Source organism: Trachypithecus francoisi, unplaced genomic scaffold, assembly GCF_009764315.1.
Source record: "Trachypithecus francoisi isolate TF-2019V2 unplaced genomic scaffold, Tfra_2.0 Lachesis_group3, whole genome shotgun sequence".
NCBI classification, from domain to species: domain Eukaryota; kingdom Metazoa; phylum Chordata; class Mammalia; order Primates; family Cercopithecidae; genus Trachypithecus; species Trachypithecus francoisi.
The window spans coordinates 95,023,016-95,167,194 of NW_022681468.1; the positions used below are offsets into that span (position 1 = coordinate 95,023,016).

Consider the following 144,179-nt stretch of genomic DNA (forward strand, 5'->3'; position numbering starts at 1 on the left):
ACAAGATTTAATCTCTCTGAGCCCTGGTTTCCTCATCTGTATGATGAGAATCATAAATCCTACTTAACAAGACAGCTATAAGGAGAAGATAAAATAATAATAATTACTATTAAATGTTCTGTAAACCATGAAGAGTTAAGTGACATTATTTCAACCTTGCTATTTCTTTCAGTAGTCTCATTATTTCTTCATGTGTCTTGTCTTTTGTTATTGTAAAATCAATTGCAAGACATAAACATGAATATTCTGAGACCTCAGGGTGATACCAGTTGTGTGAGTAGTTAGGAGAGGAAGTAAAGTCAGCAACAACTTTCCATGGACTTTTACTGTGAAATTATAATAATGGTAAGACTGCCTTAAAGTGGTATGTAGTATTTGCCTAAAACCACGACTTACCATGATATCTAAGGCCAAAACAGTGGGCTCTAGGAAATCTCACTTAAACATGTCACGATATTCTTATTACTCCTATTAATTGATTTTGTTCAGAAAATTCTAGACAACACATAATTTAAATCATATAAAATTGTTTTCATAGGTCAAGAGTGGGTGAATAAAGGACTCGAATAGACATTTCTCAAAAGAAGGTAGACAAATGGCCAATAAACATAGGGAAAAATGCTCAGCATCACTAGTCATCAGGGAAATGGAAATTAAAAGCACAATGCGAGACCACCTTACTCCTACGAGAATGACCATTAATAAAAAGTCAAAACAATAGGTGTTTGCATTTCTCTGATGGCCAGTGATGACGAGCATTTTTTCATGTGTCCGTTGGCTGTATGCATGTCTTCTTTTGAGAAATATCTGTTCATATCCTTTGCCCACTTTTTGATGGGGTTGTTTTTTTTTTTTTGAGATGGATTCTTGCTCTGCCGCCCGGGCTGGAGTGCAGTGGCCGGATCTCAGCTCACTGCAAGCTCCGCCTCCCGGGTTCACGCCATTCTCCTGTCTCAGCCTCCCGAGTAGCTGGGACTACAGGCGCCCGCCTCGTCGCCCGGCTAGTTTTTTGTATTTTGTAGTAGAGACGGGGTTTCACCGTATTAGCCAGGATGGTCTCGATCTCCTGACCTCGTGATCAGCCCGTCTCGGCCTCCCAAAGTGCTGGGATTACAGGCTTGAGCCACCGCGCCCGGCCTGTTTGAGTTCTTTGTAGGTTCTGGATAGCCCTTTGTCAGATGAGTAGATTGCAAAAATTTTCTCCCATTCTGTAGGTTGCCTGTTCACTCTGATGGTAGTCTCTTTTGCTGTGCAGAAGCTCTTTAGTTTAATTAGATCCCATTTGTCAATTTTGGCTTTTGTTGCTATTGCTTTTGGTGTTTTAGACATGAAGTCCTTGCCCATGCCTATGTCCTGAATGGTATTACCTAGGTTTTCTTCTAGGGTTTTGATGGTATTAGGTCTAACATTTAAGTCTCTAATCCATCTTGAATTAATTTTCGTATAAGGAGTAAGGAAAGGATTCAGTTTCAGCTTTCTACTTATGTCTAGCCAATTTTCCCAGCACCATTTATTAAATAGGGAATTCTTTCCCCATTTCTTGTTTTTCTCAGGTTTGTCAAAGATCAGATGGCTGTAGATGTGTGGCATTATTTCTGAGGACTCTGTTCTGTTCCATTGGTCTATATCTCTGTTTTGGTACCAGTACCATGCTGTTTTGGTTACTGTAGCCTTGTAGTATAGTTTGAAGTCAGGTAGCATGAACCACAATGAGATACCATCTCACATCAGTTAGAATGGCAATCATTAAAAAGTCAGGAAACAACAGGTGCTGGAGAGGATGTGGAGAAATAGGAACACTTTTACACTGTTGGTGGGATTGTAAACTAGTTCAACCATTATGGAAAAGAGTATGGCAATTCCTCAAGGATCTAGAACTAGAAGTACCATATGACCTAGCCATCCCATTACTGGGTATATACCCAAAGGATTATAAATCATGCTGCTATAAAGGCACATGCACACGTATGTTCATTGCGGCACTATTCACAATAGCAAAGACTTGGAATCAACCCAAATGTCCATCAGTGACAGACTGGATTAAGAAAATGTGGCACATATACACCATGGAATACTATGCAGCCATAAAAAAGGATGAGTTTGTATTCTTTATAGGGACATGGATGCAGCTGGAAACCATCATTCTCAGCAAACTATCGCAAGAACAGAAAACCAAACACTGCATGTTCTCACTCATAGGTGGGAACTGAACAGTGAGATCACTTGGACTTGGGAAGGGGAACATCACACACCAGGGCTTATTATGGGGAGGGGGGAGGGGGGAGGGATTGCATTGGGAGTTATACCTGATGTAAATGACAAGTTGTGGATGCTGACGAGTTGATGGGTGCAGCACACCAACATGGCACAAGTATACGTATGTAACAAACCTGCACTTTATGCACTTGTACCCTAGAACTTAAAGTATAATAATAATAATAATAATAATAAACAATAGGTGTTGGCAGGATATGAGGAAAAGGGAATGCTTATACACTGCTAGTAGGAATCTTAACTAGAACAATCACTGTGGAAAACAGCGTGGAGATTCCTTGAAGGGCTAAATGTAGATCTACCATTTGATCCAGCAATTCCACTACTGGGTATCTACCTCAAGGAAAAGAACTCTTTGCATGAAAAATACACTTGCACTTGTATGTTTATAGCAGCACAATTAACAATTGCAGAGATGTAGAACCAACCTCAATGCCCATCAACTATTTAGCAAATAAAGAAAATGTGATATATATATATATACTTTTTTTTCTTTTACATTCCATAGTACATGGAATACTACTCAGCCATTAAAAGGAAGGAAATAATGTCTTTTGCAGCAACTTGGATGGAGCTGGAAGTCATTATTCCAAGTGTAGTAACACAGGAGTGGAAAACCAAAAACTGTATATTCTCCCTTATAAGTAGGAGCTAAACTGTGAGTAAGCAGAGGCACAGAGAGTGATACAATGGACTTTAGAGACTAAGAAGGGAGAGGAAGGTGGGGGAGTAAGGATCAAAAACCTACACATTAGGTACAAGGTATACCACTCAGGTGATGGGTGCACTAAAACCTCAGCATTCACCACTACATAATTCACTCATGTAACAAAAAACCACTTGTACCCCAAAAGCCTATATGAGATAAAAATTTTGAAAAAAGAGTAGGCCAGACATAGTGGCTCACGCCTATAATCCCAGCACTTTGGGAGGCCAAGGTGGGTGGATCCAAGGTCAGGAGTCCGAGACCAGCCTGGACAACATGGTAAAACCCCGTCTCTACCAAAAAATATACAAAAAAAATTAGTGGGGCGTGGTGGCACATGCCTGTAATCCCAGCTACTTGGGAGGCTGAGGCAGGAGAATCGTTTGAATTTGGGAAGCAGGGTTGCAGTGAGCCGAGATCGCGCCATTGCACTCCAGCCTGGGTGACAGAGCAAGATGCTGTCTCAAAAAAGAAAAAAAGAGTGGGTGAATATTAACGATTTCCTACGGCTCCACCTAAAATATATCTGAATATCTACAAGAAATAATTCTAAATGCCCTTAAGCTGCACACTTGTGAAGCAAAGAATTCTTTAGGAAAAGAGTACAATTGAAGTGTCATATTAAAAACTTACAGACTTTTTTTTCTTCATACTATTTTGATAAGGTATGTGAGGCCCTTTAGTGAACTGCACCTTTACAGGGAAAATTGCATGAGCTCCTCACAAAAAGGTGGAACCAGCTTGAGTCTCTGCTAAGATGTAAGGTTGACAAGGACACAGGGTTTTTCTATTCACTGCCCTGCTCTGTTGTCTAGAATTGATCCTGCTCAACCAACTTACAGGTGGTTGGTAAATATTAGGTTGGTGCAAAGGTAATTGTGGTTTTGCCATTGAAAGTAATGGCAAAATCCACGATTACCTTTGCACCAACCTTATACTTGTTAATGAAGTTAGCAAGTGAATGGATAGTCACCATATGAATGTGTATATTATAGGCATTCACCTGCAGGAAGTTCAAACTTCCTCATGTAATTGATATTGCCCATACCAATTCCTGCGATTCAAAACGCCATGTCCCACTTTACCTACTACTAGCCATGTAATTGAAAGAAAGCTGTTTAACCTTTCTGTGTATGACTCCCACGTTTCAAGTGGAAATAAAAGTATAAAATGAAACCATTTTCTTTGATTTTGTGCCTAGTACATAGTGAGAACGAAAATCAAATTCCATCATAATGTTACAATCTCATTTCCTTCTTTAACCAAAACAACCAAATTGCAACCTCATTCTATTCCCTTATCCAGTGTTCTTTAAACAAAAGACAATTATCTTGCAGTGCTTCTATTACTCACTCACAGGAAAGAATTTGGGAAAATAAAGGAACTCTAGCTTTCTGGGAGGCCCGTGCAGTGATATGGATAATCATCTTGACCCTCGGCTGACATGTTTGTAAGAAAACAAGGTAGCAGTGTGGGTTCTAAGGCTGGGTCAGATTCTACGGTGGTCTCTTGGACTCTCCTGGAACCCTGCTACCATGCTCTAAAAAGCCCAAGACACATGGAGAGACCATATGCAGGCATTCCACTTGAAAATGCCAGCTAAGCCCAGCCTTCAAGTCATCCCAGCCCAAGCCCCCAACCTGTGAGTGAGGAAGCCTCCAGATGATTACCACTCCCAGCTGTCCCTGTTACCCAAGCTGTTCTCCAGTCTTACTAGCTGAGGCCTCAGAGGCTGTGGAGCAGAATCAGACCACCTCTGATGTGCTCAGTTTAAATTCTTGCCTCACTTGTAAATTATTATTAATCCTTTCTGTCCTCCACAGGCCACAGTCATGAAGTCAAAAACAAATGGGAACTGGACTTAATTGGAAGGAAGTCACTGATTCCAGAATTTATTATGCTGTGAGAAGGAAGAACATTGAAATGGAAACACTCATTTTGAAGTTGACAGAATGCTGTCTGGAGGATTCTAAGAGAAAAGTAGCGTGAGTCGTCCACCATGCAAAGAGAAAGATAGGTCTTATTATAATCATCCTGCCAAAAAGAATCCCAGGCAATCAGTGTAAATAAATAATCAGCAACCTGGGAAGGAGCCAAAGGTCCCAGAGAGCAAATTGTATGTATTAATACATTTTTAAACAGATGGAAGATAAATGAATAGTGTTTGGCATGGAATTGCAGTATATTTTTAATACAGCCATTCATGAGATTGCCTCAGATGGTCAGTTGGTGGGCAAGGAATAACTAAGGGAACAGGGCTAGAAACAACCAAGTTTTAGTCACTCCCAGTGGTTGCTAGACTCTACCCAAATAGCGTTAGGTGAGTCTCAGACTCACATTCAGGAAGCATCTGTAATTGACTAAAGATATAAAAGTTAGATTCTGGGGGAAAAAAATACCATAAGTGAAAGACAGTGTTGTTTTTTATGAGATGTAAGGAAAAGACAAAGAGAGAAACATTTGCTAATGGTAATATCTTCAGACTTTTTTTGAAGGTGTTTTTTTGTTTGTTTGAGACAGAGTCTCACTTTGTCGCCCAAGTTGACATGCAGTGGCACCATCTCAGCTCACTGCAACCTCCCCCTCCTGGGTTCAAGTGATTCTCCTGTCTCAGCCTCCCAAGTAGCTGGGACACAGGCGCATGCCACCATGCCTGGCTAATTTTTTTTTATTATTATTTTTAGTAGAGACAGGGATTCACCATGTTGGTCAGGCTAGTCTTGAACTCATGACCTCAAATGATCTGCCTTCCTCGGCCTCCCAAAGTGCTGGGATTATAGGCGTGAGCCACCACTGTGCCAGGCCACAAAATCTTTCCAGAACATTTGTTACCCTATATCTTCCTTGCCCATTCCCTACCTTTTTCCAGTGTCATGTCCCTCATGTTCCTGAGGATCCAGCTCAGGCTTTGCTCCTTTGTTCATTCTCCTGGCATTTGCTGAGCATAAGTTTAGACCAGATGTCATGCTTGTTGCTACATAAACAAAGTCAAATAGTACAGCTTCTGCCTTCAAGGAACTCCTTATTTAATTGGAGAGACTAATGCCTAAATACACCAATGCAGGATAGCGTAATAAGTCTTCGATAAGAACACACATGCCGAGGAACCTAGAGAAGCATACAAGAGGGTGCCAAGTCCACCCTGTGTACCTCAAGAAAGGGCTTCCACAAGAAGTTCTGCCAGTCCTGAGGAATGAAGAGGATGGAGTAGGAAAAATCGTGATGGGGGAGGAGGAGAGTGAGCAAGTAGGGATCATTATCAAAGCAAGCAGGTGTCAGTGAGCAAGAAGATCATTATCAATGCATGGCAGGTGCCCGGAAAGTGGGAGAGATAAGAAACAAGAATTGTCTGGGAATTGCAAGTTCTCCTTTGAGGAGCACGTCTTGACAACCTTTATTCTTTAATTGCACTTCATATGATCTCCCCCATAGCCCTGCTACATTATCAAATCCTTCGCTATCCTCATTATTTGATCGGTCTGTCTCCCTGGCTGGGTTATGAGCCCTTTCAAGGAGGGGCTATGTCATTTATCTGAACATCCCTAGTTCCTAGCTCAGTATTCAATATATGCCTAGTGATTTAGCCTGCCTGCATTTATTGCCAGTGTAAAGCACCAACTGATCCAGCTATTCAATAAAATGGGTCTCTGAATTTAATTTCGAACCCAAGGGTTTAACTGAAATAAAATTGATTTCTACCAGGTTGATACCACTGAACTTATCTCAGAACCCTGGCTGCCCTTAATAGGATTGACTCACAAGATAGGGAGGGCATTTTCAAATCAGGAAGACCTTGATGGAACTCTGCTTTGCTCCCTGACAACTGAGTGCCCCTGGTGCTTTCCACCCCTTTGAATCTTGTTCGTAGTTGTAAAATAGGGCGGACAATACACTCAAAGGTTTGCCATGAAGATTCAGTGAATAAAGGATTGGAATCACTTCTTAGTGACTGGTACCTGTGAGGCACTTAAAAGAAGTGAGTCGTATCTCCTTGGATTTCACCTCCCCTCTTTCCAACTTCTATCCTTTTAACCAAAGAGAAATATGAATCATTAATGCAGCTCCTTTTTCATTGTTATAGGCACCAGTTACTGAATTCTAGCTGCTGGGCTCTTTGTATACATTATTTCCAATTATTTCAGAGCACAGCTGGGTAGGAACCGCTTCTGGTTCCCAGGTGAAAAAACTGAGATCATTTGCCCCAGTTCGCACAGCTGGGCAGGGACTGGAATTGTAACCGGGAAGTAGGTTTGCGTGAGCCTGTGAGAGCTGGCTGCTAAGTTTTCAGAAACTCCATGAGCCAATTGTTAAACAGAGCCATTATCTAAAATGAAATTGTTCAGGCTTACAATTAATTTAACTACGTTACATTAAAAAAAGAAAACCCATCACTACATAATTATTTTCTGTATTTTACTGCAATTTATGTCAAGAGTCAGCAGAGAGTCAAGAATCAGCCTCCTGGTTATGCTTGGCCCACCACTTCTTTTTGTAAATAAAGTTTTATTGAAAGACAGCCATGCCCATTTGTGGAGGGGGCTGTCACGTGCCAGGTGTTTTAGATAAGTAATCTGAGTCACTTTAGCAATCTCATTATAATCAATCACAATATTGATTAATAGAATGGAGTCAGAGCACCTGGGATTTAATTCGCACCCAGTCCTAATTAGGCAAGTGTGACTTTGAGGAAGTGGTTTAACTGCTCTGTGCTTCAGTTTTCTACATCTGTACAATGGTATCTTGTGTTTTGGTTCCTGGGGAATCAAACAAAAAAACTGCTTACAGAGACCTTAGAAAAATTCGAGACATTAGCAATAGGACAATAAATGTTGGTCATTCTACTTTGATCCTCTCCAGGAGATGGTAGGTCAGAGCTCATACCAGGCTAGCCAAGAAATGGCAAGAGAGATCAAAGCACTCACCGAAGTACACTAAGTACAGCAGCCTAGATTCAAACCAAATCCTTCTGATATTTAAATCCATGCCATTTCCAATAGACCATGTAGGGTCTAAATGACAGAGCACTCATCAGGGACCCAGCCCTGTGCTCAGCTCAGTTAATTGGAGATGGGTTTTTAGTAGGAAAACAAAGAGAGATTAGGATGAAGAGGGTTATTGAAACTATATTACACAGGTTTTTTTTTTTTTTTTTCTCTTCTGTAATCCCAGAAAAAGGAACTTGTACTGAGTTTGGAATTTGCTAAGGAGCTATCAAAAATTTCTCACCAGTAGAGAGACATGGTTTGTTCTGTCATATTATGTAGTAATCTGCCCCCAAATCAAGTAACAGTTGGTTGTGTTGGGGGACTGATCAAATCACCCGTCTGTGGGAAAGTTCCAGCTGCTTCCTGTGTAACCCACTGGGTCCTCTGGCTGAAACTCGCTTAACCAGTGCACGTCTCTGTTGGTGGCATCATGGTGCACATGGCTATCCAAGCAAGATCAGTCCCCTCAGAGCATTTTCTACTATTTCCCGTCTTTCACGATCACATCCCAATTAATTAAGGAAGTCTTGCCAACTACTACACCTTAAAGCTTTCCCTCCCTTCAGGCCACCCGGAAACTACCCTCATGTCTAGCACCCATGGTCTCTCATGATGGCTGGAAGTCTGTATAGCACAGTGGTTACGGCTCTGTGCCTGACCTCACCAGACTGCTTGGGTGGTGTTCCTGCTCTGCCAGGTGGATAGAACACCTTGGGCAAGCTACTGAAACTTTCTGGCTCATAATACTATTGAGGAATTTAAAAAGTTAATACTGCTAGTGTGCTCAGAACATTTCCTTGTATACAGGAGGAGCTCAATAAATGCTGTTGCTGCTGATACTGATAACTAGTTCGACAACATCTTATAACCCAATATTTGCGGATCCAGAGTCTCCTAAAGCAGTGTCCACATTAGTACCTGAGTCATATTTCCAAAACACTTGCCACCTCTCCAGCCCACTCTGCTACCACACTACAATCTCTTAATGTCTGTGCTGATCTTGCCTACACTATTTACATTAATGTTGCTTAGTATGCACCTCAGATATTCCTCATTATACAGCTCTACACATCCCCAGGGACATCATGCTTTATTCTCTTCCTGCCACTTTATGCTTCAACAAGTACCAAATACTTAAGATCCCTGGAACATGCACCACTGTGTCTGTTCAAATTCATGTATCTTCAGAAGATTCTCTTCCTTAGAGAGATTAAAGATCACTGTATTCAGGTCTTTTCCTAATATTCAGTCTCACTCTTATTATGATTTATTTTTCTTTGTAGCACTTGTATATTATACATTTACTTTTATATGTATTACAGGTCTGTAGCCCCTACTGGAAAAAAAAATACTTGGCAGACTCCTTGTCATACTCATCCTTGTATCACTAGTCCCTAAAAGGGTGCCTATTCATCTAAAAATGAGTTTGGGTGTACCAAGCTCCGGTCAATCTAATATGTCTTAAGTTGTTCAACAAAAAACAAAGGACAAATGATTGTACAAATCAAGGGATATCTCGTGCCTTTATGCTTTTCTATAGCCTAGTCTCTCCGAAACAAAAGTCTTTCGCACCTTGCTTTCCCTGAGAACTCTGATTCATGCATCAACATCTATCTCAATGACCAATTCCACCGTAACACCGAGGCAGGAGAAAAATAGGGAAAATGAGGCTGGAGAAGAGCAAAGGGAATTAAAAGTTGGATAAAGAGCAGAATAAGTAAAAGCAGAGAACAGAAGCAAGGTGAAGGGATGGGTGAACGGGAAGCGAGATAAAAAGCAGAGGTTCAGCAGCCAAAAAAAAAGTGAGATAAAAAGGTGAGCAAGGATCCCATGACCAGCAAGATTGGGACCAAACCAGTAAGAGGCAGCGCTTCAGAGATGGGCGTGCACATTAGAGAGAAAAAGTGTCCTTAACATAACCTTGTATGATAATCAGCCACTGAAGGTTCATGCCTATGGGCTGCATATCATGCATGTACTTAAAATTATGGGACAGAGGTGATGCACAAGCAGCACAGGGGCCAAAGTAACTAAGCAACACACCTATCAATCTAAAGGGCAGACACTGGCTAGAGATTAGGCAGCCTTGGGAAGAGAAGAAAAAAACACACAAAAAGACCCAAACTACACCAAACTGATGCTGATCTCATCTCACAGAGGTCAATTCGCTCTCCTGCTCCTAGTTGTAATACTGCGCTTCATACACTTTCGTTGCTTTGCTTTGCAATGTATGTGTCTCATCCAATTCTTTGTTCGGGACACCAAGAACCTGGAACTGAGTGGCACCATCTGGTAGCAACACCACCCTTGATTTTCACTCTAAGGTAAAACTTTCTACTTCTGCTGTTTTTGTGACTTGGACTTAAATGATCACAACATGTGCGAATATTTAAAAAGTTGTCCCATATGTAGCCCGTAAGACCCTGGGGGCAGAGCAGAGATGGGACTTTGACCGGGCCAGCATAGACTTGGACATAGGCATTTGTGACCCTTAGTAGAGGTTGCTGGATTGAACTCTGTGCTCCTAGAGGTCCTTAGAATGCCTTGCAGATGCCTGATATGACAGAGGGAGAGGCCTGTGCAGGATCTCTTCAATCACAAATTCAAAGCCTCCAGGTCTCAGGACAGAATCGGTTGCCCAAATCTTTCATCAGCCTTGACCTGGGGAATCTGCTGCTTTGATGCAAAAGAATCACAGAGGGCAGATGTTAATGGTGGCCTATGTTTGCATTTAGTGAAGAAAATTCAGGGACCTTGTATGCAAAATTAGCCCAAGCACCTAGCTCATGGCAGCCAGGCAACTCTGTCTACTAGCCTCCTGTACCCTTCCTTTCAAGGTTTTGAAAAAGTCAAAGGAAGCCTGGAGATTCCAAAATAATTTTCAGTGCAAAGCAATTTGCATGCCAGAAATGTCTTTCATCTCTTCCAGTTAGGCCCTTCTTCTCCTTATTATTTTTTTTACACTGTGCATAGATAGAAAGTGGACTAAATAACTGGGGAAGATGAGTTTGGGTGTACAAATTCCTGCTGACCTAATGAATAAATGTTATCAATAGAGGTCAGCGAAAAGGAGAGGCAGAAGGGATATGGGGAAAAGAAACTGATAGAAGACGAACTTTTCACATTCAAGGTTAATTCTGACCAGAGATACCAAAAAAAAAGAGAGAGAGAGATTTTTTCACCATCGCCCCCCACCACAACTCTAGGGACATAGCTTGCATCAAATGTTTCCAAGATTGTTTTAAATCTTTTCTGTGGCTTCCATAGGAACCCATAATCCCATGTCTCTCTCTCTCTCTCTTCCCCCCTTTCTCTCTCTCTCTCTCTCCCTCTCTCTCTGTCTCACACACACACACACACTCACACACACACACACACACCTATCCCCCATTCTTGTCCCAAGTTAATCTCTTTATCCTTGCCATCCCTAAAATTGTTGTATATGTTCTTATGGCAGAGACTAAAGATGTGGTCACATTGGATATATTCTTACAAAGAATAAACCACTAGGACATAATCCCCAAAATGCCACTTTTCAGCCTGAGCTGAGATCCCTGGATGGTGCAAGCTGCCACCATCCAGTATCTAGGTAGGAAAAGTATATCTGACAGGATGTGTCTGAGGATATTTTGCCAAAAGCAGTGAATATTGGGCCAAAAGCAGTGATTATTGGGAGAATAGAGGGCTCCGATGAAAGACGAGTTCTCACTCAAACACAAAGGGTGAAATAAAGGCATTTCATGGAGACAGAATGGGGGAAAAGTCCCATTTTTCTCTGGCTTTCTGTTCCCTGTGAGAATCACAGTGAGCACAAAACCATGAAAACAATAGGCCCAGCTGCAAGGGCAATAAGGCAATTTATTAGGGAGATGACATTTTTAATGAGAAACACTTGCTGGAGTAGAACAAAAGGGCTTGTTTGGTCAGAAAGATGTTCTTGAATCTCTTCTGAAGTGCATGAAAAAGTAATTTCATTTACGCGTCATACCCTGAGCGGTGGAATTTCCTCAGGCTCCAGATGTTGTCCGGCGCAGATGCTGAACAAATGGAACAAATGTCCTAAGAGGTTTTTATTTTTTTAAAGCAACTCAAGGGAATTTTATGAGCTTTGTGGCCAAGAAAATCATTAGCAAATAATGAGCTTAAGAAAGAAAGGCTGAGGTTAGCAATATGTTGCTGGACATACAAAACTATTCATAATCATCTGCAATCGAAGAGAGGGATCAGTTTTCAACTTAGAAAAACAGAAATCAGTGGGTATAGCTGCTGTGTTTTGGGCTTCCTCGCTGGCCTTCTGAAAGTGATTTGGTAAATATTGTTTTGGCTGTATTCCAAAAATAATTAAAAGTAATGTATTTATAGTTTGAGATTTGAAAATCCAAAACACAAAGATTATTACCTTATAGTAGTAATTCAAATGCTTCCAGAGAAAGGGCAACACCACTCTTTTGGCTTGAATTCTCCTTTGAGGGTCCTGAGTTCTTCCCCAGCTAACACACAAGGTGAGCCAGAGTGTCCCGAGGCAACTTTAATAGGAAAGTCTAATCAGGGCCCCCCTCTGGGCTGACTGCAGGGGCTATTATGCTCCCTGGGGGAACCACCAGGATCTCTATATGGCCTTTGTTCAGCCAGCTTCTTTCTCTGCAGCTCTGACAGGGGCCTGTATGACTGGTTTTGGAGGATTATGGTGTCATGCAGGGTGTTTTAGGTCAGGATCTAAGAATCAAGTATGTTTGAAAATTCAGGAGAAGGCCGGGCACGGTGGCTCATGCCTGTAATTCCAGCACTTTGGGAGGCCAAGGTGGGCAGATCACCTGAGGTCGGGAGTTTGAGACCAGCCTGACCAACATGGAGAAACCCTATCTCTACTAAAAATACAAAATTAGCTGGGCGTGGTGGTGCTTGCCTGTAATCCCAGCTACCCAGGAAGCTAAGGCAGGAAAATCACTTGAATGCAGGAGGCGGAGTTTGCAGTGAGCTGAGATCACGCCATTGCACTCCAGCCTGGGCAAAAAGAGTGAAATTCGGTTTCTAAAAAGAAGAAGAAGAAGAGGAAGAGGAAGAGGAAGAAAAGGAAAAGAAAAAAGAAAATTCAGGACAAAAGAAGTCTCTGATTCAAGTGTCAAGATCTGTGCATAGGACTCAAGTCATGAGTGCAACTTCAGTCGGGAGGGCTCGTGTTAGGAGAATAAATAAAGACACAGGTGCACAGACTGGTGCAGCCATGGGAGAGAAGGCAGAAGGAACCAAAAGATAGTCACTTCTATCCTTGAGCTAAAAGGGCCAGATGTTCTTTAAATGTCTCACCAAGTACAGGACTCCAAGCTCCTTGACATCACCTGCATCACCATCAGTGTCATCAGCATCACAATAAATATGTTCTTATCAGCACTGACCATGCATTAGTCATTATCAATAGCTTTGTATAACCCTTATCCTCACAAATCTGCAAAACAAATACTAATGTCCATCTCCACATTTTAGGGATGAGACACTGAAGCCCAGAAAGGTTAAGTAAATTGTTCCAGGTCACATAGCCAGTTAGTGGTAGAGAGGGTGCCCATGGCACCATCACCAACGCTCCTGGTCCTCAGTACTTGATAATGTGCTCATGCATCAATTCCTGGACCACGCTTGTAGCATTTGGGCTTAGCAAGGGAGAGATCTGCGAACTAGGAGGGGTGGTCATACACACCAGTGTTTAGAGATCTGGCCAAGGTATTGCACCATAGAACAGCTCTGTCCACCTCTGGGAAGTGGTTTTTAAATAAACCTCTTCAAAGCAATAAATTATCTTCCATCTCTTAAGCAGATGGATGATAAACAAAGTCAGTTGAGTAATGTCCATACATGTGTTAACCTAGCAGTTGAAACATGTGTGGAGATCTTTAATCTGTCAATGAGACTGAGTGGGAATGCTAAGCTAAGGCTTACATCAGGACAACTTTCACTGCAATCAGGACAACTTTCCTGCATCAGGACAACTTTCACTGTTGTCTGTTTGCTGGCATAGTCTACTTGGCATTGACTCAATAATAATGCAGAAGATGACATCTTGATCAAGACCAATTAACACATTCCTTGCAGCTGTTTATTGCTATCTTCATTGAAGACAGCATCTGAGGAAGCAGCTGGCAGCCATTGCCTTTTCCAAGCAAAAAGCAGCTCTTTCAGAACAGAAATCAGGTTGGCCTTAAGCCAACAAGGGTGATAGTGCTTTCAAGAACAGAGGATAATCAAGGTTTTTTTTTTTTTTTTTTAATTCTTTAACCCTAGTATGACTGAATTCTGATCAGAGTGTTTGAATAGAAGAAATTGGCCAAAAAATAAAATGTCATTGGTCTCCACGTACCCAGGGCTAATGAATGGGCACATGGAATGACTTTTGTAGAACCAAAACGCAGAGAGAGCATTTAGAATTGGAAGAATGGATTGCAACACTGATGGCTACTAGCTATTGAAGACCTTCAATGGATAAAATGCTGTGCCATCCACGCTGTGCGTTTTCCCTTTCATTCTTTCTAACAGTCCTACCAAGTAGTGACTATTGGTTTTCTTTTGAACATATTAGGAAATTGAGGCTCAGAACAGACAATTTGTTCAAGATTACACAGCTGGCCAGAAATGCAGTTGGAGTCACAGTGAGTCTCCCTGAAGCAAAAGCTGGGATTAGCAACCACTTTTTTTATTTTTAATTTTATAATTTTTTTTTTTTTTTGAGACAGAGTCTCCCCATGTCGCCCAAGCTGATCTTGAACTATTGGGCTCAAGCGATCCTCCCACCTCAGCCTCCCAAAGTGCTGGGACTACAGGCATAAGCCACCACATCTGGCCTTGTGACCACTTTAAACAAAGTTAAGACCCTTTATGTTTTTCCATAATTAACCAAAATGACCAGTAACTTCCTAAGGAGAGGAGGCTAAGTAAATTAGTATTGGGATGAAGAGAAGAGAGGTTTTGAGAAGATGTTGTTAAGTTTGTGATGAAGTAACACAAAAGCACTCAAAATAGCTCACATAAATAACAGGGAGAAACTGGTGCTGGTTTATAGTGCTGAGGGACAGGAAGCAACTCTGTTTTACAAAAGGGGCTGCACTTATATGTAGAAGCCAGCAGCAGCTTTCTTCATCCTTCTTCTCTTTTTACCTGGTTTCATCCATGCTTGCCCCGTCTTTACTCCCTTTCCAGACCACTTTTTCCTCCTGACTGACCAACCTCTCCACAGTGCACTAGTTCTCAGTTCAAACAACCAGTCCAGACTAATGAAAATGACAGCTTCACGATTAGAATCTTCCAAAAGGAACTTTTATTGGCTCCCTTTGAGTTAGAAGCCTATTAAATCCTGCTGCTCCTCCCCAGCTTCATCTGGCACCTGTGCTTACCAATCTGGTGGCCAAGGTCCTGCCTTCTGAGATGGAATGCACTAGAGAACAGCCATTTGTTTGCCTGTATGGAGACTTTCCTATGATTTCAAGCTAGTCTATTGGCTTATTTGAGCTGACATTCGTAGTGGTTGAGGGGTTTAGATTCAGAGGCAGACTGAATATAATTTACAGCTTTTACCAGCTCAACCATTTACCAACTCGAACCGTACAGATCACTTATCTACACTGAGTCACAGCTTGCTTCTCTAAAAAGGATCCAATCATCATAATGACCTTATAGTATTGTTGAGAAGCTCAGTGAAACCTTTCAGGTGTGGTGGCTCATGCCTGTCATGCCAACTCCTTGGGTGGCTGAGGGAGGGAAGATCACTTGAGGCCAGCATCCTGGGTAACATAGGGAGACTCTATCTCAAGAAAGATGAAAGAAAAGAAAAACAAGAAAAGAGGAAGCAGGGAAAGAAGGAAGGAAGGGAGGGAAGGAGGGAGGGTGGAAGGGAGGAAGGAAGGAAGGAAGGAAGGAAGAAAGGAAGGAAGGAAGGAAGGAAGGGAGATGGAGGGAGGGGGAAAAGAAGGAAGGAAAAGAAAGAAAAGAAAAGAAAAGAAAAGAAAAATTCAGTCTTAACACAGTGTTCACCAAGTGCTGGCAATCATTATCTTAAATGTTAGCAGAGTAAACTACTGTGAAGGTGAATAAGGCAGGAGATATTATCTCTTTTTAATAGATAAAGACACTGAGGTTCAGGGAGTTTCAGTGATTGCCTATTTTTTGCATAATTTGTAAGTGAACTACAATTAGATCCCAGAGGACTTCCCATATACTGTGTCTTTTCATGCAAGAAACTGCAGCTGAGAAAAATGGCCTCTATAGAGACAACGGCAAATAGTGACTGGGGATGGGAGTAGGGTAGGATGAGTCTCCAGTGAACTGCCCCTGACTCTGACCATTCAAAGATTCTTCCCAAGGAGAAGACTTCTACATACCTTCTCTTCTGCCATCCTCCCACTTTGGATGTTACTATAGGCCCTAGGCCACAGGCTGCATGTGACAAATCTGAAAGAGTATATTTTTCACAAGCAAGTCAATCAATTTTTGTGCTTCATCTTTTTCAAATAAAGGTCTTCTGAAGTGGCTCAATAGAATTGACTAAACATAAGAAAATTAGGGAATCATGATTTTTAAATATTCAAACATTCTTCCAAGGGATTTTTGAAAATTTAATGAAAACAATCAATTCCAAATGAAGTATTCCTTTGGTGGGGGAGTCATCCTGTCTCCTCTCCATGACTCTCCCATCCGTTCAATAACTTTTTTGTGTGTGACCCACATACTGTGAAGGAGGGCAATGGGAAGTGGTAGGTGGAAGGAAAACAGGAAAATGTGTTGAGGTTATCAGTCAAGTAGATACTCTTTTCTCCCCACCCTCCAGAGTTTATCACCAATCCAACAGGTTAGCAAACTGTATTTTCTTTTTATGTAAAAGGCTATATAGTTTACCAGCCCTGGAAGTTAGAAGGATAAAGCTCTATGGTATCATAGCTAAATATGTGGCTATTAAGCATGCAGAGTTCTAAACACTAGATAGTGGTAAAATAAAAGAAGCTGGGGTATTTGAGAGTCTGGAGTGACAAAATAATTCAAATGTGAATGTTCCAAGGGTCGTGCAAAGCCAGGCTCATTGCATTTAGTGCCAATAGGTCCCAGTTTGTGGGTGGGAGAGAGCAGCAGGCAGCCCCTGGGCAATGATCTCCTAGTCAGGCAGTGCCAATAGATAAAGACACTACAAAGTGTCTTGTAAAGTAATTCCAATAAGAGGTGGCCAGGACTAACTAAGGGGATTTGATGGTACTGGAGCCATAAGGGAGGGAGTCCATAGAATAATGAGAGATATTGAGAGAGGGAAGAACATTAGGAACAAAGAGTAATGCATGCATAAAGAAGGATGATAAACCACAAGGCTTAATACACTTAGAAAAGTATATACTTTTATACCCCGAAAAGTCAGTGTTCTACTGTACTGAGTCTTATCCTGGTACAGTGATCTTGAAGCTGTTGGCAGATGTTCTCGTTCTCCTGGGAACACGGTGGGATAAAGCTTGTTTGCTTCTTTGAAGCTAGGTACAGCCATGTGATTTGACTTGGCTAATAAAATGACTAAAGTGATGTGCATCACGCATGAACTAAACTTTTAAGAGCCACATTTTCTTCCTACTGCTGTGGAAATAGTGGAAGTGCATGTTATAATGAAGTGCACATGGTGGAGGGACCAGGGCGAGTGAGCCAAACTCCTCTGACAATCTTCATCAGATGTCATGATAGTTAATTTCATGTGTCAGCTTGACTGGGCTAAGGCATGCCCATATAGCTGGTAAAACATTATTACTGGGTGCCTCTGTGAGTGTGTTTCCAGGAGAGACTGGAATTTGAATCAATAGGATGAGTAAAGAAGATTGCCTTCTGCAGTGTGAGCACCATCCAATCCATTCATGGCCAGAATAGAACAAAATGGTAAAGAAAGGGTGGATTTGCACTCTCCCCTTGGGGCATCTATCTTCTCCTGCCCTTGGACATCAGAGCTTCTTTGGACATCAGGACTTAAACCATTCTCCCTATTGTCCCTGTTCTCAGATCTTTGCCCACAGAATGAGAATTATACCATTGATTTCCCTAGTTCTTGGACCCCTGGAATAGGACTTATTTATACTACTAACTTTTCTGGCTGTGTTAGGCCACTCTTGCATTGCTATAAAGAAATACCTGAAGCTCAGTAGTTTATAAAGAAAAGATGTTTAATTGGCTTGTAGTTCTATAGGCTGCACAGGAAGCATAGCTTCGGCATCAGCTTCTGGGGAGGCCTCAGGAAGCTTACAATCATGGTAGAAGGTGAAGTGGGTGCAAGCATTTCACAAGGTGAAGCAGGAGCTAGCAAGAGAGAGAGGAAGGTGCCACATACTCTTAAATAATCAGATCTCATTAGAATTCACTCACTGTCGTGAAGATAGCACCAAGAGGATGGTGCTAAATCATTCACGAGAAATCTACCCCCACGACCCAAACAAACACCTCCCACTAAGCCCCACCGCCAACATTGGGGATTACAATTCAACATGAGATTTGAGTGGGGACAGGTAGCCAAACTATTTCACTGACTCTCTAGCTTGCAGATGGCATATTTTAAGACTTCTCAGCCTCCATAACCACATGAGCCTATTCTCATAATAAATCTTTTATATCTATCTATGTATGTATGCATCTATGAATCTATGTATCTATGTACGTATGCACGTATTTATCTAATCGATCATCTATCTATCCTATTTTTTTCTGTTTCTCTGGAGAACCCTGACTAAAATAAATACTTAGAATAATTTAGAATTAAATTTTGTTGTATAATTCACTGAGATTTGCGGGTGGTATGCTTTTTCAGCATAACTTCGTCCATTCCGACTGATGCTCTTGCAACTGCTAATGTGTTTGGGGTATCTAAAAAACTCACATTTTCAAAGCAATACCTGATTAGTGGCAAACTCCAAGGACTCAGCAGCAGATTGATAAAGGAGGCAAAGAGATGTTCTATCTTGACAATTACATCTTTATTCCCGGATGAAAGACCCTCTTACTCACCTTATTTACCACCTCTTGCCTTTATCTCTAGACAAATTGGACTGGGACTTTAGGCTGGCTTTCTTCCATAAAGCTCTTTCAAGATGGTCTCCTCTGGGAAGAGTCTCCACAATGAAAGCTGGAAAAGGTTTCCTTAACTCCAGACAGATGAGCTCAGAGGACCACAAGAGGGCAGGTGTTCCCTAAGTCAGATCTGATGGCTGCCTGGTTCAGGCATTGGACTTGAAATTTAAATACTAGTTCAAGGCCAACCCTTATTTGCAGTAAAGACAACATAGATGAGCACTGGGTTTGGAATAAGCAAATAACAGTTCTAATGCAGAGATGAGTCTTTGGTAAGACTGGATGGGTTCAGGGATTTGAAACAGTTTGCTGGGGATCCTTAGAGGCGCCAAGGAAATAACTGAGAAGGCAAGGGGAAGCCCAAACAGAGAGAGTGTGGGTCTGCATCTCAGCTTCCCAGTGCTTCTCGGCTTTATTGTCATCTATTGTGCTTCTCAGGAAGATATTGGTTAAGAGAGGTTTATTTAGCTCTAATCATTTATGACTTAATTCTTTTACCCTTACCTGAGAAAAGCTTGTATCTGACCCTGAGCCACCATTTTTTCACCCATTTTTTTTTGGGAGGAGACAGAAACATGGCTTTTTAAAATCAGAACCTATCTGGGTTTGAATCTCAATTTTACTTTGGGTAAATGACTTTGGTTAAGACCCGCCAAATCTCAACATGCTAGAAAATCTAATCACCCCATAACTAAAACTCTGCCAAAATATCTATTGCTTGTAATTGTGGAAAGAGATTTCCAAAGGGGTTCTATATATGTTAAAAATTAATATCCCATTACATATATTTATGTAAATGTATATAAAATGGGATATTAATTTATAATATATACAGAACTCTTTTGGAAATCTCTTATATACAAAACATATAATATATAATGGGATATAATATGTTTTATGATGTATAATATATAGGAATATATATGGGATAATGGGATATAATATATTATAATGGGATACATTATATATTATAAAACATAATATATAATGGGATAATAATATATATAATGAGATATTAGAGATAGATGTTTAAGTAAGGGAAACAACTGAGACTTTGAAATGGGCTCAGAACAAAAAGTGAGTGACTATCCTGTCTAGCTCATTCATCTCTTGTTCATAGAAATGCAAATCAATTGCGACTGGTGGAATGCAACCAATTATTGCCTCGTATATAGATCATCAATTTATAAATTCATTTCAGATTCCTAATTTCCTACATATGCCTCTGCTTTTTATACCAATTATAATATTTACCCATTCCCTTATTAATTAATAAGCTAATAAAGGCCTTTGATACCTGTTCATTTTATATCTATATAAAATTCACAGTTATACCATGTCTTAAAAATTATCTTAATAGTTTCAAAGACATCTTACTCTTCTAGCTATGACCAGAAAAATGAGGAAATGAAGAGAGAAAGTACATTATATTTTTATAAGGTTTTTGACTCTAAAGAGACATCCCAAATTGCCATTTTCATGTCTCCGACTCTAACGAGAATGGAGCATATAAACCTTGGGAAAATCTCAAGTTATAGCTTCTGGTTTATAATGAAGATGCCTAAGTCTCAGGAAAGAAAGAGATTACAATGGTCAAAATCTGGGGAGAAAATCATGAATTTAAAAATGGTTTTCCTCTGTGTGTCTTTAAAACATAAATATAGAAGATTTATTTTGTAAATCAAGTGTTTGTTCCTTCTGACCGCCCAGGCTCTGGATCATTTTCCTATAGGATTCCACAGGCCATCATTTTATGGATGTATTCGTGGACACATCTGGATGTGCAGAGCAGGATGGTCCAGTACGGCCTCCTTAAACAGGGCAGACAGCCAGCCTTGCCGTAGATCTTTCCATTATCCATGGTGTCCCTCTTGCTCAGTGATGTGCAGCTGAAGGAATTGTTTGGGAGAAATGAGACCCAGGGGAGAGCAAAGGAAACTCAACATTGTAAATTTCATGGCCTTTCCAACCAGAGGAAAATAAACAGAGTTACAATGAGAACACAAAAAATCTGTCTGGAAAATCCAGTATATGCCCAGAAATCTAGTTTTCTTCCAAAAGATTGATAGATGAAGATTTAATCATTCCCCAATATAGTAACTGACACATTAAAATAGAATTTCATAGAATTAAATTCGTTTCTTAAGTCTCATAGGAGAAAGAAATTTAAAAACCATCACCTACCTATAAATGGAAAATGAAAACTGCATATGGAATAAAGAGCAAATAAGTGGGGTAAAATATTTTTTAGAGAAGTAAATTGTAAGCAAAAAAACCCCAAACTTTTTACTTAAAAATTTTTTTCACTGTTAGACCAGAGAAATGACAGTTGTATTCTAAGTAGTGGCATTAGTAACAGGAGTTCTATATCATTATTTCTTTTAGTTTTGTGTTTCTCCTGTTAAGTCTAGGATCTTAAACTATCTCTAAAACAATTAGGTCACTAACAGCCTATGAAAACATATGTAGTATTCCTGGGGACATTCTTTCCAGAAGGCTGAAATTTCTTACATAGAAAGAATCTTTCATAACCATTGGTTAAGGTAAAAATACAAAACTAAAATAAAACTCCCGTATTTGAAGAAAAACCATGAGATTTTCTATTTATTCAATAATCAAGATGAATTTGTTGTTGAGGCTTTAAAATATGCAGGGCACACAAGCACTGAAAGGAGTACCCAGTTGATACCGATGACATTGCTATTCAATGTAGGAGAGTGACCTGGGAGTCTAGAGACGTTTCTGGAGGGCAAATTAACAATACTTACAACAACCCTTAAAGATGTACATAGTTTTTTACTTGGCAATTTTCACTTAATGAAATTTATCCCAGGGAGAAAAAGCATAGATGAGCCTAAGGATTTAGCAGTGGGATGGTTTAACACAGTTTAGATTAGCATTGAAACTAATAAAGAAGAACAGCCCTACAGGATTAGTGTGCACATTATCATACATCTGTCTGATGAACGTGAAACATCCATCAGAAGTAATGTTGTGGAAAAATTTTAATGATATGAAAAGCAGGGCCGGGCGCGGTGGCTCAAGCCTGTAATCCCAGCACTTTGGGAGGCCGAGACGGGCGGATCACGAGGTCAGGAGATCGAGACCATCCTGGCTAACACCGTGAAACCCCGTCTCTACTAAAAATACAAAAACTAGCCGGGCGAGGTGGCGGGCACCTGTAGTCCCAGCTACTCGGGAGGCTGAGGCAGGAGAATGGCGTAAACCCGGGAGGCGGATCTTGCAGTGAGCTGAGATCCGGCCACTGCACTCCAGTCTGGGCGACAGAGCGAGACTCTGCCTCAAAAAAAAAAAAAAAAGAAAAGCAAAAGAAAAAGTCACAGGTTCACGATGTATTTCAAATGGAGTAAAGCAGATGTAGTGTGACTGTGTGTGTGTGTGCATGCACAATGTATGTGGACACACACACATTTATGTTTATTTATTTACATTTACTTCTACATAAATAATGCTTGTATAAACATACCAAAATATTTACTATATTGAATTCTGGGAGACATAAATGCAGATTTTCCAAATTGTTTTATTTTGATTATTTCATTTTGAAAAATTTGTAAAATAAGTATTAATTGTAGCAATAAAAAATAGCTTATTTCCATATTATAATTTATTTTTAAGGTAGAGGGACTGGAAGGAATCTTTATAAATACCTACAGCTGTGCCAAGTATTTGTATTCATAATTGAATTTAAACTTTATCCAAAGCATATAAATAAGGTGTTCTTATTTTAATATATGGTCTAATAGTGACTAAGAGGCACTCAACGGCTTGCTTAAGGCCACTACAAGTAAGTGTTAGAGCTGACATTTGATCCCTGGTCTGTCTCCAAAAGCCTTTACTCTCTATTTAAACCTTAATCCTTTAAATGTCTTGGATCAATCAAACTAACAGCGAAATTATAAGCAAGCAAACCCAAATCTGTAAATATATTGATTTAAAAATTAGGTGTGATTAAAGTATGGTATGGATATTAAAATATACCTAATAAACATGTTTAAAGGATCAAGGAAAATGAAAATATTTAGAAACTCAATACCTTTCCCTGAACCCCTACGAAACCCCTGTACATTCCTGGCGTATACACCCACCAAGTGACGACAACTGCATTATATCATTCTTTTTTTTTTTGAGACGGAGTCTCCCTCTGTCGCCCAGGCTGGAGTGCAGTGGCCGGATCTCAGCTCACTGCAAGCTCCTCCTTCCAGGTTCACACCATTCTCCTGCCTCAGCCTCCCGAGTAGCTGGGACTACAGGCACCTGCCACCACACCCAGCTAATTTTTTGTATTATTTTAGTAGAGACGGGGTTTCACCGTGAAAGCCAGGATGTTCTCAATCTCCTGATGTCGTGATCCGCTCGCCTTGGCCTCCCAAGGTGCTGGGATTGCAGGCATGAGCATTATACCTTTCTTATCAAGAATGCCTTTATATTAATGTCTGCAGTGTGCTACCATTTGTAAAAATTGCTTTAACTATTGGTCCTTTAATACTTACTGCACTCCGCAGTTGACACTGGCTAAAGAAAAACGCAAATGAAAAATGCTTTACTGGTGACATTTCCAATCCTTGATTATCATTCTTGAGCGGACCAGTAGTGATGCCTGAGGCTCACTCATTCCCCTATCAATTTCTCTCCCACTAGCTCTATTTAAATATACTAGACCTTCTTCCCTTTTCTCAAACCCCAACACCTCTCCCTGCTTTTCACTCTTAACTAATGACTCTGCCTCCTATTTCCCTGAGGGTGGAGAAAACCTTGAGGAAAACTTCTCTACTTGTCTCTCTACCACACTTGCCGACTTGTGCTCTCAGCACTGACTCAGCTTTTCCTCCTGTTACCGTGGATGGAAATTTTGATGCTCCTAACTAAAGCCGAATTATCACAGAAATAAGGATACTTCTTTTACATTTCTCTTCTCTACTATTAGCTAAGACCCTTACACTTATTTCCTCTATTAAAAAATATCAGAACAAAAAACACCCGGCCCCACTTCTCCCTTCCCCACTTCTCCCTTCAGCAACTGTGCCATTCTCCTGCTCCCCCTCTACAACAAAACTTAAAAATTTGTCTCTACTTGCTGTTTCTAATTTCCTCAGCTCATTTTCTCCAGAACTCATTCCAATCAGCACTTTCCCTCAATACTCTACTGAAGATGCTCTTGTCAAGGTCACAGCTATATGGGCTGGTTCAATCCTAGTCCTCATCTTACCTAGCAATCAGCCCACCATTCTCCACACCTCGAAGGTCTTTCTTCCACCCACCACTCTCTCCTGGATTTTCTTCTGTCTCACACTGGCTTCCTGTCAGTCACCTTCTCTTTCTCTATTTGTCTTGCTAACCTTTGATCTGTAGAATATCCTGAGATGATATTTTTGGCTTCATTTTCTTCTACCTACAGTAATTCCCTGGGTGAGCTCATCCATGTCACGGCTTCAAATTTTGTCTATATTCTTATTACCTCCAAGTTTATAATCCTTAAAGAGGTCCTCTCCCTAATTTGAACTCTCTACTGTACATATTTACTAAGTTGTCTAGCAGGCACTAGAAGTTTAGCATGTCCAGGGATGGAACTCTATCACTTGATCCCCCGTCCTGCTCCTCCCGAAATCTTTCCTAGGTCATGAATGCCAGCTCCAGTCTCCTAGCTGAGACACCCCTCCTTCCCTCCTTCTTGCACTTCCCTCATGCAAATACTGTTTGGTCAACCTACAAAACATTTCTCCACAAATCAGCCACGTCACATCCCGTCCCATCCATAGCAACTACCCTGATTCAGGTCATCAGCATCACTTAACTGGAATCATTTCACTAATCTGTAACAGGTCTTATGGATTCTGCCCTTTCTACAGTTCATCTTCATCTTAAATTCAAGAGTAACTGATAAAATACTTCTGCTCAAAATTCTTTCTATTAGTTCCCAATGTTATCCTCTCCCTATGTACCTAATTTCATCTCTGTCCCTAGCTCACTCCACCCTGGCCACCCAGGCTTTCTTCCTATTCCTAGAAGGTGTCAGGCTTACGCTGATCTCTGGAGCTTGCCTTTGGGATCAGGAATACTCTATTTCTGGAATATCTCCTCCCATATTCTATGGGGCTTGCTCCCTCACCTCCACCAGGTCTTTGCTCAAGTACCACTCCCTTATTTTAAAGTGAAATACTTTCCCATTCTGGCATGCCCTTTCCTCATTATTATGCTTCATTTTTTTCTTTAGTAGTTGTACAATCTAACACCCTATAGTTTACTTACTTTTTATCATCTGTCTCCATTTGCTAGAATGAATGTCAGGGAGAATAGGAACTTCTCTGTTTTGTTCATTACCTTAGCTCCCTTAGCTGGATTGAACATTACCTGGCAAAGTATACACTCAATAAATATTTGTTAAATGAATAAACAGGTACATGGAAAATAAAAATGTGTGCATCTATACATGCAATTGATTAAAATTGTATAAAGATACTCTAAAAGGCAACAGAGATTAGAATAGGACACTAGGATTAGAGTGAAAGGTGTATAAACAAGATTTATTACTACATATGCATATATATTTTTTAAGAGGCAGGGTCTTGCTTTGTCACCCAGGCTGGAGTGCAGTGGACGTGCAGCCCACATCACAGCCCAATGAAACCTGGAACTCCTGGGAGCAAGAGGTTCTCCTGCCTCAGCCTCCCAGGTAGCTGGGACTATGGGGATGCACCACCATGTGCCACTAATTGCATATTTTTTACTGTTTGGTGCTTGAGTCGTGTAAATATATTACCAATTTTAAAAAGCTATCAAAGTAAAAAAAAGGTCTACTTGTCAGTCTTCTGATGCAGCAAGATTGCCAGAGTTTTGCTAGATTGGATACATGCCTCATCATGTTTACATTTCTTTATCCAAATCCTTATTGTTTCTACTTCACCTTCATCATATTTTTTCTGAAACCTTTAACCACTCCTTGTTGCATTTCCTCTGCTACTCTGATTGCACACTCTCAGTACCCAAATCACAAATTACTTCTGCAAGGACATCATTAGGGCCTTTGTCGGTTAACAGACAGTTGAGATTACTTTTCTATTTCCACTTATGAAGATTGCTACTGCAGCTGAACCAAAAGCCCATCAAAACCATTCCAGTGGATTTAGCTGGGACATTTATTTCCCCAAAACACCAGATGGTTTAGAAAATTCAAATAATTCAGCAAAGATCCTATTTGGATGCCTAACAGGCAAAAAGGAAACCAACATTTATTCGGTCCTTACTATGTACCTGGAGATGACCCAGGAACTTTTCTATGAGTCACTTCATATCACCAAGATGTCACTGCTTTTAGCCCCAGGAATGACCCTATCTAAACAATTCCTACAGATTCTTCAGAACTTAGTTTCACTGCCACCTCCTTTGAGAGGTCTTCCCTGATGCCTCCATTTGATTTAGTTTTTCTTTCTATGACAGCAACCGATATTTAATTATTAATTGCATTCTTCATGTGATTTTTCTGTTGCATTTTTTCACTCTGTGTGTCTTGGAGGTAAGGATTCCCTTGTGTTACTTCATGCTTTCTCTCCAGTGTCTGTCATGGTGACTGGCCCATAACAGATGGTCTGTGAAACCTTTTTGAATCAATAAGTAAATTAATTGATAAATTATTTACTATTTTCCATCTTCTGATTCTTCAGTAAAAGACAGAATTACCCAGAACTGCCTTGAAGTGGGTAATTTTGCCTTGCAAAACATCGTATTTCTTTAAAAATTGAAACAAATACTAAAGAAATACTAAAACAAATGCTAAAGTAAATAAAAAACATTTCCCTATCTGCAAGGTGCCTGGCATGGATATCAAAATGAATTCATAGCAGAACATGGTGCTTAAAGATAAAGAATCTCAGTGTAAAATAAAACATTTTCTTAACTAAGTTTTCAGTTTCATGATTAAAATACCTTTCATATCTGAGAGAGGAGAGGAGATAAGCCAAAATGTAAATGTCAAGATAAAATTGCTTATGAAAATGTAGTAGAGTTTAGTTTACAACATCCTATGGAGAATAAAAGTGTCTCTCCGACCAGTACCCAGCAATGGAATTAAGTTATGGCCATTATCTCATGGAAAAGCGTAAAATGTGTCTGACAAGTAGGATCTCTCAATGAGATGGAGCAGAGGAATTCAAAAACATCAGAAGGAACCTCATCAAAATGAGAGTGTATTCAAAAAACAACAAAAAGGCCAGGCTCAGTGGCTCATGCCTGTAATCCCAGCACTTTGGGAGGCTGGAGTGGGTGGATGGTTTGAAGCCGGGAGTTCAAGACCAGCCTGGGCATCATGGCAAAATCAAATCTCTACAAAAAATACAAAAATTAGCCAGGCGTGGTGGCACATGCCTATAGTCCCCACTACTTCAGAGGCTGAGGTGGGAGGGTCACTTGAGCCTGTGAGGTCAAGGCTGCAGTGAGCTGTGATCATGCCACTACACTTCAGCTCAGTCAACAGAGCGAGACCCCAAAACCAACAAAAAATATGTGACACACAGGAATATTTCAGCCCCTGTCTCTCTCTCTTTGTGTGTGTGTGTCTTTCTCTCTCTCAAACACACACACACACGCACACTCATACACTCATGCCATTTTCTTGTGGCTGCCACGTAATACACAATGCTCTTGGTATTCTAGCTGACCCCAGGTGACGATTAACAGGAGATGAAAGAGAAAGAAGAAGAGGAGGAAATGGAAAAGTGGAATGAAGAGGACACACACACACACACAACATGCATGTGCACACATACATAGTCTCATTTGTTTTTCCAACAATATTCCTAGGTTGAAAGAAAGGATGGGGATTGCTATGATCATTGCAAGGAAATAAAAATTGAAGTAGGGAAAAGCTAAAACAATGCACACAAGATCATCACCTTGGACCAGGAAACTTCTGAAGCCTGGGCTATAGATTTCATCAGGATGAGAATGTTCAATGTTTTCACAGAAAAGGATTCCCACTATTTTCCACATGCAGCTGCACTTACTGTTTTAAGTGAAATAATTGTATATGTGCAAAGGTCCCATATAGCTTTTCTAAAATTTGACAATAATACTAAAAACTTACTTGAAAATCCAATAACAGTGCTTTGGTTTTTACCCAAAGGAGTGGAAAACTTATGTCTCTACCAAAATCTGCATGTTTACAGTAGCTTGACTCATAATCGCCATAACTTGGAAGCAACCAATATATTCTTCAATAGGTGAATGGATAGATGAACTATGATACACCCAGGCAGTGGAATATTATTCAGTACTAAAAAAGAAATAAGCTGTTGAGCCATAAGAAGACATGGAAGACACTGAAATCCATATTAAAAGTAAAAGAAGCCCATCTGAAAAGGTTAGATACTGTATGATTCCAACTACATGATCTTCTAATAAAGGAAAATCTGTGGCAACAGTAAAAAGATCAGTGGCTGCCAGAGGTCGGGGGAAGTTAGAGATGAATGGGGAGGCACAAAGGATTTTTAAGGGCAGTGAAATTATTCTTTATGATACTATAATGGTTAATGTATATTATTATACATTTGTTCAAAGCCATAAAATGCACAATACCAAAAGTGAACCTTAATTAAAAACCACAGACTTTAGGTGATAATATATATTAATGTAGGTTCATCAGTTATAACAAATCTACCACTTTAGTGGAGATTGTTGATCATTGGGGAGGCTCTGTGTGTGTGGAGATAGGGACTATATGGGATATCTCTGTACTTTCCTCTCAATTTTACTGGGACCTTAAAACTGATCCAAAAAACGTTGCCTTTTTAAAAGTGAAATTAAAAAAAAAAAAAAAAAAACATAAAGCTAAGATTTTTCCAAACTATCAAAATAAAAAATAGATTTTTGAAGTATCATGCTTGAGAAACATGTGAATTTTCTTTCTGTTATTTCAAAAGGTGATTGTGACAGGACTAGGAGCAAACTGCCTCATGCTGGGACTTAGCAATGGCAACAAGGCTAAGACTGTTGCAGAGCTGTAGGACTATGAAAGAACGGGCCGGGGTTGCCAGGGTCGGGGCCTGTAGTTGTATCTGTCACCTCACCAGCAGAGCTCTGGTCTCTTCTGGGTGTCCCTTCCTGCAGGGACCCTGGAGGTCAGATGCCAGATCTATGACAACTGAAGAACCATGAGAGGAGAGAGAGTTGCTTGTAGAGGCCACATAATCTTCAGGCCACAGATGGAATTGTGGTCTTTTCAGCTGACACGCATACAATTCCTACTATAACAAATCCCCTTTCAGTGAAAAGTAATAAATCTCCTTTTGTTTCAGGAATAGTCCTTTGGGATTTCTGCTTTTGCTTTCAGAAAACTCATATAAGAAAAATTGAATCCACATGGTTTGGTGAGAAAAAGATAGGCTAAATAATTAGTTGGGATTTGATCATCTAGCAAGCAGGCTAAAGACAGGACAGCAGGCTTGTATTTCAGACTAGAAACGCTTTTGTTCAGTGGGGATACAGAAGACCTAGACACGTCCATTCTTCCCTTTCCCAGGTTTTGCCAGCTTCATTCTCAGTTGGCAAATATCACATTCCAAGTGTTTACTACGTGAGATTTAATATAAATGTGACCTCCATAAATAGAGAGCAAAAAACTGTTGAAATAAACTTCTAATAATAAGCTGATAAGGAAAAATATATGCATACATAATTATATATATGAACATGTACTTTTTAACCAGAAACTACTTCTCTGTGTGTCCCATAAATGATATACTAGATACAGATTCTTTTTTTTCACTTTAATTTGACCTGTCTTTAGTCTCTCATTAATATTCTATTCTATTCTCTGTCTTCCAGGAGTACAGCATAATGGTTACGTGCATGACATTTGCCCTGTGACCTCCTAGTTCACAAGAGGCTTCAGCCTCTACTGCTGGCTGATCTTTGGACAGTTAGCCTTACTACATCTAGGTTTTCTGGTCTATAAAATAGACATTAAAGTAATACTACTATGTTTCCTCTGAGGCCCACAGATAATCCCTATTCTATAATTATCAGGGTACCTGCTGTGCAGTAAATGCTCAAGAAATGTTGTTATTATTTTTACCTCCCCATGAATCCATTCCCAAGCTGTAAAACAGGGATAATATTCCTACTTATATCACAGGGTTCTGTATGATTACATGAGTCAATACATGTATAGGTATCTAAAACATTTTTGGACTCAAAATGTACATTCCATAGGAATTCACTATTGTTCTTCTCCCATTTCACCTTGTTCTTGGCCAAGCAATTTATTAGTTTTTAACACACCCTGTTTCTCTCAAATAATTTAAAAAGGAAAATATTTATCATAGTGAAAGGGCTGCTCAGGTTTCTTTTCCCAGATCTCTCCAAGGCAGTGAATATCAAACCTAAAAGCTAGCAGCTAACGACACGAATTAACAGCTCTTGCTCTGGACATAGTTGAGAGAACATTCCTCACACCTAGGTCTCACTTCTACTCTCAAATGCTTACATGGGGCACCACTCACTTCAGAAAAGTAGGTTATATTAGAATTAAAGTGACTTTTACTGGCTTAAAGACAAAATTCAGCAAATACAATTAGATGAATTCAGAAATTAAGAACATAAAGAGAATTTTATAGTGCCTCAAGAACTACAATTGACTTTTCAAAAATCTTTGCAACTTAACTGGGTTTGCCTTACTAAGTCTTAAATTCCGTGACCAGTTGGTTTTAGATTTGCAAAACTAAAACAGGCAAATTGGTTATTGTTTCTACTGGAAGGCAAATATGCAGGATTGACTAGATGTGACAGATGAATTCTATTAAACTTACAAGACTAAGTGAAACTGTATAGTTCCAAGGGAAAATCTCAATAATTTGAATAATAAATGCTATTTTCATCAGCTATGGATGTAAAGGAATTTAGAATGTAAATTATTTTAAAGGAGCATCATCTCAGGAGCTGTGGACTGGTGCAATTGTATTTATTAAATAGATAAAGAAAAGTTATATGTGGTAGGTGTGAGTTATTAATGTCAATGAATGAGTCATTATTTTTATTGTGCAAATTATTTTTTGTGAGTAGAAAGCATATACTAGAATATTTGCATAAAACACACAGCATATGCAAAATGTAATATATATAAAATATATACAAGTAAAATACTTTTAAGAACTATCTTGGATATATTGTTATGGTTACCTAATATAAGACTATTTTTCCTTCCCATTATAGTCAATCCATAAACCTATGTGTGGGAGACTGAAAAAGTAACTCCTGGCAGAAGAAAGATTTTCGTGGTCTTTGTTGGCTTGGCCTGGAGAAGGGTTTTCTAACTTGACATGGGAAGGTTTTCATGAACATGACAACAGAAATATGAGTCCATTACTGAGTGAGATTCCCATCTATAAGAACAAGAGATAATGAGGAAGGGACAAGTCACACAGGAAGCTGAGTTAATTGATTATATTCATACAGAACACGGTAAGAACTAAATTTGTTTTGAAAAATTTGAATTTTAGGCCGGGCGCGGTGGCTCAAGCCTGTAATCCCAGCACTTTGGGAGGCCGAGACGGGCGGATCACGAGGTCAGGAGATCGAGACCATCCTGGCTAACACGGTGAAACCCCGTCTCTACTAAAAATACAAAAAAAAACTAGCCGGGCGAGGTGGCGGGCGCCTGTAGTCCCAGCTACTCGGGAGGCTGAGGCAGGAGAATGGCGTAAACCTGGGAGACGGAGCTTGCAGTGAGCTGAGATCCGGCCACTGCACTCCAGTCCGGGCGACAGAGCGAGACTCCGCCTCAAAAAAAAAAAGAAAAATTTGAATTTTAACGATAGTCAAGATACTGAATTTTCAGGTATCAACTTTCTGTTGTGAGTTTTAAAATTTCTCTTTGTTATGTACAAATATCTTTTTACCCTAACGCTATTTTTTTCTCCATTTCTGAACAGAACACTGGATTCTTCATAGGCCCATGAGATCACTACTCTTCTGGTAAAATGCAGGAAAGGAAAAGTCCCGTTTGCAGACTAATGAACTTTATGCTAATGAACATTTGAACTAATGAGCGTTTCCCTTGTCACTATTAAATCTTATCAGTACCACCATCTCTAAATGATTACTGATCTCATTTTCGATCCAGAACTCTTTCCATCAAATACGTTAAAGTTAGTGCTTTTCCTGCTTCTCTCCATTCTCTCATCAGGCTCTGGATTCAATAATCACATTTGAAAACATCTGAAATGCTTTAACTTAGTTCTTTCTTTATTCTGCCCCGCAGATTTGATTTTCCACATTTTCAACATTTACCTTATACTCTGGACATGTAGTCTCCTCTTCACCCTGAAAACATACAAGCTTACTTCTGATTTGACACATGTTTTCAGCATTAATCCACTTTGCTCTTCTCTTTTCGGCATATATATTACATATATTTTTTTTTTTCTTTTTTTTTTTTGAGACAAAGTTTCACACTTGCCCAGGCTGGAGTGCAACGGCGCAATCTGAGCTCACTGCAACCTCTGCCTCCCAAGTTCAAGCGATTCTCCTGTCTCAGCCTCCCAAGTAGCTGGGATTACAGGAGCCTGCCACCATGCCCAGCGTTTTTTTCTTTGTTTGTTTGTTTGTTTGTTTTTTACTAGAGGCGGGGTTTCACCATGTTGGCCAGGCTTGTCTCAAACTCCTGACCTGACCTCAGGCAATCCACCTGTCTTGGTCTCCCAAAGTGCTGGGATTACAGGCGTGAGCCACTGCACCCATTCTATGTATATAAATTCTATAATAATTTGAGGCAAATATCAAGCCTTCCTCCTTCCATAATATCTTTCCTCTCTACTAGAATAAACCATAATTTCCTCCTTCTCTGAATTTCTGCACTTTTATACAGATATCATCAACAGAGAGTTAATCGTCTTAACTGGAAGTGTTTGAGCATAATCTCTGACCAATTGTTGACTGAACAATGCCAGAGCACTAAGATTCAGGCTGGAAAATAATAAATAAAGGAACAAATAAGTGAATAATTTCTAAAAATAAGCAGAGCGGGGACATTCGTGGTCACACCAGGTAGGGGAGACAGAATTCACAGATTTAATTCATGCATGTTACAAAAGAAAACAATCCTCAGAGAGAAAAGGAGTCAAAATCCAGAACTGACACAACATATTATCTAGAATGTCTCGAATTCAAACAAAAATTATAAGGTGTGCAAAAAGACAAAACAGTGTGATCATATTTAGAGGGGCAAAACCTGTCACTAAAGGTTGTCTCTCAGTGTCACCGGTATTAGATTTGTCAGACAGTGACTTTAAAACAGATAGGTTCAATGTGTTCAATGAATTTAAGGAAAATACGCTTAAAGAATTAAAAGAAAGTATGTTAATAATTATGTAATGGCTCGGCTGTCTCAATAAGGAAACAGAAGTTATAAAAACGAACCATGGCCGGGCGCGGTGGCTCAAGCCTGTAATCCCAGCACTTTGGGAGGCCGAGATGGGTGGATCACGAGGTCAGGAGATCGAGACCATCCTGCCTAACACGGTGAAACCCCATCTCTACTAAAAATACAAAAACGAGCCGGGCGAGGTGGCGGGCGCCTGTAGTCCCAGCTACTCAGGAGGCTGAGGCAGGAGAATGGCATAAACCCAGGAGGCGGAGCTTGCAGTGAGCTGAGATCTGGCCACTGCACTCCAGTCCGGGCGACAGAGCGAGACTCCGCCTCAAAAAAAAAAAAAAAAAAAAAAAAAAAAAAAAAAAAAAAAAAAAAAAAAAAACGAACCATTTGGAAATACAGGTTGTATAGAGCAACAGAAGGATACAATGTAAGGTTATCTAAAGCAATAATTGTGGCACTGCATTGTTGGGTTTATAACATGAATATGTACGTGTAATACTGCATGTGAAATCAATAGCACAAAGAAGAGTGAAGGTAAAAGATGACGTGGATACGAGTTTCCATATTTTACCAGACTTTAGATAAAAATTATAACTATTTTAAAAAGCTAAGTAGAGAGGCTCTATAAGAAATTTGGTACGACAGAAGAATCACCACACTAGAAAAAAGATCAATAGAAAATTCCAAATCTAAAGAACACAGAGAAAAACAAATGAAGAAAAATAAAGGGAGTCCTAAATACCTGTGGAACAGCTTTGAGCATAACAATGTAGGTGTAATGTTATTTCTAACAGCAAAGGAGAAAAAAAGGAGAAGAAAAATGTTTCAAGAAGTGATGGCTGAAAACTGTCCAAATTTGACGAAAATCATTAATCTACAAGAAACACCAATAATCCCCCAAAAAATTAACGCAAAAAGATTCACACCTAGATACAACACAGTTAAATTGTTAAAAGCCAAAGACAGAGAAAATCTTAGGGGAATAAGAACAGATATAATAGCTAACTTTGTCAATCAGGGATTCTAAACAAACAGACAAACAAAATTTTTTTTGTTTTTTTTTTTGTCTTAATGAAGGTGAAATAAAAACCATAAAAACCTCTCCAGACAAAAACTAAGATAATTCATCATTTGGACACGTACCTTACCAAATTTTTTTTAATTACTAAAGGAATTTTGTAATATGTAGGTAAATATATAAGACTTAATGCAACGTATTTTTTCTTTTTTCTTAACTTCTTTAAAAGACATAAGGTTGTATAAAGTATGTTTATAATACTGTCTTGTTAAATATGTAATATATCTATATCTGTCTGTCTATATACATGTGATGATGATTACACAAGAGCAAGTACAGGAAAAAGTAGGTATAGTAGAGCAGAGTTTTAATAGTTGATCAGAAATTTGTTAGTATTATTTTGAAAGATACTGTGATAAGGTCAGATGCACACTATAGTCTTTAAAGTATCTACTAAGAAAATCAAGACAAGTATGAAAATGGCACACTGATTATATTTATTTAACACAAAGGATGGCAGTAAATCAGAAACAGAGGAACAAGAAAGACATGGGATAAATAGAAAACAAGTAGCAAAATAGCTGATATAAATCCAACCATGTCAATAATTATACTAAATGTGAAAGTACCAGACTTTGCACTGAAATAGCATAGAATGTCAGAATAAAGTTTTAAAAATTCAACAATGTACTGTCTAAAAAAGTAATATGCTTGATTTTAAAATATAGGTTGGAAGGAAAATAATGAAAAAATATATATCATGTAAACAGTGACCACAGAAGTGCTTGAGTGGTTACACTATTATCAAATTTAAAAAAAAAACAAGAAATATTACTATAGACAAAGAGGGTTATTTTATAATGATAAAAAACTCATTATATTGAAATGATTTAAAAATTGCAAATATTTACATACGTACCTCAGAGCTCCAAAATACACAAAGAAAAAAATTACAGACTTGAGAAAAGAATTAGAATTAGACAACTTAGCAATAACAGTTAAATATTTAAACAAGCTAATCTCAGAGATTAATAGAAGAGCTAGATAGAAAATCAGCAAGTGTACAGAAAACTCAATTCTAGCAATCAATTTTATCTAACCAACATATACAAAATATTCTACCAAATGACTATAGAACACTTATTAAAGTGCACATGAAATATTATTCAGGATAGAAAAAAAGTCAGAAGATGTCTCAATAAATTTAAAAACACTGTTATCACATGAAGTGTCTTATCTTATCACAATTAAATATCTATTTTAGAACCAGAATAACAACAAAGGAAAATGCCAAATATTTGGAAAGCAAGCAAACTTCTAAATAGCCCATAGGTTAAAGGAGAAATCACAAAAGAAATATAAAGATATATGAAATGGCACAAAGTAAAAGTTCAGTATATTAAAATTTATGGAATTCAGGTAAGCAGTGCTTGAAGGGAAATGTTCACCTTTAAGCACCTATAGCTGAAAAAAAAGAAAGTTTTCAAATCAATAAAGTAAACTTCCACCTTAAGAAACTAGAAAACAGCAAACTAACTTAAAAACAAATAAAAGAACTAATAAATATTATATTAGAAATCACTGAAACAGAAAACAAAAATAATAGAGAAAATCAACAAAATAAAAAGTTATTTGAAAAGATCAACAAAATTCACAAGACTTAGCTAGACCAATGAAGAAAGAAAGAAAAAAAAGGGACACAAACTAACCAAAATCAGAAATGAAGAAGACATCACCATCAACTTTACAGTAATTAAAATTCTTATAGGAGAATTTTATGAACAACTCTATGACATCAAATTAGATAACTCAGATGAAATAAACAAGTTCCTACAAAGATACAAATTACCAAAACTGATGCAAACACAAATTTTTAAACTTTGAATAGCTTATACAAAAGTTTATACACAAATGTTTACAGCAACATGAGTTCCAACACTCAAAGACTAGAAACCATCCAAATATCCATCAACTGGTGAATGGATAAACATAAGATGTATACAGCCAATGAATACGATTCTTCAATAAAATAGAATAATATATTAATTCATACTACAATATGTACAAACCTCAATTATTATACCTATCGAAGTTTAGGCTTAAAAACATATATTGTATGTTCTATTTGTATGAAATATTCAGAAAATGCAAATTTATGGAGATACAAAGCAGCCTGTGGCTGCTTATAGGAGCAGGGATTGACCATAAACAGGCTGTAGAGAATATTTGCGGAATAAAGGAAGGTTCTAAAAAACTGGATTGTGATGATGATTGTTTAACTCCATATAAATTTACTAAAACTCATGGAATTATACACTTAAATTGAGTAGATTTTACGGTACAGAAGTTATATTTTCATGAAGCAGTAAAAATAAGTAACATAGATGATGTTGCATTCTTTCCCATTGCAACTAGTCAGGAGCTTATGATGTCAGGTTGTTTCATTATTTTGGTTGGTCACTTGGTTCAGGTGGTGTCTGCTAGATATCTCCATGGTAAACACACCTTCTATGGTCTGAATGTTTCTGACTCCCCCAACATTAATCTGTTGAAATGCTAAACTGGAATGTGGGACCTTGAGGGGTAATTAGATCATGAAGACAGAGCCCTCATGAATGCCACGAGTACCCTTATAAAAGAAGCCTGAAGGAGCTTGTTTGCACATTCCACCACGTGAAAACACAGTGGGAACATGTGCATAAACCAGAAAGCAGCCCTTACTAGACACTAAATCTGCTGGCGCCTTGATCTTGAACTTCCCCCACCTCTAGAACTGTGAGAAATAAGTGGCTATTATTTATAAGCTATGCAATCTACAGTATTTTATTATAGCAGTTCAAATAAACTAAGATAATATCTTTTCCATGGATAATTAATAAGTAATCTAAGGGGCAATATTTTGATACTATATGAATGCTCCATTTCTAACAAATGCTTGCTATCTTGTTTTATCATTTCTTCTTCAGCTTCATTAGCTATCATCCTTCATGAAAATGAGCTCACTCTCCGCTCCATTTTCTTTGCATATCACTATGGACACCTATATTCTTTTTCATTTAATATGTTACAATCGACCTATCTCTATTCTATTTTATAGACATATTGCCCTAATGTTGACCAGCTGGAGTCCCTTCAAGTTAGTTCCTTTTCCTTTTGACATGTCTGCATTAGTCTCTGAGCACTTCATTGCTTTCCAGCACAGCAAAATGTTCCACATTCATTCAGTCCTTGTCCTGACCCAGCCATTTCTCCATGTATTCCTGGTAGTTTTGGGTGGTTAATGGTGTTTAAAATCAGAAATGATATCTTCTTTATTCTCCTCCTCTCTGCCCAGCTGGAACTCTAAAGAGTTGCTGAGTCCATAGTAAATATTTCCAATAAAATCTGGTGAGATTTAATCTCATCATAATGATCTGGGAACGCTTGAGAGTCCTGTGATGGATGTGTTGGTGAGCAAGAGGAGACAAGGGGGTGGACTCGAGCTCTAGCTGGCATTGCTTCATCGGGTAGCCTCTGCAGGTCAATACACAGTCAGATTTATTCTCTCCAACTGTAAAAATAATTACCTGCTTCTTAAGAGTTCTGGGAAAATTAATTTGCTAATGCCTTTAAAGAGGTTTGAAGATCAAAAGTTCTATGTATATGCTAATATTATTATCTTAAATGGGTCTCTTGCTCCTGACTGAAACTGAGATGGCTAAATCACAGTGTCATTGTAAAACCACGTACAATTCCCTATCACTTTAATGCCCAAGCAGTGCAAATCTGAATGGTGGCATTGCAGCAGCAACAAGCAGAATGCAGAACAGTAGGAGTGATTCTTGAATCTCAATATCTGGGTGTGCATTTAGTTGAACCAATATTCATTACCTCTCCACTATACCTATCTACTAAGTGTAAACTACTAGGACAGTCCCACTTTCTCATTTTATTTATCTTCATTCCTCTCTGAACTTATTACTTCTGAACTTCCAAAAATCTCCTGAAGAGGCCAGATAAAAGTGTGCAAAACAGATAATTATGTTACATTGAAGAGAAGCTGTCATGAGCAATGAGGAGACCTGGTCTTAACCTCTGCTAATAATAAGATCTGACACTAGGTGAGGCAAGTCATTTCTCTGTGACCCTGGTGCCATGAAGCCGTGATGCTGTGGTTCTGGCTGTTGAGGCTATTGACTTTGCATGAAGAACTGCAGAGACCCACAGCAAGGGCCAAGATATAATGAACAAACGAGAGAAAGGCAGGCTGGACTGTGTGAACTATACAGGGTGATACTGCAGCTTCTATTGGTTGGTCTTTAGTTGTTCACTGCCTACAGAGTCATGGGCATAGATAGATAATTGTGACTTGGGGCTATCAGATGTTTTAGTAGTTTATCTGTAAAGGTGGTTGTGATAATTATACCCTTCCATGTATGCACACCTCTTTTGCAATGTGATCTTGCCACTTCTCCCACAAAAAAATGGGAAGGAATGTTTTCCCCTCCCAGGAATCTGAACTGACTTTGGAATTTACCTTAATCCAGAAAATGAAAACTAATGAATATTGTGTTACTTCCAAACCTTGAATTTAACAGGTATGCAGCTTTTGTTCTAACCTTTTGGACACTGAGACAACATGTCATAAAGAAATCTAGAAGAAAAGAGCACACGGGGAGAGAGACCCAACCATGGCAACCTGTCCCTTCATCCTACAGAGCTGAGCCCATCATAGGATGAATGAGCTCTAAGAAGACCAGCGGAGAATCCACCAGGTAAATAAGCAGCATAATCTTTCACTCACTAAAGTCTGTCCAGCAGCCCAATGTTAAATCCTCCTTTCAATAGGTCATTGTGTTAAAAGAAACCACTCATCCTCCTTTCAATAGGTCACTGGACTGTGGGTATGTTTTTAGACCTTTGAAAGACCGTTATCAATCCTGAGTGTTTAGTCTTGATAATACTCTTCAGCTATGAGAGGGTGCAGAGTTATAGGGTCCAGACACATAGCTCTGGGATAGAAATGAGGGCAGAACTTGTATCACCAAATGTGTTTGTCTGGGATTTCAGGACAGGTCACCTTAAAGCAGCAGGCTGGTTAGGCAGGGAACAGCCACACAGTTTACCAATATACAGACCAACATGGGAGTCAAGGCTGTAACATGATCATATCTGACAATACTACAAATGAAGTGCCAAAAGCAATTGCCTTTTATACACAGGCAGACAAACAATCATCCGCCTTTGCCTTCAGAAACAGGTCCAGGCATTCAAGAAGGAGAAATGCTAAAAAGAAACATAGCACTAATGTGTCAAATCTGAACAATGACTTTCTTGCTTAAGATGATGACAAAACAGCTCCTGATAAAGAATGAAATAAACATCGCATGGGAATAATTGTAATGAGGAATATCTCACTCTTCATTGAAATATCCACGAACATCATCCTATACACTGTGAAAAATATAATTACAGAACTGACCCGGACTGGAAATGTGAAGAATCTACAACTAAAGACTGGCTTATTTGGATAAGGTTCCACTCTTTGCTAGTCAAAGAAAATTATCATGAAGTATTTTTGTGTCTTCTGCAATATATCCTATTTTAAAATATTGGAATATTCATTGAAGACTATCTAAACTTCTTAAGGAATTGCCCTGGTTGTGGTTTTTAAACCTCTTACTGTTGAGGATTAAAGACTGAAAACAATTCCTCAGATAGAAATTGAAGATATGAGGGAAAAAATAGATGCATCAGCAATGGTATTTCCAGCCTGCTACATACACTGTGATTCTGTTCAGTAATAACAAAGCAACTTTCTAGATTCCCTACATGAATATGATGGTGTGAAGAGATACATCTGGCTCAGCAAGGATTCTATGTGTCAGTGACACATACTCCTTTAGAATCCCATATTCCATAAGAATTTTTGAAAATATAGATGTCCGGGTGAGCACTGTGAGATGTGAATAAAAGTAACAGCAGCCAGGAGCTATTAAGCATGCAGAGCTATTCAGTGCTTATTAATATGTGGTAAGCAATATGAATATCTTACAGCTCACAGAGCAACCTAATGAGGTAGGTATATTTTACATTTTTGGGGGGAAAAAAAAAGAGGCTCAGAGAATAAGGAATTTCTAGACGTTCCGAGCCAGGTACCACTTTGCCTCCAAAGCTCTTGCCTTCCTAGGATACATGTAGGAAATCCGGCTCTTTGGCCCCACTCCAAACCACCACACCAGGTGTAGCTCCAAATATCTCGATCATTACCAGGCTCTCATTTTTCCATGCCTCTCCTCCAAGTCATCAAAACCATCCAGCCCTGTTTTGGTTTTGAGTGACTGTTTAAAAGAGTAGGAAAATCAGTAACAAACTTACTCCGTCTTGAGAGATGTAGAACTATCCTTGTTTCTATATATTGAGGAACTGGCATATTACTTTGTCTTCTAGTTTTCCACTTTTAATCATTCACTTAACTTTCTTTTTTTGAGATGAACTCTTGCCCTTGTCCCCCAGGCTGGAGTCCGATGGTGCCATCTTGGTTCACTGCAACCTCTGCCTCCCGGGTTTAAGGCATTCTCCTGCCTCGACCCCCCAAGTAGCTGGGATTACAGGTGCCTGCCACGACGCCCAGCTAATTTTTGTATTTTCAGTAGAGATGGGGTTTCACCATGTTGGTTGTCTTTTGGTAGAGACGTGATTTCACCATGTTGACCTCAGGTGATCCGCCAGTAGAACAATTATTATGTGCAAGGTGCTGTACTATGCATTAGATAATCAACAACAGGCAAAATGTAAATGATGCTTGCCTTAAACAAAGAATTACAGAGATAAATGCAGAACTATAAATGTGTATTAAATCCTACATAGAGAAATTTATGATGCTGTAGAGCTACACTGTTCAATACAGTAACCACTAGCCAACTGTGGCTATTGAATTTAAATTTACCAAAATTAAATATCACAAGAAATTATTCTGTCACACTAAGTAACATTTTAAGTGCTCAACAGCCTCCTGCAGATATTAGCTACTAGATTGGAAAGCACAGATACAGAACATTTCCATTATTGCAGAAAATTCTATGGAACTACTCTTATCCTTATCTTTTCTTCATAACATTTAGAACTACTCTTTAGTTTACTTATATTTATTTATGTTTTCTTCATGTCTATCTATTTCACTAGAATGTAAACTTTTCCATGCCAGAAATTTTAATTTCTTCTTATTACTAGAGGTTTACTCTAAACTGTGCCTGGTTTGTCTAGAGCTCAACATCCATCTATCCCTTGCTAGATTCTCCCTTTACACACAGGCCTTGCATGTGGTTTGACAGAGTAATGCTACCCATTGGCCAAGGTCTTCACCAACCATGTCCCAAACTGTGTCTGGGCTCAATGCATGCTTTATTGAATGGCTTAGCTCCCTAGAAAAGTCACCCCTTGGAGTTGGTATTTTCCCCATCTCTCATTCTACTGATACCATCCCCTCTTCCTTTTGTTTCCTACTAGTCAATCATGCTGCATGACTTGCTCCTCAGCATATCTGAGCTATGAAAGTCCTGCATGCCCGTTCCTGCACTTCCCAATGGCACAGTGGGTTGCATGAGTGAACCTCACATACATCTTATTATAAAAGCACATGAGCTGAACTTTCCATCTTAAACTCTCTTCATCCCTTCAAGGACAAGTGAGATGATTCCGCTCTGAGAAGCCCAAAGAAGAGATCAGAGAATAGAAATCAGTATGATGCTTAGAGAGATTCTCTAAGAACTCGCACCCTATGCCTGATGACCACTAAATAATGTCCTTTGTAGCTAGCACGGATTGTGCTGTACTGACTTGCTCAGTGTTTTTAGTAATTTGGACACTTGGTATAAGACTTTAGGAAAACAATTTAGAATATATAAAAACAGCAATAAAGCTGTCATAGCAATCTGACAGAGATAGATTAGATAGATAGAGGTATAGATATATGGATATAGATATATGTAGATAAGGATGGATGAATAGATAGATGACAGATAAAGATATAGGTATAGATATATGAATATAGATATATGTAGGTAGGGATGGATAAATAGGATGAATAGATAGATAAACAGATTGATTGATATTGGTATAGATATATGGATATAGATATATATAGGTAGAGACAGATAGATAGATAGAAGAAGATAGATAAAGGTATAGGCATAGATATACAGATATAGATATATATAGGTAGGGATGGATAGATAAAGATAGATATAGGTATAGGTATAGATACATGGGTATAGACATATGTAGGTAGGGATGGATTAATAGATATAGATAGACAGATATAAGTATAGGTATAGATATATGGATATAGATACATATAGGTAGAGATAGATAGAAGATAGATAGAGGTATAGGCATAGATATATGGATATAGATATATGTAAGTAAGGATGGATGGATAGATAGATATAGATATACATATAGATATATGGATATACATGTATATAGGTAGGGATAGATGATTGATTGATAGATAGATAGATAGATGACAGATTTATTAATGCTCTTGTTCTCTTTTACCCTGCATTAAGAAGAATACCCCTTTGCTTCTCAGTCTTTTCAGGCCACCCCTCCTGTGACCCCCTCCAGTGAGCCTTTGGTAGACAATCTCCTGCGCTCATATTAGATGCAAACAAGGTAATTGCTAAACTTAGAAAGACCAGAAAGTTATTGGTAAGAAGGGAGGAGGTGATAACACAAGCTTCAGTGGACTGACTTGTCTGGGCAATGAGAAGAAGGGCTTTAGTGGGGAAGGAGACTTTGAGGTTACGGTGGGGGTGGGGGTGTGCATGAGGAAGGAGAAACAGAAGTTTTCACAAAGAAGATGTTATGTTTTTTGCTGCTTATCAGAAAGATTTTAAAAAATAAAGCAGTAAACATTTAAATTTATTTCCATTGTTTTTCTATGCTGAGCTGATTGTTTTTAAAAACTGGGCACTGTCCTGGGATGGGGACATTAAAAGAGATTTACATGGATGTATTTCTGATGTTCAACAGATAATTTGCCTGGAGAAGTTCAAAGAAAGAGAAAATTATGTGCACAAAAATATGTACCCAAGCCTTACTGACAATATCAGAATTTGGAGATATTAATGTTGCCATCAAATAGGAAATGAATCAAGTAAACTGTGGTTCTCAACTGGCTAGACACATCCACCACCGCAACCCTATTTAACCTTTACTGAATTTCTCCTTCACATCATTTTTCTAAGCATTTTGCATATAATAACATATTTCATTTTCACAGTAACCTCATGAGGTAGATGTTCATTATTGCCATTTTACAGATGGGACTATTGAGGTACAAACAAGTTAAGGACATTAATCAAGGTCACCAAGCCAGGGAGTCTTTGAGACAGAGTTCTGTCCTTGTCACCCAGGCTGAAGTGCAATGGCGCAATCTCGGCTCATTGCAGCTTCCACCTCCCAGGTTCAAGCAATTCTCCTGCCTCGGCCTCCCAAGTAACTGGGATTACAGGTACCCACGACCATGCCCAGCTAATTTTTGTATTTTTAGTAGAGACGGGGTTTTGCCATGTTAGTCAGGTTGGTCTCAAACTCCTGACCTCAGGTGATCTGCCCACCTCAGCCTCCCAAAGTGCTGGGATTACAGGCATGAGCCACAGTGCCCAGCTCATCAGGGTGTCTTACTTTGGTATCAGTGCTTTCTCAATCAATACACCATACTGCTGTAAATAGCATGCATGATGGACATGAGGCAACACATAAGAAAATAATCATCATGAAAAGTTATGTGAAAATGCAGAACTAACATTTTGTGAGTTGTTATAACCGCAGGCACTCATACGTATATGTGGATATGAGCTGGATCTGGAAAGGAATTGTGTTCTGGTGATGAGCTCATGGCCGATCTACCTGAATCTTTTGAACTTTCATAATATTATAATATGATTTTTACAAACAAAAGCATGAAGCCAGGGTAATCACACAAACGAGAATTTAAAAACTATTTCAATTATTTACATTTCCTCCATATGATTGATTTTATATATTTACTTGAACAGGTTTTTCCTTGCTACTTTTCCTCTTTTAAAAATGTGTCACATACATTTTCTTCAATAGGATTTTTAAAGAAGGTAATTAAATCCATGTATAAACATATGGTTATGTCTAGTTACACAATTAATGTTAATATATGGCATGTAATCATCATCTAATTGGAAGTATATAGCATGTGGTGACATAATTATAACATGTAATGATGGCAAGATCCTTATTTAAGCCGAGTGTAATGACTGCAGTTTGAATTCTTAAATTATAATTTCCTAGTTGCTTTAAGAGTCCCTCAGGGACAGGAACAGGCTGAGCCATGTCTATTGTGAGGAAGAAAAAAGAAAACAATTTAAGTACCTAAGAAAATAAGGTGATGAGAAACGTGATGTTTTCTGTCTTAATCGGGCGGAAAAGAAAGGGCTTTAACTAAAGCATATTTTTGTATTATTTGTTAAATAAAACTTGCTTTCAAGCTGTGACCAAAAAAAAAGTCACTTTAGGCTGACCTTTGGAATCCACCTCATCGGTCCACACAGCATATCCATTAATCACAGAATGGGGTACAGAAGGAAAGCACTGCCATCCTGGTGATGTTCACCCCCATCCACAAGTCACTTTACTCTGGTCCCCCATGAGTTTTTTTCTGCACCAGACATCCTGTTACAAATGTCTTGTCCTTTGCAGAAAGTTCTGCTTCTGAAAAGGGCAAAAGATGACATCCTCAAACTCGCAGCAATAATTGGAAGGAGAGACACGAACTCCCCGTTGCTCTGGAGAAAGTGATGAAAGTTCCCGAGGCTCTGGCTAATGACAGGAAACACATAAGTGGACAGAGTATCAGCTATCAAGAAATGAGTCTGGGAGTAATAAAACAAATTAGGGAAGGGAAAATGTAAGCTAAACGTGGAAGTGTCTCTTTGCGCTGAGCTGTATGAAGTGCAACAGCCTGCCACGGAGCAGAACTCTGAGCCGCCCACGTTTAATCAGTGCAAATCCCACAGATTTAGATATTGGAGATGAGAAGGAGCAGGACCTGCTGAACAAGTAGCTCTCAAACGTGGAGGTTGTGGAATATTTTCGTTTTGCTTTGATGCCTTAAAAGCTGTAAGCACGCCTCAGCATTGGGGCTCGGAGGCTTTGGAGTGGGCATTCTTTGTTTTTAAGTTGTTTCTGCTGAGTTTTTCTTCCTTGTTTTAAATGAACTGTGGGAAACTCCACTGGGAAACCCGCGGTTCTTGAAGAGGCCCGTTTAGGAACAGTAGCTGAGGCCTTTGCTTTTTGTACCGGGTACTATTCCTGGAGGGTGGTAAGGTGGGCTCAGTGTTTCCAAGAGTGTTGGACTTGTGGCTTTGTCCCTAACCTTCTCCGTTAGAGTGGATGAGCCAATTTATCCCTCTAAATTGTATCCTCATATGTTAGATGAAGGTATGAATAAGAAAAGCTCTAAGCAACCTTGGACAAAAAATAGATCCTCTTGTTAGAAGCCTCCATGATTTGAATTCTAAGCTATCAGAAAAGGTGGCCTTATTGGGAGGGACTGATGGTAGCTTCAGCCTCTGTCAGCCTTGGGATTCCAATCTCTGACTCTGTTTAACTCCTAACAACAACATTCACTTAACCTGCAGGTTTGGGCCAAATCAGAACACATCAAACCTGCAGAATAAAGTGGAATGTGGCTCATGGCCATGTTGAAGTAGGAATTGTCATGATTTTTAACCAGATGAATCAGTCTCAATTTGGGGGTTCTTGTAGGCTTAAACCCACCAGGACAAACCCACCTAAGAAAATGCAATTATTTATTATTTTTCCTTTGACCATTGTCTCAAAGAGTGGCCCTTGTCCACTGGAGGTCCTCCCTCAGGTCCTTATGGATTAGAAGAACCATCATTAGCCGAGGTCAGACTCTTATGCAAGCAACCAGGCATGGTAGAAGGGGTGTGTCCTCCAGGTTCCTTGGGGTGCAAAGGCTGAAAGAATGGGGGCTCTGGGCCTTCATGGTGGGCTGTTGTTCCCTGTTCTCTCTGCCACAAAGAGGGTCCTAGAAGCAGGAGTGAATTGGACTTGAGAAGGTTTAGAGGAAGGTGGGGAATGGCATATGGGTCTACCTCTTATTTATCCAGGCATCCTGGTCCTGCCAGACCTAGCATAGTGGTGTCCCAATTACTATCCTAGAACAGCCCCTACTTGTAGAACAGAGTGAACCCTGGATGCCCTTGAATTCCTCCCAGATTGTTCAGGGAGTTCCAATAGGTTTCTCCCAAGTTCCATGGATGCTAACGTTTCTTGTAATCAATTTCCCTTCTTTTGATTTTATCACCGGCCTCTTGGGGGGCCCCAGGATATAGTTCAAACGCCAGTTTCTCTGCTCAGGAATTAACGGGTTCCAGCTGCTCCTCCACTCTTCAGGTATTTGAGGAGTTTTGACCCTTCATGGTCGTCCACCTCAATATCCTCTGATCATTTGTTGTAGCGCAACAAACAGATGCATAGAGACACAGGGGTGTGCATACTTAGTTCTTTATGCACTAGCCATTCCTCTTTTGTGTAGTTGTCATAATCTTTTATTACAAGCCTTCCTATCCATCTGGTCATCTACTTAAACTTGGGGGCCTAGTCTGGAAATCAATCTAAGACACACATTTTCCTTTAAGCCTAAAGCATCTCTACCCTTGTAGGCAAACACTTGGTCTTTGGAACAAGCTCTATTCATGAACTCAGGCATGGAGGCCCCTGCTAGGCTTCCCTGTGACTCCCTCACCCATGATGAAGAAAACCTAAAGTTCCAATGAGAACAGGACTTAGGGAAGATTCTGGGTCTCCAAATACAAGGGTCAAAGCAAATGACAAAACTGCAAGTGGGTTGTATGTGTTGACACGATGTTAAAATTGATTTCTTCACTGGCTATCAAGATACAGTAGACATTGCACACTCACTGGAGGTTGCAGATTTCTAAAACAAATGAACTAGAACTAGTTTCACAACTCTTGGACTCCCCAAACAGTGTCCCCTGGTCCAGTTTGAGGCTATATAACCATTGAAGAAGTTAAAGACAGAGAATTTTGAAAGAGGATTTTTAGAGAAGGCTGTGGAATCTGTCAGTGCCTCTCCCCGCACCCCATCCCAGAGCCAATAAGTTGGGGAGGAAGGCCTTCTTACCTAAATTTTAGTGATGGGAGTTTGAAACAGGCACCTAGGAACAGGATATCAATTCTGGCTGTAAGCAGAGGAGGCAGTGAAGGAGAAAGAGAAAGAGTAGAAGAAAGAAGGACTTGTAGGAGGAGAAAGGATTTCACATTAAAACAAGTTTTGGCAATCCAATTTCTGAACAGAAACCATGTTTGCTATTTAAAGTCACTTGCAGGTCTGTCTCTGGCCTAAGAATGAACTGAATATTCTGGGATACCCGATAAGGCAACTGGAGACAGCAATCAAGTTAACTTTCTAGACAAACTAAACGTGTCCTGTCCCTGCTTGCAAGGACCTTATGTTGTGAAACAGGGAAAATTCATGATAAATCATTAGCTTCTCATATACATGGATAACAAGCTGAGGGAGGATAGACCAGGGTTTGAGTTCTGCCCCTGTTGTAGTACTTAGAAAAATATCTTATCTTCCCAAACCTCAGTTCATCCATATGTCAAAGAGAGATTTCAACCCTTGCTTTGTTTGGTTATCATAAGGACTTCATAAATCATATTAGCAAAGTGCAATCAGTTAACCCAACATCTGGTATATAGCTAGGTGGTCAAAGAAATGCTATGTCTCTTTCCCTTTCTATAGTAAAGGGAAGTAGTACATTCTTGCTATGGTTCAGCCTGAAAGCTGAACCATGGAAACGTTTTTGTAACAAAGATCTTGCTGGAGAGTAGATGAGCATCATTGAGTTCTTAGAACAACCTAAGGCTGAATAATTATTTAATCATGTTGAATAATTAGATGAAACCTATGAATTAGAACATGAATAAGCACGAATATGAATGGAAAGCCCAACCTTGTGGGAGATGACATCTGTCCTCATAAGCTTTCTCAGTTAGGAAAGAAGGCTGTCTCAGAAATTCTGTTTAAAAACTAACAATGAATATATAAGGCGCTCAAACTGTTTAATTCTGTTTTGATCTTTTTTTTTTTTTTTTTTTGAGCCGGAGTCTCGCTCTGTCACCCAGGCTGGAGTGCAGTGGCCCGATCTCGGCTCACTGCAAGCTTCGCCTCCCAGGTTCACACTATTCTCCTGCCTCAGCCTCCCGAGTAGCTGGGACTATAGAATCCTGCCACCACGCCTGGCTAATTTTTTGTATTTTTAGTAGAGATGGGATTTCACCATGTTAGCCAGGATGGTCTCGATCTCCTGACCTCGTGATCTGCCCGCCTTGGCCTCCCAAAGTGCTGGGATTACAGGCGTGAGCCACTGCATCCGACCTATTTAATTCTGTTTTAAAAGCTAACTGGAATATATAAGAAGCTCAAACAACTTTACAGAAAAAAGATCTAATAACCTGATCAAAATATGGACAAAATATTTGAATAGACATTTCTCAAAAGAAGACATACAAATGGCAGACATTTGAAAATGTGCTCACTGTCATTGATCATCAGAGAACTGCAAATGAAAACTACAATGAGATATCATCTCACCCTGTTAAAATGGTTTATATCCGGCTGGGCGCGGTAGCTCATGCCTGTAATCCCAATGTTTACAGGCTCAATGCCTGTAAACTTTGGGAGGCTGAGGTGGGAGGATCATGAGGTCAGGAGATCAAGACCATCCTGGCTAACATAGTGAAACCCCATCTCTACTAAAAATACAAAAAATTAGCCAGACGTGGTGGCACATTCCTGTAGTCTCAGCTACTGGGGAGGCTGAGGCAGTAGAATTGCTTTGAACCCGGGAGGCGGAGGTTGCAGTGAGCTGAGATCGTGACACTGCACTCCAGCGTGGGTGGCAGAATGAGACTCCATCTCAAAAACAAAATGGTTTATATCCAAAAGGTAGGCAATAACAAATGCTGACAAGCGTGTAGAGAAAAGGGAACCCTCATACACTGTTGACAGGAATGTAAATTAGTACAATCACTATGGAGAAGAGTTTGGAGGTTCTTCAAAAAACTAAAAATTGAGATACCATATTATCCAGCAATCTCACTGCTGGGTATATATCCCAAAGAAAGGAAATCAGTATATTGAAGAGATATCTGCACTCCTATGTTTGTGGTGGCACTGTTTACAATAGCTAAGATTTGGAAGCAACCTAAGAGTCCATCAACCGAAGAATGGATAGAGAAAATGTGGCACATATACACAATGGAGTATTATTCAGCCACAAACAATGAATGAGATTCAGTGATTCGCAACAGCATGGGTGGAACTGGAGGTCATGATGTTAAGTGAAATAAGCCAGGCAGGGAAAGACAAACATCACATGTTCTCACTTATTTGAGGTACCTAAAAATCAAATCAATTGAACTCATGGACCTAGAGAGTAGAAGGATGGTTACCAGAGCTTGAGAAGGATAGTGGGGGGATGGGGGAAGGTCAGGATGGTTAATGGATACAAAAAAAAAAAAAAATGGGAATAATGAATGAGAACTACTATTTGATAGCAGAATAATGTGACTAAAGTCAATAATAACTTCATTGTACATTTTAAAATAACAAACAGCATAATAGGATTGTTTGTAACACAAAGGATAAATGCTTGAGGGGTTGGATACCCCATTCTCCATGATGTGCTTCCTTCACATTGCATGCCTGTATCAAAACATCTCATATACCACATAAATATATACATCTACTATGTACCCCAAAAATTTTTAAAAAAATAAGTAAAATTTATGTCTGATCTTAAAAAAAGCTAATAATGATAGTTCCTTTATTGAGTGCTTACTGTGTGCCTGAGATGGTTCCAACCATTTTCTTTACAGGTGGCCTTATTTCCTCCACCTGCACAGATGAAGAAACTGTGGCACAGCCAGGTCCAGGCAGTTGCCCCAAGTAGTTACTCAGTGGCAGAAGCAGTTTTTGAATTGAGATAAGCCTGTGCACTAATCTGCTATGGTACAGACCTGTCTTTTGAGACATATCGAGCCAAGACTGGCTTTGTCTAGTGTGCCAAATGAACAAGGCCCTGGGAAATTGCTTAGCAGTGACAGTCACGTCTCAGGAATGGCTGCTGAATATGAACAGGGACTGCCAGACAGCTGCTTCCTGATCTAATGGCCTCTCTTTCTAAGGGCTGTCTTCCACATCTGCTACGTGGATCACATTCAAAAGCAGGGCTATGCTTCTTCTGGAAGCAAGCAACTACCTTGAATACAGAAAAATATTCAGGTCTTTATTGCCATCGTAAATTACTTGTGGCCTTGTGAAAGGCTGAGGATGTCGCCAAGCAGGAAACTGTCAATACACCATCAAAGACTCCCCACCCCATCCCAGCCCCCAATCTGTGCATTGATTACTGTTCTATAAAACCGACAAAAAATAAATGTTTAAACTAAGTTTTAAAATGAAGCAAAATAATATCCTCTAAAATGTATACAAAATTGATTTTGTATCAATTTGTAGTCAAAAGCTGGAAATTATCTACCAAGGAGGCAATTTATACAGTATTGTTTGTCCCTAGAGGAAAAAATGCATCCCTTCTCACAGAATAGCAAAATTTGCAATATGATTGCTTTATATGTATATTTTAGGCCATTTGTTCAACAAATAAAATATTTTTAAATCAACCAGAAGCAAGTCATATTTTGTAACAGTATTAAAAAATAGAATCTATTAGTTACATGCCTCATTTAAAAAGGCTGAATTGTTGGCGGGCAATTTGAGGATATTAGTTGCATGGAAACACTTGCTTTGGATGGTTGATCATGACTTTATGTTTTAATTCTACACAAGATTAGTTGTTATTTTGATTTGTCCAACTCTAAAATCATTGAATATTAAATCATTCACCAATACATTTTCTATTTCTCATTTTTTATTTTGATAATGATGAATATTTAAAAAATAAAAATGCGATTCAAAAACAGGGCTTTCTTTCCTATATTGTTGATGCAATTTTCTACTGTGTAATTTTGACTATATTCCACATATATAACTAATGATGTTTGTGAATCATTCATTGATTCATTCACTAAAAATATAGCTATTGAGCCAGGAACATATGTCAGGAACTGGATTAGCTGCAAGGGGACAAAGTGATGAGCAAAATGGTCATATTTCCTGTTTTTAAGAAGCTTATGGTCTTGAGCAAGTGTTGGCAAAGCTTTTCTCTAAAGAGCCAGGTATTTTAGTTTTGTGGGTCATACTGTCTCTGTTGCAGCTACTGAACACTGCTGTTACAGTGTGAAAGCAGCTATGAACAATATGCAAATGAGTTAACATGGCTATGTTCCAGTAACACTTAATTTTGCAAAAACAGATGGTGAGCTGGATTTGACCCGAGGGCTGTAGTTTTCCAATCCCTGATCTAGAACGGAAAGTAAATATTTATCAAATAATCAGACAGATTATTTGCCATGGTAAGTTTGCTAGTTGTAATTCACAATTGACTTAAGGGCCATGAATGAGAGCTGCCTTTCACTGTAAGCATGAGCAATAGACTGGTTCCATGTGGACAAAAAGGTCAGAGAAGTATCTCCTGGGAGAGGAACAATTGAACTGAAGTTTGAACTAATAAGAAGATGTTAACCTGGTAAAGAGTGAAGGAAAGAGTGTTGCATGCACCTGGAACAACATATGCAAAGGCCTTGTGATGCAAAGGTATTCTAGTTTTAGGAAGTAAAGGAAGACCATAGTGATTGAAACAAAGTAAGGAAGACCATAGTGACTGAAACAAAGTAAATAAGAGGGAGTGCCATAAAAAATGGAGACCTGGACAGAGCTTTTCAGACGACTAGATACTGAACAATGCTTAAGTGAAGACTGTTTTGTTAGGTCTCCCCAAAGGGCCAACTCCCAGCTTCCATTTATAAATCTGGACCGGGAGCCCAAAGCTAAGATCATTTCCTCCAAACCAAAGCAAGGCTGTGAGGTTCAGTCATGTGTCTCCTGAGAGTGGAAACTTGGCCTTAACTGACTTCACTGCTGTGGGTGGACACGTGGCTGGAGGCAGTGAGGAATAAAGGAGCCAATTTGAGGGCAATCGGAAGACTCACCTGGAGTCTTGGCTTCCCTATGTGATCTTCATGAAATCATGAATACTCATAATGTAACAAAAATTAGGGACCATCCAGCTCTGCAGTTTTCACCTTGTATTTCCAGGATCCCCAGATTTCTACAAGAATACTCTGGAAGGCCTGGGTAGGTGGGGAAGACAGTGGGTAAACAGGGTTTCAAATCATTCTGCTCTATTATGATCTATGAAAAGATAATTGAATCCTGAATAAGATTCCACATTCATAAAAGTGGCAGAGGGGAGGAGAAAAAAGTTTGAAATCTGTTACCCAATAGACAACTTACATTACATTATAGTATATATTACATACCTCCCATAAAAACAAATCAGCTCCCCTCGCTTTGCATTGCGCTTGCTGCCACTCAGCTTGAACTACACCTCCGGTCTGATTTCTTTTTTTCTTTTTTTTTTTTGAAGATGATGCTGTTTATTTTATTTTTATTTTTATTTATTTATTTTTGCATAGTATTCCATGGTGTGTATGTGCCACATTTTCTTTTTTTTTTTTTTAATTGTACTTTCAGTTCTATGGTACATGTGCATAACGTGCAGGTTTGTTGCATATGTATACTTGTGCCATGTTGGTGTGCTGCACTCATTAACTCGTCAGCACCCATCAACTTGTCATTTACATCAGGTATGCAAGGTTCTGGATATCCAGGAGAAAAATCTCCTCCTGGGAGACTTTCTCAGATGGTCTTTGGCTGCCGTGGTGCCTCCTGGGAAAACCTGAGGCTTCTGCTGACTGGCCTTACATTGTGCATCATGAGCCTGTCCTCTGAAATAGATATCAGTTCACCCCCACTTCTTCTGCACAGGTCTGTGGTCCCATTCAAGGACATCAGATGGGTAAATCAAGCAACTCCACAGACACTGAACGAGAAAATGTAAGTGGGACATGGAAACTGAAATGTTCTGCTATAATTCAGAACATTTCAAATTTTTATTTCAGGACTAACTGAATTATTTCTTTCAACTTTTATTTTCGATATGGGGGTACATGTGCAGGTTTGTTGTCTGAATATATTGTGTGATGCTGAGGTTTAGCGGTCTGAATGCTCCTGTCTGCCGGTTACTTAGCAGAGTACCCAACAGTTTTAAAACCCTTTCCTGCTCTCCCTCTCACCTCCAGTGGTTCCCAGTTTCTATTGTTTCCATCTTTATGTCCATGAGTACCCAATATTTAGTTGTCAATTACAAGTGAGAACATGCAGTACTTGGTTTTCTCTTTCTCCACTAATTCTCTTAGGATAATGGCCTCCTGATGCATCCATGTTGCTGCAAGGGACATGGTTTTATGGCTGTGTAGTGTTTCACTGTGTATATGTGCTACATGTGCTTTATCCAACCACCTAGGTTGATTTCATGACTTCGCTATTGTGAATGGTGTTGCAATGAACATACAAGTGCATATGTCTTTTTGGTAAAATAATTTGTTTTCTTCTGAATATATACCCAGTAATGGGATTGCTGGCTTCAATGGTAGTTCTGTTTTAAGTTCCTTGAGAAATCTCCAAACTGCTTTCCACAGAAGCTGAACTAATTTACATTCCCACCAGCAGTGTATGTGTTATCTTTTCTCTGCAGCCTCACAAGCCTGTTGTTGGTTGACTTTTTAATAGTAACCATTCTGACCGGTATGAGGTGATATTTCATGGTGGTTATGATTTGTGTTTCTCTGATAATTAGTGATATGAAACTTTTTTTATGTTTGTTGGCCACTTGTATGACTTTTTTTTTTTTTTTTTTTTTTGAGATAGAGTCTCGCTTTGTCACCCAGACTGGAGTGCAGTGGCGCAATCTCAGCTCACTGCAAGCTCTCCCTCCCAGGTTCACACCATTCTCCTGTCTCAGCCTCCCGAGTAGCTGGGACTAAAGGCACCTGCTACCACACCTGGCTAATTTTTTTTTTTTTGTATTTTTAGTAGAGGCGTGGTTTCACCATGTTAGCCAGGATGGTCTGGATCTCCTGACCTCGTGATCTTCCCGCCTCAGCCTTCCAAAGTGCTGAGATTACAGGTGTCAGCCACCGCGCCCAGCCTTCTTTTGATTTCTTTTGAGAAGTGTCTGTTCATGTCTTTTGCCCATTTTTTTATGGGGTTATTTATTTTTTGTTCAATGTTTAAGTTCTTTATTGATTCTGGATATTAGATCTTTGTCAGATGCAACATTTGCAAAAATTTTCTCCTCTTCTGTAGGTTTTGTTTCCTCTGTTAATATTTTCTTTTGTGTGCAAAAGCTGTTTACTTTAATTGAGTCCCACTTGTCAATTTTTGTTTTTGCTGTAATTGCTTTTGAGGACTTAGTCATAAATTATTTCCCAAGGCTGATGTCCAGGACTGTGTTTCCTAAGTTTTCTTGTGGGATTCTTATAGCTTAAATTTTTAATTAATCTAGAGTTAATTTTGCCTGTGTTGAAAGGTAGGGGTCCAGTTTTACTCTTCTGCATATGGCTGACCAGCTATCCCAGCACTATTAATTGAATAGAGAGCTTGTTGACTTTTTTGAACATCAGATGGCTGTATGTATGTGGCTTTATTTCTGGGTTTTCTATTCTCCTTCAATGGTCTGTGTGTCTGTTTTTGTACCATTACCATGCTATTTTGTTTAATTTGCAGATGATCTAAATCTATACCCAGAAAACCCTAAAGCCTTCACCAATCAGCCATCAGCCATGAGTTCCAGGCTCCAGAAACTGTTCAACAACTTTGGTAAAATTTCAGGACACAAAATCAATGTACAAAAATCAGTAGCATGTCTATACACCAATTACATTCAATCTGAGAGCCAAAGAAAAAAAATGCAATCCCATTTAAAATAGCCACAAACAGAATAAAATACCTGGGAATGCATTTAACCAAGGTAAAAGGTCTCTATAAGAAGAGCACTGCTAAAAGATATAGTAGATGACACAAACAAAATGGAAAAACATTCTGCACTCATGGATTGGAAGAATCAGTAACATTAAAATGGCCATACTGCCAAAGCAATCTAGTGGTTCAACATGATTCCTCTTAAATTACCAACTTCATTTTTCACAGGACTAGAAAAAACTTGGTTTTTGATTCCTGTCTTCATTGTGGCTCTAGGGGTCGATGTTCAAATTCAATAATTACTGTCATTTTAAAGTGGGATAACTTCTACTGGAATTAAGAGGCCTGCATTCTTATCTGCCTCTTCACTCCATTGCTGTGTGTGTGTGTGTGTGTGTGTGTGTGTGTGTGTTGAGACAGAGTTTCACTCTGTCACCCAGGCTGGAGTGCAGTGGTGGGATCCTGACTCACTGAAACCTCCACCTCCCAGGTTCAAGCGATTCTCCATCCTCAGCCTCCCAAGTAGCTGGGACTACAGGTGGGCACCACCATGCCTGGCTAATTTTTGCATTTTTAGTAGAGGCAGGGTTTCACCACACTGGCCAGGCTGGTCTTGAACTCCTGACCTCAGGTGATCTGCCTACCTCGGCCTCCCAAAGCTGGGATTACAGGTGTGAGCCAGCATGCCTGGCCTTCATTGCTTTTTAAAGTGATCCCATGTTACAGTTGGCATTCCTATCACAATTTTTCTTATGTGTCCCTTCAATTTGTTGCTTCCTGAGCCATGTCTTTTGCTGCACAGGTCTGCCAATTCTTACCTCTACTTATTTAATGCCAACATCAGACAGAATCTGGTAAGTAAAGGAGCAAATTCATTCCTCATTTCTGAGGTTGAGTTTAGCTGTGATAAACCTGTTGTGTTCCAATTTGGAAACGTACTAAATCTAACTACACTTCTCCCAACATAGCCTTTGGATCTCTATTGGCAAATATTTCATTGGACAAGCTGCAAACAGTTCTGACTGCTGAAAATCTCCAAAGTGGATGTTCCAAGGGCTTTTTAGCCAGAAACTACCTTAGATAAGTGATGGCCAAAGTGTACAGGTGACTCAGCGATTTTAGCTACTTGGTACGTTCTAAATTTATACGACCTCATTCTCCAGTTCTTTAACTGAGCATATGGGAGAGAGAAAGAGGATGTCCAAATAGCTGCTCCCATTAAAATCCCCATGTGTATGAACTCATAAAGCCCCATGTCCCTGTTTCAGACCAGGATTCTGCATTTCAGCTTTGATGCTGGCAGCAAGACGCAGTCAGGTCCCTACAACGGTTCTCAAATGTACTGTGCTCTTCTCCCTTGGTCACGGAATTGGACTGGATTGTTATGATAAAAAGTGTGTGCTATTTGGATTCCCAGAAGGCAATATCATAAAATATCCGCTTGTCGAATTTTATGTGAGTTGATTATACATTTATCCATTAGTCTTCCACTGCCCTCAAAAAAGAATAAGAAAAAAAATCTTTTTGATTGAGTTTTAAAATAATCTTCCATATGGGTGTTCTTTTTTAATTTATGAGACCAATTTCAAATATTAAAGCTTCAGAGTAAAGAGAATAAAGACCTACTCTGCAGCAAAGCAAAAAGGCACAATGAGAGCTGTAGTCTGGAAGAATTTTTAAATTGCTGCTAATGGGAAAAATGAAATGAGGCAAGTAGGGATAAAAAGCATGCTCTTGAGATTGTTCTTTAAAGACAGAGCCTTCTAATGCCTGCAGAAATGTGTATTGCAGAGACGAGAAAAGTGGATTTACTTATTGTGTAATAATCTACATTTTCTGTAACTATAAATCTCTTATGTGATGTCTGAGCGTTCATATTTGGAAAGACTTCAGTATGCCACTTTTTAATCCAACAAGGTATTACATGGCAGAGAAATTCACAAGAGGTTTGCTAATGCTAAAAAATCAAGATACAAAAAGGTACACTGAATTAATGAAAAAAGGCCATTTAAAAATTGAAGAGAGTAAACCAAGCATTTTGCATACATTTTCAAAATCTGGGCATCCTCTTTACAAAACAAGGAACACTAAAGGCCAGTAGTGTGTTGGAGTCAACTTTCACTAAATCAAGTCAATTTTCACTAAATCATGATGGCTGATCTTTAATTTCTAGAAATCTTGTGAAGTACTTGCTGAACTTAACGATTACTTTAAAAACATAGACTATAAACTCACTATTAAACAGCTTATAATAAAACAAAGGCAATATTCAACATTTAACAATTTCCATTTTTCAAATATTTTTGTCCTTCAGTTTACTTACAGTTATTATTACTGTATGGTGTGAAGATTATAGATGGATGAAATACTGTACATCTCTCCTTACTCTCACATTCAGGGGGACAAACTGTCACTTGAAATAGACCACAGAGGGAATTTTTACACCACCCAAATCAGCAAATGATGTAAACTACAGCTTAATTCATGGTTTTGTTGTTTGTCTAGACCTAAGATAATTATGGAGAACATGCTTATGAGGCAGATTACATTTAAGAGAAGGAGCCCAGGTACAGTGGCTCATACTTGTAATCCCAGCACTTTGGAAGGCCAAGGTGGGAGGATTGCTTGAAGCAATCAGGAGTTTGAGACCAGCCCGAAGAACAGAGACTGTGTCTCTGTAGAAAAAAAAAAAAAGAAATTTAAATTAGCTTGGCATGATGGCACACACCTACAGTCCCAACTACTTGGGAGACTGAGTCGGGAGGCTGGTTTGAGCCCAGGAATTCGAGGCTGCAGTGAACTGTGATCATAACACTACACTCCAGCTTGGACAACAGAGTAAGACCCATCTTGCCTCAATAAAAAAGGAATGTGTTCACAGCTATTAGATTGTGAATAGCACAAAAATTTTTTCAGAAACTATTCTTTCAATACTCAAAAATTATTATTTGATTTGGCAAAAACATCACTTAGGTCACTACGTGATTAGTGATATTATTTCACTAATAAATAAGTGAAATTCTCACATGTGCCTTTGTTGTTTCACCGCTATCTTATTGTAAATGTAAATTAAACAGCAACAAACATTCATTTCAGAACTACGATCACTCGGTCAATCCCAACCACAGTTTAGCTGTGGGTGTAAGAGTAGGCAAAAATCAATGAAACAATTCTGCAATTAACAATCGGCTATAGGAAATTTATATTACAGAGTATTGTATATTGTATTTATAAAATGTATGCTACCCATCTTCTATATCAGTAAAATCTATGATAAACTCATGTGTGTATATATGTGCATATATTTTCAAAACATTTACCAGCACACAACTGAGTAAGACTCAGAGACTGTCTTCCCCGAGGTCACATGGTGAGTGAGTATTAAGAAACTGAAGCTGGTGATAGTGAGTAACAACTATCAGAGGAGGTAAAAAATGTCAATGCCCCAGCAGTTTCTGCAACCCTTTCTTTACAGAAGTCACCTCTGCTTTCTATGCAATCTCCTGTTTTTTTCTGACAGTTGCTAAGAAGGGTTGGTCTGATAAAACCCATGCCAATCTCAATACTGTCTCTCCTTTTTTTTTTTTTTTTTTTTTTTGAGACGGAATTTTTGCTCTTATTGCCCAGGCTGGAGTGCAATGGCGCTATCTCGGCTCACCACAACCTCTGCCTCCCGTGTTCAAGTGATTCCTCTGCCTCAGCCTCCCGAGTAGGTGGGATTACAGGCATGTGCCACCACACCCGGCTAATTTTGTATTTTTAATAGAGAAGGGGTTTCTCCATGTTGGTCAGGCTGGTCTCGAACTCCCAGCCTCAGATGATCTGCCTGCCTCGGCCTCCCAAAGTGCTGGGATTACAGGCATGAGCCACCGCACCCAGCCTCCTCCTTCTTTTGATTATATAATTAAACATACACAAGCCTAACCAAACTTGTGATGTATGTGGGCCTTTCATCAATTACGTTTCCAAGCCTCACCATTGTCAGCCCTCTGCCTCCCTTTCCTGTAAAACATAAGCACAAATTTTAAGGAAGTCGTTCTCTTGCCCCTTTTAAAGGAATGTCACTTTCAGACAAAACATGGTCTTCAGTAGTTCCCTATTGTAGGAGCTAGCACTTAGGATAGGCGCATGACCACTTTTATCTGCAGTTTTTTCTTGCTGTGTAACAGCAAGAAAATAAAGATCTTACATTTTTTACAGAACTTTAAGCTTTACAATGTGTTTTACCACCACTGTATCTTTTGATCCTCATTACAGTGGTGAGATATGTAGGATAGATCTCATTTAACCTAAGAGGAAATTGAGGCTCAGCAAGATTAAAGCAAGTCTCTATGGTTATTGCCCTATCATATTGTAACTCAGGCTTTATTTTTCATCATCGCAGCACCAAACACCCTGAAGTGGAAATGTAAAAAGAAAAAACTTCATAAGGTTTATTGGGCAAAGCAAGGCAATAAAGAAAATTACAGAGTCCAAATAAATTGAGCAGCAAAATGCCCATCAGTTCCTCATTACAGAAACAGAAGAGCAAGGAAAGGAGAGAAAAGGCACTGGAGACAAAAGTTAGTTTTTTGCAAGTGATTTTTCTCAGAGAAATAATGATTTCATCTAACTGAAAAATCACATCAGTTCTTGATGTAAATTCACAGCACCAGTGAGCAGATTCTTTCATTGTAGAATAAGAAAAAAGAAAAGTCATTGAAAAGGTAAATATGTATTAGTATTAGCTCACCTCCACGAGCAGTGACCATGTGCCAGATATTTCACCAAGTGTTTAAAGTCAATTACTCTTTAACTTCTCAAAATAATCCTGTGAGGCAACATTCTAGTCATTCTAGTCTATAGGTGGTCATTCTAGTCTATAGGTGAGAAAACTGAGCCTTAGAGTTAAATACATTTTCTCAGGTAAAAAGTCCAGAAACTTTTATCTGAACCCAGGTTTGTCAAACTCCAGAACCTGTACTCTTAACTCTATGCAATCTAAAGTGGATTACCTGTTGCCATCCATCTTGAGGCATTTTATAGCTACTGCTTCTGCTTGAAAAGCCTAAGTTTACTTGATACAGAATTGGGTAACCCCAGGAGCAACGTAAGCTTAGACTCTAGCCCTGGACATCAGTGCAGAACCTGTCCACTGGGGTCAGTGCGGACTAACAGAGCAACCCCAGCTTGGCATGGACTGGCTGTGTTTCTTTGGGCACATGGTATCATCTCTGAACCAGCTACTTATGATAAGGATAGGTGAACTTTTGCAAGGGCGCACTGGGATAAAATGTATTAAATTGCCTTGTTCTGGAATGTCTGAGGTACTCAGTAAATGCTACTGCATCCTTGCACATTTTGGGTTTGCATCATAGGAATGCCCCTCCAGGCAGATTCATATAAAGTTCCCCAGGTGTGAGCTGGACCCCAAGCAGGATACACCTGCCTGGGAGAACTACACAAAACAGGAGAGGGCAGATGTCTATTGCTTTCCATATCCCACACCTCACAAGCATGGAAATGGCACTGTATGGGGTGTATGTGTGATCACTCAGAGGTAATCCTATGCATTTATTCTCGTTTCTCCACCCTAGGCCTCTCAGTGATCTGAGGACCCACACAGCCCTCCGTGGCTATGAGTTTTAAAGGTTAAAACTAAACATCTTTCACTTTCACCATCCTTTCTTCTTTCCAAAAGGAATTTTCCTCTACTTTATTTCCTCCAGAACATTCTTGATTCTTTGCTTTATTGCTAGGGAATTTAGTTAATGCATCCTAATAAAAATGAGAAACCAGTGTGAATGTGAGGAGCAGGCTGAAATTCAGGCCACTGCTGAGTCTCATGTAGATTATTGCTTCCTTTTTTATACTTGGTTTATCGACTTCCAGCCTCACCCCAATTCTGGTTCATTCCACATGGTGATCTTCCTAAAACTCAGATATCATCTTGCCCCTCTACAGCAAACATTTCTTCATTGACTCTTCATGTCTTCAAGGGAAATTCCAAACTGCATTGAAAACCTTCCATTGTCCCTCAAGCTCCAGTACCTGATCAATTCTTCAGCCTTATCTCTCACCCGTTTAATACCATCTGATACTGTAGTTACACTGGATTTTTGTAGTTTTGCAGATTCAAGACTTTACTCAGATTATTTCTGCCTTTCTGTCATAATTCTTCGAACCCAGATTGAGTATCACCAGTGTCTGGAGAACCTGGACTGAAAGGCAGTGGCTATTTTGTGCGTTTTTACATACTCTATCACATCTATCTATGTCTATCACAGCTCTTACCTGGCAAGGTGATAATTGTTGCTTACTTATCTCTTTCTTTCACTAGTTCATGAGTTCTTAAACAGCAGGAACTGTGTCTTTCTTTCTCTATATTACCAGCATTCCTTCTAGGACTTTGTATATAGAAGGCAATTTGGAAATGTTTATTAAATGAATGCATCTTACTTATTGACGTAAAATACATTCAGACTTATAAACATGTATAGTCATAACAATATCTCCATCCATCTCTGCAATTTTAAAATGATAATGTATAAATAGAAACTGAAAATCAGAAGAGATAAGTTTCAGTTTGAGCTCTGCTACTTACAAACTGTGAGCACTTGGGCAAGTCAATGAACTTTTGAAATCTCTTTATCAGTAAAATGGAAGAATACATCCACTCTAGCTATCTCAGAGAGTATATCATGACTAGATGTGACTGCAGGATGGATCTGGTCATACCCCAGCCAAGTCTCCCTTTTGGAGTGAAGGACCTGTTAATTTCACCAAGTGATGGGCCAGATAACAGCAACAGGTTGTTAGTTGTCACCCCTATGGGGAGTGCCTTGCTTGGGATTAATTCCTTTTCCTAGCAAGGCTCTTATTTAGTGACTTGGTACGGGTAAGAGTACAAAGGTCTGGCCCCTTGACCAGACTTAGCACAACTCTGATGAGCAATCCCATCTTCAGAGCTTCCTACGGGGCTTGAGGTCTCTTCTGACACATCACACAGCTCCACATCTCCCTGTTCCTATCCTGCTATGCTTCCGTCCATACTACAGATGCTGCCTCCAGGGACTCTCTCAATTGTACCTCCTGCATGCTAATTTATTAATCTCCAAAATCCCTTTTATCAAAAAAAAGTTATCTCGAAAAGGGGTCATGGGCACATATTTTAGTGTTACTTAGTACAGATATTGTAAAAATATGGTTTTATATGGAAAACTGTAAAGATAGAGAAACAATAAAGGACATATAATCCAAGTTCTCCCACCCCATAGAAGGGTATGCTTAGGTTACATAAAGCTAAAATAGATCCATCATAGCAAATGATCCAGTAGAATGGTTACGTTTATACTCCCTCCCACAACTAAAGTTTTCTATATATTTGTAGGGGGAGTGTGCAGAGAATATCTATGTGACTGTATAACTATGGAAAAATTACCTTGCTAGAAGGAGGGACTACGTGCGACCCAGTAGCTAGAATCAGCTTTCTTTCTTTGAGCTATTTTGTGCCTGCTGAGCCAGCTTCTGCTAAAATACTAAAAGGGGGAGAAAATAAGGACCATCCAGATTTGCCTCTCTTTGCCTCAAGTCAAAAAACATTATCAAAGATGCTCATTAAATCTCCACCAGAGTCTTTCTGAACTACACAATCATCATGAAGTCTTTCAATGATAACCTCTAATATCTACAGTCTAAAACTTATAGGTATATTATCTCATACAATCCCAATCCTATAGGGTAGAAACTATTATGGAGACTAGATGGGAAATTAGATGAGAAACTAGAACTTAATGAAAGGTTAACGTTCTCCCAAAGTCTCATAGCTGGTAGGCAGGTCAGCTGGCATTGGCACCAGGCCAGAAACTAGGATTTTAACTGCTCTGATCCATGACTTCCAATGAGTTTCATCAAAAATAAATTACAGTTACAATGATACAATGTGATTAATATCAGTAGAGTACATTATGATACTGTCAGATAAAACTAGATTATCTTTCAGATAATGCTATACTAAATAATTGGCTTAAAATGTCTTTTAAAAATTTCGTCCTCAAACTTGTGGTTCTTAAATTGTAATGTATATAGAAATCACAGGAAAATGCAAATTTTAGGGCTCCACACCCAAGAGGGTTTTAGATAGGCCTAGAAATCTGCCTTTTAGAAAGAATCTTCAGTGATCCTTATTGAGATGGGTCGCAATCCACACTTTGAGAGATGTTAATCTAACTGTTAGGTATAGCATTTAAAACCATTAGGTACATCGTCACTTAAATATACACTAGATATCATTCTACTAAAAACAAAATTGAGCACTAGACACTTAACTATGACTATTATTAACTTATCTCTACCACATTGTAGATTTTACTTCCACTGTTTTTATTTACAGCAATTTTAATGTCTATACGAGAGGATTATGTATGTTCAATAGAGGCAAATAGTATAGTATCTATTACGCGAAAGGCACTTCAGTCCATTATAACTGACCCTCACGTCAGCACAATGATTCCTATAAATTAGAAAATTGAGATTCCGAGAAGTTAAGAAATATCTCTACATCACACAGTTCATAAATGCCAAAGTTGAGATTTAGATACTGGTTCAGCAAATTGAGTAGCCAATATTGTTTTCACTAAGACACAGTGTTTCCCAGTCACAGTCTTCAAATCTGTTGAGTTGCTTCATGACCTCTCACAGGTAAGTCTAAGTCCTTAAAAACACAGCTGGGGTAAAAATATTGGGTTCATCTTATGGTGAGTCCTCTTCAAGTCATATACACATTTAGCTCCTCTTCATTTAGAAATAGGGAATTGCCTATGTTTTTAATAAAGAAGAGAGATTATAAGTATTTGTGTGACCATCTCAAACACTTCCAACTTCTACCACCCCAACAATAAAGGGAAAAGAAAAAAGAATGAGAAGAAAAGAGAACAATTCGCATTTAAGGTACTTATTTAGATTAGGGAAACAAAATGTGCCTTCAGAATCTAGCACTAAAGTTTTGCTCCTTTTTTGTTTTTAAATGGTGGGTGGGTGGAAATGTGCCATATTTACCTAAACACATCTTATAAAATCATCTGGTGTAGGCGCAAATTCAGTCTCCTTGCTTTTGGTCTCTTTTTCTTCCCATTCCCTCAGGAGTAGCTTTCTGGGAACTGCTAATTCACCGAGGATGCTGAAGAGGACAGGGCCCATGCTGATGACTCACATTCTTTCAAATACAGTCAAGGGTGGGCCGGAGGACTGCTTTGGTTGAGTCCCGTTACACACATCCTCTGGCTCTCTGCAAGCTATTTGTAGAAGCAGACAGAAAGCTCCAGGAGAGACGGTCCTTGTCAGAGGGCTGGGAACAGCACCAGAAAAACTGTTTCACCCCATCTCTGACTCAGATACTTCCTGCCCTGGCTGGAATCAGATATTGCCAAGACAGCTGTGCGAGAAAAAAAAAAAAAAAAAAAGGAAGAAAACCTAACTTTTCAAAAGTAAGCTTCTATTTAAATGGAAGTTAATCAAGTAGTTGAATTTGGACAAAGATTCAGGTTGTGACTGCCCAATGCCACCAGAAAGTCTGAGCTCAGTGCCAAAGTCCCTCGTGGCTAAATCCACCAGCTCTGGCTGGGTGGGTCTGAGGAATGCGCTAGGTATTAGTCACATCCGGACTCCGCAGATTCTGCTAGGGGTTCACCTGGATGACAACAACCGAGCAGCCAGGTTGGGGGAGAGTGAAATCTAAAATGCATCTCATTTTCTTTCATATTTTTTAAAGTAGTGAAGAACCAGTTTCTACAGTATGTATTATTTGTGCTGACTACAGAGGCGCTGCTTGATTAAAATAGAATGTGGACAATTCACTAAAGCATTCATGGAAAAAGCCACCCAAAGTCTTACCACCCAAAGATAACTACTATAAAAAATTATGCCCTTGAATCCATATGAGGACATTTATACTCTTGTTTCCTAGTCTGTATATATGTATATGTATTATGTAAGTGGCCTCATGTATTTTTGTACCCATTTTCCACTTTCTATGAGGTTATTAAAGTTTTTATCAACTTTTTACACTTCTGATTTCTTTCATTTTCTCTCAAATTGTTTTCGCATATGAAAATAATATCTCATGCTTACTAAGTGCTCGCAATGTATTGTCACATAGTGTTCTAAGTGCTTTATATATATGCGCTAATTTAATAGTCACAGTAAAGCTTAATTTATATCTGAGGGAACAGAAACTCAGAGAGGTGAACTGACTGGCTGAATGTCACACAGATGAAAAGAGGGGAAGCCAGAACTTGTCCAAGTGATCAGATAAAGAACTCACACTCACTGCATATACCTCTTATCTCCATATAACCAATTCTTCCTTAAAAAAATAGGTACATTTTATCATCAGATAACTTTTCTCCTACCATAATACTCCCACTCCAGGGAGCTATTTGTTTAACAAATAATCTCTGGGATCATACACTAGTCCTGACCCTGTGCTAGTTATTGAGAAAATACAAAGTTAAAGGGGACACAACTGATTCACTCATTAATTTATTAAAGCACCATTTGCTTTTGCTGAACACCAAATGTATCCATTGTTCCAGAAGCTAGAGGTATAAAAGCAAAATGGTAGAAGAACTTGTTTCATGGAGTTTATATTCTCACTGGGTGGAGAGAAGACAAAAACTACGCAAACAAAAATATTTTGTGATGCCAGTGTTGTGGAAACAGCGGGGCAGGAGGTAGGGAGGTTCTGGTGCTCTTCTCCGTGGGTGCTTGGGGAAGGAAGACCCCACAGGTGAATGGCATTGAAACAGAGACATGGGAGAAGTGAGGAAGTGAAGCACATGGCTATCTGGAAGAAAGCATTCTGCAGCATGCCACAGTTCTGAAGAGGGGCATGAACATAAATATAAGTAAGTGTTCCACAGCAGGGAAAGCAAGATCGAATCCATGGAAGCAAAGCCCGGGAAGAACAAGCCGTCGAACATGGCAGGAGGGAAGGCTGTGCATGCAGGGATGGTGAGGCATAAATGGCCAGAAAATAGGTGGTAACCACATTATAATGAACTTGAATGTCAGATTGTCTTACTGCAGTAAGAAGCTGGTCTACAGTGAAATATCACCTCACACCTGTTAGGATGACCATTATAACAAAACAAAACAAGAAATAAAATGAGTAGGTCAGATGTGAAGAAACTGGAACCCTTGTAAACTGTTGGTGGAAACGTAAAATCATGCAGTCATGATGGAAAACAGTAGGAAAGTTATTCAGAAAGTTGAAAATAGAGCTACCATGGAATCTAGCAATCCAAGTTCTGGATATATGTCCAAAAGAAGAGAAATCAAGATCTGAAAGAGTTACTTGCAATCCCATGTTCAACGAAGCATTACTCACAATAACCAAGATACAGAAACAACCCAAATGCCCATTGACAGATGAATGGATAGAGAAAATGTGGTAAATATATATAATAAAATGTTATTCAACCATAAAGAGAAGAAAATTCTGCCATTTGTGATGACAGGGATGAACCTTGAGGTTATTGTGCTAAGTGAAATAAGCCAGTGACAGAAAGACAAATATTGTATGATTCCATTTATATGAGGTATTGATAAAAGTGAAACTCAGAGAATCAGAGAATAAAATGGTTCCCCAGGCTAGAAGAAGAAAGGAAACGGGGGGTTGTTGTTGAATGAGTATAAGGTCTCAATTAGGTCAGATGAGTAAGTTTTAGAGATATGCTGTACAACACAGTGCCTATAGTTGACAACATGGTATTGTGAACTTCAAAATTTGTTGAGAGGCTAGATCTTACCACATGCACACACAAAACAAAACAAAATAATAAACCAAGCAACATAAGAAAACTTTGGGACATGTTGGATGTGCCATTACCCTATATGCAGTGATAGTATCCAATGGGAGTTTAATCCAAACTCATCAAATTGTACACATTAAATATGTGCAGATCTTTGTATGTTCATTATACCTTAATAAAGCTGTTTTTTATCAAAAAAAAAAAAAAAAAAAGCTGGACCGCAGTCTTCTATCTCTAGAATTCTCTCATCAACTTGTTCTCTGTTTTGATAAATCCCAATTAGAAACTTCATACATTTTAAGTCTCGATCATCAGAAACCCAATTTTTAAAAAAGGTTTTGGTGTTCAACATTCTTTAGGAAACACTAACAACTGTGTTTGCTCCTGGACTCTTAAAGGAGCAACGAACAAGACTTTATTATACCCAAGACACAGCAATACTTCTTTTTTTTTTTTTTTTTGAGACAGGGTCTTACTCTGTCATCCACGCTGGAGTGTAGTGGCACAATCTCGGCTCACCGCAATCTCTGCCTCCCAGGCTCAAGCGATTCTCCTGCCTCAGCCTCATGAGTATCTGGGATTACAGGTGCACACCACTACCACCTGGCTAATTTTTGTATTTTTAGTAGAGACAGGATTTCACCATTTTGGCCAGGCTGGTCTTGAACTCCTGACCTCAAATGATCCACCTGCCTCGGCTTCCCAAAGTGCTGGAATTACAGGCGTGAGCCAGCATGCCAGGCCCAGCAACACTTCTTAAACACCTTCTTTAGAACTCTCTCCCTCCCACAGCCTCATGCCACCTATTAGTGGCTTTGGTCTTTCTTCCCTTCTGGTTGCATGGGATCCCCAAGGTCACACAGGTGTCTTATTTACATCTACCTCTTGTCAGCATCCCTTTCTTCACCAATATCATTTTAAATGATTGTGCTCTTAATTTGAAGCATGTCTCCCCCTGGAGTGTAAATCCTCCATCACTCTTTTTTTCAAGAAGGGACACATTTGTCAAAAAACAAAAACTTTCTTCCCTTGAAGAACAAAATCATTTATTCTGTTTACAAATTATATACATTTACAAAACCTTTAGCTCATGGCTCCAACTGAAATATCCAGCCCCTAAGATCCCTTGTCCCTAAAACTGTAAATTTAATTTATCAGTAGCTGGCACCATTTCCCTCTCACCTTGAGTTAAAACCATGAAGACCAGAGGACTCATTTTTTATTGGTTCATGCTTCCAGCAGCCTGGCTATCAAGGTGAAGGTGCACTCTCTGTTTCCTTCTAGAAGAGATGCTGGAGGCTGTACATTAGGTCCCCAATCCCTTATGGAAGGCTCTAAAACATTACCTCATTAGCCCTGCCTTAATGCATGGCCAGCATTTTATGTCTTTTGTTGCATTTGCAAGACATAAAATCAATTTAAAAATTATTTTTGATAATACAATATAGGTCTCATAAATAAGCAGAGACACACAATTACATTATACAACACACAGCAAAAAGTCTTGTTAAACCTCTCTCCCTCTCACGACATTCAACAGCTCCTTCTTTTCCAATTCATGACAACCTCACTCATTCTTTTCCGCCTACTAAGCATGACTTTGAATAGAGTCTACACTTTCCAAAATCATGTGCCCTTAACAAGCCTTCTTGAAGCTCAAAATTCACTGCAGAGTATAGTCTGTGACCTACACTGAAGGTGTCTTGCAAGAATAGCATCTTGTTGAATTTCACTGAAAAAATTTCTTCTACATAACAACCAATATAACATTAGTGTTCACATTTTAAAACAACAACAATGAAAATGTAATCCTGGTAATTTTGGTATCAAGTCACAGTTTTTTGTAAAGATGTTAAATAAATATAATGAATTAGAAGTTAAAATGACAGTTCAATCTGAAAAGTTTCAAAGACGAAACACAGCAAAATGAGTAGGAGATAAATGGTAAGGACTGCTATGGTCATTCTCCTGCCCTGAATTGACCTTCCCTTGAGTGTCTGAGGACTGGGTTTCATTTCAACTCCTTCAATTGCCTTAACATTCAGCCACACTTCCTGAACCTTCTGCCTCATTCTTCTCTCTCCTCAATAAAACATTTTTATTTCCAAACCTAAAATAACTTCATTGATTTTCTTATAATTATTAAACAATAAAAACTCATTATGGAAAGTCCAAATTATATAAAACTCTAAAAAGCAATAAAAATAATGGCACCACTGGGAGATGACAATTATTAACATTTTGTTATACTCCATTCAAGACAGTTGTAATACGTATGTTTATAAATTTAGATATGCTTTTTTAACCTTAAAAATTCCCATGTTTTTAATATATGTCATACCATATTTATCTTTATTTTCTTTTTAGATTTTTTATACTAGAATTTATTTGAAATTATAAAAGTAATACATATTCATTATAATAGGTGAGACAATTCAAAGATGTGAATACAAAAATTAATCACCTTCTTTGATCTTTTCCTTTTTGCCCCCTGAGCTGACTAAACCCTCTCCAAGGGTTTAGTTTCCAAGGGTTTAGTTTCCACATAATAACCAAAACATTATTAATTTGTAAGATTTTTGAAAAACAGTATAAAAAAATAGAAGCATAACATGTTTGGGAGTTGTTTTTCACCAGCAACAGCCTTCCTGAGAGGAGAAGAAAGATTAATTTGACGTGCTCACCTATATTCTACTGATTTTGAGATATATATTTTAATGTTTATCCTTAAAATAACCAACTTTTGATTTTGTAGATTTACTTTTTTGTTTCATTATTTCATTATTAGTTCACTAATTTTTATTCTAGTCTATTGTTTTCTTTCCTCTATTTGCTTTGTAAATAGAAGTTTAATCTTTTTAAACTAGTTGCTTAGGGTAGGAAATTACATGATCAATTTGAGATTTTTCTTAAAAAATAGTTCTTCATAGTTATAAATCTCCCTTTAGTACTACTTTAGCTGTACCCAATGAGTTGTGGTATGCTATGTTTTTGAATTTTGTTCATTTCAAATGTTGATTTTCAAAGTATTTTCTAATTTTACACGTTTTTTTTTCTGTGACCCATTGATTACATGAGTATGATTTTTTAAAATTATCACATATTTGTAAATTTCCTTCTGTTGCTGCTTTCTAGTTTTATTTTATTTGTGTCAGAGAACATACATCTAGTTATTTCAATTCTTTAAAATTTATTAAGTTTTTTAAAAAATATTGCCGATTGTCCATTCTAGAGACTGTTCCATGTACATTTAAGAATGTTTATTCTAAGTCGGCCACGGTAGCTCATGCCCGTAATCCCAGCACTTTGGGAGGCTGAGGCAGGCGGATCCCGAGGTCAGGAGATAGAGATCAGCCTGGCCAACACAGTGAAAGCCTGTCTCTACTAAAAATACAAAAATTAGCTGGGCAAGGTGGTGCATGCCTGTAGTCCCAGCTACTCCGGAGGCTGAGGCGGAAGAATCGCTTGAAGCCGGTTGGCGGAGGTTGTGGTGAGCCGAGATCGCACCACCGCACTCCAGCCTGGGCGACAGAGCAAGACTTTGTCTCAAAAATAAAAAAGAATGTTTACTCTACCATTTTTAGATGAAGACTTCTCTAAAATTCTGTTGGGTCTAATTGCTCTATAGTCTTATTTAAGTCTTCTATTTCTTTGTTGATATTCTGTCTCATTGTTTTTCCTAGTATTGAAAACCCATACTGAAGTCTCCAATTGTTTTTGACTTGTCTATTTCTCTCTTCAATTCTATCAATTTTTGCTTCATGTATTTTGGGACTTTGTTGTTAGGCATAGTACATATTTATATACACACATACACATATATGTATGCATATGAATATATACACATATATGTGAATATGTGTAATTTATAAGATTATGTATATAATTACATATATATTGTTGATAAAATAATATTTACGTCTTCCATTTTGTTCTTTGATTTCTGAAGAGCTTACTTTTTTTCCCTTTAATTCTCCATACTGTCTTCTTTATACTGTATAGATATTTTTAGTATACCATTTTAATTTCCTTTTTTTTTTAAGCTACATACTTTTAGTAATTCTCTTAGTGGATGCCCTGGGAGTTACAATTAACATCTTAAAACAATCTAGGTAAGATTAATACCAAGTTAATTTCAATAGTATGTAAAAACTCATTTCTGTATAACTTCACTCCCCCTCCCATTTGTATTATTATTATCACACAAATAACATCCTGATTCATTATAAGCTCATCAACTCAGCTTTACAGTTACTGCTTTATGTAGTTTTCTTTAAGTCAGACAAGACAATAAAAGTTTCAAACAAACATATATTTATACTGTTTTAAAAGTTTACCTATGTATTTATCTGTTTTGTTTTTCCTTATTTGTTTATGTATTCAAATTACTCTAATGCCTCTTCATCTCGTAAGACTTATTTTAGCTTTTTTTTTGGGGGGGGAGCAGGTCTGCTAGTAACAAGTTTACTCATTTTGTTATCTGAGAATGTCTTAATTTCTTCTTTGCTTTTGAACAACAGTTTTGCTGGATATTGAATTCCTGGTTAAAAGTCTTTTCTTTTCAGTACTTTAAATATGACATGCCACTGTCTTCTTTGCTCCATGATTTCTGTTGGTAAATCAGTTATTAATCTTAGTGAGGATCCCTTGTATATGATAGGCCACTTTTCTCTTATTGCTTTGAAGATTCTCTGTTTGACTTTGTTAAAAGACCATTAACAATGGCATATTTAGAATAAATCTCTTTGAGTTTATTAGACTTGAATTGATTGGTAAATTCTTGGCCATCATTTCTTCATATATTCTTCCCTCCCCCTTTTTTCCTCTTCTTATGGAAATTCTATCATAGATATGTTGGTATGCTTAAAGTATACCAATTTCTCTATTCATTTCTCTTTATTCTTTATCCTTTTTATTCCTCAGAATGCATAATCTCAAGTGACATTTGTTCAAGTTTCTTCTGCCAGCTCAATATGTTGTTGATTCCTTCTAGTAAATTCTTCATTTTAGTTCTTATACTTTCCAACTCAAGAGTTTCTATTTGGCTCTTTTTTAGGGTCCCTTCTCTACTGATAATCTCTCTTTGGAAAGACATCATACTCATAGTTTACTTAAAGTTTTTAGACATGTTTTTCTTTAATTCCTTGTATTTTTAAATTTTAAACTATTTATTCAGTATAACATCTGTGCTTCTTGAAGTACTATTTCTCTTGAGTACTTTTTTCTCTTTGTGTGCCAGACACTTTTATCTTTGTATGTCTCATTAATTCTTTGTTGTTGTTAAAAACTAAACATTTGGAATAATATGATACAGCAACTCTTGAGTTCAGATTACGCTCCCCTACTTTTACAGTGTTTTTTACTTGTTGCTGTTTGTTAGAATTGTTTAGTGACTTTCTCATACTAATTTTGTAAAATTTGTATTGTTTTGGTCTTGTGCAGCCTGTGAAATACCTACTTAGTTAGCTTAGTGATCAGCTAATGGATTGATGAACATTTCCTTACATTACTTGTGTTAATAATTCTCCGAATCTTTGCTAAGTGGCTCTATGTTTAGGTATAGGGAATGCCTACAACACTCAAGCAGACAGTTCCCAACTCTGCCCTAGCCGTCACTTTCGGCTTTCACAGAGTCTTAAAGGCAGAGAGAAATAAGGGATTAGGGTGCTCTCAGGTCTTTATGGGGATGCATACAGCCCTGGGCATGTGCAAGCACATGAATATGATGGTTAATTCTATGTGTCAACTTGAATGGGCCACAGTGTACTTAGATACCTGGTTAGACATTACTTCTGGGCATGTCTGTGAGCATGTTTTCAGAAGAGATTACCATTTGAATCTGTGAGCTGAGTAAAGCAGCTGGCCATCCCCAGCGTGAGTGGCCATCATTTCATCCATCAAAAGACTGAATAGAACAAAAAGACAGAAGAAGTTTAAATTTTTATTCAACTTGATTGCCTGTGTTGAGACATTGATCTCTTGTACTTGGCACTTCTGATTCTCAGGATTTGAGACTTGGGCTAGGATCTACACTGTTAGCTCTCCAGCTCTCATGCCTTCAAACTACACCACTAGCTTTCTTGGATCATCAGCTTACATATGACAGATCATGGGACTTCCCAGATTCCATTATCACATGAGCCAATACCTTATCTATCTATCTATCTATCTATCTATCTATCTATCTATCTATCATCTCTCCTGTTTCTCTAGAGACCCCTGACTAATATAGCAACCTTCTAAATATCCAGGAGTATGCCAAAGCTTTCAAAGTCCCCAATAATTCGCTCGTATTTCCTTTTAAGTTTTTGATTAGCCTTTTGTTAGCTCCAGCTATAATTCTGCCTCAGGCAGCTGCAAAGGTAAACAATTGCCACTGGTTGTTTTCAACCAATGAACTGCAAATAAGGTCTTTCACACAGAGTAGCTGAGTCAGGTCAGTTAAAGAGAAGCCCCAAGAATGATGCTTTTCAAAATACTGCCAGACAGGTCAAATAGTGACAATAAACGGAATGGTGTATTTGGGTAGCTCCAAGTCTATTCAGCCCTTTCCAGTGGCTGCTAGGTTACTGTTTTTCAAATGTACCATGGATCTTGGGAGGAGTGATGAGATTAAGTCAAACTGTAATGCCATATAATTTATTGTTCCACTAATATTTAGCCATTACTCTTAAATAAATTTTTTCAGGTTGTTGCAAGCCTTTAATTAACTTCCAGAGCTCTGAAAAAGTTGATTTTGACAGTTTTAAACAGTATTCTTACTGCTTTTAGAGAGAAAGGGGTTTTTAAAGATTTTTCGGAAGCCTTCAGTCATTTTTTAATAAAAATTGTTAAGACTATACATAATTTCTGAATACAATTTAGCTATGTTCCAAATATTCTAGCATAGAGTGCTCTTCTACTTGTTACTTTTAATTATTTAAATTAAAAAATTCATTATTGAACCAAAGCTTGATTTGAGAAAGTGTTTCACATTTTCCATGTGTATACTCTCTTGGTTTCTGACATGTGCGTCCGTGTGAAGAGACCATCAAACAGGCTTTGTGTGAGCAATAAAGCTTTTTAATCTACCTGGGTGTAGGCGGGCTGAGTCCGAAAAGAGAGTCAGCGAAGGGAGATAAGTATGGGGCCGTTTTTATAGGATTTGAATAGGTAAAGGAAAATTCCAGTCACAGGGTGGGTGTTCTCTGGCGGGCAGCAGTCGGAGTCACAAGGTGCTCAGTGGGTCAGCTTTTTGAGCCAGGATGAGCCAGGCACAAGATAATGTCATCGCTTAAGGCAAGGACCGGCCATTTTCACTTCCTTTGTGATGGAATGTCATCAGTTAAGGCGGGGCAGGGCATTTTCACTTCTTTTGTGATTCTTCAGCTACTTCAGGCCATTTGGGCGTATACACGCAAGTCACAGGGGATGCGAAGGCTTGGCTTGGGCTCAGAGGCCTGACAGTTACTTTATGTTTATTTTAGTTTTAACGTATTAAAGAAAAAGTGTGACCTTGTCAGTCTTGACTTTTACATGTTTATTAAAGTTTTCTTTGTGGATACTTCCATGAATGATTTTTGTAAATGTTTCTGGAAATATATATTTTTTGTGTATGGGTAAAAAGTTATATTAGTTGAAGACTATATATTGCTGACCTACAGAAACTGTAAGCTTTCCATTTAATTCATATTTTAAATATTTATTTACCCTTTTAGGAGCTTTTTCCTTATGGTTAGCACATAATGTTTTATTTGCATGGGACATTTTCTTTCACAAAGTATCTCCCATTTTCATATTTACTGTTTTGGCCCTTGGTAATTCTCCTGCAACTAATGTTCGTCTAATATTACTATTGTTATTCTTGCTTTCTTTACTTGTATTTCTTTAGTATATATTTTTCTAACTCTATATTTTCCATTTTTATTTTGTTTATTCTGTTCTCGTGCCAATTCAAAACTTTAACTTTTTTTCCTGGTAGATTTTATGAAACCACAAAATCTGAGACAGGTCTCAGTTAATTTAGAAAGTGTATTTTACCAAGGTTGAGGACGCCCCATGGCACAGCCTCAGGAAGTCCTGATGACACGTGCCCAAGGCAGTTGGGGTGCAGTATTTTAGGGAGACATGAGACATCAATCAAGTACATTTAAGAAATGCATTGGTTTGATCCAGAAAGGTGGGACAACTCAAAGTGGAGGTGGGGGTTCCAGGCTATAGGTAAATTTAAACATCTTCTGGTTGACGATTGGTTGAGTATGTCTAAAGACCTGGGATCAATAGAAAGGAATGCTTGGGTTGAGATAAGAGGCTCTGGAGACCAAAGTTTTATCATGCAGATGAGGCTTTTAGCTAGCAGGCTTCAGAGAGAGCAGAGAGAAATGTTTCTTATCAGACTGAAAAGTCTGTGTTGATGTTAGTGCCTGAGAGGTATAATGAGGCATGTTCCCACCCCGACTTCCCTTCTTGGCCTGAATCAGTCTTTCAGGTTAAATTTTAAGAGCCCTGGCTGAGGAGAAAGTCCGTTTAGATGGTTGGGGGGCCTTAGAATTTTATTTTTGGTTTACAATTTAGAGTTCTTTCATATCATTTGTTTTCAATAATGTCATCAGAGAGATATATGTTATGGAACAACAATAACAAATATTTAGCTCTTTCTTAGATATAATGTATAAAAATGAGTCTTATTCTAGATTAGCAGCAGGCCTTGGAAGAAATCTATGAAAACGTAGATTTTTAAATTTAGTTTACTTTCCCTTTATCCCCATAAGACACCAAAGAATATCAAGTCTCTGTATTTGACATGTCAAGATTTTTAAATAAAATCAAATCAAATGCTAAGTTGAAAATAACCAGCTGAGTGTGATGGTTTATGCATGTAATCCCAGCACTTTGGGAGTCTGAGACAGAAGGATTGCTTGAGGTCAGGAGTTCAAGACCAGCGTGGTCAACACAGCAAAACCCAGTCTCTACAAAAATATTTAAAAATTAGCCAGGAGTTGTGGTGCATGCCTGTAGTCCCAGCTACTTGGGAGGCTGAGATAGGAGGATCACTTGAGACCAGGAGTTCGAGGTTACACTGAGCTACAATTGTGCCATTCACTCCAGCCTGTGTGACAAAGTGATACCCTGTCTCTAAAATTAAAAATTAAAAACTAAAATAAAATCATGCGAATTGGAATTGAATCGCAAATCCAAGAAGTTAGTGGTCTTCTGCAAAAGAATGAACTGCAAAGCTTTACATTAAGTGCATAGAAGATATCATAAACCACAATTTCTATCCCAACTTGGATAGTTTATTTAAGGTCTGAAAAGTAATTTATTAAAAATGTTATCTATGACCTCATGCTAATTATTTTATTAATATTATTTCATTTAATTCTCAAAGAAAGTGATAATACATGGGAAGTATATGGACTGGAATTTGGTATATATTAAATATGCAATAAGTGTGAGCCAGTTTTATTGTGAATATGAATAACTTATGATTCAGAGCTACTTATGGATTTGTTATCAACACCTGTAAAGAGGTTAAGTGACATGATTGACCAGATCTACTTGGTTAGTTAGTAGCAGAGACAGAATTCAAGTTTATGTAAATTTTATTCCAAACCCAATTCTTTTCCTTCTTTGTTTTACTGCTTTGAAAGGAAAAAAGAATAAACAAATATAAAATGTTGAAAAGTCACTGAGGCCCGCTTTACAACATAACTACTGCAACTTCCAAAGAATCCTCAAATATAAAGAAAAATACTTCTGATTGTTTATTTTCATTTTCTAAATACACCTTACTCATTTTTCTAATGCCAAATGTTAATTTACTAGTTCCCAGTAGTCATGACAGGACTTCTGTGTAGCAGGTGGTATTTAGACAAGTCTCAGGACCCTATTTGACAATGAACTCTGCCCAGAGAGAAGAAAGTTCTATCACCATGAAAGGAAGCACTCACCTCTGGGAAGGGCAGCTACCAGTTCCACCACTTCCAGCACTGCCCCTGCTGTTATGGAGCCATCAGAGAAGATGCTGCTTCAAAAAACAAACGCATTTGCAAACCTTTCATAATTCTTCCTGGGGATCTCAAGGTCACACTAAGTTCTATCCTTCAAAAGCCTTTTTCATCTGCATTTCAGAGACTTCAACTAATCTCCAAATATTCTGCTATATCCTCTTCAACAGTGTCCTTTCTCTTCTTCCTCTCCCTGCTTCCCAACCTGTCCTAATTCTCTTACATACTCCACAAGGCCACATTCAATTAGCCTTGTTCTGTGACGATTTCTCTAAACCTTTCAGTCTACCTCAACCCTTGAAGTGCTAACAAATCATATAATATTTTGTATTCTTTAACCTCAATAAAGTGTAATGTCCTGCAAGAACAGGAATTGTCATACACATATTATCACCCAACGAGAACTAATATAGTTCCAGACACATAATAGTTACCAAAATAAAATTGCTTAAGTTAAAAAAAACTTTGGGCCAGGCGCAGTGGCTCATGCCTGTAATCCCAGCACTTTGGGAGGTTGAAGTTGGTGGATCACCTGAGGTCAGGAGTTCAAGACCAGCCTGACCAACATGGTGAAACCCTGTCTCTACTAAATAGAAAAAATTAACTGGATGTGATAGTACATTCCTGTCATCCCAGCTACTTGGGAGGCTGAGGTAGGAGAATTGCTTGAATCCAGGAGGCAGGTTGCAGTGAGCCAAGATTGTGTAATTACACTCCAGCCTGGGTAACAAGAGCAAAACCCTGCCTAGAAAAAAAAAGCAACAAAAAACAAACAAACAAAAAACAAACAAACAAAAACTTTAGAATAGTATGATGGCTACATTTAAATATGTCATTTAAATATGTTCTGTGGATTTAGGGTGGCTATATTCCATGAATAATTTTTGGTGTTTTTGTATTGTACTCGTGTAATTATAAAATGGCATCAAAAACAACCCAAAAAACCTCCCTAAATCCATGTAAACATTTTTAACCTTACACGAATTTGATTTAAGAGTTTAAACATTATTAAGTGTCAAACCAGAGCTTTGCCTCCTCATTAATCAAAGTGAAAAAGAGAATTAAGACCATTGTTCCTAATTGTACCAAAATTTCAACCTGCTTTCCTACTAATTTTATATTGCTTAAAAAATATGACATGGTATAAAGTAAAATAAGCATGTAATAAATTGTATTAGTAATTATTTTAGCCAAACACTTACATCAAAACATAAAGATAGATATTCTGACAGAAAATACATCACTTATATATCTTCAAAATCACTGTGTAACTTAATCCAAATTTCATTCATAAATTTTAATATGTCTCTAGCTTCAGAATAACTTTAATCAATTGGTTTGTAGTCTCAAATCTCTCCTCATAGAGACAAGTCTTGAACTCTAGAACTTCAGTTCTTTAGGAAAACTTAATATAAAAACCCCATGTTCACTGGCTCATTGTGAACTTTTCTATTTCTGATCTTAAAATGTTTTTATCTCTTTGCTGATAGTTGACATAAAAATGGCCTCATTTCTGATATCATATCAAATTCTTTTTCTTGTGTCCTTACAGGAAGAAGAATGTCAACTGTTGGTGTGCTACCAACATCACTTCTTCTAGTCCACATTCCACCATGTGTTTTTTTAAATACATAGAACCATATATAACCCATTTGAAAAGGTCTTTCTTATTTTAAGGAGACTTGATTTCTTTTCAAATTTCTTTACTTTCTAAATGTAATGAAACCTTTCAACAAAACTATAAAATGGTTTTGTGTTCATGAATTTTACCCTTCCAATGTTCAAGTATTTCAGAAAATGCTTGAACCTGCTGTGCCTCCAGTTCTCTCATTTAATCCGATGCACAAAGCTTCTGAACACCTGCTATGTGCCAATTACCGGCAAGAGACCATTTGTTTTAAGTGCACATGCTTTCACACAGAAGAGGTTGGTATGTTCTATTCTAGATGTTTCCAATGCCTTTGTCATTGTGGAAATACCGTTTGTTCTCAGTCCAAAAAAGTACTGTGAAAATGTCGCAGCCAAAATATAAAAATCAGAGGTGTTTTGTTTCCCTAAATACTCTCTAGTCTGTGGAGATGTGAACACCTTATCTTTCATGTGCTGCTGCTGCTACCACGTAGTTTTAGGTGAGTTGACCATCCTTGCTTGTCCAAACTTGCTTTCTAGCTTCTGAAAATGCAGTGTTATTATACGCTTGGCCTGACCAATGAGTTAATGACTAAGGATCACTTTGAGTGACAGCATTCTAGTTCTACAGCAATAATACATCTGACCCAAAGGAGAAACCACTGATCATTAGGATCAGCAATTAGAAATCTACATGTAATTGCCCATGAAAGATTGGCCCTTGAACTCCCTTTTTGGGTGCATTCTGCAGGTCATATATGGAACCTAGAAGTGAACAAATAGTAAATGTCATGAAAAGATGCGCTTTAAGCAGCACTCTGATGCTGTGACAATCTGGGAGCCATCTGTACTGAGAGATACAGTGTTCCTGTGTTTAAAAAGACTTCTTTTGTTAATAATCCCTCACACCAGCATACTCATAAAAGTAAAGCAATCCCAATCTCACATGGTCTGCTGAGGAGGGAGCTGGTAAAATACTAGCATGAGCACCCAAGGCCTTAGTGAACTAGAGATATTACTAAACTATTGAGTAAAGAGTCTTCAGATTATGAAGGGATTAAATATTTATTGTGAATTTTAAAGTAAATTTAAAATTAATCAACAAATCCTAGATTAACTGTAAAAAATATGAGCCATCACATGGAACAAATAATCTTTTGGTCTATATATTAAATTCTCCTGAGGTTATGAATGAAGTTATGTTTAGGACTCAGGAGTCAAAAGCTGAATTTTTAATAATGAATATTATCAATCAAAAAGTGAAAGTAATATTGACATAAGGTAAAGAAGAATCAAGGGAGTTCTGAGAGACTATGTTTCAATAAAGCAATCACAAAACATTCTTGATCATCTTATCTGTGGTCATTCCTTTAGAACATATATAATATGTATTTTTGTCACATACGTTTCCAGTGGGCAACATGAGAAATGCGGAGATGTTAAGCATCATGTTAAATCTATACAAACACTTGAAAAAGTGTTGAGACAGTGTCACTTGAGAGTGTGACAAAAGGAAAACAGCTTCGAAGCAACCAGATATTCTTAGTGGAAATGCACATCCACCTCAAACAGATGACCTTTGCTATACCTATGCATTTGTCTCTCATGGTTTAATTTTTGAATGGACTTTATCACCCTTCAGCCACATCAGTTCTCATCTGTTGTTAATCATCATGCAGATACAAGTGTACGTTGACTTCAGTGAGTGTTTTTCATCTGTGTAAAAAACAACCAAAAGGAACGAAGAGAGTGAAGGACAAAGACTGTGGCAAATATTTAGAAGGAAGAAATATATGGATTTTTATAAAGTGAAAACAAAATCCACATGTTATTTGGAGTTACCTTGTACTTGTGTTAGGAAAAAAGATAATTAAAAATTGGCATATAGTTTTCTGTGGCATTATTTGTGACATTAGTTGTGACACATCTGAGATATAATGTGCTATTACTGAAGTGTTCTTCTTATCTTCCATTCTGTAGAAAAACCTGAGACATAAGCAAAATGGGACAATATCTGGTGTCTTGGTCCATTTGTGTTGCTATAAAGGAATACCTGAGGCTGGGTAATTTATAAAGAAAAGAGGTTTATTTGGTTCCTGGCTCTGCAGGCTACACAAGAGAAATGGCACCAGCACCTGCTTTTGTTGAGGGGCTCTGGAAGCTTTCACTCATGGTGGAAGGCAAAGAGGGGCAGGTGTCATGTGGAAAGAGAGGAAGGAAGTGAGAAAGGAGGAGGTGTCCACCTCTTTTCAACAAGCAGTTCTCACAGGAACTGAGACTGAGAACTCACTCGCTCCTGCAAGAATAGGAGAATGGCACCAAGCCATGAGGAATCTGCCCCTATGACCCAAACACCTCCCACTAGGCCTCACCTCCGACACTGGGGATCAATTTCAACATGACACCTGGTGTGGCTAGACAAATTATATCCAAAATATAGCACCTAGTTTTGTTTGGCTAATTTTAAAATTGAATCAAAGTAACAAATTATTAAAAATGGTTTGCGCATGTTTCAGAGAATACATTGTAAGTTAATATCTATTAATGTAAGCTCATTTGGAAACCATTTGATGTAGGGCTAGAGCTGATTTGTGTATGTGTGTGTTTACTATAGATAGAGCCAGCTAAGTGAATATCTGCGTCATCAATTTTGTATGGTATACCCATGTTTCATTATATAAGAACTCCAGTTTTGGTTTCTTTAAAGGATGTCTGGAATTTAAAGACAGATGCAAAGCTATCTGAATGCAAAATTGTTCTAGATGTGTAATTTTTTTCTTCAATCATTCTTATTTGCTAACATTTTTAAATGAATTATCTTGATCAAGTTATTTAAGTCATTGTTCAATGCCATCGAACTTGGTCTTTTGAAAATGAATTTCTTTCCACATTCATATTGCTTTGAATAATTCTTATTTAAATTATGCAATTAAAATAACAAATATACCTGAAACAAACAACCTTGGAAGTAAAAAACAAAAGCTATCTTTTGGATTGAAAAGAAGTGTGTAGCCTACTAGAACTTAAGTATTTAGTGTTCTATGGGTATTTGTGAAGGAACAGAGTGTCAGTCTGGAGGTTGGATAAATTGAAGGTCACTTAAGAGCTCTTTCTATCATGTTTAAAATAACATCTGAAGAGCAAAACATTGTAAAATGTGGTCAGTGGGGCCAGCTTTGTAAAACACAATGTTTTATCCCCTCTCGTATGAGAAAAGAAAAATTATTTTCTTTGAAAGCTTTATCATTGCCTTGAAAACACCCTTACTAATTAGCAGCTAATAATATCAAGTGATAAAAATCAAACATTATTGAAAGAAGATAGGATGAAGTGACTTAGCATGCAAATTTAGGAGATAATTCATTAAAGGTAATCTTGAATGGATGACACACAACTTATTACTAAATGTCAATTATACTGTCTTTATAGTACAAAATATAGATTTATCCAACAGTAGTGCTCACTCTTCATCAAACTATAAATTTTTATTATTGGGAAAGCCTGTCCCAAATAAAAAGAGAGGTTGATATAATGATGTACAAAAAAATTGCTAACATGTTTCCACCAGTCTGGGCAAAAATGAAGAAAACTGAAGAGTCATAGACTGGTGATGAAGCATAAATTGGTAATTCTTCCTCAAAGAAAATCTGAGAACATTCATTAAAAACTTTAAAAATATATACACACAATTACTCAACACTTCTGATTCTAAAAAATCCTCTTGAAAAAACTATTATAAATATGCAAAATGATATATGCATTACAAAATTCTCAACAGGATTGCATAGGAAGGAAGGAAGGAAAAGAGGAAGGAAGGAAGGAAGAGAGGAAGGAAGGAAGGAAGGAAGGAAGGAAGGAAGGAAGGAAGGAAAAAAGGAAGCAACCTAGCAGCCCCTACTGACTTCTAAAACGGTCAAGTTTATTTATGGTTATAAAAGATTAGTTAAATTATGCTGGTTGTATTTCTGGAACTGAATGACGATGAAAATGGTTGCGGTTCATTCAATTCCACTAGCAGCACCATAACTAGACTATTTCAGCTATGTGCCCATCCACCTCTGTAGTTTCTACACACAAAAAAGGCTTACCATTCCATCTTGGTTTCTCCATAATTTTTGAATTGCCAACATCCTTCCAGTCAACTCCATTCTGCTTATTATCAGAGTCAGAATTGGTTTCTTTTGCTTGCAGCAAAAACTTTAAATGGTACACATTATTATTCTTCAACAATAAGATTAGCATAGTATTCTGCCACCCAATAATATATCGGTGTGCTTTTTAACCATTCCTTTATTATTGAGCATCTAAACTACCTCCCTTCATCCTTTCCTCCTCCTTCCTTTCACTGTTGCTAGCAACAATGTATTTCTTGATTTGGATGCTGGTTATACACTTTGTTCAATTTATAAAACTAGATCAAGTATACTCATGCATCCTTTCCATTTTTTCACTATAGAGATTACACTTGAAAACAGATTCTACTTATAACTAGAGACAATCTAATATCTCAAATTTTTTAAACTGGCAGAAAGTCTGAACAGTCTAGATTGATATTCCCTCTTTCTTTTGCTCTCTTGATTTTCCATCCCAAATATTGTGAAACTTTGAAATAATGTTAACTTTAACCACCATAAATACTACCAATATAAGTAGAAACATAATGGAAAGAGAAGATAAAATATTTGTCACAACATTAAAAAAATCAAAAAATAAAATTTGCATAGACTACATTACTTATTTCTACAATTGGTCCTGCCTATTACTCATCCTATATTCTCCTGATATTCAGCCAGCACTCAATTGGTCAGAGTGCTTTGTCAAGTAGACCAATACAAACCATAATTATTAATAACCGAGCTTAGTTCTTGGTGATTCTCCCAACATAGAATAGAGGTTTCAATAACTTTATCACCGTCCTTAGTAGTTTCAAGGACACTTTCCAAATGGTTGGATCAGATAATGTCACATTCATCAGGAACAGTTTGGATTATGCCCAAGAATTTAGAATCTAACAGAGCCCAGAAGTAAAACAAGAGGCACTGTACACAGAATAGTTACTTAACCAATGATAATAGGGCTTTGCTTCCAAATTCTAGATGTTTCTTTTGTGATTCGTCTAACCGAGCTTACTATAGATTCCATAAAGCACTCTGAACCACCACTGAAATTCTAATTATCATTGTTTTTACTGAGCCCAAAGGGCCAATGTATGTAATCATTTGTACAGGTAGAGAGATATGTCTGTCTTAGGTTCCATCTCAAACTTGCAGGTTTTCAAGCCACTTGGCAAATTAATTTAGCTGCAGTCAAACTCTCCAAAACTGCCAACAAAATCCAAAGACAGCAACTGAGAGATGTGTCTTCTGTCCTCTTAAGGTAGGGAATGCAAAGCGAGCCTACTGGTTCTTCACTTGAATAGGGAAAATTATTCCAATATGCTGCAATTCTCAGGATTTTCAGACATTTCACAGAGGTGGTAGATTTTAGTGTATTCACTTTTTTTCTATCTTGCTTCCAATGGAAAACAAGTGTCTCAGCAGGGTGCCTAATGTTCCTAATGTTCCTGCTATTTCTAGTTTCCTACAAATTATCAGCATGATTTTGCCCATTTAATGTAAAAGTGTGATGTCGTGTGATACAATGAATATATTTTAGCATAGATCTCTAGAGACAATTTATCCATGAAACAAGAAAGTAAGGAATACTTCTGCTCCTGTCAGATGAAAGTAAACTTCTGACGTTTTCTGACTGTAAGAATGAATAGGAGAAAAGCATCTGCCAGATCGAAAAGTGCACGCCAGGTGCAAGGGCCTTGTGGATTGTGTTATCATCAGTGTTTTACAAATATTTGTTGTTTGAAGCCTCCTTGTGGAAGGGTAATTCTTTATTCACACCTTGTTGAACTCAGGCACAGCCTGAGCTCAATTCTGTGAGATAACACAGCACATCACAAAGTGTTTTCACAGATAGCTTGTTTCACAGATAGCTTGGCACCGTCAAAGTTTCCGAACCTATTGAGGACTTATAAGGAAATATGAATATCCAGGCCTAAAAACTAGAAACAAGCTATCTGTGAAAATGCTTTGTGATGTGCTGTTTTATATCACAGAATTGAACCTGCATTTTGATGAAACAGGTTCCAAACACTCTTTTTGTAGAATCTAAGAAGTGACATTCTGCCAGCATAGGCACACATAAGTACTTGCCAGGAGTGACATACTGCCCAGTGCTTTGCTAAATACTTCATATGATATAGGTACTATAATTATTCCCATTTTACAGATGAAATACTTGAGGGGCAGAGATGTTAAGTTCTTCCTTAATGCAGCTCATCTGAGCAAATAAATGAAATGAAATTCAAATGTACGTTTCTTTCAACTTTTAGGAATTTTAAGGAAGTTTAGGAAATGTTTGTGCATACTGTTTATTCATGAACCTTCATTAACACATTTGGAATGATTTTAAGAGATACAGGAATGAGTTCTGAGCAATAAGAATTTTTTACATTTATGCTTCATATATTTAGTGAGGATTCACTTTGTGCCAAGATGTCTAAGGTTTGTGCTGTTGAAGACACAAATGCTGTCTCTCTAGGTCAGTCTATACAGACAATTTTATCCTTTGTCACACTATGAGTTATTTAAATATGATAATGTTTTTATTTCAGAAGCAGAAAAGCAAACATCACAAAGCTGTAATTTTATAAAATCTACGTGAGGTTTTGATTCCATTCACTTTTTTTTTTTGAGACGGAGTCTGGCTGTGTGACCCAGGCTGGAGTGCAGTGATGCGATCTCTGCTCACTGCAAGCTCCGCCTCCCGGGTTCATGCCATTCTCCTGCCTCAGCCTCCCGAGTAGTAGCTGGTCAATTCTTTTTAAAAATTTGTCTTATCTGATAACTCAAGACTTTCCATAAACTAGCAGTAAATAAAGCAAATAAATTATTGAGGGTAGGGAATACATTTAGAACATAGAGAAAAGTATCTCTGGAAGGCCATACAAGATATTTTAGTGCTCATAACTTTGCAGGGTTCAATATCAAAGTTGAGAATAAATGCTTGAATTGATGGATACCTCATTTACTCTGATTTGATTAATTCACATTGTATGCCTGTATCAAAACACCTCATAAACCCCTTAAATATATACACCTACTATGTATCCATAAAAACAAAAAAAAAATTAAATAAAAAGTCAATGTCCATCTATAGTCATAATACTCCAGCCTCAGCCACGATTTTGCTGAGATTTTTCCACATCAATAGCAACTTACAAGAATGAACTTTAAGTCGATTTCTCTTGGTCAGATTGCCATTTCCCAAACACTTCCTCACTTCTCTATATTTCATAAGATTTATCCAATTTCCACTAGAATAAAAATTTCAATGAATTTGTAAGGTGACATTTCCATTCATATCTTGGGATTTCATTTACCTCTGACATTTAGAAGTTCCTTTGGTAAGAATACATAACAATGTAATGGCTTACATTCTTAATCCAGGAAGGAAGGAAGGGGAAATACTTCACTGGAGTAAATGTCATTACCTTTAGGCTAAAATATGTTACATGGAACACAATTTTGTGGAATCCTGTCATTTTCAAAATGCTTTCCTGTATTTCAGAAACAACAACAAATAAGCGAACTGAGAACTTACCAAGTGGCAGGCACTGTAGGAGGTGACAACTGCTCATAATAGACCTTCATGTTGCAGCTTGAGCCCATCTTCCCCATCTCATCTCCCAGGACTCAAACTAGCAAATCTCCTTAGGCTACTGTGAGGAGGATGGATTAAAACGGGGAAAAGGCTGAAGCAGGGGGAATTAATTAGGAACCTGTTACAGTATAATTGGGGACAAATTATGACAGCCTGCCTCATTATAGTAGTAGCAAAAATAAATTAAAATGGATAGATTCAAGAAATATTTAGGCAATAGATTGACAGCATCGGGTGGTTAATTGACCTTATTGTGAGAGTTTGTGTGAAAGAGGGGAATAAGTGAATAATAAATCTCAGGATTTTGTTTGTTTTTAATATCAACAAATAGGGAGAAAGGTGTGGGACTCCTTGTTCATCTTTAGGCATCTTTAAGCATAAGATTCAGTTACCTGAAGGATAATTAAGAGGAGACGCTTGGTTAGCATTTAGGTTATAATACAGAAGAGAAATTTTGCTGGATATACAAGTTTGTGAGCAATTAACATGTAATAAAAGTACTGAGATCACCCCAGGGGAGCTTTTGTATTGATAGTGAGGGGAGCCCAGAAAAGACCCCAGCGCCTATAAAAGTGCCTGGCAGATACATAGTTGTCAATTGATAAGTGCATGAAATAATTAACTAATGAAAGAATGAATAGGCATAGAGATATCTCTTTCTGATGAACAGATAGATGTATAAACCAGTAAGATCATTCTATGTGCTATAAATGAAGTACTGTGGAAAGAAGTAATATTAAATGTTTCCTACAATAATTCATTAAATTTTATAATAAATACAATAAATTAGTCATGGTAGATTATTTTCTTATTTTAATCACGATATGATTGAGGCCAAGAAGGGTACTTTTGTAAAGCAGCAAAAGTGCAATTTGTAATGATAGAATCAGGACTATAACCAGTTTTCTTTTTTAATATTAAATGAGAATTTATTGAAATAAAGATTATATTTATTTTTTTGGAATGCAGAATTCAGGAAAGATAACAAAGGTAGAAGAGGGAAAATTGCTCTTTGGACTATAATGCAAAACAGCGAGAGTCAGAAGGCAGCCCTGCAAATCGAAACCATTTGAAATAAGTGGAAGATCACAGAACCACGGTCCTTTCTGCCTTTCTGAAAGCCAGCAGCAGTATCCCTTTTCAAAGTCACCCTAGAGAGGGCCCAGAATGGACTCTTATCCTGCTAGATTTTCAGAGTCCTGGGTCTGTCCTTAGAGAGGGCCCAGAAGGGACTCTTCCCTGCTAAATTTTCAGAGTCCTGGGTCTGTCTCTCGTCGGTGCTAAAACAGCAAGATTTGTATTAATCATCCTGTTCCCCAAATGCATAACCTGAGGTTCCTTTCAGACATTCAGATTGTGGATGGAAATTTTGTTTGGAATTTAAACTGCATAACTAATTGAGGCCCCTTTGCCCTCATAAATCAGAAAACTTCTCTAGAGGAGTTTTAAGTCTCTAAGTTGCATTAATGGGTGTTTTAACATGTCCAAAAGGCAAATATTCTTAATGCAAGCAGTTCCTCTTTTTTCATCCATCAACTAGAAACTCATTCCCATACATTGCTTGTGCATGTGTGTGCTTCTCTCCATCTACTTGAGAAATGTGGGATTAGGTAGAGGGGAGGAGTGATACATTTTTAGTCTAATCAATCAATCTTTCCAGGGACCTCTATGGGATTAGGTTACATAGGACTTCAGGGCATATTTTCTTCTGATCCACATGGACACTGCATTTTATAAAGAAGAAGAGGGACTGATGTTTTCATCACAATGACTGTCATTCTGAAGTCACTGTGTTTTCAGGATAGAGCACAGGATTGCCTTTCAGGAATCCCAAGAGAGGGAATCTCAAGTGAAAGTAATGGTAAATTCACAATAAACTACTGCCAAGAGAATAGAATCTTTTAAATGGAATTCTGTCATCAACACTATTCTGTTCTGGTGTTAATGACAGAATAAAATTCTATTTCCTTGGAATAGAATAACCAACACTTTCAGATTTTCTAGGGGAATATCCGTTGTCTACTACACCCAGATTTTAGGACTTGGAGTTATCTCAGTCTCTTCCCTTTCTAATGAAAATCTCTACGCTTGATGCTGCTGTTACTATTCATGATACCCCTTCTATTCCCAAGGCCACTGCTTTATTTCAGGCATTTCCAGTAGCCCTGGCCAGAGAAAAGGGGCTCAGATTTAGAGAATCACTCTCAATTATACTGAAATAAATATCATGAGATATTTATTAAGAAATCTTAGTGATGGAGATATTTCTTAAGAACAACAATTTCTTCTATTATCTAGTTGTTGGTGCAACTAGCAGGTCTCTGGTTTGTTATTTCATATTCTAGTTTGACCTGCTTTCCAGAAGAAGGGTTTCCTTAAGTAAGTAATAAAGGCCAGTTGTCTTAATAGATATATCCTGAGGGTACCTTAATGTAGACTCTTCCAATTTATTCAAGACTATTGTCATTTGATTCCTACTGACAACTTCAAAGCCTAATAGATACAGGGTAAACTGGTAAAATTGAGTTCCTTAGACTGCAAATCAGTGAGCCAAAAACCGAACCTTGGGCTTTCACCTAGGAGTATCCAAATCCCTTGCTGTGAAGACAATGAATTTCAGACCCAGGCAGTCATAGTTTGAGCTCTCTGTTCTCTCCCTCTCTCTCTTTTTTATTTATTTATTTTTTATTTTTTATTTTTTTGAGATGGAGTCTCGTGCTGTTGCCCAGGCTGAAGTGCAGTGGCGTGGTCTCGGCTCACTGCAGCCTTCACCTCCAGGGTTCAAGCAATTCTCCTGCCTCAGCCTCCCAAGTAGCTAGGATTACAGGTGCCTGCTACCATGCCCAGCTAATTGTTTGTATTTTTAGTAGAGACGGGATTTCGCCATGTTGGCTAGGCTGGTCTTGAACTCCTGACCTCATGATCTGCCTGCCTCGGCCTCCCAAAGCACTGGGATTACAGGTGTGAGCCACCGTGCCCAGCCTGAGCTCTCTATTCTCTAATTGGTAGAAAGTTATTTAATCTCTCTGATTCTAAATGTCCTCATTGAACAAATGGGTATAATAATACTCACATTTAAAGTTTTATATAATTATTTGTGATAATGTATATGAACTATCTAGTGCATAGTAAATGTTATTGATATCTTAATTGTAATTTTATTATTAATCTATCAAGGATTTGTAGTTATTACTACAACTAGTATTGTGACTGTTACTACAACTACTATCACTTCTATCACTACAATTACTCTTATGACTACTAATATGACAAGCACTAATCTATTTTCTAGGGTTGTTATGAAAGTGGCTGTATGTAAAGCTCATACATAAGAGCTTGGCACATTGTATGCACTCAATAACTGTTCCTCTTCCTCCAAGTGACTAGATATATCAGATTGATGGGGTTGAAGAAGGACAATGGTGTCTATTGTGCTCAGATTTGAGGACCTGGAGTTACCTTATTTTTCTCTTTTTCTGACAAAAGTCTCTAAACTTGATGCTGCTGCTGATATTCATGCAAGCCCTTCAATCCCATGGTCCCTGTGTTATTTCAGGCTTTTATCAGCTCATGCCTGAACTAGTACAATAGCATTGTAATAAAATTTTCTATTTCACTTTTTTTCTGTTTTTAGGCTGTACTTTACTGCCAGATTTAGTCTTCCTCAACTAGTGGTATGTAAGTTTTCACTCCCTAGTTACAAATTTTGAGAGATTCCTTTAAAATTTAAATCCAAACTCCCTGGCATTCAAGACCATAAGACAATTTTCTCCCAATGTATCTTTACAACCTTGTACATAAATGCTACCATAAAAATAAGGCTCAAACAATCCACCTCTAAACATGCTCTACAGGCCAGGTGTGGTGTCTTACACCTGCAATTCCAGCACTTCGGGAGGCTGAGGCAGGATAATTGCTTCAGCCCAAGAGTCAAGACCAGCCTGGACAACATAGTGAGGCCCCATCTCTATAAATAACAAAAAAAATTAGCCAGGCATGGTGTATCGCACCTGTAGTCCCAGCTGCTTGGGAAGCTGAGGTGGGAGGACTGCTTGAGCCCAGGAGGTTGAGGCTGAAGTGAGCCATAATCACACCACTGCACTCCAGCCTGGACACCCAAGCAACAAAGTGAGACCCTGTATCTCTCAAACAAACAAAAACAAAAAACAAAAAGTAAGAAAAAGAAGAAGAAAGAAAAGAAAAATAAATAAAAATAGACATATAGACATGCTATAGAGTTATTGAGGGCACACAGTATGCCAAGCACATATGTATGAGCTTTACATATAGTGTCTTTCATAACAACCCTATAAAATAGATTGACCATAATTACAGAAGTAGTCATGATAGTAATTGTAGTAGTAGCAGTGATGGCACCGGCCACCTGTCTGGAGTTGCCGCTGTAAAGACAACGGCTGCAGAAGGGGAGGTGCCGCCAGAGCTGCGCACTCAGCAAAGCCAGGGTGGGTGGGAGGCGGGGCGGGTGTAGCTGGGAACAGGCAGGAGACCCGCCCCCTAACGAGTTAAAGGGTAGGGAGCCCCGTGCTTGGGGCACAGCTGCAGAGCTGCCGCCGCAGACCTAGGCATCCCTGTGCTTTCGTGGGGGCCAGGAAGCCCCTGACCCACAGGTTCAGAAGTGCCTTCTTGCTCCCATTCCTGGCCTCTGCCTGCTCCCTGTGCCCACTTCAATTTTGGAGCAAAGTTATGGCCAAGCCTGGGTGCTGTTGCAACCTGGCCAGGTGTGCACATGCTCAGGGAGGCGCTGTTACACCAGCTCCCTGCCTCCCCAGCCCCCTTTGGACTTTGGGCACTGATGAGCACGAGAGAGAGGCGAGGAAGCGCTGTGGGCTGCTGGGTTGAGGCTTAGAGGCGCCCTTCAACACCAACAGCCTGGGTGCTGTGGAGGGCATGTTGATGGCAGCAAGAGGAGGGCAGGCTACTGGACAGAAAGGGACAGGTCCTAGTGAAGCCCCACCTTCAAGCCAGGGATGGCTTCAATCCTGGAGGTCCCACCGTCAGTTCCGGTCGGAATCTGTGGCCTGGACTGAGCACTTGTGGTTCTTTTTCCAGGCCCGCCCATGGCTACCCATGGACCAATCAGCATGCACTTTCTCCCTTCTGAACCCATAAAAACCCCCCAGACGCAGCCAGACTCACACATAAGTCAGGAGTACCAGCGGCGTTAGGGAGCAGCCCACTGTGGGTCTCCTCAACTTGTTGGGCCAACCTTCCTGAGGAAAGGAGGGACAACCTACCTGCAAAAAGGAGCTACCCACTTCAGGTCTCCTGAGAACTGTTCTGCCACTCAATAAAGCTCTTCTCCACCTTGCTCATCCTCCATTTGTCCGCATACCTCGTCTCCCTGGACACAGGACAAGAACTCAGGACCCGCTTGGCGGGACTAAAAGAGCTGTAACACAAACAGGCCTGAAACACGCTCCCTTGCTTGCCACGTTGCAGGTGACGAGAAGGAGAGAAGAGCCGTGTTCCTTTGGAGAGCCCAGACCTAGGGTCTCTCTGAGCCAGGGCTGTGACACTCTCTTTGGGGCTCTGTGGTTCCTGGCATCTCCAAGCTTCCAGGAGCCACCATGTTCCCCTCATCCAAACAGGTGTCTGCAGCAGAATCCACATGCAGTACGTCTGGTCCAGCTGCAGCCTCATGCAGAGCCACACCTGTGCTGGAGCCTGGAGCTGCCTGCCCCACTGCAGCAGACGGTATGTCTGGCTGTTGCTGGACCCTGCGCTCGCTCACCCACACACCCCTTGCCACTCCGCGCCTAGCTCTCCCTGGGCAGGCTGGAATCTGGGCTGGTGGCTATAGCCAAGCACAGCCTGCCGGGCCAAGTGGGCGGAACAAGCCCAGTGGGCACGAGCAATACTCAGGCAGAAGGTGCCACCAGCCACAGAGGTTTCTGGCTGATGAAATGACACCTCAAGGATCCCATGACAGCAGTAATAGTAGCTATAGTAGGAGTCATAATAGTAGTTATTGTACTAGCAGACATAGTAGTTGTAACAATAGTTATAGTAGTTGTCTTAATAGCAGTGATAGTAGTCACAGTAACAGTTAAGATCATTGTAGGAACAGTAACTGAAAATCCTTGATTGACTAACAGTATTACAACTAAGATATTTATAGTACTTACCATGCACCAACCAGTTCACACACATTACTTCTTTGCCTTTTTACCATTTTCCTCCTTTGAGATAATTGTCTCATCTGTCTCTCCTCTTTCTCCTTTAGGCATTTCATCAGTGAAACTAATTCTATCCCTCAAGGGATGTCCCTCCATATCTTTATATCTACCTCTCCTTCATCCTAACTCCACTATTGTGTCTTATCATCATTGTGTTTTGTAAAAGGAAAAAAGAAGACATTCCCTACTTTAAACTTGTCTCCTTCGTATCTAGGACTGATATTCAGACATGGAGCAAGTTGGACTGCATAGGGACCCACCAGTGAGATTGATGCTATCTGTAAAGAATAGGGATGGCGGCCGGGCTCGGTGGCTCACACCTGTAATCCCAGCACTGTAGAAGGGCGAGGCGGGCAGATCATGAGGTCAGGCGGTCGAGACCATCCTAGCTAACACGGTGAAACCCCATCTCTACTAAAACAAAAACAAAAACAAACAAACAAAAAACCACCTGGGAGTGGTGGTGTGCCTGTATTCGCAGCTACTAGGGAGGCTAAGTCAAGAGAATCGCTTGAACTCGGGAGGGGGAGGTTGCAGGGAGCCGAGATAGTGGCATTGCACTCCAGCCTGGGCGACACAGTGAGACTCCATCTCAAAAAAAAAAAAGGAGTAGGGATGGCTGTGCTGGCCACACTGTGCCTCCATCCACCTTTCCTGACACTCTACTCTATGCTGGCCACTTGGCATGTTTGACTTTCCATCACTGACTGCTCTGAGCTCACCTACTTTTTTGGTCTGTCATTTTTCATATGAACAAATCCCTAACAAAATCTTAAATTTTTATGAAGGGATGTAGGAGGGGTATTATCTATGGATTTTCACGGTATTTTTCATATTTGCCATCTTTTCTAATTTAAAAATTAAGACATAATATTCAGAGTAGGAAATCTGTAATACACAAAGTTATAAAAAATGATCCTTTATGTAATCACACACAATCCATCTACCTCTAGGACATCATGGTACATATATTTTGATATCTGTCCTTTTAGTTTTATACAATAATTTTTTGTCAATTGTTTATTTTTATTTAGCAAAATAGTGTGAACATCTCAAAAAATACTCATTCTTCGAAAGTGTACATTTTCCAAAAGTGTCCAGTGAAACCTTTTTATATGTATATTTACAAAGTTCATACAGAATACTGTAATTATTTCCTTGTTTTCAGGCAAAACCCCTTTTACTATTTTTATTACTTATTGATACATAATATTTGCACATATTTATGGGGCACATGTAAAATGTTAGTACACACATAGAATGTGTAATGACCAAGTCAGGGTATTTAAGATATACATTACCTGGAACATTTACCATTTCTCTGTGTTGAGAACATTTCGTATTTTTCTTCTAGCTATTTTGAAATATACAACATATCGTTAACTGTTAACCTTCTGCGCTGTCAAACACTAGAATTTATTCCTTCTGTCTAACCATGTACTTTTAAATGGATGCATAGATCATAATTTACCCTTATTTTTGGTCATTGAGAGTATACGTGGAGTGTATACTTATTTAGGACAGAGTGAGGATTAGGGTTAGTAAAGCCCTCTGCCTTCTCTAGTTCTTCATTATCCTGTTTGTACACAAGCATTAGTACATAATGCTTTTCTGTGTCTCACCATTAGCTTTCAAAACTTTGTATGGCAAAGAAAGACCCACTCTTGTGTTTATTCACAGAACTTGCTTCCTAACAGGTATCTGTGGATGTTCCAATGTCCCCTTATCCCATCTCCAGGACCTTCCTATTTCCAATTGCCTTTCTGTGATCTTCTCTAGTAGTGATATTTATATGCTGGAAACGGTGCTAAAGATTTTCTATAAGATATATTATATTTTTTTAAAAAAATTCTCACAGCTTTGAGAGACAATTATTATACTTATACATTCTCTCATGCCGTCCCCTCTCACCCCTAATCTTAGAGGATGTACCAATTTGCATGCTGGTTTAGAGAGAAACAGAGGGCTATATGTTTGAGTCTAAGCCTGGAAACTGTTTGCCTTGGAAGACTTTCACTGAATGTGCTAAGAAGAGAAACCCCTCTGCAGACACACACAGGCGTTCTGCAGTTTCCCACTTTCTGGTGCAGCTCTGGCCTTTTAGGGCTTTAAGGGCTTTGGCTAAGGTGAGAAGAATCTGTCATTTCTTCCCGAGGCTCAGAATGGGCAATTATAAATTGTTCTTGACAAGTTTAAACAGGTCAAAGGAGCTTTTCTCAGATTTGGGGAATCCCTAAATGATTTTTTTAATACAAATCTTTTTTTTTTTTTTAATGGTACAACATTATACTCACAGTTCTTGCTTTTTAGGGCTCTGTTTGCATTGGATATTTTTTCCTGTTTTGAATATCCAAAGCTGGAAAGTTTGAGGTTTGTATTCTGCCAGGGCACTCTGAGTAGAACTTGAAAGTTTGGCTTGAGAGAGCTAACATAGCCTTGATAGTTTTCACCCAGTTATTCTACAAAAGATTATTTCGAAAAGAGGATTTCAAGATCCCTCAAATGTGGAGTCACCAGATAAGATACAGATGCCCAGTACAATTCCAATTACAGATAAACAACAAGTAATTTTTAGTATTTATGTAAGTATGACTCATGTCAATTGGGATACACTTATGCTAGAAAATTGTTATTTATCTATATTTTTTATTTGCTAAATTCTGCAAACTTTTCCAAGCGTTTATAATTAACTGCACTGGTGAAAACACCAAATCATGAAGGTGGCCTAATATTTCCTGAGGACTGTGTTAATATAATTTCATGTAATCTTTCTAACAATACAATGATATACACATAATTAATTCTATGCAACAGAAAAGATAATTGAGCTTCAGGGAGTTTTAAAATTTTGGCCCAAATCACACTATTGGTGAGTGGCAGATCTGTGAGTGAAAGACAGGTCATCTGACTCCAAAACCCACCTTCATTCCAACCCGCCTAAGGTGTTTAAAATGTTTTAGGAACACTGAGCAGCCCTTGCTTCCCCACGAAGCAAGCAAATACCTAGAAAGCTGACCTGAAGTGCCTGGGGCCCACATTTCAGGTTCACAATGTGATTATAGTGCTTGGCATTCAATGCAGACACACACATCATCATTCTAATTAAGCAACTGTCTTAATTATCAGGTTCTCCAGGGAGGCTGCTCTGCCAAGTCTGGTATTTCATGAATAGATCTGAAAACAGACATTATCTCTTCTCCCAGTGAAGAGAGAGTGATGAAGGCTCAGGACAAAAGGAGGCAGTGGGATGATGCCACCAAGGGACCGTTTTGAAGAGCCATCAGCAAAAAGCAGCCACACCTGCTTACACGGCTCTGGGAAAAATGATCTGAGCCCTGACATGGAACTTCGATGCAATAAAGTCCATTGTATTAAGCCTTCTCTGGCACTCCTCCCAAAACAGAGAGGCAACAGTTCTGTTATGTTTTGTTTGGTTTGGTCTCCCTCATCTCATCAATGAGCTTTTTTAAAAAGAAGAATTCGGTATTTTCTTTAAAGGTGGTACAATTGGCTTTTATTCTAGTCTGTTTTTTCCTTCCTAAGAGAGGAGCATCCGTCTTGTTAACACAGGACCCCAAACTATCTGATCAGAAAGAAAATAATTCAATCTGCTGTTTGAATTGACTTCCAGCAGCATCTTAAATTTTAATTGGCCCCCTGCCTAAAACAACCCCAAATTATATGTCTTCCACACACCTCTCACCACCACCATCACCACTGCCCCTACAACCACTCTAAGCATAGCACACATGGCGAACATACCATGATATTGAATGCTAATCTCACTCTTCCTTCTCTTAATCTGATCTTACTCAGGTTCTGAAAGTGGACGCTGAAAACAATTTTTTTTTTTTTTTTTTTTTTTTTTGAGATAGAGTTTCACTCTTGTTGCCCAGGCTGGAGTATAGTGGTGCGATCTCAGCTCACCGCAACCTCCGCTTCCCGGGTTCAAGTGATTCTCCTGCCTCAGCTTCCCAAGTAGCTGGGATTACAGGTGTGCGCCACCGTGCTTGACTAATTTTGTATTTTTAGTAGAGACAGTTTCTCCATGTTGGTCAGGCTGGACTCAAACTCCCGACCTCAGGTGATCCGCCTGCCTTGGCCTCCCAAAGTGCTGGGATTACAGGCATGAGCCACCACACCTGGCCACCACACTGAAAACATTTTAAAGGAGAAATAGATTGCCAGTTATCCATAAAGATGAGAATTATCTGGCAACCTTTTGGTTAGATGCAGACTATGACTATAGAGCTAACAAAAACAAACACGATGAGCACTAGATATCTGCCAGGCATTGTTCAGAGCCCCTTTTTGTCTCAGTTGATCCTTGCTGTAGATCAGGAATCAACAAACTAAGCTTTCACCACTTGTCAGGTGTAAAGCCATGTCAGTCTGACTCCCAATGCCACACTGTTAGCCACTCTTCCACACTGCCTGCTCCAACTATTTCAAGAAGGAGAATGTTTTCCAGTTAATAGGTTAAGTTAATAGTTAAAAACTGAAGGAATCCCTTTGCTTTTTAGCTTTTATTATTAACCAAAACTTGAAAATATTTATCTTCCCCCAATGATATCTCTATTTAGAATATTAGAATGGATATTTGGTACTTAGCCTTCTATTTTCCTGGATGAGTAATATTTTGAGGCCTGTGCAGTTGTCTAAGCTACCGATCATTCTGTTTCATACCAAGAGGGAGTTTCTATGCTCTTCCATGTTGGGCTGGCCTTGTAAGTTTATTTTAATATGGTATTAGCATCCATCGTCACCACTAATTGCTATTTACTAAGAAAGCACACAGTGCCTGCCCTGTACATCAGAGACACACTTGATAGAGCTTACTCTTCACTAGGAAGCAAGAGGCAAAAATATGAATTAGCTTCTTTTTATGCATGTGAAGATGCTTGTCTGTCTTTACTACTTCCCAGGAACACTGCCAATGAGGAATGCTCTGGAATTCTAATCTATTAGCACTAAATAACATAATAAAGCTGACATGAACACGAATGACAGGATGTAGTTTACACATCCTGGTATTAATGTCAAGAGCCTGAGCATGAAAGCAAAGGATTAACCACTTCTTCTTTGGGAATCTTGTTTCATCACTCTCTGTGCAAATGTTCACCTGTAGAAAAATGAGATTTGGAATTAGGCTTTAGGAGTCACTGAAGGGTGATCAGTAGAGGACAAATGCCTTCCCTTGAGAAAGTCCTGGAAACTCCGAGCTCAATCTCTGCTCTTGATCACCTTGCTCTCTTCGTTGGTTGCTTGCTTGCTTTCCCGCTTAATAATTCTGAGGTTCTGAGTTTTTCACATTGCACATGTTTATCTTGCAAAAAAAAAAAAAATGCATGCATACCTGTACTTATAAAACACATTTATTAGGGAGTTGTCATCTATTTAGTAGAATAATTAATTTTTCTAAACACCCTGACTGAATTCTTTTGAGCCATGAAAAAGAGTATCAGACTCAATATGGGGAAATAAAGATCTTTGGCTCAAAGACCTTTGGCTACTTCTCGGGGATTCTGAGGCTTCTTTTCATGAACTTGTGATACCATGCATGATGCATAGAAGCGTACACATCCACAACAGGCAGACACCATCCTGCTCCATCCTTCCATTGCAATCGTGATATAGTCAAAACTTACAGAGGACTTACTATGGCTATGCATGTGTTAAGGAATTTGCTCGAATCATCGCCAGTGAGACCACAGATGGTCTCTGAGGTGCCTCAGAAACATAACCAGCTTCTCTTATGCACTGACCCGATAACTTATTTCTGTTTGATTGTGCTGTATGTAATATAAGCATTAGGAAGTTGGAAAAAATATCTTTAATTTATTTGTCCCACAGAAGTGACGAAATTCATAAGATTATGGTCTCCAGAGCCGGAAGACTTGGCATCAAGTTGCAACGCCAGCAATTACTAGCTGGGTGACTTTGGGCAAGTAATTTAACTTCTTTGTGCCTTCCATTCTACATGAATAAAATGGGAAAATGAATGTTTTTGAGAATAAAATGAATTAACAGATGTGACATGCTAAGAACAGTGTCATTATTGAATTAAGGTTAGCCAATAACAACCACAAGTTAAAGTTTAGTAAAGAACTTTAAACCAGATGGGAATTCTTGATTTTACTATCATACTCTCATTACATTTCTGGAATAATCTCTACTTGATCATTAAGTATTATTTTTAAATGCTCTACAGGAGTCTGTTTATTAATATTAATGTTAATAAACAAATATGTTAATATTACATATTTTATGATATTCTGTGAAATGATACTTATATTTTTCCTAATAAATATAGGGCCTGCTTATTAGTCTGTTCTCACACTGCTATAAAGATAATACTTGAGATTGGGTACAATTCAAGATGAGATTTGGGTGGAGACACAAAGCCTAACCATATCAGTCTGTAGTTTTCTTTGTAACATTTATCAAGCTTTAGTAAAATTAAATGCTTATTTCGTATGAAATAGCTAGAAAATTTTTCTGTTCATCTTCACTATAGAATAATTTAAATAACATTATAATTATCTATTATTTAAATGGTGATATAATTCCTCTAGTGATACTTTTCCCAGGGTAGTTCGTTTTTTTTTTTTTTAAACAACTTTTATTGGTTCCTTCTACAGAAACTGGACTTATATTTTATAGTCCCTCTGGACTAAGTTTTAGTAATTTCACTAAAAATTTTCCATTTCATCAAGATTTTCAGATGTATTTACATAAAGTTGAGTAGTACCATTCTTGTGACTTTTTAAATCTCTCTTCCTTCTGTTGTTACTTCCCCCATGTTTTTATTTTATGTGCTTACATTTTCTTTTCTTATGTCTTGATTAGTTGATAATCTATTAAAAATCGGCTTTCGGATGACTAGTTTTACTTCTTTTTAAGACTGATTTTTAACTTTTTAATTTCTTAATTTATCTTTGTCCTTTCTGTCTTCCTTATGTTTATCCTGCTGTCTTTTTCTAACTTCTTGCATCAGATATTAAGTCTTAGTATTTAAAGATAAGAATAGCAAAACTTTTGAGTTTTCTTTTGATTTTAGTTGTATCCCATGTTCTGTTTTTATTTTTATAATTGTCTGGATAAGCTGAGGTTATAAACTATATTTTCTCGGTACTAAGAATTCATTAAGAAATAATTTATCAATCTCCAAGTTGGTGGATTATTTGTTTTTTATTACAATTAATAGTCATTGAATTATAATAATATAATGCCATCTGCATATTTATTATTTAGAATTTATTGTGGTTTACTTGGTGACTTAATTAATACACAACCAGCTTTTGAGTGTGATCTGTCAGCAAGGTATGTTCTCTCTTATTATACAAAGTATGATTAATATCAATCAGGTGTACTTTTTAAATTAGGGTATTTAGATATTCTATACCTTTGCTTATTTTTTGTTCATTTTATCATGAAATACAGATGAATTCAATTATCTTGCTAACATTAATGTTTCTTTAGATAGCAACTATTAGTCTTGCTACGAGCAATAATAAATTTTATGTTTATTATCACCAGATTTTAGTCCATAATTTTATCTTTCTTTGGTTTTACTTTGTACACCTAAATATACTTACTTTTCTATTACATGCTCTATCAGCACGTAATAAATAAATGACTTCTAGCCCAGCTATGATTAATGAAGCAATCAGTGAACTTACTTTACCGCTAACCTTTCTTCTCTTCCCAATCTGTGTTGTTGAATCATTTCTATTACACATTGTCAAGGCATTGGAAGTGTGCATTATGCTTTCTCACTCTCATATGCACTTCTCTTTTAGTCTTTCTCAGTCGGAATGGATCGAATATATTCACCACCTCCAATTATTTTGCTCTTATCTCCTCAGTCATTCCTTGGTTCATTGAAGTTTTGTTTTCTATTAATTTCATCAAGAAGGGATAATGGGTACATACTTGCTGGACATTCCATGTTCAAAACTGCCAGCTAAGAAAGCTTAACTTGATATAAAATCCTTGTCTAACACTTTCTTTCCTTAAAGATTTTGTAGATTTTGTTCCAGTTTTCTGTCAATGAATATTGCTTAGGATAAATCTGAACTCAGTTTGATTTTTGTTTCCTCTTACGTGTGACTTGACCTTTCACCTTGTTTGCCAGAGAAATTCTTCCTTTCATTGTAAAAAAACTACCAATGACAATGCAGTATATCACACTATATATTCTAGTATTAACTATCAACTACTCCCTGGTGTATTTTGTGCCTATTCAATATGTAGGTTCATAGTATTTATGTGGCAGGAAGTATTTTTGAATTATATATTTAAGAGTTAGTCTTATTCAGTTTGGCTTTTTTCTTCAAGGACTTTAATGTTATGCATGTTAGACATTCTTTGTCTATATTGTATAGTTTATTATTTTCTTTCCAAACCTTTTAGACTTTTTATTTTCCTTCTTATGTTTGATTTCTTCTTTCTATCTTCTGTGCCTTTACTGTGACTTTCTCTGTGTTTATCCTATCTTGGTGCCTTTCAACAATATCTTCATTTCTGTAATGGTTTTATTTTCCCATTTTTTTCTCTGAAATTTGCCAGTTCACCTTTCATATCCTTCTGCTAAATTCATTATCTCTTCTCTGAATTCTTGCATTTTGGCTTCATAGTGTTCCTCATAGAAGTAATTAATTATTCTTTGGGATTTTAAACTTTGCATCAAACATACTTGGTCACAATTTTTATCAGTTCCATGGCAAGTGCATGTATTTGAGGTCTAAGAACTAAATTTGTCTCTTAGTTTCACTAAACACAATGTACTATGTTATATATCTATATATATCTATATATCTTTTAGATGACTTCTAGGAGGAAAAGAAAAAGTTCTGACTAAACAGCCATATTCATGCTGGACACCTACACTTTGAATTTCTTGCACTCCAAGGTTCTAACTGTTGACCAGTTATCAGTTGACATTCTATAAATGTTTGATGAGTAGCTGAATGGCTGAAAAGATTAGTGCAAACTAAAGAATTACTAAAGTCCTGAATGTGATGTTTCGTTATGTCTATAATTTATAGAATTTTCCCTATTATTTTAAATGCAAACATTTCATGGAAGTATATTTGAATACAAAAGATTATAAAATTACTAATCTGGCATTTTAAAAATCCCCTGCTGAATTTCTTAGAAACAAACATAAATAATATCTTCTCTAGGTCATTTCATATATTCATTTTTTCTTTCATGTTCTAATTTTGTTGAGACAAAAGGAGAGATTTTTCTTTCAACCAAAATAATCAGAAATCTTATCAGTTTAGTAATTAGAGATTTAAATAAAAGCTAGCGAAGTAAGGCTACTTTGCAAGGTCTGATAGTATACAGTAGTTTAATGTTTATTTATCTGGCAAAATTACATCCTCTCTATAAGAGAACGTGTTGGAAGATTAAGTACAAATAGTTTTTTGCTTGACATGCTATATTTCGTCATGCTGCTAATTAGCACAAATACTTACTCCAAGAAGTGAGATCATTACTTTCTCTGGTAGTAACTGAGAGGTTCTTTGTGTTGGAGAAAAAGCCCAGGTGTCCAGCTTGAAATGGCAGTTACCCCCCAAGTGTCTATCCTTAGTAACAACAAAATACTTTAGCTCGAAATCCAAGAGGAAGAATGGAACCGCTTCGTTCTTTCCATGTTGGATGGCATTCACGAATATGTATTAGTAAATAAAATAGTTAGCTCCTGCTGTGTAAAAAACTACCTCAAAATTTAGCAGCTTAAAACAACAAGCATTTATTATCTTACATGGTTTCTGAGAGTCAGAAATCTGGGAGCAGCTTAGCTGGGTGGCTCTAGCTCTGGACCTCTTATGAGGTTTTACTCAAGCTGTTGCCTGGGGTACAGTCACCTGAAGGCTTAGCTGGGACTGGAGGATCTTGATGCAACCTGCCTCATCTGGCTGTTGGCAGGAGGCCTCAGTTTCTCACCATGTGGGCTGCTCTGTAGGACTGCTTGCAACAAGGCAGCTGGTTTCTATCAGGGTGAATTATGAGAGCGAAAGAGATAAAAATTGAATGTCTTTTATAGCATAATACCATCCTTTCTACTATATCCTGTTGGTCACATTGACCAATCCTGGCACAATGCAGGAAGGAACTACAAAGAGTGTGAATACAGGAGGTGGAGATTATTGGGGGCCATCTAGGAAACTGATAATCACCAGGTACTAAAGTTGTTCCAGGAAGTACTCCAGGCATAGATAATACATGTATGAATAGAACAATTTATTTATTCCTTTTATTAGGCTTGTGATCAATAGAACGTGTATTTAATATCTACTATATACCAGCATCTGTGTTATACAAAATGTATTCTAAAGTAAATAAGACATAAGCTTATCCTTATATTCTGGCAGGAGAGATAAATTTGTCAGTAAATAGACAATGATGTTCCACTCTAACATTAAAGAGATGACATTAAGTACTGTAGGGGTATTTTGGAGAGAGGTTGCATAGAGAATATGCAAAGTTGAGCAATTGTTCCCAAGTGCATTTGAGTAGGCTAGACAGAGCGATTAGCATTTAAAGCTACAGCCACCCAGCATTTTAGAAGAATGAAATAGCATGCATATAGATTCACTTTTGCAAATACGAGTACAACAGTGTCTCTCGCTCTATGTACTCTTCTTCAACGTGACCTGGACATTTTCCCATCTAGATGTGGGGTCTATTTCTCTGTGCTCTTAAATCTGAGGGTCTCTGGAACTGCCTTCACTAATAGACTATGGTAGAAGTGTTTTCATGCTTTTTTCTCTTATAGCCTTTAACTAGCTGGGCAGCTTCTACTGCCTGCCTCTTGGAATCTAGCATCCATGTAAAAAGCGAGACTTCTTTTAGATACTCTTGCTGCAAGAAGGTAAGCCAAGTGAAGAAAGCGTGGAGGATGAGAAGCCACATGAAGAGAGAGAGAGAGGTTAAGAAGCTCTAAGGCACCATATATGAGTAAAGAAGCTATTTTGCAGAAGATTCTTCCACCCCAGCTGATGCAATATCAATCAGAAATGACCCCCCTTTGGAGCCATTTCTACATTTTACCCCAAAAAATCATTAGCAAAATAAAAATGATTGCTTTTAGCTATTAAATTTTGGGGTAGCCAGTTGTCCTGCAAGAGATAACTGAAATAATGAGCATGTCACATTACATAATCAGTAAACCATATAATGGAGCAGCCTAAATTACAGACTGGGGCAGGCCAGCATGAAGCTGGCACAGAATTCAATGAAAAACAAAACATACTTGCTGTGCTCTGCCAAATGCTGTTAGGAAAGAGGTGGACACTCTCAACTCTTCTGCATGGCAGAGTGGCATAATGAGATTTGTGATTAGAGATGATCACACTGGGAGAAATTCAGAAGATAAGTGACATAGTGAAAGGACTTGAGGAAAGCAGCACCATTCTTCTATTATTATTATTATACTTTAAGTTCTGGGATACACGTGCAGAACGTGCAGGCTTGTTAGATAGATATACATGTGCCATAGTGGTTTGCTATGCCCATCAACCCGTCATCTAGGTTTTAAGCCCCTCATGCATTAGGTATTTTTTCTAATGCTCTCCCTCCCCTTGCTCCCAACACCCTGACAGGCCCCAGTGTGTGATGTTCCCCTCCCTGTGTCCATGTGTTCTCATTGTTCAACTCCCACTTATGAGTGAGAACATGCAGACGCAGCACCGTTCTTATACATGCTCTTGAAACTGACCATACAAGGATGATGAAGGCAGACAGGGGAAGAGTCACAGCATGGAGAGGAGCAACACACTTGGAAACCATTAATAATTAGAATCACGGAGGTTTGATTAGGAGAAAGGAGTGAGACAATAGTTGTTGCAGATGATTCCACAATGCTTTGCAATTGTCTAAGACAGCAAACACAGGAGAAGGAGTAGCTATAGTGGGGCAAAGGTGGCTAATGAGTCAGTTTCAAATGTGTTGAATTTGAGGTGCCTATGGGATTTTTAATGATTGCACTCAAGTACTGGAAAAGCGATTGTACTATGGTTTTACTCAGCTATCATTTTCCCCTCTCTCATACTTCCTAATTATTTTTAATAGAGGGCAGCAATCCAAGAGATGTTGGTTGCTACTGAGTTCCCACTAATAGCTTCATACAGATTCTCACATTGTAATGGTCCTAACATCCCAACAACCCACTTTTCCCATTTGGTATTTTTTTTCCATATCTAATTACAGGCATTAGATCTCGGTAATGACTGGGTTACATTTTCTGCTAGACAAATTACGGACATAATTATAGGCACATGTTCAGTTTAATATTGAAGCATCTGACGCTTCTATAGAGAAGATAATTGTCAGTCTTTGTAGTGTAATTAAGTCTAAATGGGAATCCTCATCATTTTCCAAATGAGCAAACAGTGAGCCAGTCTTGATTGGCTGTGTCATGGCAGCAAGTGAAATGGATGTGTTGTGTAGGTTAATTAGTCGTGTATGAATGTCACAACCCTCAGAAAACTCAACATTAGCTCTAAGTATTAGAGTTCATTAGCAGTACATTGTTGCAACTCTCCATGATATTTACCTGGCTTATCTTTGGAAATCTAACCTCTCATTTTTTTTTCATGTATCTTTCTTCTCATAGTGATTCAGATCATTTAAATTTTCTACCCATGAATTCCAATACAGACATGAGAGAGCACAGGAGCAAGGATTTACAGTGAAACAGACCTGCGTTCAAATCCCTTTCGATTTCATTCTTATGGTGAAAATTTTGACTATTACTGTTAATATCTCTCAGTTTCAGTAGTTTATCCATAAATACATGTTTAATCTTATTTTCAACGCTTTTTTTTAGTAAACTTGAGGCATTAATAAGCCTTTTCCTTAAGCTTTTCTCCACACATATCATTAACTACAGTTCAATATTTGTTTACAGCCTTTCCTTTGGTGTAAAATGTATTGTACAAGGAAGAACACAAACCTTAACTCTATATTTGCTAACTTTTGCAAATGCATACACCTGTGGAACCCAAACCTCCATCAAGAAATAGAATACTAATATCATTCCAGCATGTTCCCCTAGGCCTCTTCCCAGTCAAATTCCATCCTACGCCTCCAGCGGAAGCAAGTTTTCTGATATTTTTCCACAACTTTTGCTTGTTCTTGAACTTCATTTGAATGTGATAATGTAGTCTATAATTTTTTTATGTAATCCTCTTTTTTCATCAAATGTGATGTTTTGAGCTCCATCCACGTTGCCATTATTAATACATCTTCCTGCTGGAAGAACTAATATATCTGAACATTTCTGTTGCTTAATATAATAGAAATCTATTTCTTGTTCATGTCAGAGTACAACATGGGTATTTCTGGTTCAAGGACAGCTTCCTGGATATGGTGAACTTGGGCCCCTGCCAGTTGGGGTTTCACCTTTTCCTAAGGCCTGGGCAGAGCTGCATTCAGCAGCTGATTCAGAGAAAAGGGGCAGAAGGTAACCACAGTGTAAACATCCAGCCCAGAAGTGGCGCATATCACTTGCACACATGCCATTTGGGGGTGAGGGAGTGGCGGGCACATGGCCATATGTGAGGAGCACAAAGGTGAAAAGCATAAGTGCTGGGTGAGCAGCATCGTTCCTGTACATGCTCCACACTGTGGAAGGAAGAGTGCACATTTATGATGGAAAGATGGTTCTCTGCCACAATGTCTTACCTTAATCCCATGACCTTCCCCTCACACTATGCTCTTTTCTGGGTTCCTCTGTAAGGGTAAATGGAGCATAAACCCTCTAAACCAATGACATCATGTCCACAGATTCCATACCTGTCAAATCTGGAAGTCAATTCCTGTCTATCCAATTGGAGTTTCCCTACAAACTTGGCTTGTCCATGAGCATTCTGCCACTTGCATGGGCTGCTGGATGTCCTCCAAGGCTGTTTCTAATGTTGATCCCACTTCTGTATTCAGATCTCTCACCTCTGCTAACCTGTTCAAATGTTAGTAATGAAAAAATATTTCCTTAGGTAAGGGTCTGCCTGATACCCAGAATCTGCTTTCAAGCAAAATTATTTAAAATGCAGATGGTTCCTGGCATACTGTGGTACAATTTTTCAACTTTACAATGGCAGAAAAGTGATAGGCATTCAGTAGAAACCACATTTCAAATTTTTAATTTTGATCCTTTCCCAGGCTAATGATATGAGTACTATAACTCTCTCTCTCAGTGCCTGGCAGTGGCGGTGAGCACAGCTTCCGGTCAGCGCCGCCATCTCAGGGGTAAACAACCAATGCTCTAAAGTGTACCGTGTTGCTAAGTAATTCTGCTCAACTGTAGGCTATTGGAAATGTTCTGAGCATGTTTGAGGTGGGCTAGGCTAAGCTATGATGTGTGGCAGATGAGGTGTATTAAATGCATTTTTGACTTAAGATATTTTCAACTTTATTGGTACACAAACCCATCATAAGTCAAGGCACATCTGTACAGAAATCCTTGACTGGAAAATCCCCCAATCACTCTCTTAACTTTTTTTTCTTTTCAATCAAGCCATTATCAACAAGGCTCCTAGAAATGTATTGAGACATTTACTATGTGTCTGGCCCTTTGCTAGAGCTTTTCACATGTATTATCTAAATTAATTAAAAAATGTTATAAGATACAACTTATTGTTGTTATTCTAGGATATAGGACGCTAAGGTCCAGAAGGTGAATGGTATTCTGAAGACAGAATTAGAGAATAACTTGGGATTTGAATTCATGTAATTTGCAGTCTTATGACTAGAAAAGATACTAAAGATTCTCTAATTCCTTCATTTCAAAGATAGGGAAATTGAAGCCTAAAGCACTCCAGTGATTTGTCTACGTCCAAATGCTGGGGAGCGGCCAAGGCTTCTAAATCTATTATGTCTGTTGTTTTAAAAAACAATAAATGTCATTATTCCCACACCCTTGCACTATGCCTGAATTGATTCCTAGTTGACAGTGACCAGTAGGGCAGCTTCTGTTTGGAGGCTGCCTATCAAAATACTCTCAGCTCCCACCTGAATGCTGATGTCACATCAACTAGCTATCTTCCTAAAATGATCAAACCACACTTCGCCTTTGCTAAACACTTTTTCTCTTAAAGTCTTCCCAAAATCTATTTAGCAAAGGCAAAAAGGCTTTGACAAAATTTCCCCTAGTTCAAAGGTATGAATTCACTGCATAGGTGCAATTGAAAGTTTTTGCTACCACAACAATCAGCTTCTCATATTTCCTTGCTATCTTTGCTTTTATTGTCTGAACCCAAATCAGCTTGGCTCAGCACTGGCAACGATGTCATATTTAACGGCTGTAAATATGTTTTCTTCACTATCGGGCGTCTTTATTTACTCAATGTAAGGGAATAAACTAGTGTAGGTTAGGAGTCACCTACATATTGAAAATGAAATGGGAAAACATTCCCACAAAGAAAACAAAATATCTTTGAAAGGTGGCATGCCATGTTACTTTTGTTAATCCCTAGTTGGGGGGCTTGTAAACACACAGCTAGAGTCCGCTGCAGTACATATCTATGATGATATGTATCTAAGTGAGTGGGTATAAAAGGAAAAGAGAAACTATTTTCCCCCTAAAGAACAATAACATACACTCTTGTAAGCCAGTTAGCAAAGCACTCTGGAGAGACCTCACTTGCTGGAGTGATATGCAATTTGTGGGAAGCCACTAATTGCAACTTATAGAACATGGTTTTAAATCTTTCCAGAAAATGCCTTACTTATTCAAAATGAGGCATTTAAAGGCTGCAAAGCTGCCAAAAGCTCCTGCCCATGGTGACTGGCATTTTCCTGTCCTGGAGAGAGAGTAAGTCTAACATCTTATAATGACAATTGGAGTCAAGTGTCCCATGGGGAGAGGGGAGACTTTGGCCAATACTAAAAAGTAAAACAAAAAAAGAAAGCTACTGTTTGCTTGAGGACAATCAGATTTGTGGAATGAATGAATCTTCGGTGAATTCTCATTAATACTATAACACATATATGTAACACATATACTGTACACACATATATATATGTATGTCTATCTATATACATGACAATCTGATTTCAGGCTCTCTCTCTTCTCTCTCTCTCTATATATACACACACATACACATATATATATATAATATTTAATAGGTTTTACCTTCAGCAGCAAGGCTCTGCTAGATATCTTCTAGGAAAAAAAAAAAAAATTTAAAAAATCAGTTCCAAACCACTTACTAACCAGAACACTGCCTACTTACTAGAAGTCAAGTAATACACAGTTTTTGAATGATGAATATAGTTTTCATTAATTGAGAACATATCACACCTCTGGCATTCAGGTCAAGTGTATCCCCTGCTGTTTACCATATAGCCCTGCTGGGCTTTCTTGAGTGTTTCAGGTCTTTCCTCATGCTGTATTCCCTTCCTTCCTGCTCTCTCCCAAAAGCTTTTCTGTCTAGCTATCTACTCCTTATTATTCCACACTCAGTCAAAATGTCTAGCAACAGGTGAAGAGTTATAAATCAGGGATTGCCTACCCTGGAGGCTGAACATTTCCCTTGAACTTGCATGTGGTGACAATTTCCTTCTATGACCCCAGTCTATGTAGATGTCATGCTATGCATCCCTACAGGATGCTTCACTTTTTCTTTAATGTCACTGGGAACAAATGTGATTGCTTATCAAAACCTCTTGGTAGGAGCCCTAGAGTGGGAGAACATGCTGGTCTTGCTTCCTTTGACCTTCTGTGTCCTCTTCCCTTGGTCCAGTTCCTGTAGGGGCACATAAACATTTGTGGAATGAATGAATCTTCAATGAATTCTCATTAATACTGTAAGATAGGAATTATTACCCTTAATATACACATAAGAACTTTGAGGAAGATTAGAGAAGAATCTGGGATTCTTGATGTAACAAATAATAGAGCTAGTTTGAAAAATCATGTCTACCTTTCTCTAAAATCCATAACTTTCCACCTCATGCTACTTTGCCTTATGCTTTAAAAGGAACTCTTACCACACAAATTTAGGATATAAAAGTGAAAATAGTGCCAGCAAATGCAAAAAAAAAAAAAATGCAAGTGAAATTTACATGTGCAGTGAATGCTTAGCAGATGGCCAGCAGTTTTAGTGTGTTTAACTTGCTTTTTTTTTCTTTTTTTTTTTTTTACCTTGGTGCCTCATGGGTATTAGCTCAGAAACCAGCAGTTCCTAAACATATCTCATGGTTACTTAAAAGAAGTTAGGAGACTGAGGATGAAGTGAAGCCAACCTGTGTTTTCCTACCCTGGCACAGAGTTTGAAATCTGTAGGAGTGGCTTCACCAATCAAGTCAGGACTGACACATACCACAAGGGAGAGGGCAGTCACTTACTCTGACTCTGGTGGGAAAAGAGAATCCCTATAACCAATCTCTACTCACCATTTAGTTTGGTCTGTGACTACTTCAACTGGAGGTAATAAGATTATAACCATGTGGAACGCCTTCAGAAGGTGACATCCTTTGAAAGGCATATAATTGGTGGTCTTATTGGAATACTGCATCGAGCTAAACTTTTATAAATATGCAGAATGCCTGGGAAAAGCTGAAACTCTATTGAATGATTTGGAGAAAGCAGACATAGCCAATTTCCACACCACGATGCTTATGAGTAGATTATGTGGAGACTGGTGCCCATAGCTTGAATCAAGGGCCACTTAGACTTTGTGAGAGAGGTTCACAGTTTCAACTGGGTGATAGTTCCTCTTCTAATTAAAAATGACAGAAATTATTGAAATTTATTTTTTCAATAAAAGAATAAGTCTATTTTCAATAAAAAAAAGAAGTCTATTTTTCAGATAGACCAGCTAGACCAGAGCTTAAGCCAAAAAAATTATAAAGCTCCTAAATGTAAACCAGGCTTTGCATGCATTTGGCACATTTAAATGTGAACCCTCAAATACAGTGTCACCCTAAGATATGTAAAGTATGACCTAGTGGTGGCTTGAGCACTGCTTGAATAAGGGGAGGACTCCAAGAGGACTTGTTGAGCTAAAGGTGAGAGGAGAAGCCAGGCACGGTGGCACACCTCAGTAGTCTCAGCTACTCAGAGGTTCAAGTGGGAAGATCACTTGAGCCCAGAAGTTCAAGTACAGCCCGGGCATCATAGTGAGACTCCACCTGTAAAAAATAATAATTGACGTCATGGGTAAAAGAGGAAATGCACAAGGCTGAAAAACTGGCATAAAATTATGGGAGGAGCATAAACTCCACGGCCAGGAACTAATTGTTTTCACAGATTAAACAAACACGAATTGGATGCTCCAGTGGGGCAATCTGTTAGTGTGTGGTACTTATACATAAATACACATGAAACATTTTTATAAGTCATTTTAGGAACAGTGCTAAATCCCAGGAATAGGAAAAAGAATCATACAAGGTAATTAATAAATTATTTTTTGATATGATTTGGCTGTGTCCCCACTCAAATCTCATCTTAAATTCCCACCTGTTGTGGGAGGGACCCAGTAGGAGGTAATTGAATCATGGGTACAGGTCTTTCTCATGCTGTTCTCATGATAGCAAATCAGTCTCATGAGATCTCATAGTTTTAAAAAGGGGAATTTCCCTGCGCAAGCTCTCTTCTCTTGTCTGCTACCATGTGAAATGTGCCTTTCACCTTTCGCCATGATTGTGAGGCCTCTCCAGCCACGTGGAACTGTAAGTCCAATAAACCTCTTTCTTTTGCAAATTGCCCATTCTTGGGTATGTCTCTATCACCAGTGTGAAAACAGACTAACACATTTTTCTTTACAGTAATTTCTTAGTTTAGTGAAGGAATGAGACATGTGGACAGTAGACAGGAATTCACAAAATACAGTAGGCACAGCACAGAAAGAACTAAATACTTGAACATGGAAGAATTTCTAAAGTAAGTTATGCAAGCAAGTGATCCTTGAGAAATATTTTCCAGAATGCTAGTTATGTAATACATTAGGATAGGCCAATACTAGAAAGGAGGAAAATCTTCAGAATGCTATTGTAGCAATTCAGGCTCCAGTGGGATATGGCTTAAAGAAATAATATTTGGTATTAGAAGCTGATTTTATGAGTATTCAAGAAGAAATTTGCTTTCCCATTAATTCCCTTGCATGGCTCACATTGTGTGTGTCTGTGTGTGTGTGTGTGTGTGTGTGTGTTTACTCAAACTTCATCAATCCACACTCATTCAATAACTAGTCTATTTATTAATCATTTATTGTGTCCCAAGAACTGAGCTAAGAACTGCCGGAACAAAATGGATGGTATAAGAGCCCTATCCAATAGGTACCACTAATTGAATGACCTTTTTGTACCTACCTGAAGACTTAGCCTAAGTTAAGCAAAGCCTAACACTATCTAATCTCTTATATTATGGCATCATGTTGTTGGGATAATGAGTTGAAGCAAAAAGAGCATGGTCTAGCTAGACAGAGGGTCTCAAACATGAGTGTGTATCAGAATCACCTGGAAGACTAAAACAAGGATTGGTGGGCCCTGCCCCAGAATTTCTGATTCAGTAAGTCTGGGTGGAGACTGAGATCTTTAATTCCAACATATTTTCAGTGAATGTTGATGCAACTGGTCCAGGAATAATACTTTGAGAACCTTTGGAGATATACTAGTTTCTCATTTCTCTTTCTTTATTACTCTATCTCAGAGAATCTATCCTTCCTTGTCAACACTAGCAGCACCAAAGGTTGAATTCTATGTGGTTCAGCTTTCTGCTTAACATGTGGACTTTTCTCTCTCTAGGACTAAGTTGGAATCTGTTGGATTTCTTTGAATTTCACTCTTGTCCAGGGAAAACTGTTCGTTAAGTAGTAGCTGATGTGGCCGGGCTCAGTGGCTCACGCCTGTAATCCCAGCACTTTGGGAGGCCAAGGAGAGTGGATCACCTGAGGGCAGGAGTTCGAGACTAGCCTGGTCAACATGGCGAAACCTCATCTCTACTAAAAAAAAAAAAAATACAAAAATTAGCTGGGTGTGGTGGCGTGCTCCTATAATCCAAGCTACTTGGGTGTCTGAGTTAGAAGAATCGCTTGAATGTGGGAGGCAGAAGTTGCAGTGAGCCAAAATTGTGGCGCTGCACTCCAGCCTGGGAGACAGAGTGAGACTCCATCTCAAAAAAAAAAAAGAAAAAAAAATAGTAGCTGATGGATAAAGTGTCATGATCCCCCGAGTCAGGGGAAGAGATGTGGCCTCTCAGATGAGGATGGGTGAAGTTTAGTAGCAAACTTTCATGGAGCACCTCCCAGATGATACCTCTGCATCACAGCCTGAACATATATGCCTTGAGAAAGCAGTCTTTACCCAAAAGCGTGTGTCCCACAAACTCAAAAGAAGCTCTCAGTATTTAAAATGAAAAAAGCTCAATCATGACAATAGAAACCATATTCACTATACAGGAAATTGAAATTCAAGTCTTACCTATATATCCGAGAAAAAGAAAAGCCTGTGTTCAATCTCAGAGTAGTCCCTAATTAACTACAAGAATCTCTGTGTGCCCTTTATCAGGTGACCAGCTAGCCACGCAGTCAATTCACATCACTGCGGAGCGTATGAGGAAAGCTGCACTACATTCGTTTTCATGCACTTACATATTGAAGTCAAAACTCCAACGTGCAAACTGAAAATTAAAAAAAAAATAATTAACACAATTTCCTCTAGAATTATTTGGCTTACAAAAACGAAAGTGTAGTTTTAATTTAAGTGTTTTTGGGTGTTCTCCCTATCAAAGTCTGGCTACATGTAGTAGACTTTATCTCATTCGTATATGGGGAAAATTAAGCACTATTTCAGCCTATGTCTAAGGGCCGCTTTGCTGCATGTACAGAGACCCATGTACATGGGGAGAAGACATGTTGCATTGGCCAAGCTTTGAAAAAGTAGGATAAGATCTGGGAGGACCTTACACAGGCAAGGTTTCCACGTTAAAAGAGTGAGAATACACAGATTCCCACCAAAATTATGAATCTCTAGCCCAGTGCTTGGCACATTTAAAGCACTCCATAAATACTTTTGATTTGGAATTTAGTAGAGAAAAAAGAGCCAAGATTTGTTGGGTTTTACTCTTGAACCTGCAACTCATTTTGTTCTGAAAACATTCCCCAGTAAAAATGCTTGGCCATCTACATACAGCCTTGGCCATCCATATATATTTCTCTTAATTTTCCACAACATGTCCTCAGCAAGTGTAAAGTTGTAGAAAGGTGAACACCATGGTGTCCTATAGAGGAAATAACTTAAATAACTTTCCAAGATGCATGGTGACGCTAGACATCGTCAGGCCTCACTGTAAAACCTTGCTTTTCCAGATGGTGAATGGATGTGAAAAGTTTTACAAGCACTTCTTTTCCAAATGTTGAAGAATTTTAATTTTTTTCTTGTTGTAAAATGTTGATGCTCCAGCCATTGAAAATAGTGCAATATGAAAACTTGCTGATCTGCTTTTTGTCTAGAGAAAGAAAACAATTTGTTTGGCACAGTCATTGATTTTCCAGTAATTTGAGCAATAAAGGGACTAAATTCTTAGAAAAAATACCAAATCCAACCCCAGCTGCCTGACGTTTTCATAAGATGCTGCATACTCAGCTCAGAGTCCAGAAACATTTATAATTTGTAGTTCTTAATGAACTGATGGAAAGGCAAAGATGTTAATAATTTCTACATTTTACAAGCTAAAGTATAGTCATCAATTCCTAAGTCATTATGAACAAAATATTTAAACTTTTGGCCTCAATTTATCCAATGATAATGTAAGCATACCAGACTACCTGCTTCTCCAAGTATGTATTCATAAGTAATAGTAAAAATGATGATAATGACTCCTTTTTGAATGCTAGTGTTTTCTACATGTCAGGCATTATGCTAAAACCCTTGCTTGAATTAGCTCATTTTGTTCTTATCACAACCCTAAAACATGTTCTATGATGTCATTTTACAGATAGAGAAAACCAAGGTTATTTAGAGGATAAGCAACTTTTCCGAGTGAACAAAAACAGACCTAGGATAAATTCAAGTCTATCTTACTATAAAACCAGTGTCCACAAACATTTGTCAAAATTATAAATAGGATCTCAGATTAAATATTATTATTTCCCCCTTTAAAAGACATATATGAGCATACACTAAGCCATGAAGTAAATGATAGACAATAGATAGGTGATAGATAGATAGATAGATAGATAGATAGATAGATAGATCACACACATACTTGTTTCTTTCCAATTCCAACAGCCCACTCTGTTTTTTCCATGACTCTGAATAGATTATTTCTGTTACTTTGGATAGGTGGGTTGATTTCATAAAACAAAACATAAAAATAAAACATTTTATCACTTTTAGATATAAATGACTTGTTTTTGCAATTTATATATCTACTTAGATAATGAAAATTCAAACTTGTTTTACAGTTAAAACTTCTTTCTTCCCAATTCCAGAGGTGGATTCAGATTCAGAGGCCTAATGGTCACGCACTTTGGTGTAGAACCTACTTATTGAAAAGGGATGCAAATTTTGAAATATAAATTTAGATACAAAAGTGAATATTTAGTGTGATGTCAGCAAGAGGGTGGACTAGGAAGCTCCAGTTTATAGAAGGCAGTGGCACTCACTGTAGTATATAAAAACCACAGAGGCACTTCAGACCGTTGAACATCTAGAGTCAGGAGATTACAGGCCAAGGAATGCAATAGAACATTTAGGACCCCCTAGAAAAAGCTGGAGTGAGATATTTTGGGAAATTAAGACACTTAAAAGAAGCCAGGAAACACACAGAGACACACACACACAGAGAACCACCAGACAGAATGCATACCCAGAAAAGATCTGAAAAGACATTAAGACTTCAACCCAGGCTAATGTCAAGGGTAGGTGGGCCTACTAAGTAGTAACAGTCTTCCACATCAGTTTGCAAAGATGGGGAGAGGTGTCTGCTTTTTCAAATGCCCAATTTTTATCAGCAACAACAAAAATAAGGCATAAAATGAAATAGGGAAATATGACCCATGTAGAGGAACAACATAAATGTTGTTATTTATAGATATACACACACACATAATGGAATACTATTTAGCCATATAAAAGAATGCAATTATATTATTTTCAGCAATATAGATGAAACTTGAGGTCATTATGTTAAATGAAATGAGCCAGGGACAGGAAAGACAAATACCATATGTTGTCATATGTGGGAGATGAAAAAGTAGAACTCAACTAGGTACAGTGGCTCACGCCTGTAATCCCAGCACTTTGGGAGGCCGAGGTGAGTGAATCACTTGAGGTTAGGAATTCAAGACCAGCCTGACCAACATGGTGAAACCCCATCTCTACTAAAAATACAAAATGACCTAGGCATGGTGGCACATGCCTGTAACCCTCGCTACTTGGGAGACTGAGGCAGGATAATCGCTTGAACCCAGGAGGCAGAGATTGCAGTGAGCCGAGATCTTGACATTGCACTCCAGCCTGGGTGACAGAGAGAGACTCTATCTCAAACAAACAAACAAACAAACAAACAAAACAAGAACTCATGAAAGTGATTAATAAAATGCTAGACACCAGAGGATGGGAAGTGTGAGGGTGGGAGGGAGGATGAAGAGAAATTATTTAATAAGTATAAACATACAGTTAAAATAAATAAACTCTAATGTTTGATAGCAGAGCAGGGTGACTATAGTTAGCAACAGTGCATTGTATATTTTAAAGTAGCAAGAATAGAGGGCTCGAAATGATCCCAACACAGAAAAATGATAAATACTCAAGGTGATGGACACTCCCAATACACTGACTCGATCATTACACATTCTATGCATGTAACAAATTTACCCACATATACCCCATAAACATGTAAAATATTATGTATCAATTTAAAAAAGGATGATTCCAAGTTAATAACTTAGCTTCATACTTTAAGGTACCATAAAAAGAATAAACTAAACCTAAAGCTAGCAGAAGGAAAGAAATAATAGAAGTTAGAGCAATAGTGTGGAAGTTCCTCAAAAAATTAAAAAATAGAATTACCATATGATTCGGCAATTCCACTCCTAAGTATATAACCAAAAGAATTGAAAGTAATGTCTCAGCAATATATTTGTACACCCACACTCGTAACAGCTTTATTCACAAAACCTAAAACATGAAAGCAACTCAAGTGCCCATCAACAGATGAATACATAAGCCAAATAGGACATACGCATTCAATGAAATATTCAGCTCTAAAAAGGAAGGACATTTTGTCATTTACTACTACATGGATGAAGCTTGAGGATATTATACCAATGAAATAAACCAGTCACAAAAGATAAATACTGTATGATTTTAATTAACCCCAAAATAGTGTCATCATCCCAATACTTGCAAATGATCAGAGAGAGCAAACAGTTGACAGGGTTACCATTGGATGTTGAGGCCTAAGTAAAACCTGGGATATATAGTTCACTCATCCCAGCCATCCCACGCTTTCTTGCATACAACACTTAGGTGGTCTTTATCACACTTTGTCAGGATAGAGAGGCAATCATCTCTATTTGTGTAACTCCTGTTCCACTCTCCTCAGACCAAAGGGGAACAACTAAGACTGATAAACCTTTTCTTAAAATAGATTCTGTCCACTCCAAGTACTAAATGTTAGAAAAAGTAAATACTTGGCATAGTATTCATATCTTAAAATTGGTTAGTTACCATGAATACTGCAAAATTTTAAAAATACAAACATCAAAATCAAGTATTTATGAAGTTTCCTTAAAGGACCATCTCTCTCACAGCAGAGATCAATCAATATTGGTTGCTCAAGATTACAAATATGTGTACAGAAGGGTCAAAGCTATGAAAAGAGTAGTTTCTCAGTAAATTTAAAGCAGCAACGAAATACAAAATTAGAAGAGATACAGCATCCTGTATTATCAAACACATTCAAGTCAATTAGTTCATAACATCTGTTGATATTTATCCACAATAGTCTGAAAAAATCACTTTCCTGTATCAATGCTTGCCACCTTTAATTTGTACAACAAATCAGCAAGCTAGGTATTATTCTGCCTATTTTACAGATGCGGAAATTGAGCAATAGGAAGGTTGAAGGCAACGTAGTCAGGATAAGAATGAATGAGAGGAGGCCTAGTCCTTGGGAGGAATTGTAGCCAAGTTTCATCTGTAGATCTCCCAGTGATCCTCCAGCCTTGAATTTGTTTTAAGGTATATCTGAGCTAGTACTTCCCTAGGAGTTTCTCAGAAGCAAATCCAAATCTTCCCTTAAGTAAGGTATTTACTCAAAGATATTCAAATTATTTCTACAAATAACTATACAGCGTTAAAGATTTCCAGGTAACAGAGAAACCAAAGACATCATAACCAAGAACCAACAAAAATGAGAAGCTGACCCACAAAATATTTAGATTTTGTGTGATCAGTCTTTAAAATAAGTGACCGTACTATGTGTGAGAAACAAAGATAAGCTTGAAAATGTAACAGGGAACAAGAAATGATAAAATATAATGTAGCATATTATAAACTAAAGGATGAAGCTAAACTTCTAAGGAACAATAATCAAAATCAATTACTCAAAGAGTAGGTTTTACATTAGATTACATGTAGCCATAAGGACAACTTTAAACTAGAAGATAACTCAGAAGAAATTATGTAGAATATAGCTTAAAAAGGACACAAAGGTGGAAAAATTAGAGTAGTATAAAAAGATATAGTAGATTCCATGAGATCTAGCCTTAACTTGAAACACTGTGGTCCCAGAAGAACAGAAAGTTAAAAATGAGGCAATATTTGAAGACATAACAACTCAGAGTTTTCCTTAACAAGGCAAAAGCTTTAACCTACAGATTGAAGAAACTCAGTGGTACCCAATAGGATAAATAAAAATAGATATTCAGCTAAATACATCAGAGTGAAACTGCTGAATATCAAGTTAAAGAGAAAAATCTTAAATGCAGCAGAAATTTTTTTTAAAAAGACATTACTTTTACTGAAACCATAGAATTACAACTGATATCTCAAAAGCAACAATAGCTGGAAAACAATGGAATGACATTTTCGAGGAAACAAAAGAAAATAATTGCTAAATTACTAGATCTAGGAAAATGTAGCTTAAAAATGAAGTTGAAATAAAGACATTTTCAGACAAACAATAATATAAGACTGCAGCAGACTGTACTAGACAATTAAGAGAGGAGCCTCTGACAGTAATAAAAGGTAATCCTGTTGAAAGACATGGGGTGATGGAAGAGGTAAAGAGCAAAGGAAGATAAATTGGGATGGGAGTAATTCCAAATGCAAATCAAACAATAATGCTTTAGTTATATATGATTTTCTTTTCTATTTCTCTGATTACTAATAAGAATGAACATTTTGTTTCCCTGTGTTCATCACCATTCACGACACTCTTTTGAGAAAGGCCTGCTCCTCACCTTTGCCTTCTTTTCTATTTGTTCACTTTGTCTTCTTGTGATTTATTTGTTATTTATTTCATATATCATTTTTACTTATTTTTGCTGTGTTTTGACCTTAAAAGTTTTTATTTTTTATGAAGTTAAATGTATCAGTTTCCCTTTATAGATATAACTTTTACTTCAATGTTTAAGAAAACTTTTATATCTCAAGACTAAAAAGTAAAACTCAGTGACGGTTTGATTTGCAACATTAGAAAGGAGGGGTTGGAGATGGATTCTCAGCTGACAGCTTGTATAAGTGGATGGATGGTAAATCTACCTACTGAGAAAAAGGACACTACAAGAGTACTAGGTTTTAGGGAAGGGGAGGAAGATGACAAATTTATTCTTGGCCACATTCAGTTTGAAACGCCTTTGAGTCTTCTATGATTAATATATCAAGAGGGAAAATGGTTACATGTATCTGGTGCCCCTAAGAGGTTTCAGAGATGGAGATGTTATTTATTAATTATTTGTATGACAGGGGAAAATTAAAGCCATGAGTGTAAATGAGCTCACCTAAAATGAGCGGAACAGTGGTTCTTAACTAAGGGTGATTCAAATGTCCCGTGGAACATTTGACAATGTGTGTAGACATTATTTTGTTGTCACAATTTGGAGGAGTGAGAGGGGAGTGTCTCTATCAGATAGAGGTCAGGGGTTCTGCTAAACAACCTACAATGCACAGGACAGCTACCATCATGAACCCCACTTCATAACAAGAAATTGTCCATTCCACAGCATCGGTAGTACCACAGCTGAAAAAGAGAGAACTCAAGAATCACCTGGGTGTTAGGTTTCTGTGCTCCAGGTTGGCTAACTGAGAGGTGAGAGAGCAGAGAGAAGAAGGCACAGGCCGTGTTTTGAGCAGCATTTGGTGGCTGTGTAGAAGAGGGCAAATTTTCAAATGACATTGAGGAGGAGCAATTACTAATTTAGGAGGAAAACCAGGAGTGTTAAGTCATGGAAACCAGAAACCAAAGAGAGAAAGTGATCAGGGATGTCAAATTCTAGTGAATTTAATCAAGTTAGGAATAAAAAGTATCAATCAGACAGAGGTTGTGTAAATGCAGGTTTTGATGACCTTTCCAAGAGCTGTTTCAGTGGAGTGATAAGGGCAAGAAGGGAGCAAAGTCAGATGAGAAGGTATTGAGGATTGAGTGGGAGATACAGAAATGAAATTAGCAAGAATAAATAGCTCTTTCAAGATATTTGGCTGCGAATGAAAGAAGAAACAGAGGTGTGAAGTGGAGTGAGATTTTTCTTTTCTTTCTTTTTTTTTTTCTGAGGAGAGATTTAAGAATACTTAAAAGCCAGTGGACAAAAATAACAAATGTTGGCAAGGATGCAGAGAAAAGGGCACTCTTGTACACTGTTGGTGGTAATATAAATCAGTACAGCCATTGGAAAACCGTATAGAGTTTCTTCAAGAAATGAAAAAATAGAACTACCACAAAATGCAGTAATCCCATCACTGGGAATTCATCCAAAGGAAAGGAAATCAGTATATCACAGGATGTCTGCACTTCCATGTTTATTGCAGCTCTATTTGCAATAGTCAAGATAGGGAATCAGCCTGTGTCCATCCACGGATGAACAGATAAAGAAAATGTGATTTGTACGCACAATGCAATACTATTCATCCATTAAAAAGACTAAATCTTGTTATTTGCAGCGACATAGATGGAACTGGAGGTTACTATGTTAAGTGAAATAAGCCAGGCACAGAAAGCCAAATATCACATGTCCTTACTCATAATGTGGGAGCTAAAAAGTTGATCTCATGGAGGTAGAGAGGAAAACGATGGTTAACAGAGCCTGTGGTAGGAGAGATGGATGTGGCGAGAGGGATGAAGCAAGGTTTGTTAATGGGTACAAAAATACAATTTGATGCAAGGGGTAAGTTCTAGTATTCAATAGCACAGTAGAGTGACTCTAGTTAACAATATATTTTATATTTTAAAATAGCTAGAAGGGGGAAAGCCGGGGAAGAGGCCCAGGTGGGAGGGCTCCGAGCCATGGCGGCCAAGACCGCAGGCGTGGGGCGCTGGTAGGTGGTGAAGAAGGGCCGGCGGCCTGGGGTCGGCGCCAGCGGCAGAGGCGGCGAGAACCGCCCGGCGCTCGGGGAAGCAAACGGAGTGTGGAAATACGACCTGACTCCTCCAATCCACACCACCCTTTATGAGCGAGGCTTTGAGAATATCATGAAGCAGCAGATTAAGGAGCAGGTCCCACCCCCTGCTGTGGAGCCTAAGAAACCAGGGAACAAGAAGTAGCCAAAGAAGGTGGCAACTCTTCCCAACCAAAACCAGAAGCAGGGCCGCTTCTGCAGCCTGGAGGAAGCACTGAGAGCTCTGGATGTGGCAGCCCTGCAGAAGGAACTGGACAAGAGTCAGAGCATGTTCTCTGGAAACCCATCCATATGGTTGAAGGACCTGGCCAGCTCTCTCAACTACAAGCTACAAGCTCCTCTAAGTGAACCCACGCTGAGCCAGCATACTCATGATTATCCCTACAGCCTGGTGAGCCGGGAGCTGCGTGGGATCATCCAAGGGCTGCTGGCGAAGGCAGCAGGGTCACTGGAGCTCTTTTTTGACCACTGTCTGTTCACCATGCTGCAAGAGCTGGATAAGACACCAGGGGAGTCACTACATGGTTACCGCATCTGTATCCAGGCCATCCTGCAAGACAAGCCCAAGATTGCCACCGCAAACCTAGGCAAGTTCCTGGAACTACTGAGGTCCCACCAGAGCCGACCAGCAAAGTGTCTGACCATCATGTGGGCCCTGGGTCAAGTGGGTTTTGCCAACCTCACGGAGGGACTGAAAGTGTGGCTGGGGATCATGCTGCCTGTGCTGGGCATCAAGTCTCTGTCTCCCTTTGCCATTACATACCTGGATCGGCTGCTCCTGATGCATCCCAGCCTTACCAAGGGCTTCGGCATGACTGGCCCCAAGGACTTCTTCCCACTTCTAGACTTTGCCTATATGCCGAACAACTCCCTGACACCTAGCCTGCAGGAGCAGCTATGTCAGCTCTACCCCGGACTGAAGGTGCTGGGATTTGGAGCAAAGCCGGATTCCACCCCGCATACCTACTTCCCTTCTTTCCTGTCCAGAGCCACCCCTAGCTGTCCCCCTGAGATGAAGAAAGAGCTCCTGAGCAGTCTGACCGAGTGCCTGACAGTGGACCCCCTCAGCGCCAGTGTCTGGAGGCAGCTGTACCCTAAGCACCTGTCACAGTCCAGCCTGCTGCTGGAGCACTTGCTCAGTTCCTGGGAGCAGATTCCCAAGGAGGTACAGAAGTCTTTGCAAAAAACCATTCAGTCCCTTAAGCTTACCAACCAGGAGCTGCTGAGGAAGGGCAATGGTAACAATCAAGATGTTGTCACCTGTGACATGGCCTGCAAGGGCTTGTTGCAGCAGGCTCAGGGTCCTCGGCTGCCCTGGACGCGCCTCCTCCTGTTGCTGCTGGTCTTCACTGCAGGCTTCCTGTGCCATGACCTCCGGTTACACAGCTCCTTCCAGGCTGCCCTTACTGGCCGGTTGCTTTGAACATCTGGTTTCTTACCTGCCAGCCAACAAGCGTGTGCCAAGCTCTACTCCTACAGACTGCAAGGATACAGCTGACTGGAGAAGACACTGCCTATCTGGGGCTCCCACCTGCTCACTATGGTGCGGCCCAGCTTGCAGCTGGCCTGGGCTCACACCAATGCCATGGTCAGCTTTTTTTCTGCCCACTGTGCCTCTCACCTTGCCTGGTTTGATGACAGCCTCACCAGCCTCTCTCAGAGGCTACAGATCCAGCTCCCTGATTTCCTGAATCAGCTCCTCTGCTATCTGAGAGAGCTGCCCCTGCTTTTCTACCAGAATGTGCTGCTGCCATTGTGGCACCTCTTGCTTGAGACCTTGGCCAGCGCCCACGAGCACTGCCATGAGGCATTGCAGAGGTGAGGTGACCTAGGACTGCATGAAGACACAGCTCAGTGAGGCTGTCCACTGTCCACTGGACCTGGCTCTGCCTACAGACATCACAGTGGCTTTCTTGGACTGGGCACTTGCCCTGATATCCCAGCAGTAGGCCCTGCCTCCCTGGCCACTGATTTCTGCATGGGCAAACCATCCAAGACTGCAGCGGGTAGAAGGTGGCAGTTCTTCATGGGAGTCTTTTTAACTTGGTGCCTGAGTTCTCTCCTAGGCAAGTGGCCAGTTGCCTCCACCTCAGTTCTTCCATTTTTGGTGGGGACAGGGCCCAGCGGCATCTCAGCCTCCTACCCACAATTCCACTGAACACTTTTCTGGCCCTACTGCACATGGCCCCCAGCCTCCATCCTTGCGCTGCCCTTGCCCTCTGCTTTCCACTTCCTTCCATCTCATTTCTAAACCCCAAACAGCTCATCTCTAAAAAGACAGAACTCCCAGCAGGTGGCTTCTGTGTTCTTCTGACAAATGATTCCTGCTTCTCCAGACTTTAGCAGCCTCCTGTTCCCATTCTTGGTCACAGCTCTAGCCACAGCAGAAGGAAAGGTGCTTCCAGAAGGCCCATTGGGAAACAGCAGCCTTACCTCCACCTGAAGCCTAGGTGCGGCTGTCAGTGGATATGGGGGACTACATGGAAATGCCTCTCACTTCAAAATGCCCAACCTGCCCCAAATGCCTCTGAGCCCCTCCCTGTCTTCTCCTTCATAGTCCTACTTCTTCCAACTTTCCATTCCCCATCATGCTGGGGGACTCTGTCACAAGGCTCAGCTTCTCTCCACTGTCCATCCCTCCTATCATCTGTCTGGAGAGCAGAGCCCAGGTAATTGTGTGCCTTGGGCCCAGGGAACCCTCCATCAACCTGAGACAGGACTCAGCATATAGTTCTTGGGTATGCCTACCAGGTGGAATAAAGGACACAGATTTGAGAAAAAAAAAAAAATAACTAGAAGACTTGAAGTGTTCTTAACACAAAGAAATGGTAAATGTTTGAGGTGATGGCTATCCTAAAAACCCCGATTGATCATTACACATTGTATGCATGTATCAAAATACTGCATGTACCCTATAATATGTACAAATATATATTGATAAAAAATCATAAAAATAAAAAAATTTAAATAGAAGCAGGGCTACCCAGGTGCCACCATACTTGAGAGGCCATCTGTAGGTACCCTGGCCAGTGACCCCAGCTAAGGCCATCCCCATTGAGACATCAGCCATGTGAGCAGAGCCATGGCAGACCTCCCAGCCTGACCATCTGCCTGCTGAATTCCATGGAGCGACCTTAGTCAAAAGAGGTGGAAAAGAAGACGTGGCCAACCAAAAGGAGCTTGAATTTCTGACCACAGAATTCCTGACCATAAAATTATGAGCTCTAATAAAATGTTTTCAAAGGCAAACAAACAATGACAAAGGCCAATGGAGTAGATCCAAATGAGGGAGAACGAGAGAATGTACTAGAGAGATCCTGACAGTGCGTGGATGTGGAGGATGGGAGAATTCAAGGGCCAGAAGGAAAAGATGACTTTAGCCAGGAGGAGAAATAGCTCTGCCAGTATAATAGGGAGAAGGAAGATGGAATGTGTTATGTGTAAGTGGATGTGCATGTAGGTTTAGGATCAATACTTCCAATCTAACAGCTTCTACTTTTAATCTAAAGTAGGAGGCAAGTTCAACTGCTGAGAATTGGGAAAGAAGTGTGGAATGAGACTGTATAGAGTGGAGATAGTTTTAAATATGCCTTGTGTTTGGTAGAATAGTCAGTGATAAAAGAAAGGTAACAAGATAACACGATCATCCATCTGTCTCATTTCAGTCACCATCTCTCTCTCACTCTCTCCCATTTCCTTTCCCTTTCTTTCTCCCTCCTTCCCTTTCCCTCTCCCTCTGTGTCTCACCTCTCAGCCAACCTGGAGCACAAATGCCTAACAGCCAGGTGATTCTCAAGTTCTCTCTTAAACATCAAGTATTAATAGATTTTTCATCCCAAACAGGACAGAGTTACACAGAAGACAATTCAGTGGAACATTTATTCTCTGCTTTTTCTGCCTTACGACTGCATCTTTACATTCTAAGTTTCTAACTTATTATACAGTCATCAGAAATATGTTCAAATGAATCCTACGTAAACTCACTATTTTGGGCCATTGCTACTCCATAAAGCACCTGAAATGAATGATAACCTACTACACAACAGGTCTCTGCTTATTTCTGCTCCTCAGCAACCAATGGTATCTTCCCATGGCTGTCACAAGTAGTAGGCTTATTGTAGTCAGATTCACTTCAATTATGATTCCTTTAATTCTAATTTGTGTGAAAGAAATTTGAGAAACTTACATAAATTCCCCAAGACACTGTTGACTAATCATTAAATGGACATTATGATAACTGTCTTTCACAGGCATTGTATTAACTACTTATATACTTAAAGAGATCATAATTTCTGATTCAAGCTAATTGTGCTGGCATAATTATTAACAATGTCTTCTTTCTGTTCTTTTTTTGTGCTTTTTCTTTTTTTAACTTTTATTTTAAGTTCAGGGGTACACGTGTAGGTTTGTTACACAGGTAAACTTGTGTTGTCATGGGGGGTTGTTACACAGATTATTTCATCACTCCGGTATTAAGCCTAGTACCCATTAGTTATTCTTCCTGATCCTCTCCCTCCTCCCACCCCTCACCCTCTGACAGGCTCCAGTATGTGTTGTACCCCTTTATGTGTCTTAAAATTACCCAGGTTTAAATAGCAAGTTATATGGTTACCCCTTAGTGTCACCAGTGTGTTTGTAAAAGTTTAAAAACTAGTTCTCCAGAGAGATAAAAAACTGATTTGCAGCATTCGTAAATTTCCATGGTGTAAATATTCCCTCTGTGGCCAATGTGTTTCGCTTACAGAATTCCTGAAAATTTAATAATTGGCTTATGTGAGCTAATAAGAGCTGGCTCTAGCACCATTGAAAGTGGCTCTCAAAATTAACTGCACATTGAATGACTTATGTAGCTTTAAATATGTTGGATTCCACCTGTATTGGTCTGCAGTTAGCCCTGGCATCAGGATTTGTAAAAGCTCCCCTGGTGATTCTGCTATGCAGCTAATCTTAAGGACTCTTGCCCTATATACCCAGCCTATAGTAAGTGATCGATAAGAGGTGGCCATTTCCATTGGATAGGATCTTCCTGTGACAGTTTTATCTTTAATGACTGCCTTTCTTTTCTCTCTGGCTTTAATGTAAACATTAATAAGTAAATTTGGGAAACTATTAAAACTAGATTTCTGAAAGACTTCTTGATTCGGGTCTTTCTTCACAGATCACTCCCTACTCGAAAATAAATGTGTTCTTCTTTCAACCTTTGTGCTATTCTCCTACCCAATTTTCACCACCTTTTCTATTTTTACTTCTTAGCTTTACTCATCCTGAAACTCTGTCCTTGAGAGTCTCATGTGATATGAAAGCAGGAAACACAAAGTGTGGAAGTTACCCAAATGGATAGTAGGGTCATGATGTGGGCAAGGCACACAAGAATGTCCATGCCATGAGCTATTGAGGATAAGAAGAAAGCAGGAATTAAATCATAGGCAGGAAATGGCAAACCACCCCCAAGGGACAGGAACAACTTGAAATTGACCAGGTATGGATTTGATATTGAAAGAGGTCTAATCCAGTTGTTGAAACATGTCCACAGAGTCTGTAGGCAAGAATGCTATTCTGAGAGAAGGGAGATGGTAATCGCTGTTTTTCTGACTAGTCTGTTGCAAGGGGGAAGGAGTATCACACAAAAAGTCTAAAATATAAGATTTTTATTTTCAAGTACTTAAAAGTCTCTTTTTTCATTGTAGAGATAGACATTTTATTATGGCAAATTAGTCCTGAAAGCCCCTTAAGTTCCTTAAGCTTCATAAATTACTTTTCTAGTTAAGCAGTAGTTCCTATACTGTGTTCTGGATATTTCCAGAAGATATCGGTTTTAGAAAACAACAAACGATGAATCCATTGAAGGCTAAATATATGAGGTTGAGATCAGTGATTCACATTCCAAGTAGCTGAAGAACCAGCTGCATCAGCATCACCTGGGAACTTGCTAGAAATGCAAGTTCTAGGGCCCATCTTAGACATACTAAATCAGAATTTTTAGGGGTAGAGACAAAAAAAATCTGCATTTTACCAACTTTCAGCTGATTCTGATGCAGGTTAATGTTTGAGAAGTGCTACTTTTACACAGTCCCACTGCATAAGGACTCTTCTCCAAATACATGTTTAATTGTGAACTACTGGCATGTTTTACCCAACCACTTACCTGGTTTTTCTGGCCCATGCAAGTTATTCCCATTCAAGATAAAGTTAGGTCACAGGTGGCAAGCTGTGCTATGTCATCCTCCTGAACAAAGAGGAATACTGAGTGTCTACATCCCTTCCTAAAAGTCCTAACGTTGACTTCTGTCACATTTACATTCACATTTTATTATGAGACCTATGTCATAGCAATTGAGATATTGTTAAAACTTGCTAAAAGACTCAGCTCTAGATTATCAACACAGCTTTGCAAACATGCTGATAAACCAAAGATTTAAATTCGTCTTGAGAATATCTTCTGCAAGACTGACAAGGGAACCTGGTTTGTGTCAAACTGGGCATTATAGGAAAGAACAACATAAGAAAATGGCATTTAGCACTTACCAGAATTTGGTGTTTTAATTTATGAATTATATAATTCAGTTTCAACACAACCAGTGGAGCAAGAATTATTGTTCCCAATATACAGATAAAGAAGTTGAGGTTAAGCATAGAGTAATTGCTAGGACCAAGATGAGAACCTAACCCCCCAGTTCTCTGTCAATGATACTATCATGACTTTGTGTTGCCCCAATTAAAGAAAAAAATAAGGCTTTTGAGGAAGAGGCAATTCCAGCTATGGAAAGATTAAATCCAGAGCTTGAAAACTGAGTATGCATTCAGTCTTCTGCCACTTTTCCTTCACCATGCTGAAATCTACGGGGGACAAAGAGATTGCTAGTATGATCTTCATTCTCAAGGAACAAATTTTAGTTTAAAATGAGCCAGAGGATGATATAAAATCATCAAAACAAGTTCTGAAATGTGTGGTACAGATGCGAGGAACTTTGGGACTCTGGAAAGGAGAAAGAGGTCAGTGTGGCCTGCAGGCCTTGAGATGGGATTTGTTGGAGGAAGTAGGAGTAAGATAGGTTTTGGAACTAAGTAATATTTAGACAGCTGGAGGAAAGCAGGCCAGGAGAGCTGCTCCTCAGCTAAGCAGATCTGTAATATAGCAGATCTTGTTCAATCAGCAGATGATGAGATTAGGTTATTATTTGCTTCCTTCCAGGGGAAATTTATGGAAAGATGTCCTGCAACTGCTGAAAATGCAACATGCTGCCCAGGTCCTGCTCAGACCACTGACAACTCAGAAGTTAATACTCAGAGTGGAAAGGTGAGTAAAGGCTGTTTGATGACCACCCCATGAAAAGAATCAGAATTACATCCCTCTTGATTCCTGTTTCTTTCTGAACAACATAAATGTAATGTTAGCCAATCTAATACATGCTGTTTTGTGGTATATAATGGGTTTTCTGCAGCCAGATGTGGCATTGATTGTTTTGTTTTGTTTTGTTTTCTGCAAACCTGTGTTACTTTCAGTGTAGCAAACTGTAGTACATGAGCAAAGACTTTCAAGTCAGACAGAATCAATAATTCATCTGTCACTGAATTTGAGCTCATAGTCTGCTGGACAACTGTGCTGAGTGGAAAGGAAGCCCCCGATGGCTAAGTCACTTGTCCAACATCAGACAATGGCAGATCCAGGATTCAAACAGCCAGACTCCAAATGTGTTTCCTTTAACCAATTTTCTAACTTTTCAACGTGATTCCACACATCACCACTGGGAAAGCTTAGGTGAGTAAGTCATGTGGGCTTTGGGTTTTTCATCTGCACGATGGATAGACTGAGACCTTCTTCTCTCATGCCTCTGAGGATGACATAAGAAAACCCACAAAATCCCTAGTCCATTTACCTGCTCACAGATATTTACTGAGTGAGCATCTAATTTCCATCTCATTGTCACCTTCTCCCTAGCTGTCCAGGTACCCTGCTTGCCTGGCCAATCCCATCAAAGAATGGAACCTGCTTTTGTTCCATACTCCATGGCCAGAAAAAAAGAAAGAGTTGTTCTGGCATGTTATTGTTGGATTTTATTTTACCTCAGGGATTAAAAATAATGACTATCAATTATAGCAACATTGGGTAGACATTTCCAATGAGCTTAGATTTCTCTCAAATTCTCATACTTTTAAGATATGTTTTCAAATGTGAGCATTGAAACTTAATCAATCCTTTAGACTCTTACTCAACCAGGGACTCTAAAGAAAATTTCTCAGTAGGAATTAATCATTTATTTTGAAACTACATATTTAATTCGTCTGCTATGGGAAGGATATGGACAGAGAAAATCCAATTCTTTTTATTTTTTGGAACAGCTGGGTCCCTAAACCACCAGCAGCTGCTTCACAAATTGCCTAGCCATTAAGTAATTATTTCCTCATCATAAGAGCAGCTGGAAGAGATAGTCTCTCTCCCTCCCCAGGGCAACTCCCACTTCCTTCTGCCTCCTCCACCCTGTCCTGAAATGGGCAGGCCAAGAGGTGTATGGTGTTGGTTTTCTTTATGTAATTGAAGATTGGGATTGAGCACTCTAATAGCTGATTATTTTTTAATAGCCCTTACCTTAAAGGCAATAAAGGATGACTTGGAGTCTTGTGACACTAGATCTCTATGTGACATGAAATGTTGATATCTAGGCATGTAGGCCACTTCCCTCATTTTGTTGGTAAGGAACTTAAGTGCAGAGAAATGGTTTATTCAAAGTCCCATTTAGCAAGTGGCAGAGCTGAGTCTTGGATTCAGGTTTTACCGCTTCTGGCCCAGCGTTGTCTCCACTATCCATGACACTGGACCACAAACTTGTCTCATCTTCCTACCAGTCATCTACTATCTGGTGACTGAAGAAACAGATGCAAATGGGTGATGTTTTCTGTTTCATCAAAAGAAAAAGATAATGTTGAAGTTTTAGCAATTGCATATACTTTGCAAAAGTGTATAGACAATATTAAAATACTTCATAAAACCACAAACTACACACTCAAAAATATCAGTCAATTCCATCAATCTACTCCATACCCAGTCAAAGTCAAGAAAAGTTCACGATTTATGGGTAAACAAAGAACTTTAGGGAAATATTAAATTTTCCCAAAAAAGTGGCCATATGTGGAATTTAATCAATTGTAAGTTCTGTCTCTATCCCCCCAAAATATAGTAATAAATATTGATACTTTTACTTCCAAGCTTCCTCAGAATAGTGGTTCCTCCTCTGGAGGCATTTCACCTTGTTCTAATCCAGTGTTTAATAATGTGTGGTCCATGAAAACTTTGTGTATATTCTAAGGATCTAGAATAGGAACAGAAGGGAGGATGAGGGGAAGTTCAGATTCCTGGGCCTTGCCCCAGACATACTTAATCCTAATTTCTGAAAGGTGGAGTCAGGGGTGAGGTTAGAAGTAGTAATTACCATGATTTTCCTTTTTGTATCTGCCTCTGTAACTTCAGATAACCACCATGTCTTTGTCTGTTTTGAATTGCCATGAAGGAATGTCTGAGGCTGGGTAATTTATAAAGACAAGGGGTTTATTGCAGAGAAAAGGAAATGCTTATACACTGCTAGTGGGAATGTAAATTAGTTCAGCCATTGTGGAAAGCAGTTAGGAGATTTCTCAAAGAACTTAAAATAGAACTGCTTTTTGACCCAGCAATTCTGTTACTGGGTATAGACCCAAAGTAATATTAATTGTTCTACCATAAAGACACATGGACATGTATGTTTATCTCAGCACTATTCACAACAGCAAAAACATGGAATCGACCTACATGCCTATCAACAGTGGACTGAATAAAGAAAACATGGTACACATACACCATGGAATACTTTGCCATCATTAAGAAAGAATGAGATCATGTCTCTCGGAGCAATGTGGATGGAGCTGAATGCCATTATCCTAAGAAAATTCATGCAGGAACAAAAAAAACAAATACCTCATGTTCTCACTTGTAAGTGGAAGCTAAACACGGAGTACACATGTACACAAAGAAGGGAACAACAGACACCAAAGCCTGCTTGAGGGTGGAGGATAGGAGGAGGGTGTGGATCAAAAAACTACCTATGAATGCTATGCTTATTTCCTGGAGGACAAAATAATCTGTATACCAAACTCCTATGGTATGCAATTTACCCATGTAACAAACCTGCATGTGTAGCCCCTGAGTACATGTTTCTTAACAATATAAGTGTAACATTAGTCAAGCTAATACGTATGTTTCTTCAGACACTAAGTAGTAGATAACTATTAGGAAGATGAGGCAAGTTCATGGCCCATTGTCACGACATAGTGGAAAAAACACTCCACTGGGCCTTTATTTCCCAACTAAAACAAAAGTTGGGAAGAAAAACAATAAGAAGAAAAGTTTGTTTGGCTCATGGTTCTGTGGGCTCTACTAGAAGCATGGCACTGGCATCTGCATCAGGTGAGGCCTCAGGCTGCTTCCACTCATGGCAAACGGCAGAGGGGAGCTGGCTGTGCAGAGATTACAAGGTGAGAGAGGAAGCAAGAGAGGGAAAAATAGTGCCAAGCTCTTTTTCACAGCTGTCTCTCATGGCTACTAACATGGTGAGAACTCAATCACTCCCTCCCCCTCAGAAAGGGCATTCATCTGTTAATGGGGATCTGCTCCTAGGACCCAGATGCCTTGAATTAGGCCCCCCTCCAACACTGGAATCAAATTTCAACATGAGGTTTGAGGGGATCAAACAGCCAAACTATAGCCCAGCCTGTAGACACAAATGAGGTAACTTCAGTGCTTAAAACCCACTCTGCTAGACTGTAGCTTCCACAGGTACCCTCAGAATCTTTGCATCACTCCACATGGCTCTAACTTGCCATGAATTTCAGTTATTTTGAGCATCATTGACAGCTAACAACCACTTCTCTTACGAAGTCTTTATTCTGGTCTTCACATGCTATGCCCACTCCCACAGGCCACTGTAGATACATTTGGCCAAACCATCTCCCCATGAGAAAACCTCTGCTTTGATCAGAATACCTGCTGCTGGTACTCTCAGAGATGTGAGAAGCTCCAGGAGTCCCAGGGGCCCAGCACTGACTTTTGCCATCACCACACTGCAGGATTCATGCTGGGATCTGCTCGAAGTGGGGAGAAGGATCCTGTCTCTAGTTTGGGGTTGCTTATCGTCATTTGAGCTCAGGCATTTTACTCCTTGTCTCTGATCTTACTTACAGAGTCCATTGCACAAATGACTTTCTCAGCTTTCACGTCGCTCTTCCTTCCTCTTGGGGTCTGACTCAAGTCTGGGAACATACTATATTATTTGCCCATAGCTCAGTCTCTGGCCCTGACACAACACCCCAAATACTCTCCTCTAGGTCTCCTCTTCCTATGGATAGAACTCTATCATACAGGCACATGGGTTTTCCATAACCTCAAAATTCAGCAGAAAGTCTGTGAATCCTAGTTATGGTGCCAGTGAAATATACCCCTCCCTTCATTTTCACTTGCAGGCATCCATTATTTTGAAAATTGCTTTTTGCCTCATATTCCCATTCCATTCACATATTCATTCCCACACAAATTTGGGAGAAATGCATGAAAAATACTAACAGGAAAGAAGAAATAAAATAGAGAAACATAAAAGGGCGGAAACAACATTAGGGACATGAGAAAACTTTAAACAGAAACAATAGGGAAATGGGGAAATAGAACCAGAAATACACAGAATAGACGTGTGGGTAGGATAAAGCAATGAAGAAGCACCAAAAGAAATACAGAAGACACAATCAGGTAATGATAATAATATCGGCTAATATTTATTGAGCACTTATGCTGCGTCAGGCCCTGTGCTATGTGCTTTACTTGCAAAATCTCAGGTAAGCACCATAATAACCCTACCAAGTAAACACTATTTGAATTTCCATTTTGTACGAGGCAGGTGAGACTTAATCAGGCTTGGAACTTAATCAGGCTGTGGCTTCCACACCTGTGATAAATCTGCTACCCTGATTCTCCCAAGCACTCTCCTGTGCTCTGGCTACTCCAAATCCTCCTCTGGGTCACCTCCTTTGACTGCTCCCCACTTTGCCTGTTCCCCTCCCTGCTTTCACATGATCCAGTGACTCAAAGCTGAGCGCCTGGTACAGCAGGAACTCCCAGTACCTGCTCCTGGGCTGTGCTGCCATCTTCTTGAACTGGTTGAACCTTTGCTTGAACTGGTTGAGCCTCAACAATTTTATCTATTTTGACTATGACCCCTGATGAGAAGTTTAGTAAATTTTCCAGCTACAGTAGTCCATGAGGATGCATTCCAAGCACCTCCACTGCAATGGATGCCAGAAACCACAGCTAGTACTGAATCCTATGTATATTGTGTTTTTTCCTGTATATGGATACCTCATAATAAAGTGTAATTTATAAATTAGCCACAGGAAGAGATTAACAACAATCAATAATAAAATAGAATAGTTGAGTTAAATAATCGAATACAAGCACTGCTGCAATACAATGGCCGCTGGTCTGATAACAGAGACGGCTGCTAAGTGACTAATGGGCAGGTAGTGTCTACAGCTCAGATACGCTGGACACATGGATACATCACCTCTCAGGCGGGATAGAGAGGGACAGAGAGAGATGTCATCACACTACTCAGAACAGTGCGTAATTGAAAACGTATGAATTATTTCTTTCTGAAATTTTTCTTTTGATATTTTCAGACTGTGGTTGACTGAGTAACTGAAACCACAGAAAGTGAAACCGCAGATAATGGCAGGGACTACTGTCGTAAGTGGTAAGCTAGGATTTGAACTAGGGCAGAGAGTTTCCTGGCAAGAATAAGGCCCCAGTGAAATACGATGAAAAATGATAGAAATGATGAACTGAAAATTTTTAAAAACTTTAAAATGGTCATTTGATGAATGATTTAAAAAGTAAAGGGTCAGAGAGGGTCAGGCAGGAACTGGAAAATGAGCATTGACTGCCCCTCCTCCCATTTTGTCCAATGAAAAAACTGACGCCATGGTCTTCCCAGTCATCTCATTGGGCATGCCTGGATTGGGGATGGCCAGGCTTCACATCTCTGCTCTCTCCAGCATTGGGAGGATTCTAAAATGATTTTCCATAGGATGCTGATAGTCCATGGCAGCGACCATGATGGTAGTATACTAGAAAAAAGAGCTACTGAAGAAAATGCAAATACAGCGGCAGATGTGCTTAAATTAAGGAAACAGCAATAAAAAACTAGAGGTAGAAAGTGTTAAACCTTAGTTACCACACCAAACAATTGACATACTTCCTACCCACCCTCAGACCTGGGTTGTTAAGTGCAAGCTATACATTATGCAGACCCGATAATGAAAATCTACATTCCATAATTTGCAACCTGCTGGCTCTGTTATGCCAAGTGCATGTTAAAGAAGGCATCCTTCAACCTAATTGCATGCAATGTTCCCCGTTCTAATTGTGTTATGAAAATACCACTATCTCATTCAAGCACAACCAGATCACTTTGCTTTTCCCCTAAAGCACACATCAGTAAAGCAAAACAAAACTGATGACTTTCTATTTTGCTATGCACCCAGGAATCCCAAATAGAAGTGTAATGGTTACTGACAAGCACTTTTTTTCTGTGAGCCTCCAGGTCAGATGTTGGGAGATTTTTCTTGTCTCCAGGGTTAGGATTGCAAATAATAGCAACCTGGCACACAGAGATAAGTGTCTCAACCGAGGGTGATTTTGTCCTCCCTCTACCTCACTCCCCAGGGACATTTGGCAAATGTCTGGTGGCATTTTTAGTTGTCACATCAGGGAGGAGGGTACTTGTATGTAGTGGGTGCAGGCCAGGACTGCTGACAAATATTATACAATGTTCAGCACAGCCCTTCCACAAAAAGAAATGTTCTGCCCTAGGAATTAATATTACCAAGGTTGAGAAACCCTGGAGTCTAAGGTAATGTTAAAGGATACTTGGTTAAACTCACTCATGATAACATATTGATTGTACCCTTGTGTGTGAAAAGTCAAAGAGTTTTAGGCCAGGCACGGTGGCTCACACCTATAATCCCAGCACTTTGGGAGGCCGAAGAGGGTGGATCACGAGGTCAAGAGATAGAGGCCATCCTGGCCAACATGGTGAAACCCCATCTCTACTAAAAATACAAAAATTAACTGGGCATGGTGGCATGTGCCTGTAGTCCCAGCTACTTGGGAGGCCGAAGCAGGAGAATCGCTTAAACCCAGGAGGCAGAGGTTGCACTGAGCCAAGATCGTGCCACTGCACTCCAGCCGGAAAAAAAAAAAAAGAATTTTATTTGAAAAGACCACTCGTTCATGTAAATGAAATATATACTGTGTGCTTATCTGTGGGAACCATAGCCAATTTCCACCAATGCCCTTGCATATGAGCTGTAGCCCCAGAGACCATGATTATCTTCCCCATTTCGAAGGGTAGAACTGATTAGTGCCAGAGTATGGGTCTGCCAGGGTAAAGGTAGCCTATTCAAGTCCTCCAGCAACAAAAGTGTCAAAGAGTTCGTGGCAAAAAAAAGTTCTTGGAGAGCATCGAGGAGATGTAGTCAATATCTCAAATTCAAAAGAGTGGGAGAGTCCAAAGATGAGTGGCAAAGCTGTTGGTGTCGAGAACAGTCAAACCAATGAGAACAGTCTGCAACATGCTCCTGCAGGAAAGGGTTCTGCTAGGATATATCAGGGTAGCTGCAGAATATCCTCACTGGATTCACACACACAAACACACACACAAAATCATGTTCTGCGTAACAATGTTGTAGTCAACAATGGACTGCACATACAATGGTGGTCCCATAAGATTAAAACAAAACCACAAAATTCCTCTCATACAGTGACATCATAGTCATTGCCGTGTCATAGCTCAATGCATTACTTACGTGTTTGTGGTCATGCTGGTGTAAACAAACCTACTGCGCTGCCAATTGTAAAAAATTATAGTGCACACAATTATGTTCAGTACGTAATACTTAATAATAAGAGTAAATGACTATGTTACTAATTTATGAAATACATACTATACTATATTTTTCATCGTTATTTTAGAGTATACTTATAAAAAAATTATTTTGAAGCAGCCTCAGACAGGTCCTTCAGGAGCTGTTCCAGAAGAAGGCACTGTTATCACAGTGGATGACAGCTCCGTGTGTGTTTTTGCCCCTAAGACTTTCCAATGAGACAAGAGGTGGGACGAGAGAGTGATACTGATGATCCTGACCCTGTGTGGGCCTAGGCTATTGTGTGTCTATGTCTTCATTTTTAACAAAAACTTTAAACAGTAAAAAAAGACATTTAAAAACAGAAAAAAAGCTTTAGAATAAGGATATACAAAAGAATCTAATTTTGTACAGCTGTACAATGTGTTTATGTTTTAAGTGTTATTACAGAAGAATCAAAAAGTTTTTTCAAATTAAAAAGTTTATAAAGTAAAAGTGTTACAGTAAGCTAAGGCTAACTTATTATTAAATAAAGAAAAAAGTTATAAAGGTAGTGTGGCCTAAGTGAACAGTGTTTCCAAGGTGTACAGTAATGCAAGGTAATGTCCTAGGCCTTCACATTCACTCACGACTCACTGATTCAGCCAGGGCAACTTCCAGTCCTGCAAGCTCCATTCATGATAAGCGCCCTATACAAGTATGCCATTTTTTTATATGTTATACGGTACTTTTACTGTACCTTTCTATGTTTAGATACACAAGTACCATTGTGTTACAGTTGCCTACAGTCTTCAATACAGTAACAGGCTGAACAGGTTTGTAGCCTAGGAGTAATTGGCTATTCCATGCAGTAGGCTATGCCATCTAGATCTGTGTGAGTACACTCTATGATGTTCACAACACTATGAAATTGCCTGACGCATTTCTCAGAATGTATCCCCATCATTAAGCTAGAATACTATATATATATCCCATTATCTTCTGTCTCTATGCTCATTCAACTTGAACTGTTTCAACCTTTGGAGACTTGCAATTATGCTGATTCCTTTATTTAATAAAAGAAAAATTAAGCTCTCATGGCTTGTGGCTTTTCTTATTGCCACTGCATGGACTCTGAACCTCTGTCTTAGCCAGGTACGAGGAAGCAGAGAGGTGGTGAACTGAGAGTTGTAGGGTCTCACTGTTTTGTTCTAGATCAGCACTTTTTAAACTTTAATGGGTGCATATCACATGAGGGTGTCATTAAAATAAAGATTAAAGTATAGTAGGTCTGGAATGAATCTTAAGATTCTGCCTTTCAACAAGTTCCCAGCATATATGGTGGTGTTCTTCTGCAGAGCGTACTTTGAGGAAAAAAAAAATTAAAAAGCTCTAGATCTTAATTCAAAACTCTTATTTTTTCAGCTTGGGGGTGGGAATGGTGGTAAGACAATTTGGCAAGATTTGGCAATAGGGACTATTAGCATAACAGACTATTTCTCATCTATTCCCCTCTTTACCCCTCTTGACACACCCTGCCAGAATGCATGTGACCTTCCAGAAAGGAATTATGCTCAGCAAAATGCCCTTGAGGTGTTAATATGACTCTTGTTTTTTTTTTTTTTTGAGACAGAGTCTGGCTCTGTCGCCAGGCTGGAGTGCACTGGCGCCAGGCTGAAGTGCAGTGCCCTGATCTTGGCTCACTGCAACCTCTGACTCCCTGGTTCAAGCAATTCTCCTGCCTCATCCTCCCAAGTAACCAAGATTACAGGCATATGCCACCAGGCCTAGCTAATTTTTGTATTTTTAGTAGAGATGGGGTTTCACCATGTTGGCCAGGATTGTCTCGATCTCCTGACCTCATGGTCCTCCTGCCTCGATCTCCCAATAAAATATGACTCTTAACAAATATAAAATGGATATATGTAAAGATTTTCTTTAAGTAATGAGTGAACCACTAAGATGTTACGATCAGTATGAGGGAGAATTCAAACAACACATGCATCCGTGCAATCAGAAATGCTGAAATAAATAAACACAGAAGATGTCAATAGTTACTGGGCAATAATACATTTGATTCTACTGGACAAAGTTTATTTGCATTCCTAGGAAAAAGTCATTTGCATTCTCATAAGCTTTCTACACATTACAGATTTATAAAATGGCTCAAAAGAAGTACAGACCCCTATAAAATTAGGCAACATGGAAAGGCAGCTAAACAGGACACCTAGTAATTTTATCCATTTCAAACTCTTCCCACAATTTTTCCTGACAGAGATAAGACTTTAGGAAAAATATCCTAAGTTAATTGAGAAGCCATGTGAGAAATATATAACTATTGCCCCCAAACTAGCCCTGGCCTCTTATCCCCTCCTAACCACACACTACCCGGCATCAGGAACCAGGACATAACCTGACAGCTCCTTTCCCATCTCTCCTTTCCCGATCATACAATGCACATGCCACCTGTTCACCATTTTTTTCCACCCCCCACCATCCCATACCCACATAGATGTTCCCTATTCTCCCAAACTTCCTCAAATATTCTGTCTAGGAAGGCTTATCTCAAATATATCATCTCCTCATTGAATAACAATAATGATGATAATAAACGCCACTAATTGATTCCTTAGCTCTTTAGCTCACCACCTCACCTTCACAAGTATCCTCAGAGGTAAACTGTTGTCATTGCAATTTTACAGATGGAGAAACCAGAGCTGAGAGAGCCCGAGCTCTTTTCATAAGGTCACAAAACTATTATGAGGTGGTAAATTCTTCACTACCATGAAATAAAAGGATTTCCCCTCTCTTAGAGCTTTAGCACTCTGTCCATGTGCTCACTTAGCTTTTTTTTTTTTATCACATACCATGCATGGCTGTTTGTCTTCTAGCTCTCCTATTTCTTCTTTATCATCTTTCTTTGCATAACCACATCCTCCCTGCCTCAAAGTTACCTGTTCATCTGTTGCTCGTGAGAAAGCAGATACCATGTCCTATACCTGCATGGGTCCATATACAGAGTAAGCTTTTACTAAATAGAACTGAAAGGTGAGTTTTATGACAATAGAAACACAAATATATTTATGTCATCATATTCTCTTTTGTAATTACCTGTAGCAAATTAACATGTAAGTATTCAATAACATTTTCTCCAAATTTGATCTCCAAGAGAAATTGGAAAAGAAAATCAGAATTTCTAAAACACAATTCCACAGGAAGAAACGCTTTTTAAAAATATTTAATTTTAAGATTAAAGACAGGTTTAGCTACAGGCAAGGTAATCAGTATGACGAATGAGGATGGGTGATTTGGTCTCCTACTCCAACTTTACCATCTGATTTCCCTGGGCTCTTAGAGGCTCAGAGTATCCCAGGCTGGACGGAGTCTGATAAACTCTGTGAATGTGTGTGCACTGTGAGCTGACAATGGAAGCATTGGTGTGGTATCTTAGTAAGTATTCTTAATATCAATACCTCTTACCCTCAAAGGACTTGCTCAGAGCTGAATGTCAGGGACTTAGGTAGAGAGAAGGAGAGTTTTTATTAAGTTTCCAAACTCACTCTATGTATGTCAGGTAATTTGACCTCATGTGAGAGGCAGCTGGCTGTGGGAGAACTCAAGTTTAGGCTGGGCTTGAATATGTTTCCTTCATATGGTGTGATCTTCCCCAAGTTATGCAAATCTTTGAGTCCCAATCTTCAATCTTAAATGAAAATGATGCCTGCCTGTTACAATCGCTTAAGGAATTAAATGGAGGTTTTCTCTATTTGCATGTATGTGCATGTCACAATACACAGAGAGTAACCACCAGGCAATGAAGGTCGATTCCATCCCTCCCCTGGTTAGTTCATATGACTTCTAAGCCTACCAGAATTCCTTCCAATGAAATGAAACTAAGGGAGAGAAACACTGCAAGGTCTGGATGCCTGGAAAGATTTTACCTAATGAATTTTCAGTTTATTTGTTATAAAAGTGAATTTGGTCTGATGGAAACAAAGTATTCACAGCTTTTCTGTGCTTTAAAATGTCATTACAAAAATGCAATTCTTTTTAAATATCTATATTTAGACTTTTTTTCTAACTTCAATCAACCTCAGGCCTTGATTTAAAAAATGCTTAGTAATGTTTTGCCTTAGGAAATATTAAAACAAATGTTACTACCATGGGTTTATTTGACATCCAAGGACACATACATAAATAATTCAGAAGGTAGAAGTCATGGCAGAGGTCCATTTGTGATTAATAAGCCTAGAGCCTTATCAATAACATAATTTGAAGATTCTCAGCAAAATCCCACCAAATGCCTCCTATTCTCAAAGTAAACACGTTGATCATGTAAATAGTGGTCTTTTTCTTTTCCAGCTTGCATGTATTTTTCCTCGTATTCCATGCTTTGAAGAGTAATACCTTCAGCCATGTAACAGGAGTTACTTTCTCCTCCTCTCCCTGTCTTTATCACCCTCTCTGTCTCAGCAGGTATCTACTACAGCCCCTTATATCTTCAATGTATTTATAGAATTTAACCCATTTTTGCTATCAATTTGGCAACTTATTCTTTCATTGATGAATATTTATTGAATCTATACCATGTTCAGCCACTCTCTAAGATAGCTGGAATCCATCAGGAAACGAAACCCAAACACCTGCTTTCATGGAGTCTACATTTCAGCAGTGACAATGGGACAATATACTTAATAATCGGTAAATTATTTTACTATGGGAGAAGGTGGTTAGTGCTGTGACGGACTAAAGAAAAAGTGGAGCTGGATAAGGAAGAATAGGAGTGCTGAAGTAGGTGGCAATTCAAATATGGTGGCCAATGTGACATTTGAACAAAGACTTACAGAAGGTAAGAGTTCACTATACAGATATGTAGGGGAAAAACACCCCAGGCTAAAGCAACAGCTATTTCAAAGGCCTAAGGCAAGAATGTCCTTGCATGTTGGAGGGAGGGAGGGGGTGCCACCATGTCTGGAGACAAGTGACAATTGGAGAGAGTCCTGGGAGATAAAACAGAGAGGTCAACGGGCCAGACCATGTAGGGATTTGTGGGCCATCGTATGGACCATATCTTTTGCTGTAATCAAAATGGGAACACTGGAAAGTTTTGAGATGGGCAGTGACATGAACTGACTCTGGCTTAGATTTCAAGAAGACCACTGGGGCTGCTGCCTTAAGAATAGCTTGTAGGGACACAAGGACCTAAGTAGGAATCCAAATTAAGAGTCTGGTGCAATACTGAAGGCAACAGTCAAGGTGCCTAGGATCAGACATAGAGTAGGTAAGAAGTATTTGGATTCTATTTAAATTGAAGCTTCCACCCTGGTATTGTTGCAGAATGTCCCCCACCAATTCTTCTTTCCAGTCCCCCACCAATTCCTTTTCCTACATATCCTTCTTGATGCTGTCTGCATGATCTATCCAAACCATAGTTCTGATTACACCTTCCCTTTGTCTGAGCATTCCTACAGCTCTCTAAGACAAAGACTAAACTCTTTAGACTAGTACAGAGAGTCCTACAAGGTGATGCCACCTGCATCTCTCCATGTGCAGTTGCCCTGCTCCTCTCAGGCTCTTCCAGCCACCATAAGCCACAGCTCCTTCCTCAAGCAGCCAGCACCCTATGGAGCTTCCATGTCTCTTTTCATGTTGTTGTCTCTGTACCATGTACACATTTCTTCCTTCTCTAGCCAGAAGATTCTTGCTTCTCTGCCATATACAGTTTACATTTGTCGAAAGAGAGACAAATGCCTCTCTTTTGTTCACAGAGTACTTGACATACATATACTAATTTCTAATTTTGTTTTTAAGACAGAGTCTCACTGTGACACCCAGGCTGGAGTGCAGTGGTGCAATCTCAGCTCACTGCAACCTCTACCTCCCAGGTACAAGCGATTCTCCTGCCCCAGGAGTAGCTGGGACTACAGACACGCACCAGCATACCTGGTTAATTTGTGTATTTTGAGTAGAGAGAGGGTTTCACCATACTGGCCAGGCTGGTCTCGAACTCCTGACCTCAAGTAATCTGCCCATTTCAGCCTCCCAAAGTGCTGAGATGACAGGCACGAGCCACTGTGCCCAGCCCTAATTTCTAAATTTATGTAGAAATTATCTTATTTATTTTAATTGTATGTTTATTTGCCTTATTTCCACTATAAACTGCACTTGCCTTAATGGCACAAAATACCTGTTGTTCATCTTCCTAATATAGAGTCCAGTCTATGACTATGTAGTCAATAAAAGGGAACGAATCATTGCAGGACAGTATTTCCTGGCACTGAGCTCTGTGCACCAGAGATCACACTGCAAGCAGATAGGGAGCTGACTGACCTTAAGTTACTCTCAATCTAATAAAGACAAGGCCAGAAATTTTGGTCTAGCAACATTAAAGTCAGTGATTTGGAATTCATTTCGGGTAAGTTGAAAGTAACAACTTGATAAGCTCTTTGGGATATTGAGTATCCCATGTGATGGAATCAGGTTTCAAGCAAATCAAAAAACCAATGAAAAAACATCTACTTCACAAAAAGTATTGTCTACCAGGGTTAATAATAATATTAGCACATTGGGGGTGTGTGTGTGTGTGTGTGTGTGTGTGTATGTGTGCCTTGCTCTTGTTATTGCTATAGGAAATGATTTATTTTTAGGCCATTTTTCCCTCTTATTATCATTTTTGTTGATACAATAAAACACCAGGAGTGCAATGCTTTGTGTGTTCTGAAGATTGTGCTCAAGATTGTTGATTTTTTTCACTATTCTAGAGTTTTGTCTTCCCAATTCTTATTGATTTGCCAGTCTATGAGACTGTGGATGAAAAGAAGAGCTTTGAGTAGTTCATTCCAAGAATTCTAAAGGAAGAGCAATAAAGATCCCATTTCCAATTGATGAGGAAGGCATTCAGTATATGCTTCTGAAACAACTATCTAGCAATCTAGAGTCAAAGAAAGTTAAATCTTTACCTCATACTTGATACTAAAAGTAATTACTGATGATTAAATATAAAATATAAAAGCATAAAATAATAAAAATATTAGTGAAATTTTTATAAATTTTGGGCATGAGAAGCTTTTTATATAGGACATCCAAAGCAGATGTAAAAATAAAAATATTTATAAATTTAAATATGTGAATCGAAATATTACTATGCAAACATCATGCATTAGTCCATTTTCAGGGAAATGCAAATCAAAACCACAATGTGATACCACCTTACTCCTGCAAGAATGGCCATAATTAAAAAATAAAGAAAAAATAGATGTTGGTATGGATGCGATGAAAAGGGAACACTTCTACACTGCTGGTGGGAATGTAAACTAGTACAACCACTATGGAAAACAGTGTGGAGATTCCTCAAAGAACTAAAAGTACAACTACCATTTGATCCAGCAATCCCACTGGATCTACCCAGAGGAAAAGACATCATTATACCAAAAAAAAAAAAAAAAAAATACTTGCTCATGCATGTTTATAGGAGCATAATTCACAATTGCAAAAACGTGGAAGCAACCCAAATGCCCATCAATCAATGAATGGATAAAGAAACTGTGAGATATGTATGTATATATATGCGCAATGGAACAGTACTCAGTCATAAAAAGGAATAAATTAACAGCATTCATAGCAACCTGGATAGGATTAGAGACTATTACTCTAAGTGAAGTAACTCAGGAATGGAAAACCAAACATCGTATGTTCTCACTGATATGTGGGAGCTAAGCTATGAGGATGCAAAGGCATAAGAATGATACAATGGACTTTGGGGACTCAGAAGGAAAGGGTGGGAAGCGGGTGAGAGATAAAAGACCACCAATTGGGTTCAGTATATATACTCCTCAGGAGATGGGTACACAAATATTTCACAAATCACCACTAAAGAACTTACTCATGTAACCAAATAGCACCTGTTCCCC

General features: G+C 38.8%; 1 long non-coding RNA gene and 1 pseudogene across 2 annotated transcripts; one reads left to right on the forward strand and one right to left on the reverse strand.

Annotated features, from left to right (window-relative positions):
* Positions 1–20,446: 20,446 nt before the first annotated feature.
* On the reverse strand, positions 20,447–91,628 carry LOC117071487. Its single transcript, XR_004432320.1, has 4 exons — positions 91,551–91,628; positions 86,516–86,633; positions 25,306–25,407; positions 20,447–20,924 (listed from the first exon to the last, which is right to left on the reverse strand). It is a non-coding gene; the product is annotated as an uncharacterized LOC117071487 (long non-coding RNA).
* Positions 91,629–121,237: 29,609 nt separating this feature from the next.
* Positions 121,238–123,753, forward strand: LOC117070166 (annotated as a pseudogene). Its single transcript, XR_004431812.1, has one exon. The product of XR_004431812.1 is annotated as a transmembrane protein 214-like (transcript).
* The last annotated feature ends 20,426 nt before the right edge of the window (positions 123,754–144,179 follow it).